The sequence below is a fragment of the Zootoca vivipara genome, chromosome 2, assembly GCF_965207765.1.
Source record: "Zootoca vivipara chromosome 2, rZooViv2.hap1.1, whole genome shotgun sequence".
Lineage (NCBI taxonomy): Eukaryota > Metazoa > Chordata > Lepidosauria > Squamata > Lacertidae > Zootoca > Zootoca vivipara.
In genome coordinates, this window is record NC_142584.1 from 114194396 (window position 1) to 114316784 (window position 122389).

Sequence of the window (122389 nt, forward strand, 5' to 3'; positions counted from 1 at the left end):
AAGGAATGGTGGGTGATTCAATCAGGCCAGGCAAAATGACATGCTGTTTGGCAGAGAGCCCATCGCGAAATTATACAGTGGAAGATATGGAAGCTTCCATGCTAAGAGCAGCTGGTCCGTTTAGCTCAGTACTGTAATGTGAGCTGCCCAGGATTTCATAGAAGAGGAATCTCTCAGCTGTGCCTAGGGATGGCAGGATTTGAACCTGGAACCTTCCGCAGGCAAGGCAAATATTGCACCACTGCAATGCGGTCCACTACTTACATAAGGGGGCACAGGAAACTGGCTTCTTCTGAATCAGACCATCGTCTATCTAGCTCAGTATTGTCTGCACTGACTTGCAGCAGCTGTCCAGGATTTCAAACCGTTTCTCTCCCAGCCCTGCCTGGAGAAGCCACAGGATTGAACCTTCGGCACACCAAACAGATGTTCTACCACGGAGGCAAACCCATTTCTCTAGCCATCATTTAATTTCACTATTTAATCTCAGAAACAGACCCCATTTTCATGTAGAGAACAGTCAGAAATGGCTAGCCACAATATTTAGCTGATTATTTTATTATGCGCACTTGTTTTTAAAGTCTATTGCATCTGTGCATTCTCGTGTCTATTTTATACAATTTCACAGTCCACTTAGAGGTTATTTTTTTAAAGGTAGTATAGAAGTAAAATTAAAATCAAGCTAGATGCTGATCAGGCAAATTAATAGGATGGCAGAGTTGGAAGAGGGCCAAAGAGTCATCTAGCCTAACCTCTGCAATGCAGGAATCTTTTGCCCAACGTGGGCCTCAAATCCACAACCCTGAGATTAAGAGTCTCATGCTCTATTGACTGACATATCCCAGCAGTTTTATGGAGGATCAGGCTACCTGTGACTACTTTCTAGTACTCCAGTGGCTATGCTCTTATCTCCATTGTCGGAGGGCGTAAAGATCTGAATTGCAGTCGCTGGCAGTCCCAAGTAGTTAAGAGTGCTGTTGAGCTCATGCCCTGCATATGGGGCCAGTTGCCTCATTTTGCCTAACAGTAGGGCCGGCCCTAAAGCCAATTCAGTCTGCTAGCCCAGTTGGGACCAGCTCCAGGTGGTGGAGCAGAGGGAGCCAGCAATATACCTTTGGTTTCCCCCTTTAGCACAATCCTTTCCCCCTGGAATGGGTTGGGGGGGGGGGGGCAAAAGGCAGTTGCCTCACTCTTCTTAATGGTAGTGCCAGCCTTTGCCCAGTCTCCAAAGATGGCACCAGGTCTGAGGTGCAAAGTGCCCTCTGGTAGGCCGGCTTCTGTTTCGGGAGCTGGGAACCCGCGGCCCTTCAGTTGTTGCTGAACTACAATTCCCATCATCCCTGGCCATTGACCATCCTTGTTGGGACCAATGGGAGTTGTAGTTCAGCAACATCCTGAGGGCCAAACGTTCCCCACACCTGCCCCACGGTGATGAGCCTCTGGGGGCTTAGTTGACAAACAACAGTGTTGTGAACCTTTCCCAAAATCTCCTGGAATGGCACCGTGTCAGAGGCTCTGTGGAACATTAAATGACAGTTCCTCAAGTTAACTGCCCAGCAGTTACTGACATGCTGGAAATATTATATCTTCCTCGTCTCGGCCTGCCTGAACCTCAGGTAGCCAAGGGTGTGCAACAGGTAGCTGTGTCTTCTACTTAAAAATAACAACTGAAATTTGGAATACTGAGTACCAGTTCTGGTCAACTCTCCTCAAAAAGGATATTGCAGTGTTGGAAAAGTTCAGAAAAGGGCAGCCCAACTGATTGATTAATAATTATTTCATTTCTATACCGGTTAATATATTAAAAGTATCTCTGATCAGCATACAGAAAACTGAAGCAACAACAGACAATGATCAAGGAGGTGGGGCAACTCCCCTATGAAGAAACGTTGCAGCATTTGAGACCGTTTAGAGAAAAGACAATGAAGAAGGTGGCATGACAGAAGTTTATAAAATTATATGTTGCACGGACAGGGTAGAGAGAGAAAAAATATTTATTTTCTCTTTTATTTTTACAAAGTAATAATCCTAAATACGCAAGAATAAAAATATGCACCCCACCACCAAAACCATTCCATTGTAACCATCCAACCTCCCAAAATTCCAACACCTCTTGTGCTAGTTTGATCCCTTTACATTTTAACAGTGCATATTCTACAAACACCTTCCGTATCTCAAAATAATTTCTCCTGCGTATTCCCCGACTTACCTTAATGGCACGTGTTAATTTATCATTAATAGCTATATCCCACACCTCTTTATATACCATTCTTCCATTGTATCTTCTGCTTGCCCCTTCCACTCCCTGGCTATAATAATTTGTGCAGCTGTCAATAAATTTGTGAGCTAGCCCTTCATGGCCTGCGAACCTTCCACCCCATCGTAAATTGATAATGATACTAAACACTCTGCCAAAAATTGAACGGATTTACACCTCCACCACACGTGAACAGAATCCCCTGTTTCCTGGCATCCCCTCCAACACCGAATATTCCTTGTTTATTTGATTTAATCTGACTGGTATTAAATACCATCTCCAAAGAAGAAAATACAGTTATAAAAGAGGAAACCAGTGATATTTGTAAAATATTAGTAGAAATGGAGGATCAATTAAAAGAGGTGTGGGAAAAGGAGACAACAGGGCAGATAGATAGTCAAAGCTGGGGGGAAATATGGGAGAATCGTACGTTGAAAATGTTGTCTATACAGTATTAAGAATAATTGTGCTCGGCTCCTGTTTGGGGGTTTCTCACAGACATCTGGTTGGCCATTGCGAGTCTCTCACTCTATGCTTCCTCAAAGCACTGCTGCCCAAAATACGGCTGCACTCTGCCCCCCTTGGGCCCTCTATAAAGCACCCTAGATTCGGCACATCTCACACCATACCAGTTTAGAAAATGGGAACCCGGTTTAGAAAATGTCACCTGTCCCATCCTGCTAACACTCACTAGGGGAGAGAGCGGAAGGTGGCGAGGGAAAGCACACTGAAAAATATATAGAAAGAAGCAGGCAACTTCCCCCACCCCCGGGGGGAAAAATATCAGCGATTGTACAGGTAATGTAGCTTTATTTAGTCAGCGATTCAAAATAATCTCTTACCGATATACAAAAATAATTAGAAGCACTTGGAGCAGTGTCTCTAGAGCATGACTACAAAGCAGGGTTGTTGTTTTTTTTAAAAAAAATTACAACAAGTCGAACAAGGACTGGTAAATTTGCTAGTAGAACTAGTTACATTCAAACTGGATATTATTACCGTATTATTATTTCATTTCTATACCGATTTATGTTTTTAAAGAAATGACCATGGGAGGAGGCAGAGGAACAAATAGTAGCTTGGTATAAACTGATTCAGGGGTTTCCACTTAAACCAGAGCTTTGTCTGGCTTTTAGAATAGAATCGGCTAAACGAGAGGAGAAATGTGCTGGGTAGCCTTGCCATGCCTCCACCACTACCCTGTTGCATCCTCATCCTGAGCCATGCACCTCCCTCCCCAGATACATGGGGAAGTGAAGGTCTGCAACATGAAGTCCTCTTGGTCCCAATCTAAATAATGTGAGGAGCCTCTATAGGGAAGAGAGGGGCAGCAGGGACGTGGCAGAGGCGACAGAGATATCTAGTATAACCCCACTACCCCTGCCTCCCTGCTGTGCAAGGAACATGGTTTCTAAAAGATCATTACCTTGGTATAGCCATGCAGCCATGATAAAGAGGCTGTGCCATATGAAATGGGTGGGTTGCTACAGGAGACCTCTCTCAGTGATGGGGCCCCAATCTTGGGACCTTTCGTACAAGGAGGTTCATCTGCATGCGCAGATAGGTGCATACATGTGTTTAATGTTTGTACGTTTGCATAGACATGTTTCCAATTTGGCCGTTAAAAGATGAGGAGGATATGCCCTCACCCTCAATATTTTATTCTTGCAGTCGCAACAAACAAAGGGAAGTGGAGGCTGAGGGCCTAAGATCAACCAGCCGAAGACTTACTTCATTCCAGAGTGCATGTATTTAAATTACATTATTAACAACATTTATCTATACAGTATACTGTTATATATTGCAATTTCATATATTCTGGTGCTTTTTCTCTTCTTCTTTAAAAAAAAACCCTGCACTTAACTGTAAACCACTCACAGAGGGCTTTGGGCCACAGAGCAGTATAACAAAAAACGTAATACGTAAATTAATAAAAACTTATTCTTCTTTTTTCATTTTCAGGCTGGCAATCTTGATCAAGGAACCTGAAAAAGAAAGTGAAAATTTGTTTCTAAGCTCAGGGAAACGCAGATGATTCTTCTCCCTGATACCTATTTTATCTTCACAACAAGGTTAGGATGGGGTGGGAGAAAGAGAAAAGAGAGAGAGAGAGAGAGGCTGGCCCAAAATCACCCAGTGAGAGATTTTCTATGGCGAGGTTGGCATTTGAATGTAGAGGAAGAAGAGTTTGGATTTGATATTCCGCTTTATCACTGCCCGAAGGAGTCTCAAAGCAGCTAACAGTCTCCTTTCCCTTCCTCCTCTACTACAAACACTCTGTGAGGTGAGTGAGGCTGAGAGACTTCAGAGAAGTGTGACTAGCCCAAGGCCACCCAGCAGCTGCATGTGAAGGAGCGGAGACGCGAACCCAGTTCACCAGATTACGAGCGCCAAACAGTCCCCACACCGGTCCTAAGGGGGCCTGGGTTTAATTTAACGCAGACTTTGACAACCTGGTCCCCCATGCCAGATGTTCTGGACTACTGTCAGCCACAGTCAATGCCAGGCTGAGGAAAAATGCTCTAATATGCACTGTCATAAAAATACATCAAGGTGGTATATGACATATAAAAATGGTTGGCCTCCATCTGTCTCGATGGACAATGGAGAACGCATCAGGGGGTCAAGTCAAACCACTGTGTTAGCAGCACAGAAGTGACCTCCATAGGGCACAAGCCTGGGCAGTGTGTCTGGAGGTCCTGGGCTGCCCAGATGACAACACCCCCCCCCCCAGCTTCATTGATGTGGTCCAAAGGAAAGCAGAGCAAGATGTCTGGCACCAGCTTGGCTGCAGGAATGGCCAGACGGAGGTGTACAAGGCCCATTTCAACCATTTTAGGGACTCCACTCCAGATTTGTGTAGGGTTTACTTCTTATCCTTTCCTCCTCCCGAAGATATCCCATAAGGCAGTAGAGGTTAAGAGTCAGAGTTTTTCTTCTCCTAGATGGGCTACCTTCCCAGGTGGATGAGCCCCATGTAAAATGCATATAAAAATAAAACCAGGAAAAAGCATGAAAAACAGAAACAAAACCTTAACAAGTATTGATTTGTCAAAAAGGCAGAATTTATACTGTAAAGGCCTGTTAAACAATATAGTTTTCGAAAGACCTTTGAAAAAAGGGAGGGATGGTTCTTGCTGAACGCTCTTCCGGAAGGGAGTTCCACAGGGCAAGGACCTACCCCACTGGAAGCTCAGTCCCCAGTGAAGGCCAAATGAAATCTTAGCACCATGGGGAAGCCCCATCAGAGGATCTCATAGACCAAGGTGGAGGATAAGAGCTCAGACAGCCAAGATAGCTGGGCATGATGGGAGTTGTAGTCCAAGAACATCTAGTGACCCAAGAATGAAGAACATTGGACTAATCTGATTAAACCCTCATGGATACCCCATCGGTAACAGACAAGTCAGGAATATATTTAGGGATTATCTACTCAACAACAACTAACTGTTCCAAATCTTTAAAAAGATAACTTGATCCCAGGTATTACTTATACAGTATAAAAGGAAAGATCTTGATAGTGGCTTTTGATAGGATACTGGTCTTGTCTTACCTCCGTTCCCCAGTGTAGGCAATCTGAATCTATGCGGTAGTTTGCACAAAAAATAAATCACCATCCACGCTTATCTGGAATGAAAATGAGAATGAAGAACGCTACCATCTCCCAGTCAGGCTCTTCCTGTTTTCAAAGAATAAAACTACATTCCACCCATCTTGACACAAGCAAATGTGCACATCTGCACTGCAAAAGCAGCTTCCCACACACGGGGTGGGAGGGGCAAGTGGTAAGATGCCGGAAAAGAGATTTTTTTATGTCCGAGAGAGCACCCTGCAGGCATGAACTTCCCATGTCTACTCAAAAGCAAATCCCAATGGAATTTGCTCCAAAGATACATAGGACTGAAACACTAACTGCACTTTGTAGCATCACCATGACAATTAACTACCAGGTGGGACCCAAAATTGTTCCTGATAATAAACCGCAACCTCTGAGAATTGGTGCTTGAATTTGTGGTTTCTTCCTCCCACCCCATCACTTTTTCCTTTTGTGTCATGTCTTCATACCGTAGGCCATTTTTTTGTGTTTTTCATTTACCCTTTTTCAGGGCGATGCACACCTTATGGTCTAATCAGTGGTGTGTTTACACTGCAGAGTAGCTGGTAGTGCGGGTTTTACTTCAAAATTAAAATCAAATGTTAACTGTGCTCTAGTTCCTTGTAATAAACAATACCTGTAAAGTTTTTGTACACCCATTTCACTATATGTGTTTTTATATGTACAGTGGTACCTTAGTTGTCGAATTTAATCTGTTCCTGGAGTCTGTTTGACTCCCAAAACCATTCAAAAACCAAGGAGCTTCCTGCAGTCAACTGGAAGCCGCGTCGGATGTTTAGCTTCCAAAAAACATTTGCAAACCGGAACACTCACTTCCAGGTTTGTGGTGTTCGGGAGCCAAACCGTCCGAGTACCAAAGCGTTTGACAACCAAGGTATGACTGTATTGGAAGCTGCCTAGAGTGGCTGGGGCAACCTAGCCAGGTGGGGAGGGTTTAAATAATAAAAAGATTATTATTAAATAAAACAAAGAAATAATGGCAGTCAAGCTGAAGCTGGCAAAGGAACTGTATCTACAGACACATCCCTTCATGTCACAAAGCTCGGTGGGAGGGACTTCACCATAGAGAGAAAGAAGACAGCATATTCAAAGTTTCTCTAGCGACTGAAAAAACAACAGTAATTCATTTCTTACCACAGCAGTGCTTATTGCTTCCACAGGAAATTCTGTAACTTCAACAGGTTCAGCAATCAACTCTGAAATGGACAAAGTGGTTTGGCTTGTGTCAAAACACAATTATCTAGGCAGAAGTACAGGATGGAGTAAACAGAGACTGACAATCCCTGCATCGGGGTGAATAGTCCAGCCCCCACTTCCCACTGTGGGGATTTGAGGTGGTCCATGAGGACAAAAACAGTGAAGAGGGAAAGGGAGACCAGCTTCTTCAGTCAGACATTTCACCTATCCAGTGTGTTCAGGCTGATCCATATAATATTATTGTTATGGGTTTATTATATTTCTTTAATATTATTATTATTATTATTATTGGCATTGCTGACAACCACTACTTTGAGATACTTTCTTATCAAGCAGTATATAAATGCTCTGAAATAAAAATAATAAACAAACATCCTCCCACCATTTTCTCCAAGGAGATGTAACTGGCATACAAGGTTCTCCGCCCCCCACTACAGAACAACCCTGTGAGGCAGGTTAGGATAACAGACAGTGACTGGCCCAAGGTCTCACAGTGAGCTTTGCGGCCAAAGCAGTGTTTGAATTCTGGTCTCATAGCTCCTAGCCCTCTACTTCTACTCTACCTCTACTTTTATTGATTTCTGCATTGCAGGGGGTCCCTTGCAACTCTACAATTCTATGATTATATGACAGCTTATTTGCGAAAATGTTAACTCTTCAACCAGGCCTTTGGCTGATTGACATCCAATGCCCTTTTAAAAATACATTGTGAGATGCCCTTTTAAAAATACATTGTGAAGGGGGGGGCTATTGGTTTGTTTTTGTTCTTATTTTTATTATGTGTTTTGTGTTTTTCATATTGTGCCCTGAGATCTACGGACGAAGGGCGGTATACAAATGTAATTAACGACAATCGCAATAACCTCCTCCTGCCCCTTCTCACCTGCCTGCATGATGTGCGTCCTTTCGTGCCTCCTCAGCTGCGAGCACCTGATATACCTTTTCCCGCACTGCAAGCACTCGTAGGGTTTCTCCCCCGTGTGCGTCCGCTGGTGCACGAGGAGGGACACCTTCAGCTTGAACCTCTTCCCGCAGTCCGCGCACGAGAAGGGGCTCTCTTTGCTGTGGGTGGCCTTGTGCGCCTCCAGGGAGGCTTTCTGGTTGAAGGTTTTCCCGCACTCGGGGCACGCAAAGGGCTTCTCCCCCGTGTGGATCCGCTGGTGCCGTGCCAGGTTGCTCTTGTTGTGGAAGCGCTTCCCGCACTCGGTGCACAGCGACGGCTTCTCTCCCGTGTGGACTCTCTGGTGCGTGTTGAGGGACGACTGCTGGCTGAACCTCTTCCCGCACTCGGTGCACTGGTACGGCTTCTCTCCCGTGTGCGTCCTCTGGTGCATAATGAGGTGGCATTCGGAGTGGAAGCTCTTCCCGCAGTCCAAACAGGGGTGGGACTTCTCTTTCGCGGGGGGCTTGGTGCCTGCACTGGCAGCTTCCCCGCCGTTGGCGCTTTTCTTGGGGCTTTCGCGGGGCACCTCCCCTCTGTGCATTCTCAAATGCAACAGGAACCCCCTTTTCCGCTTGAACCTTTTCCCGCAATCCGGGCAGACGTAGGGCTTCTCTTTGCTGTGGGTCGGCTCGTGTTCAATCAGGCACACCTTCTGAATGAAACTTTTCCCACATATCGGGCAGACGTACGGTTTCTCGCCGGTGTGGATTTTCATGTGCCTGATCAGGTTACCTTTGTTAGAGAACCTCCGTCCGCATACGGTACACAGGTATCTCCTCTCCCCTGTGTGGACTGTCTTGTGTTTACTGAGGGCCTGTTTTTTAATGAAATTCTTGCCACACTCGGGGCACTGGTAGGGCCTCTCCCCTGTGTGGATCCTCTTGTGAACTATGAGGGACACTCTGCTCATGAAGCTCTTCCCGCATTCCGGGCACTTGTAGGGCTTCTCCCCTGTGTGGGCTCTCTCGTGCAAAATGAAACTCCGTCGCCATCGGAAGCTTTTGCCACAGATCGAGCACTGGTAGGTCCTGTCCCCCGTGCGAATGGTCTCGTGCGTGTTCCTTTTGTGCTTCGTCAAGTTGTTTCTGTACCTGAAGCTTTTCCCGCACTCGGGGCACTGGTACGGCCTTTCGCCTGTGTGGATTCTCTCGTGTAAAACAAGGCGATGCTTCCAGTAGAAGCTTTTGTCGCAGTGTGAGCATTTGTGGGGCTTCTCTCCTTTGTGACGCTTCTCATGTCCGGTCAAGGCACATTTGGTTTTGAAGCTCTTACCACAGTCTTGGCAAAGGTAGGGTTTCTCTCCCGCATGGGTATTCTGGTGTACGACGAGAGCTGCTTTCCCGTTGTAGCGCTTGCCGCAATCTGAGCATTTGAAGGGCCTCTCGTCTGTGTGCATTCTCTGATGTTCGATGAGGGAATATTTGAAAATGAAGGTTTTGTCACAATGGGCGCACGCGTGCGGCCTCTCTCGGGTGTGAGCCCTCACCCTGTGTGCATTCAGGTATTTTTCAAGGGTGAAGCTCTGGTCGCAATCTGAGCACTTGTACAGCTTCTCGGCCGTGTGGATTCTCTTGTGTATCCTAAGCAACGATTTCTGGTTGAAGCTTTTCTCACAGACAGGGCATGTGTAGGTCTCTCCCGCATGGATTTTCTGATGTACGGCAAGGGATGTTTTCCACGGGTAACTTTTCCCACACTCGAGGCACTCGTACGGTTTCTCCCCAGTGTGGGTCCTCTGGTGTGTAGCAAGGGATGCTTCCTGACCAAAGGACTTCCCACAGTCGGAGCACTGATAGGGTTTGTCTCCCGTATGAGATCTCTCGTGTGCAATGAGGCGTGCTCGCTTGTTGAACCTTTTTTCACAAACGGAACATCCGTATCGCGTGTCTCCGGGGTGAGATCTTCGGTGTTCGAGAAGGAGTGATTTGCGGCTGAAGCTTTCCCCACACTTGGAGCAGCCAAAAGGCTTCTCCCCCATATGAGACCTCTCATGAACAGTGAGGTTCAGACCCTGCAAACCATCGCCTTCACAGTCTTCCAGTGATGTCGCACTGCTGCCTGCCCGCCCAGGTCCTTCTGCCTGACAGCTTTCATCTTCGTTCTTCTGTGCTTGGTCATTTCCTGCTGGATTAAATGAAAGAATTACAAAGAAGATGGGATGTAATCACACAAGCTAAATGAAAAACACCAAACTCCTGGGCCCAATGTTTTCTAAAATCTATATTAAGTAGGTGTTTGCCACCCATTTGCTACAAGTACAAGCAATAAGAATGACAAGCACATGTTCTCATTGAAAGAGTTTACAACATGGCAAGAAATAATAATAATTTTAATAATAATATTAATATTAATATTAATAAATTTAATATTGTTGCACTGGGCAGTTCCCAACAGAATATTAAAAAACACAATAAAACATCAAACACTAAATAATTGTGAGGAGTAACAAGTAACCAAAGAGTTAACTGTGTTCTGTATAGCACCTGACCACTGAGGAAGATATCATGTTACAGAATGTACCAGAAGTGTTTCTGTATGTTTCAGTTGGTTTCGTTTCTGCCTGGGAGACGGTCGCAAGATGTCTGCGCTCTCACCAGGTGGTTTGTTATTTTTCTCTCTAGAATAAACTTAAGTAGTTATTAGAACACTTTGGACTCTGTGTGTTCTTAAGAGGCTTTTTATCCAACGGCTATACAAGCTTTCGCTGTGTGAGAAGAAGAACTCTGCTGTGTGTGTTTTACTGCCAGCCCGGATCTACGGAAGCAGAGATGCGCTAGTGAAAGCGCGCCGGGCAAATAATTAATGGCTCCTAATTGAGTCATAAACAACTCAACGGAGCCCTATACCCGTCACAGGTTATGGGAGATAAGAGGTCCTGAACCTAATCAATCACCAAAGCAATAAAAGGTGATTGCAGCTGTAAAAGCCTTGGAGAAAGCCGGTGTACAAAGCTAGCTGGGAGAAACCTGTTGTTTTGCAGTCGGCAATTAACAGATGCACTCGCTAGCAGAAAGACCCTGTACCAGAAGGCTGGGATCCGCAGTCTACCCGGAGGAGCAACGTCAGCTATTCTGAGTGAGTACACAGACACGGATCCCGGGGGTGGACAAGATGGCGGAGCAGCTACAGGAGTCATTTGTCGTGCCGTTCCAGAGGTTGAATGGCGACAACTATGCAGAGTGGAGAGAAAGGGCCAGAATGTGGTTGCTAGGAAAGGATTTATGGGCTTGTGTGTTAAATCCTCCAACCCCTGTCGCTGATAATTCAGCAGCTGAAGCACAGAGGTTTGCAGCAGAAACCAGAAAAGACAATAAGGCTCTATGTGCCATTGCCATGAGCTGCGATGCAACGCAACTGCCCTATGTGCAAAATGCTGAAAATGCCAAGGAAGCCTGGGACAGTTTGGAAAGGGTCCATCAGAGAAAAACAGCTGGAGCTGAACTCACGATTGCTTACGTTTCTGGGCGTTTGGCGGATGAGGAACTGAGACGCCAGAAAGAATCGGCTGAGAAGGGGGGCCGTGGGCGCAGAGAAGCCAGTGGGGGTGCAGTAAAAAGCACTGAGGAATCCACTGTGAGTGCGTGCGCAACAAGGCTTTGCTATCGGTGCCAGCAGCCGGGGCACGTAGCGAGATTTTGCCCAGCTCCGGAAGCAGCCAAGGTCACTCAGCCAGGTGCCAGGCAACCCAGCGGACGTGGTCATGGGACCAGCCAGCAGCGCCGAGGCAGAGGACGTGGGAAAACTCCAGATAAGCCTGTCAGCCGTCTTTCTGCTGCCTTAGCAACGGTCAGAAACAGAGGACAGGACAGTTTCACTTTTATTATCGACTCAGGCAGCACCCATCATCTTGTACCGCCTTCAGGACAGATCCTGAACTGCAGGCCACTTGAAGATGAAAAAAGCCTGCATCTTGCTGATGGTTCTTCTGGAACAATTAAAAGCAAGGGTGTTTTTTATATGCAATGCTTAGACACTAACCTTGATGTTTATGTTGTACCAGGCATGGAGAATGGTCTTTTAAGTGTGTCTTGCTTATTGCGTGAGGGCTTTGAAATAAGTTTTGCCAATGGTGTTTGCAAAATTGCCAGAGATGGGGCTGAGCTGGTAAGCGTTACTGTTGGGTCTGATGGTCTGTTTGTCCTAGATGGGAGGGGGCAAGCAGGTGGAAGTAACACTGGTGATGCTCAGGCTAAAAGTGCCAATACCCCAAAGGGCACAGAGGGCGCTATCCATAAGGATTGTATTCATGCTTGGCACAGGAAATATTGTCATATGTCTTTTCCTTATGTAAAAAAGGCCCCTGATTTTGTCAAAGGTTGCAGGTTCAAGCCATGTCAAAAACACCTGCAATGCCGCGCATGTGCGAAAGCGAAGACGAAGAGATGCTCTTATCCTAGGTCTGAGAGGAAGAGCACAAAGCCATTTCAGTTAGTGCACTTGGATATTTCTGGGCCTATGTCAACGTTAAGTTTAGGTGGTTCAAAATATGTTTTGTGTCTTCTGGATGATTTCAGCCATTTTTCCTGGGTCATAACACTGAAAGAGAAGGGGGAGGCTGCCAGAGTGATACAGGAGTGGGTAGCCGAAGTAGAACTACAGTTCTCCGTCACTGTCCAGTGTTTCCAGAGTGACAGGGCGGGAGAGTTTTTGAGTGCAGAACTACAAGGGTTTTTCCGAAGCAAGGGAATTAGGCACAGAAAAACCGTTCCTTTTAGTCCACAGGAGAATGGTTTAGCTGAAAGGAAATTTAGAACGCTGTCTGAACTGGTAGAGGCAACGTTGTTTGATGCAGGACTACCCCAGAAGTTTTGGGGGGAATGCTATAAATTTGTGAATTATTGTTCATATCGCGCTTTTAATTCAGTTGTGGACAACACACCCTACTACATGTTGTATGGCAAAGTTCCGAAGGTGCACTATTTCAGAACTTTTGGGTGTGAGGCTTGGGTTCTAATTCCAAAGCAGAAGCGCAGAAAGGGTGGATCAAGATCCAGAAAAATGATCTTCTGTGGTTACGAACCAAACTCAAAGGCTTGGAGGTTTGTACCAGCAGAGGGGGACCAAACCCGCGTTCACATTAGCAGGAGTGCTACGTTCTGTGAACAAGAGGGCTGGAGACGCATTCATGCTAACCCCGAAGTTCTTCTTGACTGGTCTTCAGGTTTTGACCAGGAAGAGGAAACTCAGGTGGATGATGCTGGAGTTCTAAGTGCTGCAGGACCAGATCCAGGTCAGGCAGCTGGTCCAAGTGGTGTAGCTCCTAGGGAAGTGAAGCAAGTAGTCAGAAGCGCACCGACTTCACCCCAGGTCAAGCCTGGGAAGTACAGCAAACGTGGTAGGTCACCCACTTCACCCAAAGCAAGCCCAGAGGGGGCTGCAAAGCGTAGTAAGTCTCTTGACAGTGCTGCTAGTCCGAGAGAGACACAGTCAGAGACAAGCAGTTCGGATTTAGAGGGGGAAGATGTGGGACCAAGGCGTTCAAAACGCACCACGAAAGGTAAACCACCTGAAAGGTTTTCAGCTGTCAGTGTATGGGCGAACCTAGCAGTGTGTGAGCCTGAAAGCTTTGAAGAAGTGCAACAGTTGTCAGTGGAGGAAGCTAGTAAGTGGAAAGTTGCAATGGAGAAAGAGTTGAATTCCATGCAATCTCTTGGTGTGTATAGCCTAACACAGTTGCCAGAAGGTAAGAAAGCAGTCAGTTGTAGGTGGGTCTACAGGCTGAAACCCACAGTGACTGGAGAGCCTCAGTACAAGGCTAGATTAGTGGCTAGAGGTTTTACTCAGAAGAAAGGAATCCACTACACAGATGTCTTTAGTCCGACTTCAAGAGCGGAATCTTTCAGGATGCTTTTAGCGACTGCAGCGCAGAGAGGCCTAGTGGTCAACCACTTTGATGTGGACACCGCTTATTTGAACTCTGACCTCCAGGAGGAGTTGTACATGTTGCCTCCTCCAGGGTTTGAGAGTGACGTGCCAGGTCAGGTGTGGAAGCTGCACAAGTCGATCTACGGTCTGAAGCAATCTGCTAAAAATTGGAATTCATGTCTTGATTCTGTTTTGAAGAGCCTAGGTTTCAGGAAGAGTCTAGCTGACAGTTGTCTGTATCTCAGAGGTGAAGGAGAACAGCAGGAACTGTTGCTTGTCTATGTTGATGACTTGATCTGCTTAGCAAAGAGCCAGATGCAAGTGCAGAAGTTTGCAAAAGAGCTAGGCAAGAGGTTCAAACTCAAGAATCTAGGTGCAGTGAATGTTTATCTAGGTGTGCAGATAGACAGAACTGAGGATGGAAGTTTCTTGCTCAGTCAGAAAGGCAAGATTGAACATTTGCTGGAGAAGTTCAGAATGTCTGACTGTAAAGGGGTCAGAACACCCATGGAGACAAACTTTGTGAAAGAGTCACAAGTGAAGGACAAAGTAGCGTTTGAGAGTCCTGAAGTGTTTCAGTCAGCGCTAGGGAGTCTGTTGTATTTGTCACAATGGAGCAGACCAGATATTGCTTTTGCAGTCAATTTGCTCAGTAGAGAAGCATCGAAACCTAGCGTGCATGCTTGGAATGGCATTAAGAGAGTGCTTAGGTATTTGCAGGAGACCAAAGAGTATTGTTTGGAGATGTCAGCGCAAGGTGAGCCACAACTCACTTGTTTTGCAGATGCTGATTGGGCCAATCAGGAGGACAGGAAGTCAGTGACTGGTTTGGTAGTCAAGTTTGGAAATGCCCTGATTGGTTGGCGGTCGCGCAGGCAAAGCCTAATAGCAATGTCTTCCACGGAAGCAGAATTCTGTGCGTTGTCTGCGACATGCACTGAATTGGAGTACTACAGATGTTTGGTCCAGGAAATCTGGGGTGATTGTAGCCAGCCCATCACTGTTTGGGGCGACAATCAACCATCTTTGAGCCTGGCGGAGTCTGGACAGTTCAAGGCCAGAACCAAACACTTAGACATCCGCTTCCGAAACGTATGTCAGAGCATACAGGTAGGCTTGGTGAAGTTGAGGTATTGTCCAAGCCAAGAGAACCTAGCAGATGGGTTCACAAAACCCTTGAGTTTCCAACGGCATGGGGAATTCTGTGAAGGGTTGGTTTTGGGGTAAGTTTGGATACCCGCTATCCCCAGTGTTCAGGTGAGAGGGGGTGTGAGGAGTAACAAGTAACCAAAGAGTTAACTGTGTTCTGTATAGCACCTGACCACTGAGGAAGATATCATGTTACAGAATGTACCAGAAGTGTTTCTGTATGTTTCAGTTGGTTTCGTTTCTGCCTGGGAGACGGTCGCAAGATGTCTGCGCTCTCACCAGGTGGTTTGTTATTTTTCTCTCTAGAATAAACTTAAGTAGTTATTAGAACACTTTGGACTCTGTGTGTTCTTAAGAGGCTTTTTATCCAACGGCTATACAAGCTTTCGCTGTGTGAGAAGAAGAACTCTGCTGTGTGTGTTTTACTGCCAGCCCGGATCTACGGAAGCAGAGATGCGCTAGTGAAAGCGCGCCGGGCAAATAATTAATGGCTCCTAATTGAGTCATAAACAACTCAACGGAGCCCTATACCCGTCACATAATAATAATATATTATTATTTATACCCCGCCCATCTGGCTGGGTTTCCCCAGCCACTCTGGGCGGCTTCCAACAGAAAAATGAAATAAAATAATCTATTAAACATTAAAAGCCTCCCTAAACAGGGCTGCCTTCAGATGTCTTCTAAAAATCTGGTAGCTGTTTTTCTCTTTGACATCTGATGGGAGGGCGTTCCACAGGGCAGGCGCCACTACCGAGAAGACCCTCTGCCTGGTTCCCTGTAACCTCACTTCTCGCAGTGAGAGAACCGCCAGAAGGCCCTCGGAGCTGGACCTCAGTGTCTGGGCTGAGCGATAGGCGTGGAGACGCTCCTTTGGATATACTGAGCCAAGGCCGTTTAGGGCTTTTAAGATCAGCACCAACACTTTGAATTGTGCTCGGACACGTACTGGGATCCAATGTAGGTCTTCAAAGCAGGGGGCCCCTCAAAGACTAAGTCTCCCTTCCCATTTCCCAAAATGCACTGAAGTTTGACAAAAAAATAAGGTGTTCCATTCGCCATGCCAGTGGGAATGGCGGTTCAGCAATATCTAGAATGCCAAAGGGTTCTCAGCACCTGCACCAGCTTAACTATGACTTAAAAGGGGAATATGCAGCATGGGGAAAGTGGGACTCTTTGCTCCTCCTCCAGTCCTGCGGTTGCTGCGTTGCCAGGAACTAACTCACGATTTGGCCTATCGTTTCCCCTCAAACAAACCATGCGCAGCAAGCCCAATAACCAACCCTGGCTACCACCACTCATTTCTTATTCAGCTACCTGCCACTGTCTCCTTCTCTTTTTCCGACGCTCCGTTCTCTTCCACGTCTTTGTCCTCGCCTCCGCCTGGCAATTCTTCGCAGGGCTTCCCCTCCTCGCCTTTGCTCCCCATCATGGCGCCTGCTAAAAATCCCCAAACATACACAAGAGAAACGGAGCCTCGGTTTATTTGCGGCTTGAATGTATACATTGACTTCCCCCCTGCCCTCTCCCAAGGAACTCAAGGGGGCTTGCTAGGTTCTCCCCTGATCTTCAACCTCACAACAACAAGGTTACACCAAGAAATAGGCCCTGTCCCAAAGTTACTTGGCAAACTCTAGTCGCCGCTGAACTAGGGCCTGCTTTGGATCTCTAACCACATGCAGCCCTGTTTAGGGAGGCTTTTAATGTTTAATAGATTACTGTGTTTTATTTTTCTGTTGGAAGCTGCCCAGAGTGGCTGGGGAAACCCAGCCAGATGGGCGGTGTATGAATAATAAATTATTATTATTACTATTATTATTATTATTATTATTATTATTATTATGCGTTGCAGTGGAGGCTGTCTGAACAGGGAAGCATGCTACTAATAAATTATCGCTTTCAAGAGAGCACGTATTCATTCCCTTTGCCCAGGGAATCTGGGGAGCCGGCAGTGGTATTTTGAAGGGGTGGCATTTTGAAAGGGTTTTTTATTTTTAAATAATTTTTTTATTTGGTTTTAAAATTATAAAATTATAGCAATACAACCATACACACCCACATTTACAGATTCCTCCGAATCTCTGGACTTCCCACCTCCCCTCCATGGGTCCTATTATTAAACTACTGCATCTTTTTGAATAATCTGTGCTTTATATAACTCCATTGTCTCCATAATACTTGCTTCATTACAAGTGCTGTTGCAATCCTAAGGGGGAATTCTCAAGGAACTGTTGATCATGTGCTGTGCCCTTCGTCGTCGTCCCCATTTTTTTTTACTGTTTTTTAAAATGTTTAATGAAAATATTCCAGCATTTTATCCTTGATTTCCCCCCTCTTTATTTCCTATCGGCTGCTCATTTTCGGTTACACATCTATAACATATTCCCTCATATCAAGAAGAGTTATGCTTCGCTTTGTCGGCCCACAAGCCATGCCCCTCATTTGTTACTCAAAGTTATTTATTTACTGTTTTATTTTAAAGCTTTTCAAAACCACTTTTAAGAAACAAAACAAAACCCTAAGCAGTACACAAAACCAAACCAAAACAAAAAACAGGTAAATAGCATTACAAATCAGGAACGAGGAAAAACGGGAAATCTTAAATAATAGTGTCTGATCTTATGGGTCAGGGAAAGTCTAGACAAAAAGATGGCACCCAAAACTAGTCCCAATGAAGTTAATGACTAAAATTAATTGCTGTCAATGGATCTACTCATGTAGAATTTAGTTGGCTACAACCCTATATTTTTAAAACTATATTTTTAAATTTTTGAGGCTAGCTCGTTTTTCAACATCTGGTTTTCCTGGCAATTTTAACACACATTTTATATTTCATGTAAACTGCTTCAGGGTGCAGCTGCTTAAGCGATATATTAAATTTGTTAAATAAAGGCGGGAGGTAAAAGGAAGCCAAATTCCAACCCAAGGCCGGCTTGTTAATTTCATTTATTTATACAATTATTTCTACACCGCTTTATCCCTGTGTGCGTACGTGTTTCGCGGCAATAAAACCATAATAACTTAAGAGCTTTTCGCCCGGTCCCTTTCTGAATCCTGACAGGCTCCGACCGAGCAGAAAAGTGTCTTGTTTTTTAGGCCTAGTGATACCGCGAATCCCATCCCCCAAATAATCCTGTGACAGGATTTCTTTTTTAAAAAAATAACAACAATAAATATATGAACACTGTATCTAAGCCTTCTATGCCTTGACGCAGGGAAGCGTGTTCACTAGCTGCGGAAATCTATATATGTCTCCTCAGATGTAAGCCCCACTGAGTTTAATGAGGCTTACTCTCAGGTAAACAGCCACCTGTTTTTACATTATGGCGACATTTTTAGCTCAGCTTCCTTCCACAGCAAGCTCAAATCAAACACATTTGGTTTCCCCCCCGCAACCTGCAAACTGTGGGGTAGGCCAGGCAGACGGAAAATCATTGCCCCCCCCGGAAAAAGTCGCCCCGTCACATTGGCCCCACACATCGCCCGGACTCCAAATCCCATCAGCCCCTGCTGGTATGGCCAGCGACCGGGGATGATGGGAGTTAAGAGTCCACAGGTTCCCCCCTCCCCTCTGCTCTAACCACTATACGACACTGTCTCCAACAGAGGTGTGGCTGGCGATATGGGGGACCCCCTGTAACGACCCCAAACATCCATAATGGGGACCCACTTTCAGCAGCCTCAACCACAGTGAAGACTTCCTCCTGAGATACGACTTCTGGCACAGGGGCCTCCTCTGGAACGCCCTCCGCCCGGCTGTCGCTCACAGTCATGTCTTCTAGAGGAGAGGGGGAAATAAATGGAATTAATTCTGAAACCAGCAAGTCTGTCCCTCTCCCAGAAAGGAAGGAAGGAAGGAAGGAAGCAGCCGATTTAACGTGCAACATTTTATTATGCTTTTTATATATGCTGGGCGGGCTACAAATAATAAAAGAACGATAGTGATAATAATAATAATTATTATTCTGGACATATGGCTACCCTAACAGAACAACTGCTAAGGCCAGGCATCGCCAAAACTTCGGCCCTCCAGATGTTTTGGACTACAATTCCCATCTTCCCCGACCACTGGTCCTGTTAAGCTAGGGATCATGGGAGTTGTAGGCCAAAACATCTGGAGGGCCGCCGTTTGGGGATGCCTGGCTAAGGCGAATAGCTACTCGAGAAAACTATAAACTACATAGGCCTATTGAGACACCTGAAAGTCAAAGGCAAGTATTCTATTGATATATTGCAGTTATTTTGATTTTGTTTTTTAAATTCGTCTTTATTAGTTTATTTTTTAAAATTAAACATACAGCAAACATACATTTAACATTATTCACACGACTCACAAAATTTCATAAAGAAAAAAGAAAAGAAAAAGACTAGAAAAGAAATGATACATAAGTGTAAGAAGCAATATATATTGCAGTTATTTTGATTGCTATATTTCTGTAACTCATCTCAAACCATTTGATGAAAAGCAGGCTATAAATACAAATTAAAATTATATGTTTATTGTTCTAAAGAGATGGATAAATAGATAGTTTTAAAAAATAAATTGTGGTCCTCCATTATATTATTATTAATATTATTATTATCATTATTATGGAAAGGCAGGATCTCTTTGTGCCTGCCAACTGAGCATTTAAGACATCTCAAATGCCGTCTGCATATAGGAGCATGTCAATAAAGGGAGGGCTGGAGACAAGGGCTTCCCTCACAGAGGACTAGCCAATTGCGAAAGCAAGTTCTCAAAAGTTCCGGCCTGGTGTGAGAAGAGCCAGGGGTTAATCTTGTCCCAGGACCTATATACTCCCCCATGACAGAGACACAAGAAACTCTTACCCAGTGTGGCACCACCCCAGTCCTCTTTCTTGACGATTCTTCTGGCTTGTGGCAGACGCCGAGCTTGTGAGGGAGTCTTCTTTGCTTTGGACAAATCAGTCACCCCCTCCTGAAACAGGGCAGAGAGAGAGAGAGAGAGATAGCAAATGGATCATACGAGTCATATATGACCCCGAGGAATCTTCCGCCCAATGCGGGATTCAAACCCACGACCCTGAGATCTGGGAGGGAGGTATGAGAGGGCAGCTCCAGCCAGGGTGGTCTCCAATGCTAGCGCTACTCAGTGTAGACCCACTGAAGCTAATGAATGTGACTAAGTTAGGTCTACTGATTTCAACAAGGTCTACTCTGAGTAGGACTTAGGCCACTCAGAGCTGGGTATGTTCGGCCTGGAAAAGAGGAGACTGAGATAGGATAGCCATAACTCAAGGGCTGTCACATGGAAGAGGGAGCAAGCTTTTTTTTTGTCCTACTCTGGAGGGTAGGATTTGAACCCATGGCTTCATGTTACAAGAAAAGAGATTCTGACTAAATATCAGGAAAAGCTTTCTGACTGTAAGAACTGTTTGACAGGGGAATAGTCTCCCTCAGGAGGTTGGGGACCCTCCTTCCTTGGGGTTAACAACAACAACAACAACAACAGGCCCTCAAATGCTTTACTGCCTGTTAATTGTGGAGACAGAGCACAGCCATCAAGGCCAATAGCCAACATAAGTAGGGGTGATTCCTGCCTAGCCCTAGCCTCTAGTGGCGGGGCGTTCCTCAGGGCAGGAACTGCCACACTGAAGAAATGGCGAAAGTAGCTGCCAAATTAAGAGGACAGAAGTGTTTAAGGAAGAATGGAGACCACTGATGGACAATCTATCAAATTATCACCCATATATAAAGTTGCTGGCAGGATTGGAAGCATAAGCAGTGGAAACATTTAATGGTAGCGGGGTTTAGACAATAAAAATATATGTGTTACAAAACAGCTCATAAAAAAGGAGAATAAGGGGGGAAAAACATCAGGAAAGGAGAGGTGGGAAGTGAAGAAACTCTGCATGTTAAAAAAATGTATATGTTGAGAAATGCTTTGAAATATTTCTTGGAGACCCACGGGATCCGATACCAGGGGGAAACACGGTTCCAAAAAGAATGGAGTAAATTTGTTGAATAAATGGAGAGGAACTGTAGAAGTTTAAGGACACTTGCAGGACTAAAATAAATCCTACGAATTGACTTTGAATAAGTAGGTAAAAGAAACTGTGGGATAAGAGCGGAAAAACAAAGCCGAAGGATGGGAGGGAGGGAAGTCTTAGCTCGGCGGAGCGAATTATATTAAGACAGAAGAGTATAAGATGCGAGAGGTTGTGTTATGTGTGTATCTTTTTGTGTGTTTGTTTGTTTTATATTTGTTAATTTGTGTGTTTATGTGAAAACCAATAAAAATCTTTATGAAAAAAAAATGAAATATTTCTTGGAGACTTAATAAAAATGATATTTTTTGGGGGGTGGGGGGAGGAACAACCACACTGAAAGGCTCAACCGGGGACCAGAATTGCCCCATCAGAGGATCTGAGCAAAGCCCACCGGAATCACCCACTGGAACAAAAGGGGCTCACCTCTGCCTCTTGCTGACTCTGTAGGAAATCCTCCGCCAGCGTCACGGCGTGGTTACAGTCCGTGGGCCCCTCTTCTTTGACGTAGACCTGCATCTCCCGGGGCAGGATGGCCAGGAACTGCTCCAGGATCACCAGCTCCAGCATCTGCAATTTGGTGTGCTTCCCGGGCTTTAGCCACTGGTGGCAAAGGTCCCAGAGCCGGTTGCAAAGCTCTCGGGGCCCTTTGACCGCCTCGTAGCGGAACTGGCGGAAGTGCTGGCGCTGGGCGTCCGAGTTGTCGATGGGCTGCTCCGGGACGTTTGGCCCCGACCTCTCCCTGCATTCTCTCCTGATCCTCGCCTGGAGGAGCCGAGGGCTTTTCCTCGCCTCTGAGTCTGCGGCGCTGCTTTTCTCCCGGATCGACGCCACCCGGAGATCCAAGGCGGAAGAGGCTGGAGGGGAAAGCGGGGCATGCCACATAAAAATCGATATTGAGCCAAGTTGGGGGGACAGTTTTCTGTACTAGAGCAAAAGCTAAACATTATCCATCCATCCATTCCTCTATCAAGACCATCCACAACAACATTATCCATCCATTCCTCTATAAGGAAGCTGCTTTGTACAAGGCCAGACCATTGGCCTATATAGTTCTATACTGTCTACACTGACTGGCAGCAGCTGTCAAAGATTTCAGGCAGGGTGGATAAAAATCAATGATTATTTTTTTAAAAAACTCAAAAATATTTAGTTTATTTGATTTGTTTTTTTAAATCAGATTTTTAAACGAAAATGCTTTTGGAGGAAAAATCTTTCTAAAAATAGTTTTCTGTTTAAGTTACATTATAGTCCAAAGGCTATTCACCAGGAAATAAGGATTTGTTAAGTTTTTCATGTGTGCTAAAACTCAGTCTAAGTATTTTTTAAAAAATGTTTAACCACATCAGTTAACAAACATGGATACATATGCTATGTTATTGTTTAGTTAAATAAATTGTTTAAATTGTTATTAAGGAAATGATTACTTTTCTCCTTCCAATAAAGTACAGCAGAAACATTGTCCAAATATAAAAAGTTAACTTATTAAACCTCACAATAATTTCATAATTATCTATGTATAACCAAATCAGTAATTTTTTATATAACTGTAAAGACTACTTTGAAAAAAAATTATTCCAGAAATGAAACCTTCATCTGGTTGTAAATATTAAGATTATACCAGCAAGAATGTCTTTCTGTAAAAAAATGATTGGCAAATAAAGTCTTACTGACTAGTGATAATGATTTAAATTGTGATTTTAAATCAAGCATCCCCAAACTTCGGCCCTCCAGATGTTTTGGACTACAATTCCCATCATCCCTGACCACTGGTCCTGTTAGCTAGGGATCATGGGAATTGTAGGCCAAAACATCTGGAGGGCCGCAGTTTGGGGATGCCTGTTTTAAATCGATTTGATTTAAATCAACTCCACCATTGAACTACAGCCCTTCCCTCTGCATAAAAGCAACACAGATCAACACAGAACCGGTATAAAATTCATGCAGACCAGTGGAGGAGGACTGCACAGGGCTAGGAGTCAAATGTGGGCCCCCCATGGCATTTTACCTGGCCCCCAGGACTCTCACTAGGTCACTGTTGCATCACCCTTCCCCAACCTGGTGCCCTTCAGCCATTGTGGACTACAACTCCCAGCAGCCCTAGCAAGAGGGCGCCAGACTAGGTTGAGTTACCCGTACAGTGGTACCTCGGTTCTCAAACAAAATCCGTTCCAGATGCCTATTTGGCTTCTGAAATGTTCAAAAACTGAGGCACGGCTTCCCATTGGTAGAAAGAGCTTCTTGTGGAAGCTGTGTTGCACATTCGGGTTCCGAAAAATGTTTGAAAATGGAAGCATTTACTTCCGGGTTTTCAGCATTCAAGAACCAAAATGTACGACAACGGAGGCGTTTGGGAACCGGGGTTCCCAAACTGTAGTTTGGTTTCGTTTCCGTAGGCTATGACGACACAGGGGTCGTTGCAAGGTCTTTGGAGGAAGACGTGGGCTTTGAACCCTTCTCTCCCTCCTCCAAAAAATAAAACATTCTTCTGCTTAGCACCACCAAGCTGAGCATCATTCACGAAGACCTGTCATTTATTATGAACTTTTGTAGCATCGACTGGCTGGCTTCACCTGGGCTTGCTGGAGCCGAGTACGAATGCTCCAGGATCACAATGTCGCTCTTGGAGGAGGCTGCTGCTTTGACATCGCTTTCGCCGACTGCCAAAGTTTGGCTGCTTGGTTCCAGATCGGGCGGTTTACGCCGGACGAGGCACTTTCTCATTTTAGCGAGACCCTTTCCAGAGCCCTGCAAAAGGAACGTAAAACAAAGGGCAGTTATGAAGCAGTCCTAAAATGCAACAACAGCAACCGAAGCCACTTTTGCTGTGGGAGAAGAGAGCTTGGATTTTGGCCTGGTGAGAGTCTCTGTCTCAGAAACAAAATTAAAAAATTCCTTCCAGTAGCACCTTAGAGACCAACTAAGTTTGTCGTTGGTATGAGCTTTCGTGTGTTTGCACAAGCGGCCTATGGGGGTCGTTTAACCGGCCCCCGAGCTGCCCCTGAGCCGAGCTTCCCACTCGGCGAGTCCCCACGCGCGGCACTAAATTGGCACAGGAATCTGCTTCCACGGCGCCAGAAATAATGTCTACGCATGCGCCGAAAATCACATCTGCGCAGATGCTGGAAATCATGTTGACGCAGACGTTGGAAATTACAGGCACATGTGCTCACGCGTACTCAGGATCTGGCCCACGGAGGGATCTCCGCTGAAGTGAACCGGCCCAGGTGAGGTAAACCTTGCCGACCCCTGGTTTAAATGTACGGCATGTGCATGCCCTCTGTTTTCTCTACCCAGAGCGAATTAATAACAAAATAAATAAATCCCATTACCTTTTTCGGCCGACGAACGACAGTCGGGATTGCTCCGGGTTTGAGTTCCCGTCGCCCGGAAGCCACTTTGCCCCAAAAATCTGTCCTCCTAAAGTGCTCTGAGCACACGACGTCGTTGTACGAGGGAGTGAAGTTCTGGCGTCCGATGTTCACGAGCCACTTTTTCAACTGGTCTTCCTTTGTGAGAGGAAACCTGAAACAATTTTGTTTTGAATTTTAAAGAGTTGGGCATTCACATAGTCATGGAAATTGCCACCCATTATTACATTACATTAACCTGACGGCTATGTTCCATCTCCACTGCATCTGAATACCAGTTGCTGGAAATCGCAGGGGGGGAAGAGCGGCGTTGGGTTCAGATCCTGCTTGTGGGCTTCTCAATGAGGCATCTGTGAGAATGGGATGCTGGACTAGATGGGCCACTGGCCTGATCCAGCAGCCAAGCTCTTCTTATGTACAGTGTCATAGAATCATATAATTGTAGAGTTGGAAAGGGCCCCAGAGGGTCATCTAGTCCAACCCCCCCACAATGCAGGTATCTCAGCAAAAGCGTCAACGACAGAGGGCCGTCCAACCTCTGCTTAAAAGCCTCCAAGGAAGGAGAGTCTACCACCTCCCAAGGGAGACCATTCCACTGCTGAACAGCTCTTACTGTCAGAAACTCCTTTCTTGTAACCTGAAGCCATGGGTTTGAGTCCTACCCTCCAGAGCAGGGGAAAATAAGCTTCCACTATCTTCCATGTGACAGCCCTTGAGATCTTTGAAGATGGCTATCATATCTCCTCCCTGTCTCCTCTTTTCCAGGCTAAACATACCCAGCTCCTTCAAGCACTCCTCGTAAGGCTTGGTTTCCAGGCCCTCGACCATCTTATTTTATTTTACTTATGATTTTCAATGTTAGACATTGCAATAATTTTTACAATCATTTTAACATTTCAAACCTTGGCTTCCTTCCCCCTCTTTCTGCGGTCCCGTCAATTTATTTTTAATATTTTCTGCATATCCAAAGTAACTTGTTTTGCTCATTTATTCATCTACTTTAAACATATTGTCAGGGGACCTTCCTACAGGGAACCTCCCCCCCATCCTGTTGACCAGCTCTTTGCCCAGTGAGAGCAGCAGCAGTGGGTCAGGTGGGGCGAATGAGGAAGTTAGCGGTATGGAGGTGGCAAGGCTCAGTGATGTTGGAGAGCCCTTGCACCGCCTTGACCAAGAGGTGGAGGGGAACGGGCAGCCCCTTCTGGTGCCCGAATTAAGGCACGCCACTAAACGTAAGGTCGGGAGGAGGCGTTTCGGGGTGCCCAAACTCTTATGCTGGTCACGCAACAGGAAACGTCCACTCCTGGATTCTGCAAGTGACTAGGAGGTCATGTTTTCTGCTATCTCTGCACTGTAAATACTATGCACAATAAAACCTTTAAAGACAAGCACGGACTTGGGTGTCCTTACTCGAGAGTAGCCGCAACAACACCATTACACATATACTTATGCAGGTTATTACAATAATCCTGCCAATGTTCTTATCTGTTTACAGTTTGTTTGTAAATATTCAATAAACCATTTCCATTCTTTTATTAAAAAGTATGTTATTTTGATTTCTTATTTTTCCAGTAAGTTTCGCTAATTCTGCATATTCTAAAAGTTTTTGTATCTGTTCTTCTTTTGCTGGGACTTCTTCTTTCCACTTTTAGGCAAGTAACATTCTTGCCACTATAGTCGCATACATAAAAAAAATTCTTTACAGTTTAGGTAGTTGTGTCTCTATAATTCCCAAAAGGAAAGCTTCTGGGGTTTGTTTGTTTTTACAAATGTAATTTTAAACATTTTTTTCAATTCAATATATATCGTTTCCCAGTAAGCTTTAACCTTACTACATATGATAAAAATAACCTTCTTTCTCTTTACATTTCCAACACTTATTTGATTTGGATTTATACATTTTTGCCAATTTACTCGGTGTAAATGACCCCGTATCATTTTGGCTGCTCTCCTCTGCACACATTCCAGCTTGTCAACATCCTTCTTAAATGGTGGTACCCAGAATTGTGTCACACGACTGCACTATATTTGAGCAAGGCAGGAGGAGATTGCGCAATCATTCATACCCCACCCACCACAGTTCCCTCCAGGCGGCCCAGCTTACCTGTGAAACGTGACGTGGGCTCCACGCCAACGTCGGTTGTTGCATCTGGGCACTGAGCAACAGCTCGCCATGTCTGCATGCGGAATCCTTCTGAGGTTGACCCAACGAGCAGATGGACGTTTACTTCTCTTTGTTAACTCCAGCAGTTATGAATGTACAGGTGAAAAGAGCTGGATCCAACCTAAAAAAAAAAGGCAAAAGCAGAACGTTTGTTCCACTCGCCCACCTTTCTGGAAGCACGCTGGGTCCTGGATGGTGCTCAACACCTCTCAATCGCTGGGGTTCTATCCATTGAGAATTCTTCCACTATGGTAGAGTGGTATGCAAGAGCCTAGTCAATGTCTTGCCTGTCTAGGACTTTGACCATTCACATCTTTGGTTCCTAGACAGGTATTGCTCTAGGACAGGGGTGGCAACTCCCAAGAGACTGTGATCTACTCTCAGTGTTAAAAACTGGCAGTGATCTACCCCCTTTTGGGGGCTTCAGGTCAAATTTGTTGAGCTTTTCTTAGGGAAGAGGAAAGCCCATATTTTAGGGGTTCAGGTCTAAATTGTGTAGGAAATTTTTAGGAAAGGGGAAAGCCAGTGATCTACCACAGACGTCCAGTGATCTACCAGCAGATCACGATCTACCTGTTGGACGTGCCTGCTAGGAATCTGGACTTGGTGAATTTAACCCTCTAGAGAGAATTTCAAGGGCAAAGAATGAGAGGACATCTCCTGCTAAGGCCTTGGAAGAGAGGAGACAAAATAGGCATTAAATGCAAATATTCACTTCTCGGGGCTTTATTTGGGGTAGGGAATAAAACCAACCTCAGGGTGGTGTACATGGTTTTTCCCCTTCCCATTTCATTAGGGCTGCCATATTTCAAATCCGGAGAGGAGGTTGAGCGTTTTTAGCAAAATCACAAAGAAATGGGAATTTTTCGACTATTTCTGAGGCAAAAACGACACTGCCAACACACGGGCTGCAATATGTCTGGATTTGCTTGGAAATTTTGCCGACTTCTGCCCAGACACTGCTTGCGACTGCAGTATTCTGAATAAGTCCAGGAGATTCCAGACTTGTGGCAACCCTACATTTAAACCCCATAATAACCTTGTGAGGTAGGTTGGACTGAGCCAAGGTCACACCCAGTGAGGTTCATGGACGAGCGGGGATTTGAACCCTGGTCTCCCAAGTTCCTAGCCCGACTCTCTCTAACCACTACCCCACACTGCCAGGCTGCAGACTGACTAATTCCTTTTCTTTAGGGAGATTGCCAGTCTAACAGCCCACAACCCTTAGGGGAAGGGAGTTGATTAAACAGCAACCATTTTATTTGTTCTGCCTTAACAGGGGGGGGGGGCACGGATAGTTGAGCCGCAAATCTGGCTTTTAATTTCCCAGCAACCAACACAAATGCAAGGTGGCCTTATTTTCCTTGGCCAGCCGTAAAAACCACACAAACTCGGTTGATGTAATAACATTTCCCGCACAGCTGAACTCAAGACAGGCGCTTTCCTCGAGGATCTTTATAGAGGGGGCACTGGGTGATGTAATGAACAGTGTCTTGTCTTACAGAACACACAGAAACACTGGTCCAAAGAAAATTCCTTGCAGCTTTAAATGTGGTTTCCAAAGGCAACCCAGAAAGGCAGAGGCTATAAGATCATCTTAATTTTGTAAAAGCAATTGGGCGTTTATGGCTATGACATATCAGAGAATCTCTCTGTCTCTGTTTGAATGGGATCCCTCTCAGAGGTGGTAAAGGAAGATGCAATCCTGGGCATGTTTATTCCAAGTTTAAGCCCTGTTTCGTTCAGTGGGTTTACTTCTGTCCGAGAGGTGAAGTGGGGAGAGTGAAAAATAGTGACAGACAGAGACACAGTTGGAGCTATAGACATAAAAATCCAGAATGATTGCATGTTGCTCTGCTTGTGGTCTGGCATGAAATTCTCATGTTGCATTTTGCTTGGCTGGGCGAGGGGGAAGCCAATCCACCCTTCCTGCATATCAGCGGAGCACAAGGCTTTTGTAGGTAACTGAGCGCTGGGTCTGTACAGACAGTGCGACAAGGCCATTTTAGTGGATGATTCTTGGGCCAGTCACTGCCTCTCAGCCTAACCTACCTTGCAGGGTTGTTGTGGGGATCAAATGAAGAGGGGAAGAACCATAAATGCCCCCTTCAGCTCTTTGGAGTAAAAAGTGGGATATAAATGCAATAAACAGTAGTAGTAGTAGTAGTAGTAGTAATATGCGATACATGACCCACCCCCAGGAACCCTCAACCTGCATCAACAGTACCATGCTGATATCATAGCTGCCAAGTTTTCCCTTTTCTCGCGAGGAAGCCTATTCAGCATAAGGGAAAATCCCTTAAAAAAGGGATAACTTGGCAGCTATGGCTGATATATGAGCCTACTCAGAAGTACGCCTCAGTACCTCACAGAGCTCAATGGAACTTACTCCCAGGTAAACGGGCACAGGATTGCTGCCAGAGAGCGTAAGCGCACTGGACTAAATTGCAAGGTTGGCACAAAACCACCCTCACAACCCAGTGGACCTCGAAGGGTTGTAAGGTAGCTGGATATGACTAATCAGAGATCACAGAATCACAGAGTTGGAAGGGACCCTGAGCATCATCTAGTCCAGGCATCCCCAAACTTGGCCCTCCAGATGTTTTGGGAGTACAACTCCCATCATCCCTAGCCGAGTTTGGCCGTCCCTGATCTAGTCTGACCCCCTTGCAAAGCAGGAATATGCAGCTGACCCATTCAGGGATCGAACCTGCAACCTTGACGTCACCAGCCCCACGCTCTAACCAACTGAGCTATCCCAGCTGGACTAATAAAGGGTGCAAGAGTCCTGTCCACTTTGTGCACCAGGGCTACCCTACAGGGTCGTCACAACCCATTTTCCCACAAAACTGTAACACTGACGACAGTGACAAAAATACACAAAAAGCTACCTTACACTTGCAACTTAAGCTTTGCCTACAGCAGACCCACTGAAATTAAAGTCAAGCATGTTCATGGGTTTACTCTGAGCAGGAGGAGCGCTGACTCCCTCCCATGGACCCCACCTAGCTCAGGGCGCACAGCTCCATATAGTCAACACGGGCTGGCAGCAGCTCTCCAGGATTTGAGGCTGGAGGCTCCGGGCTCTACCCGGAGACTGAACCTGGGGCCTTCTGCACTCAAAGCCACTGAGCTACGGCTTGCCTCCCCGCTTGCAAAAGCTGCCTTCCCACGAGTATCTTTTCAAAACCAACAAATGCGTATGTAATTTAACAAGAACAGCCCAGCAACAACCACACATTTCCCCTAGGAAATAAGATGCGAGTTAGAAAACAGAAACAGAAACCCCCCTCCCCTGCCACCAAAATCACAGCTCCCTGTTTAATTAATAAATAATAATAATGATAATAATAATAAATAATCCAGGATGTGTTTTCTCTGCTAGGCAAAGCTCTGCCTTCCTCGCAAACAAAATGGCTTCGCAAGCGACTTCGAAGTCTCCTCTGCGGACAACGAGGCTCTTCAGTCTATGCAGCCTTTTTTAATAAGTCTACGTTTTGGAGCGCGCGCGCGCGCTTCCAAAGACACCCAGAAATGCAAAGAGGTAACCCCACTGCTCCGCACCTTTTGGCCCCCCCTTGCACATTTGGAGGAAAGGGCAGGAAAACAACAGGACTCACTTGCTGCTCCTTCCAATGCACTCAGCCCCTTTTGCAAGGAAACTCGCCGAAGCCCAGATTCTCCTCCTCTCTTTCCTCCCCCCCTTTTTTTTGCAAACACTGTAGCCTACCAGGAGTCGCATTCACACGTTCGCGGGTTGGGTTAAGGAAACTCTCCCCTCTTCTTCCTTTCTGGGGAAGCCTCCCTTTTCACCCCTTTAGCTGGCTTAAACTATTAAAAGGAAGCCAGGAATGATTTAGGCCTGGGTCTCTTCCTTCTTTTTCCTCTCTCTATCTCCAACTCCTCCTCCTCCTCCCCCCGGAACAGGGTGGCGAAATGGTCTGCTCCGCTCCAGACAGGCAGCTAGCGGGACATACCAACTTTTAAATGAAATTATAGATGCAGGCTGTTTCAAAATCGCTGCAAGCAGAAAAGCAGCACGGCATGGGGGGCGGGAATCTACAGCGGCACCTTTCTCATTGCAAGGTGCAGTTGGTTTATTTATTTATTTATTTATTTATTTTGTATAAAAAAACTAACCTACCCACCCTGTAGTCTGAAATGGCGCGGTCCATTTTAGCGCCGCTTCCCGCTTGGTGTAACAAGAGCCACCCTAAATAAAAGATGAAAAGGGGGGTGGCAGAGGAACGTGTTGTGGGTTCCTTGCGCTTGCTGATCTTAAAATACAGTAATAAATTGCACTTCTTTTTCTTTCTTGCAGTTTAACCCTACCCTAGATTGCATCTGTGCGTGGTTTGCGCAGGAGCTATGCTGCGCTCAACACTCATAGGGAAATAGGAACTTGCCTTAACCAGCTCATGCGGTACATACATACATAGTACCACCTTATAGAGCAACTAAGTTTGTTCTGATATAAGCTTTCGTGTTGTTTGCACTGATTGGCAGCAGCTCTCCGCCGTTTCAGGCCGGTAGTTTTCTCCGCAAGCCGTTCCTGGGATTCCTGCATTGCAGGGGGTTGGACTAGATGACTCCTGGGGACCCCCCTTCCCACTCTTATGATTCCAACCAGATGCCCTTGGGGAAACCCACAAGCAGGATTTAAGCCCAAAGAGCACTTTCCCCTCCTGTGGGGAGTGACGGGTAGAAATCATAGATGGCTGGGTAGAAATCAGAAGTTGATGGTGGAAATCATAGGGTCTTTTTGACTGCAGTTTCAAAATTGTTAGGTGTTTGGGGCCAGGGGACTGAGTTCTGGTTCCAACCCAGATATCACAATAGTGTGGCAAGCTTCCAAATACTGTATTGTGTTTATATTCTGAATACTTATATGGTTGTCGTGTTTATATTTGGAATATTGTTTCCATAGCGTAAACCACCCTATGATAATGAGATAAGGAGTGGTACAGAAGTTAAATAAATATATTTAATATTTATCTCTGTGTAGCTGAAGCTACATTGCAAGACTAATAAATAAACCATAATAAAAGGCATAGAACAATAAAATGCATCACAAAGTTAAACCCTTATCTGGCAGAGCCTCTGGGTGGCAAGAGATGCATTTTAAATAAAAGGACACATTCTACTCATGTAAAAACATGCTGATTCCTGGACTGTCCGCGGGCCAGATTGAGACGGTGATTGGGCCGCATCCAGCCCCTGGGCCTTAGTTTTGGGAGCCCTGGCCTAGGGCTTGCCGATCAGAAGGTCGGTGGTTTGAATCCCCGCGACGGGGTGAGCTCCCGCTGCTCGGTCCCAGCTCCTGCCAACCTAGCAGTTCGAAAGCACGTCAAGTGCAAGTAGATCAATAGGTACCGCTCCAGCGGGAAGGGAAACGGCGTTTCCGTGTGCTGCTCTGGTTCGCCAGGAGCAGCTTAGTCATGCTGGCCACATGACCTGGAAGCTGTACGGCAGCTCCCTCGGCCAATAACGCGAGATGAGCGCCGCAACCCCAGAGTCAGTCACAACTGGACCTAATGGTCAGGGGTCCCTTTACCTTTAGCTGCAAGGTCAGCTTGTGTACACTTTTATCAGAGGCAGTTTATGCCTTAATCCTGTGGGAGTGAGTTCCACAGTTCAACTCTGCGCTGCGTGAAGGATTTTTAAAAATCTGTTCCGAATCTTTCAACATTCAGCTTGTATACTTATCAGTGGCAAAACACACACACACACACCAGGGATTGCTTTTGAATGGTTTTCTAAAAGACTGGAAGGTGTAAAGAGATGGGGCCAGAGACTTCTGTGTGTGTGTTAGGGGGAGGTGTGTTTCTATATTTTAGGGGGCCACCACCGAGAAGGCAACCTCAGAGGACACAAAAGCATAGCTGCCAAGTTATCCCTTTTTAAAAGGGATTTTCCCTTATGCTGAATAGGCTTCCTCGCGAGAAAAGGGAAAACTTGGCAGCTATGCACAAAAGATTTTGAGCAAGTCAATAAACAGGGATAAACTGTAAGGTTTTCTCCCCTTGAGCCCGCCTTCCCCTCTCATTAACAACACCCTAGTTTAAAAAAACCCACGAACAAACGAGGAAAGTGAAACTTACAATCTGAAATGCCTTTCTTTCTTTCTCTTTTTTCTCTCTCTCTTTTTCATTTTCTTTCTCCCCCTCCCTCTCTCATTCTCTTTCTTTCTCTCTCTCCCCCTCGTTCTCTCACTTTCAAGATTCTTCGTCGGTTGCACTTTCTCGTGTGAGTGCGTTTTGTAAAATGCGTGTTCCATTCCAACTTAAAAAACAAACAAAAACACCAACCCTGCAGAAGAACCCGTGCAATGCAATTCTTCTTCTTTTCTTTTTGCTCTGCCAACCTCCCCTTTTTAAAATCATTACCCAATAAGTAACCCAGAAGAAACAAAAACAGGGGGAAAAGCCTGCTGACACCTGGCTGTTGGATCTCGCAATGAAGGGGTTAAGGCAACCAGTAGACGAATTCTCGCCTTCCTAGAAAGGAAGGGGCCCTTTAGAGCAAAGGCACGGTGTTGTTAGGGGGAAGGAATAGCGGGTGCACCTTCCGGTCCCACTCCTCTCGGGCCACGAAGGAAGAGCCCCATTGCCTCGCAGACCAGCTGGAGTTGCATGGAGGGAGTCGCCAGCAAAAGGTGCGGCGGGTTTTGATTTTGGTTTTGGGGGTGAGAAGTGGGGACCCCATTGCTGTGGGCGGCCGTGGAGGCAGAAGGCGTTGCTCGGAGGGCGGCTTCAGAGGCTGGAGCCAGTGAGCCGCTGGTTCAAATGCCGCCTCTCTTAGGGACTAGGAACTTAGGGGAGCTGCTCTAGTCAGCTGCCCAGGGTTTCAGAAGGGAGGCCTTCCTGGAGATGCCATTGGGGGTGGATCCTGGGATATCCTGTCTGCAGAGGTGGTGGTCCGCCTCTGATTTTCGCTGCCCTTCGCCTCCAAAAAAAAAAAAAAAAAGAAACGGGGGGAAAACTGGGTTAGGAGCCATAATGTTGTGGTTATGGTTTGGTAGGGAGAAGATAGCAGAAGGGGAAAAACAGCAACCAGCAGGAAGAGAAAAGGCGAAGTTGTGGTTTGACGGCATGTGTTAGAAATGGTGAATCTTAATAAAATATAATTGGGGCGGGGGAAACTGGATTGGGAACTCCTGAAATTAGGGACATAGGAAAGTGCCTTGAACGCAATCGCTGTGGCCCTTATAGCTCAGTATTGTTCATACTGATTGTCAACTGTTTTCCAGGGAGGGAGGGAGCTTCTCTCAGCCCTGTTTGGGGATGTCAGGAGTCGTTTATTGTTGTTGACAGGAGTGCTTTGTTGTTGTTGTTGTTGATGATGATGATGATGATGATTGTGTCTGCGTAACCCACCCAGGGGTCCGTGAGCACCATTCACATAACAAAAACGGCCATAGAGGTGTCAACATTTTCAAATGTAGGGGGTCTCTGGCTGGGCTTTTGCAAAAAAGGGGTTCTGCAGTACTTCACATAGGAATGGTCTTCAATGGTTCCCGATTATGAGTTACAGCCCCATCAGACAGGCCTTTGAAATGTAATACATTCAAATCTTTCATAAAGGTGGTGGAGGGGAGGTTGGATGGTCATCTATTATTTGGTTGAGATTCCGGCATTGCAACTTTTTGCAGCTATTGTTAAAATTGCAAAACAATGAAGCATGGGACGGAGCAATGGAGAAATATCTGAAACAACAATGGGATATCCGCTCAGGCATGATGGAGAACAGCAACAACCGGGAAAAGATAGACAAAACATTTTACAATGACAGGAAGAAATAACATGGACAGAATAATTGCCACACACAGGAAGAACAAGGATATAGATCGAGTTCCTCATTTGTAGTTCTATAAATCATTTAAGAGTCGGACACGACTAAACAACTAAACAACAACAAAATCATTTAATGTGTCAGCACAAAGTTATTAATATTGCAGTTGTTCTATAAGGGATTATTATTTTGATTGGGATGTAATTGAAATTAATAAGATATTGGAACGCAGGAATAAAGAAAACCATCAAACCGTCAATTCTAGCACATGGGAGGCCACCTAAATTATATAATTTGGTATTTGAACAATTGGTATTAGTAATTGTATTATAATTTGGTATTGTTATAATGAGGGTATTATTGGATTGAAATTGAAAATAAAAAATATGATAGAAAAAAGAGATTCCTGCGTTGCAGTTAGTTAGACTAGATAACTCGGGTGGGGGGCGTGTGTGTGTGTGTAAAGATGGGTGTCTTTTGCATGTACTGCAAGCTGTACAATGAAGGTACTCAGTGCACATCTGTGGGAAGGGAATTCCTTCTGGCACATCTGTGGAGAGCAGGCCCCCCCCCCCGGATTGAGGGTGGGGGAACTACCAAGACACCCCCCTCTGCTGATCTTAACCCCTGAGAAAGTATGTAAGGGAGGAGACAGTCTTTCAGATTCCTCTTGTAAACTGCTCCATACTGTTAACCACTCTCTACCGTTATCTCTTACAGTTTTCAGCCAGCAGCCACATCTCTGTGATCATGGTGAAATCATGTTGTGCAATAAACTGCAACAACAAATTTTTGCTGGGCAACAATATTTCATTTCACAGGTAAGGTGCCCTTATGATGCCCTTAGGCTTGAACTGAATTTTCTCCATACTTGGTACATTCCCTGCATATAGAAAGCTAGCAAACAATGGAGGATGTGCAGCGAGTGATGTGGCAGCATCATTGGTCTGATCTGGCAGGGCTCTGCTAACAATGTTTATGTTACCATGTCAGATAGGATGGTTTATAATAATGGCTTTCTCCTGATGTACTAAGCAAGGAATCTTTAAATACATATGTATGATTAACTAAAGCGGGAAACGTTCTATCATGTGAGCATTGAAATAATGTGAGCACTCCACCTGCAGTCTGAAATGGTACTGTCTGCATACAGCTTGGACTGCAAGCTCATTCTTCCCCATTGCTGAGCTGTTATCTCCACTCTGTGGTACCCCCTCCACCAGCCCTGGTGATGCTCCACTGCTCATCAATTGCACTTCAGGAGAGAGCCAGGGCATAGGAAGAGTGCTGGGGACCACCTTCAGGGACTTGGCAGGCTGTATTAAGCCCACAAACTGGTAGTTCCCCATCCCCAAACTAAATCTGTAATCAACACATTGATGCTGCGGTTGCACGGAGAGGTACCTTTTCTTAGAAGTCAGCCAGTGTTCTTGCTTCCTTCTCCTCTGTCCCCCTCCATCAACATCTGTAGCCCCATCTGCACTATAACTTTAAAGCATTGTCATACCACTCTAAGCAGTCTGTTGGAGCGCTTGGGCACGGTCAGGAAACAGCTCCAAATGTGAGAGGCCTGAGCAAGTTCACTTTGCACCAGTGAAAGGGAAAAATAGACGGCAAACTTTAGTCAGTGGCTTCATTTACTGGCAGGCTTGAGCATACACAGTTACACATGTTTGCAGAGTCTCCTGCTAGAGCGCTAGCAGGGGTACTCCTTTAGATGGAGAATTGCCACCTGGCCTGCACAGCAAAACTCACAGCAAAGTACAGATCCAGGTTGCAGGTTCATATGTAGCTCCAAGCACAGCACATAGCCCAGCAGCAGCGAGCAAGTAGGTGTCATACAGCACAGCAGAGTTATTGTGCAGCAGATAGAATTTTCTGGTCTAGTTCCTCATATATAGGCAGGACAATCGCATCCTGGCCAGATGCCAGTTGCTGATTCAGCAGTTGCCATGCAGATTTGGCCAGGTATAAGCAATCAGCAATCTTGCACTTGAAACCAGGTGGAAGCAACCAGCACTTACATTTTTCCTGGGCAAGAGTAAACCTCCTTCAACACAATTATGGTTTCTCCCAAAGAATTCAGGGAGCTGTAGTTTGTTAAGGGTGCGGAGAGTTCTTAGGAGAACCCCCTATACTGTCAAACCCTTCTGGAGATTGTAGCTCTGTGAGGGAGAATGTGCTAAACTAGATGGACCAAGGGTCAGGTCAGGCATTTCTTGCTGGGATAGCTCAGTTGTTTAGCGTGTGGTGCTAATAACACCAAGGTTGCAGGTTCAATCCCCGTGTGGGCCAGTTGCATATTCCTGCATGGCAGGGGGTTGGTCTAGAACAGGCATAGGCAACCTTGTCTCTCCAGATGTTTTGGAACTACAACTCCTATGATCCCTGACCACTGACCCTGGGAGTTGTAGTTCCAAAACATCTGGAGAGCCAAGGTTGCCTATGCCTGGTCTAGAATATGATCCTGAGGTCCCTTCCATCTTTCTGATTCTATCTCTCTATCTAATTATAGCCATGTGTGTTTGTTTCATAGTTATGAGCACAGCTTCTGGGTATCTGTGAGGAAAGGAGTTTGGGACTTTAATCCATTTGTGCTTTGTGCCTCTGCTCCCTGTGAACACATTGTATGAAATAGAACATGAATGCAGTATTTAATTGCCATATAAATATATAACACATACTGGTCATAGGTTTCCTCTGGGGAAAAAAGATCTGTTGAAAAAGTGGGTTTGGAACATCCGTCGCAAGAACTTCACCCCCACACGGCACCATGTGATCTGCTCGGAACATTTTTGCGAGACGGACTACCTTGAAAACGTGGCTTCCGGGAGGCGGTACTTAAAGCCTGAAGCGATTCCGACAGTGTTTAACATACCCGAGCGGCTAAAGAAGGTAAATCTCACTGTCCTACCATTGATCTCGTGGACGGACGCCTTTGCTATACAGTACGATTGTGCCTTACGCGGGGGTCTGGCTCAGAGTGTTCTATGTACTGTATATGCAGAAATGTGTGTACTCAAACCCTTGGAACCGTCCCTTCACAAGTATACCGGTTTCCCTGTAGCTGGCTTGCTGAAAGGGCCTCGCTGCCTCAAGGAACTTAGAGCCTCTCAAAATGGCTTTTTTTGCTTTTTGTTGCACTCAGAGCCTCACCACGCATGAACCCCTTCCTCCTTAGAGAGAAGAATCTTTGCCTCTCTGCCTTCCTTGGGGAGCAAGGCACTCTCTGTGCTCTGACTCCAGATGCCCTAGGATGCTCTTGTGGGATCTCGTGGAAGCACTTTAGACCCAGCGCGTAGAGAGGGCCTTTATGACTTCCATAGCTGGAGGTGGTATGCCTCTGAATACCACTTGCTGGGAATCACAAGTAGGGAGTGTGCTGGTGTGCTTGCGTGCATGCTCTAGTTATCTCCCACTTGGACTCCTGCAATGTGCTCTACATGGGGCTACTTCTGAAGGTGATCTGGAAACTACAACTAATCCAGAATGCGGCAGCTAGACTGGTGACTGGGAGTGGCCGTCAAGACCATATAACACCTGTAATAATAATAATAATAATAATAATAATAATAATAATAATAATAATAATATATAATATTATTTATACCCCACTCATCTGGCTGGAGGGACCCAGGTGGCGCTGTGGGGTAAACCACAGAGTCTAGGGCTTGCTGATCAGAAGGTCGGCGGTTCGAATCCCTGCAACGGGGTGAGCTCCTGTTGCTCGGTCCCAGCTCCTGCCCACCTAGCAGTTCGAAAGCACATCAAAGTGCAAATAGATAAATAGGGACCGCTCCGGCGGGAAGGTAAATGGCGTTTCCGTGCGCTGCTCTGGTTCGCCAGAAGCAGCTTTGTCATGCTGGCCACATGACCCGGAAGCTGTCTGCGGACAAACGCCGGCTCCCTCGGCCTATAGAGCGAGATGAGCGCCGCAACCCCAGAGTCGGACACGACTGGACCTGATGGTCAGGGGCACCTTTACCTTTACATCTGGCTGGGTTTCCCCAGCCACTATAGGCGGCTTCCAAAAAAATATTAAAATACAATGGTCTGTTAAACATTAAAAGCTTCCCTAAACAGGGCTGCCTTCAGATGTCTTCTAAAAGTCTGGTAGATGTTTTTCTCTTTGACATCTGGTGGGAGGGCGTTCCACAGGGCGGGTGCCACTAACGAGAAGGCCCTCTGCCTGGTTCCCTGTAACTTGGCTTCTTGCAGCAAGGGAACCACCAGAAGGCCCTCGGCGCTGGACCTCAGTGTCCAGGCAGAATAATGGGGGTGGAGACGCTCCTTCAGGTATACTGGACCGAGGCCGTTTAGGACTTTAAGGGTCAGCACCAATACTTTGAATTGTGCTCAGAAACGTACTGGGAGCCAATGTAGATCTTTCAAGACCGGTGTTATGTGGTCTCAGTGGTCGCTCCCAGTCACCAGCCTAGCTGCCGCATTCTGGATTAGTTGTAGTTTCCGGGTCACTGGGTCACCTTCAAAGCCCCACATAGAGTGCATTAGCTCCCAGTACATTTCCAAGCACAATTCAAAATGTTGGTGCTGACCTTTAAAGCGCTAAATGGTCTTGGCCCAGGATACCTGAAGGAGCATCTCCATCACCATTGTTCAACCCCAGACACTGAGGTCCAGCTCCGAGGGCCTTCTTGCGGTTCCTTCTCCGTGAGAAGTGAGGTTACAGGGAACCAGGCAAAGGGCCTTCTCGGTACTGAAATGCCCTCCCATCAGATGTGAAGGAAATAAACAACTACCTGCCTTTTAGAAGACACCTGAAGGCAGCCGTGTTTAGGGAAGTTTTTAATGTTTGAAGTTTTAATGTGTTTTTAATATTCTGCTGGGCGCCGCCCAGTGTGGCTGGGGAAACCCAGCCAGATGGGTGGGGTATAAATCATTTATTTATTTATTTATCTATTATTATTATTATTTATTTATTTATTTATTTATTTATTATCCCATAGGCCAATGGTAGGCCACTGCTGAAAGTTTTATTTTCATACAGGGTGGTAAAAAGAGGCGGCCCCATGTCCGCCGTGATCCTCCACCAAGCTGTCAGTTGAAAACCAAGGAGAGCGATGCAGAAGTGCCTTCCCCTGGAAGCGATGTTGTGGGGCTGGAGCACTCTTACTCTCTCCCAGCCAGTCCAGGTAGGTCAGCAACTCGATTTCACAAAAGGCGCTGCTGGAATACAGCTTTCTGTAAAAAGAGACTGAGTGTATGAGTTTGTGGAATGCTCTCCCCAGGGAGGTTCGGCTGGCACCTTTATTATATACCTTTAGGCACTTGGCCAAAATGTTCCTCTTTAGCCAGGCCTTCGGCTGGCGCCCTTTTAAAATGTGTTTGGGGTGTGTGTGTTACTGGATTATGTATTTTGTGATTTAATTTTGTGATTTTATCTTGTGGTTTTATCTTGTGAACCCCCCTGAGACCTGCAGGTTAAGGATAGTAGGAGAGGATACATTGATTAAATATTATCACTCACGTTAGTGAGTCATGTAGCAGAACAGATTCCCCTCAATTCAGCAGGAAGCTAGTTTGCAGATTCGTTTGAATCTCTTTAGTGAAGCAATCCAATCTGCCTTGCCCAGGTGGATTATTCCTGGTGTCCCCTTTAATCCCTTTTAAAAGAATAAAGACCCAAGAGTCTTTCCTTAACAGTAACAGTACTCACATTCAGTTCACAATATGTTCCCTGAAGACAGGCTTTAGCTAGTAGTTACATAACAGTGTGAGTTCATCCCATATGGGGATTGAGCCAATGTGCTGCTGGCTGAGAGCCAGCAGACAGCAAAATACATTATGAGAACAGCATCAAGAGAAGGAATTTGCTGCAGGAGAGCAGCATGGCAGCAAGAGGAAAAGGGCTACGTGACTCGGCTCTTTTATGGAGTCAGCCAGGGTCATGCCCATCCCCCTCTTCACATGCAGGGGGAGGATGCTGGCTGGAGTAACACCCCCCCCCCCAACCTGTGTTCACTCTAGGGAAACAAGGAATGTTACATTTGACTGCTGCAATGGATAAATACCGTATTTTCTGGCGTATAAGACGACTTTTTAACCCAGGAAAATCTTCTCAAAAGTCAGGGGTCGTCTTATACGCAGCCGCAGAAGTGATTTATGGCACTGCGGACATTTTGGAAAAGGGCAGTGCGGCGCCAGAAACCACTTCTGCGCATGTCCAGACACGATTTTTGGCTTCCAGACATGCACAGAAGTAATTTCTGGTGCTGCAGACATTTTGGATATGGGCAGCGCATGCATGTCTGGCCCACAGACAATCGTAGGAAGAGGGGTAGTCTTATACGGCGAGTATATCCCAAACTCTATATTTTAACTGGAAAAGTTGGGTGTCGTCTTATACGCCCAGTCGTCTTATACGCGGGGAAAATACAACATAATTTATAGTTTGCTATTGAGCCAAGTGAATTGACCATCAAATGACCCATCCTGGTATTCACCTCTTGTCCTTAAAAACTGTTAGCCCGGGATCTTCGCTTGGCACCTGCGCGGGAGCACTGCCTGACTGACCCCACGGCAGGAAAAGGCCCTCGCTTCCTCCAGCCCAGGCCTTGGAGGGAATGCAGGGAGAGGACATGGCGAAACATCTCGGAGGAGCCCATCGACAACTCGGATGCCCAGCGCCAGCACTTCCGCCAGTTCCGCTACGAAGAGGTCAAAGGGCCCCGAGAGCTTTGCAACCGGCTCTGGGACCTTTGCCACCAATGGCTGAAGCCCGGGAAGCACACGAAATTGCAGATTCTGGAGCTGGTGATCCTGGAGCAGTTCCTGGCCAGTCTTCCCTGGGAGATGCAGGATTACATCAAGGAAGAGCAACCAGCAAACTGTGATAGTGCTGTGACCCTTGCCGAGGATTATCTGAAGAGACAGCAAGGGGAAGAGGTGAGTTCATTTCCTCTAGGGCAGATCCAGGCCACTGAGATGGGTTGCACAAGCTGATAGCATAGACTAGAGTTCCAACAAGAGTGGCCATCTCAAAGGGAAAGAAGCTGAGTATTGAGCATAGACTCAGGCAGAGCTGCAACAGGGAAACTCTTGTGTGGGTGATACGTGAACTGGTGTGCCCTGTCTGGGTTATTCCTTCAGAGATGCTGAGTACAGCTGGTTTAAACTGGTTCTGTTATTTCTTTCAGTCAAGGTCATGCTGTCTATAATAAGAGGCTAGACGGAGTCTGGGTTTCTACTTTCTCTTCCTATCTCTTTTCTGTCTGGTGTGGGGTTCTGTATGCTTAGTGTTAAGATTTAGTCTTGTTATAAGTCATCGTAAGTTTAAGTTAACTCTGCTGCAATATGGACAGTGCCAATCCTGAATGTATTGGATTTCTGACCATTATGCTCATTTGCCTGCGGTAGCAGTCAAGCTCTGCTGGATGAAATATTAATTGCGTCTGGTCTATTTTTTGGGAATCCTGCAACGTGTTTAACTGCTAACTATACATTGGAATCTACTCTGGATCAACATTGAGTAGACTTTCAATGACAAATTCCTGTCCTAAAGCACAAGCCTCGGATGACTGCCTGGATTTTTGTTGAGGAAGGAGGCTCTGCATCATAAGAACCTTGCTGGACCAGACCAGAGGCCAGATCTTTCCCAGCAGAGGAATGGTGGGAGGAACCAGCTGGGCAACCCCTAAGGGAAGATGGTCTAGCGCACAGGGTGTGGTGGTGGGATGGCAATGAGTGGTCAGAGGGAGAAGAATGGGAAGAGGAGGCGTGTCAGAAGCTGAAGAGGTAACAGGACTTGGTGGGCGGGGATAGTCTGTGGCAGAAGGAAGTCAAGAATCAGAGGCAGAAGCCGAAGCAGGAGAAGAGGAAGGCCAAGAGGCAGAGATGGGTCAGGCTGGTGCAGAGTCATGGGTTTTCTCCTCCACTTCCTGGTGCGACAATCTCCTGTCCCGCCTTGTCTCCCAGAACCAGGAGAGGCACAAAAAGGGCAGAGGAGAGGTTGGCTTCATGCAGGCAAAGTCTCCATTTGCTTGGAAAAAGCCCTGAGGAAGTGTGGACTTTCAGTCTTAGCAACAGATTTTCATGAAAACCACCTCCACTGTGCTCATTAGGCTTGACACTCAGTCAAGTCTGTGAAGATTTTTTTTTTGTTAACAACAACAACAAATTTTTATTTGTATCCCACCGTCTCCTGCCAGAGCTGGGCTCAGAGCGGCTAACATCATATTAATAACACAAAATGCATAAAAACAAGCAATCAATTAAAATGCATCGCAAAACTAATTCAGATAAATTAAAATTAAACTGAACAAATGGCAGTCCTCAGGTTCAATTGAAAGCGGTTAAAACTCACCAGGACCAACTGTTTCCAAAGATATTATAAGGACCTGTGAGCAGGCTGGGAAACCTCCTTTGTGCTTGTTCTTATACAAAGAGAAAATGAGTCAGACTGAACCCTGGCCTAAGGCCTGGCAGAACAGCTCCGTCTTGCAGGCCCTGCGAAAAGATGTCAAATCTTGCAGGGCCCTGGTGTCTTGTGGGAGAGCATTCCACCAGGCCAGGGCCACAACCGAAAGGCCCTGGCTCTGGGCGAGGCCAGCATGACCTCCCTGGGGCCCCGGATTTTCAGGATGTTGTTATTAGCAGACCATTATTAGGGTCCTCCGTGGGACATACCAGGAGAGGCGGTCCCATAGGTACGAGGGTCCTAAGCTGTATAGGGGTTTAAAGGTTAAAACCAGCACCTTAAACCTGATCCTGTACTGTACTCCACCGGGAGCTAGTGCAGCTGGTATAGTACTGGGTGAATGTAATCCTGTGGCGAGGATCCCATAAGGAGTCTCGCTGTGGCATTCTGCACCCGCTGGAGTTTCTGGGTCAGTTTCAAGGGCAGCCCCACATAGAGTGAGTTACAATAATCAAGCCTGGAGAAACAGTTAGCTCCATCTTTGAACTGTGTGATTACTGACCGCCATGCTCCTGTGACGTAGGACCCGACTGCAACAGCAACTCTCCTCCATAGAATTCCCAGGCAACTTGTATTCAGAGGCACACTGACAGCAGAGGTAGAACACAGCCATTGTGGCTCATTTCCATTGAAATGAGCCTTCTTCTCCCTGAACTTGTCCAGTCTCTTAAAGCTGTTTAAGTTGGCGAAATGTCTCCAAATGTGAATTCCGTAGCTAACTGTTGTGTGAAGGCAACAGTTAGCTACGGAATTCACAACGAAGCTGAAGGTTGGTAGGTTGTGGATAAAGTCCTTCTTCACACAGCACAGTTACCCTGTGGAACTCCCTCCCACAGGAGGGCAGTGATGACCAACAACTCGGATGGCTTTAAAAGAGGATTAGGCAAATTCATGGAAGGTAAGGCTAGCAAGCAGCTTGCCTCACAGTGCTTTGGAATCGTAGGTGGGCAGAGTGCTGTGCTTTGGGTCCTTTCTGCAGGCTTCCCTTTGCAGCAACTGGCTGGCCACAGTGGGAACAGGATGCTGGGCTCGGTGGGCCCTCGGCCTGATCCAACAGCCAGCCAGGCTTTTCTTAACCCTGCCTCATTGATGGCAGCTGCCTCGCCAGCAGACGTAGTGCCGCACAGACCTGAAGGAACAGAGCCTATCCCTTTCGTGGCTGTGTTCTCTCCCTCACCCATTTTCTTGTTTTTAGGTGCGGAGGCCGCTGGCCGAGATGGCGGCCAATCTCCCTGAGTCCGAGAAAGCTCCCTCGGAGGTGCGTCGTTCGCTGCGGGTCAGGAGGCCCACCAGGAAGGGAGATGGAAGTTCTGCTTTGCTGGGTAACAATTATTTGTGCTTCCCTTGTGGCAGGTGAAGGGGAAGATCCAGCCTTCCAGGTGTTGCTGGACTCCCATCATACAATGACATCGCTTGCAAAGGCTGATGGGAGTTGTAGTTCAGCAGCACCTTCAGGGCCAAAGGTTCCCCACTCCTGTTCCTATGACATGTCTTTTCTCTCGTCTCCTCTTCTCTTCCTCGGTTTCCTGCCTCACATTCTGAGGGCTGCTGTTACAAGACTCTATTTGTGTGTGGGGGGGGGCAGTTCTTATCCCCAGCCTGTCACAAAAAGGATTCTCTGTTTGTTTAGAAGTAGGAGGACTGGGTTATTACAGTCATACCTCGGTTTAAGTACGCTTCGGTTTGAGTACTTTCAGTTTACGTACTCCGTGGACCCGTCTGGAACGGATTAATCCACTTTCCATTACTTTCAGTGGGAAAGTTCACTTCAGGTTAAGTACAGACTTCTAGAACCAATTACACTCATACTTCGGGTTAAATACGCTTCAGGTTGAGTACTCCGCGGACCCGTCTGGAACAGATTAATCCACTTTCCATTACTTTCAATGGGGAAGTTTGCTTCAGGTTAAGTATGCTTCAGGTTAAGTACAGACTTCCAGAACCAATTGTATACTTAAACTGTACTTTATCTTGGTCCAGTATACCTGAAGGAGCATCTCCACCCCCATCCTTATGCCCGGACACTGAGGTCCAGTGCCGAGGGCCTTCTTGGTAGTGGCACCCGCCCTGTGGAACGCCCTCCCACCAGATGTCAAAGAGAAAAACAACTACCAGAGTTTTAGAAGACATTTAGAAGACATTTGTTTAGGGAAGCTTTTAACGTTTAATGATTATTGTATTTTAATATTCTCTTGAAAGCTGCCCAGAGTGGCTGGGGAAACCCAGCCAGATGGGCGGGGTATAATTAAATTAATAATAATAATGATGATAATAATAATAATAATAATAATAATAATAATAAAGGGAGTGACCATAGCACAGTGGTAGAGCCTGCAGAAAATCCCAGGTTCAACCTCCCCAATGGTGTCTTCCAGGAATGGCTGGGAGAGACCGCAGTCTGTAATTCTGGGCAGCTGCTGCCAGTCAGTGTGGACAGTTCTAAACTAGATGTGCCAGTGGGCTCCTAACTAAAACAGTGTAGACAGAATCTAAAATGGAAGTGTTTTTAGGACACCATAGCCACCTATGGAAGCAAACCAGTGCTATTTTTCTAGAAAAACAGGTGCCGGAACTAGTCACCACGAACACTTCCCTTGTTCTAATATACAGTGGAACCTCACTTTTCAAGCGTCTCGGAAGCTGAATGATTCAAAACCTGAACACCGAAAACCCGGAAGGAATTGCTTCCGTTTTTGAACGCGCCTCAGAAGTCAAACGGCTTCCGCCAGCGTGTTTTTCCATTTTTCCAGTGGATTTTGCCGACTGCCCATTGATCCTCGGTTTTTGAACGTTTTGGAAATCGAACGGTCTTCCGGAACGGATTATGTTCGAAAACCGAGGTTCCACTGTAACGGCAATGGCAGCCACCTGAGAGGTGCCAGAACTGAGTTCTAGAAAGTTCCGGCTGGGGGGGGGGGGAGCCCTGAAGCAAACCACATATGGCACCCTTTGGCCATTGGTTTCTTAGGTGATTTCTTGAGAGAGTTTTTTCCTTCTTCCTTAGAATTCATTTCCCCCCATCTCTCTCTCTCTTGATCCTCCAGAAGATGTGCCTGCAAGTGACAACAACCAGGCAGAGATTCTTCAAGATGAAGTCCCTGCATCTGAAGAAGTGGTATCTCAGGAGGAAGTTTCCTCCGTGACTGAGGCTGCTGAAAGTAGGTACTCATTAAATATGGCGTTCGTTTAATAGAAGCAATCTCTGTCGGGAATGGATCTGGAGCCACTATTTGCCATGCTGCCCTGAGTAAAGGTAGCGGCGCTTAGATCCGGGCCTTGTCTCTAGGCCTAAGCCTGCCAGGGTTTCGAAGGGATTAAGAATGTAAAACCAGCACTCGTATTTTACCTCATGGAAGGAAAGAAGGGAGTAAACAAGAGAGGAATTCTCAGAGGTGCACCATTATTTTATTTTATTTTGACAAAGTAATACAGTAATCATAAATAAATAAGAATAAAAATGTGCACCCCGTTACCACAACCATTCCATTGTAACTATCCAACCTCCCAAAATTTCAGCACCTCCTGTGATGGCTTGACCCCTTTCAATTTTAAAAGTACAAATTCTACAAACACTCTCCATATCTCCTCAAAATCATTTCTCCTGCATATTCCCCGTCTTACCTTAATGGCACATGTTAATTTATCGTTAATAGCTATATCCCACACCTCTTTATGCCATTCTTCCATTTTATATTCTGCTTGCCCCTTCCACTTCCTAGCTATCATAATTTGTGCTATCTCCTTAAACACTGGCAGAAAAATTGTACTTATTTACACTCCTACCACATGTGAACATAATTCCCGGTTTTCTAGCATTCCCTCCAACATAACACCAAATATTCCTTGTTTATGTTATTTAACCTGACTAAATCAGATTAAATCAGGTCAGACCTTTGCTTATTTATTAGGTTTATTTTAAATATAGGTTGATTTTCTGAGCAGATACCCATTCCAGAGCCTCTTACAATCACAATCTTTCTTTTTTAAAAATTGTTTATTTATTTATTTTCCGCTGTTATACATCACAAAAAAGAAAATATACAACAATAAAAATCCATCACCCCCTATCAATTAAATGAACCCACAAACAGACTAACTAACAAACAGACAAATAACACCACCACCACAACAATACATTCATATTGTTTAGCTTAATTTCACATAAGAATATTATTTATTCTGAGTACCTGACTTCCCATCTACTCCTTACATCTGCACCTCATCCTTTTTTAGTGCCATATCAAAACATGTTTTGGTTTTCATAATTTGTGTTTTGTCCTAAGTTTTCCATCTAACTTTTGATTTTTACTGAAGTTATTTGAATGCTGTTACAGACTTTAAACTGCTGTTACTATATTTCAAATATATTTTAAAGACTTCCCATTTTGATAGAAATGCATCCTTTGACTTATTCTTTATTCTTTCTGATAGATTATCCAGTTCCGCATATTCAGTCATTTTCTGAATCCAATCTAGTCTGGACGGGATTTTATCACTTTTCCAGTTTGTCGCAATAAGTATTATTGCCGCGACCGTAGCATAAAGAAAAATTGCCTTTACCTTTGTAGGGATAGTCAAATCTATAATTCCCTGTAGGTAGGCTTCTGGTTTCATATTAAAATATATTTTTAACATTTTTTCCAGTTCAGAATGGATCTCCTTCCAGAACCTTTTGATTTCTTTGCATTGCTACCGTATGTGATATAAATTTCCTTTTTTTCTTTACACCTCCAAAAATTACTTGGTACACTTTTATACATCTTAGAGAGCTTCCAAGGGGTTATATACCATTGATGTTGCATTTTGAGGAAGTTCTCTCTTAACGAATAACAAGCTGTAAATTTCCAGTCCGATTTCCACAAATTCGCCCACTGTTTCATAGTTATTGTGTACCCAAATCTTGTGCCCCCTTAATCATTGCAGCAATGACCTTCTCCTCCTTGACTTCCCAGTCAAGGAGGAGTCTGTATGCTTTGGAGAGTGTTTTAGATACAGAATTTACTACATCAGATTCGAATCTAGAGATCCCTGTGGCAAAGCGTTTTTGTTTATCCATTTTAAATGTCTCATGCAGTTGATGGTACTGAAACCAGTGTGTCACATACTCCCTTATTTCCTCAAAGCCTTTTAGTTTAAATTGATTGTCCTCTTCTTCTAGGAGTAATTTGTATGATGGCCATGTTCCTTGGGTATTTTTCCTCTTGACTGCACATGCCTCTATTGGGGAGATCCATTGGGGAATGTTAGGTTCTAACAGATTTCTGTGTTTCTCTCACACAGCAAACAGAGATTTCCTAATACAGTGGTGCCTCGCTTAACGAATGCCCTGCTTAATGAAATTTTCGCATAACGAAAGGTTTTTTCTAGCGGAGGTTGCCTCGCTAGACGAATTCGTTTTCGTCTAGCGAATCGCAGTTTCCCATAGGAATGCATTGAAATTCAATTAATGCGTTCCTATGGGCAAAAAAAAAATAAAAAAAAATCAATGCATTTCTATGGGATTCGCTAGACGAATTTTTTCGTTATAAGAAAAGACCCGTGGAACGAATTAAATTCGTCTAGCAAGGCACCACTGTAATATGGTTTGTGAAGCCTCTAGGAATTTTAGCTTTCCCATAGGCCATATACACTTGCCAACCCCACCTGTTATCAAACCCCTCCAGGTCAAATAGTTCCGAATCTTGCAATAAACGCCATTCTTTCAACCAAGCGAAGCAGGGTAATACAATTTCATAATACAATTTAAGATCGGGCAACGAGAAGCCTCCTCTGTCTTTTACATTAATTAGAATCTGATGTTTAACTCTAGGTCTCTTCCCCTGCCATACAAATTTAGAGATGTCTTTCTGTCAATTTTGGAGGCAGCCTGCTCCACCCAATATTGGAATCATTTGAAACAAAAAGGTCAGCCTGGGGAGCACATTCACCTTTGTGATAGATATCTTCCCTAAGATTGATAATTTCAGCCTACTCCAGATTTCAAAATATCTTTTTATCTCTGCCCATATTTTTACATAATTGTCTTGGAATAGGTTTATGTTTTTTGGGGTAATCCATATACCTAAATATTTTGCTTTGTTACATATCTTCAGACCTGATACTTCTTCTAACTCTTCTTTTTCCTGTATAGATATATTTTTGACCAGTAGTTTTGTTTTGGTAATGTTCAACTTAAAACCCGCAACTTCTCCAAAAAAATTAATCAAATCCATTACTCTCAATAGACTCTCTTTGGGTTTTTTGATTATTAATAGGTCATCGGTGAAGGCCTTAAGTTTAAAGGATTTATTTCCCAAAGTTATTCCTTTGACCAATTGATCTCCTCTCATCCAGTTGTTTAGGACCTCCATTGTTGTAATGAATATCACAAATCAACTTCAACGTTACTCAGAAATGGTGTGTATTTGGCTGCATCCCTTACACCCCCATTTCTCCACAGCAGTTTTCAGGGTCCATTTTTCCCTGTCTCTTTCTCATCCTTATAGTTGTGTCAGTGAGCGATGGGTGGCAGAGTGACGAAGAAGGGGAGCTGTGTGGGGCACCATGTGAAGAAAGCGAGGGCACAGAGATTGAGGAGAACTCCAGGGGTCTGGGAAGAACAAAGAGGCAACAGGGATCTGAGGCACCTGAGAAGGGGAAGAAGAGACTGGCAGGTAGTCTCTTATTTCTATTCACTTTCCGGTAGCTATTTTTGCTACCCCGCTCTTCATCCCGAGGTCCCAGGGTAAGTCACAACCATGTAAAATGCAATGTTAACAATGCAACTGCAGTAATAAGGGAAATATTGACCTCAGGTGACAAAGGCCCGACACCTTAACCTATCGAGATTTGAGCCCCAAAGTCCCAGGAGCACCTCCCACTTTCAATGATTAATAGGCAGACTAGCAGGCCACTTATAGGGACGCGGGTGGCGCTGTGGGTTAAACCACAGAGCCTAGGGCTTGCTGATCAGAAGGTTGGCAGTTCGAATCCCCGCAACGGGGTGAGCTCCCATTGCTCGGTCCCAGCTCCTGCCAACCTAGCAGTTCGAAAGCACGTCAGAGTGCAAGTAGATAAATAGGTACCACTCCAGCGGGAAGGTAAATGGTGTTTCCGTGTGCTGCTCTGGTTCGCCAAAAGCGGCTTAGTCATGCTGGCCACATGACCCGGAAGCTGTACCTCGGCCAATAAAGCGAGATGAGCTCCGCAACCCCAGAGTCGGCCGCAACTGGACCTAATGGTCAGGGGGCCCTTTACCTTTACCTAGCAGTCCTCTTGCAGCAGGATACATTTACCCCCCCCCCCCAAAAAAAAAAACTGGGCGCAGATGAGTCATTTAGTAATAGTTTACCGGGGCATAGATTTTTGTGGTTCTTAGTCAAAGCCTCGATAAGGTACAGTGGTACCTTGGTACTCGAACTGCAAAGGGCAATAGGTGAAATTGTACGCTTGCATCTGTGCCTAGCATTAGTCTGATTGGTGTACGAAAGACTGAGCACTAAGCAAAAATAAGTATTTTACTTTTTTAATCTTTTTTTTAGTGAAGTAGTGGAATATTGCAAACATTTGCAGCAAACAGGTCCAAGGTACCGTTCAGTAGATCTGAGGAAGTGAAGGCAAGGGAGGCAAATTAGAGTAGGAGTTCTCTTGTTTGACAGTGAAAGGGAGAGAGAGAGCATTCCCAACAGCAGTGGCCAAAAGTCCCCCAAATTACCCCAAATTGGGTAGGGCACAAGGTTTATTTACACATAGCCATGGTGACAGAGAGCTGCAGAGGAGGTTCATTCAGAGGCTTGTCAAGACAGGCCCAGAAGTGGACTAAAAATAAGGAAGAGATTTGCCGGAGCCTGTGTCAGCATCAAAAGTAGCCTTTGCCTCTTGGCCACTTCCGGTGAATCCTCCTCAGAGTGCTTTGCTCCTGCAGAAGCAAATAGACAGCACTATTCCTAACACCTCGGGGAGAGAGACGGCTGCACAGACCCCGATGATGACGTTGTTGTTCTTGTGAAACCAGTTACGGGCGGAGGTCACGCAGCCCTTCTTTCTCACCGGCCAGCTGTCAAAGGTGTCTGAAGGAGCGGCCAGAGGGCAGAAGCCTATCGCTGTCTCCAAGCTGGTGGCGTTGACACCGCAAGAGCAAGGGTAGTGTGTGTAATTTTTTTGCTGGAGGAAGAGGTTCAGCTTCCAGTTTTCCGGCCCGATCCATCCGCAGCAAGACATCTTGGATTGGAAGTAGTCCCAGGCAAGCATGGCGGACCTGTTGGTTTCGTGCCTCAGGTCGTAGTTCTGGATGAGGTGGTGGACAAAGGGGGGCATTTCTTCCTCGATGGCCTTCGCACGGCGATAGATGAACAGGCCGATGGTGGCCTGGGCCACCAGGAGCAGCAGCAGGCCAACGATGTACAGCCCCAAGAAACAGCGGATCCCTCTGCAGGCCCCGACACAGCCCAGGAACCCCATCACCGTGGTGACAGCCCCAATGCCGATCAGGGTGTAAGGCAGGATGTTCATGGTGGACGTCGAGATCTGCAGGATGGTGATGAGATTTTCCGTGTAAAACAAGAGCCATATTCCGGAGCCCATGATCAGGGCCCCCAGAACAAAGAAGAAGAGGTTGAAGAAGAAGAGGCTGGAAGCAATGGCTTTCTGCCAGATGGGCTTCATCTTCTCACAGACGCATCTTCTTTCTGTTTCGGAATTCAGAACCTCCAGGACAGACAGTTCAACAGCTGTACAGGCTTGGATGACCCACAGAACAAGAACCCTTTTTTATTATCATCTAGTCGCCTTTGGGGACGCGGGTGGCACTGTGGGTTAAACCACAGAGCCTAAGTTGGCGGTTCGAATCCCCGCAACGGGGTGAGCTCCCGTTGCTCTGTCCCAGCTCCTGTCCACTTAGCAGCTCAAAAGCACGTCAAAGTGCAAGTAGATAAATAGGTACCATTCCTGCGGGAAGGTAAACGGCGTTTCCGTGTGCTGCTCTGGTTCACCAGAAGTGGCTTTGTCATGCTGGCCACATGACCTGGAAGCTGTACGCCGGCTCCCTCGGCCAGTAACGCGAGATGAGTGCCGCAACGTCAGAGTCGGTCATGACTGGACCTAATGGTCAGAGGTCCCTTTTCCTTTAGTCGCCTTTGAGTTGCGCACCCCAACCCCTCTTGTTTTTTAACATCTGCCGCTTCAATTATGTGGTCTTTCCCCCTCCCCCCCTTTCTGGAAGTGGAGCACATTCCTTTTTCCTCACTTCTAACCTGATGGCCACTGATGGAATCTGAAAGTTCAGCAACATCATAATATCCATCTCTTTAGAACAATAAAAATATAATTTTAATTTGTATTTATACCCTGCTTGTCATCAAATGTTCTGAGATGAGTTACAGAAATATAGCAATCAAAATAACTGCAATATATCAATAGAATACTTGCCTTTGACTTTCAGGTGTCTCAATAGGCCTATGTAGTTGTTTATAATTTTCTTGAGTAGCTATTCACTTTAGCAGTTGTTCGGTTAGTGTTGCAATATGTCAATAATAATAAATTATTATTATTACAGTGGTACCTTGGTACTTGAACGCCTTGGCTACCAAACAAATCTGCTCCCAAACACCGCAAACCTGAAATGAGTGTTCCGATTTGTGAACGTTTTCGGAAGCCAAACGTCCAACACTGCTTCCAATTGAGTGCAGGAAGCTCCTGCAGCCAATCGGAAGCCGTGCCTCGATTTTCGAATGGTTTTGGGAGTCGAACAGACACGCGGAACGGATCAAGTTTGACAACCAAGGTACTACTGTACATCTTGAGCAAAAATCAGTTCAGCATATAAAAACCAGCACCACACAAGACTACACAGAGAGTGAGACAGTAAGATCCAGACAGGGAGAGAATCAAAAGTCAAATGAAGCTGTTCACTAGGTAGTTGAGATATGTTCCCAGTGACCTTGAAAGGAGATGAGCCAAAACATCATCTGCCTGCTTCTTAGCAGGAATGAGAAGTGCTGACCAGCTAAAATTCTTTCAGCATGTTCCACCTTCAGGTTCTCCACATACATAAAACTTTAACCCTCAACATGAGCATACAATAAAAGCTGTATAATGAAGGCGCCAAATGCACTTTGGCAAGGAGGGGTTCCGCAGCTTAGGAGCTGCCACAGAGAAGGCCCTGCCTCAGGCCACGCTCGCATGCACCATGAGCTTCTGACGATGGTGGCTCTAGCGAGAGAACTGACCCCCTTTGCTAATCTTAACACCTGAGAAGGGTGGAATTGTAGACCCTGGAGCCCTTTCTCCTTTGGGCTAGTTCAGAAATGCCTAATGCCTTCTGCCTTCTTCCATTTTCGTCTTTGGAGGAAATCTCTACAGGCTCAGAGGAAAAGGGAAACCCTAATTCAATCATAATACACTGTTTCTGAAAGGCCTACAAGCCCACATTAATCCAGGAAGTGAAACGTGGGGGGCCACAGGGATTTTTTCCAGGGACAGCGGGGGAATGAGAGGAGGAAGCTGGTTACCCACAAACAAAATGAAAAGATTGCTGCCTCTCCGTTTTGTCTTGCGCCTTAGGTTCTGCAAATACTAAAAAGGTTCTTTCAAAAATTGAAAGTGGGAATGGGGCAGTGCCTCAGTGATATACCCCTTGCTTTGAACATGAGAAGAGCCTGCTGGATCCGGCCAGTGGCCCATCTAGTCCAGCATCCTGTTCTCACAGCGGCCAACCAGGTGCCTGTGGGAAATCAACAATCAGGATTCGAACACAAGAGCACTCCCCACTCGTGTGGTTTCCAGCAGCTGGTATTCAGATGTGTTGCTGCCTCTGACTGTCAAGCAGACCAGAGCCATCGTGGCTTGTAGCCATTGATAGTCCTATCCTCCATGAACTGATTGGTTCCCCTTTTATGAACAAGTTGCAGGGGGCATCCCCCCCCCCCCGTCTGCGAAGAGGTCAAACGATGCAGCAAAGATCCGAAATTAAAATCAAATTTCCCAATCTGTGTACACCCTATCTGCAAAGGGCCACAGGTGAAATTGTATGCTTGTGTCTGTGCCTAGCATTAGCCTGATTGTTATCCGAAAGACTGAGCACTAAGCAAAAATAAGTATTTTACTTTTTAAATCTTTTTTTTAATTTTAGCGAAGTATTGAAATATTGCAAACATTTGCGGTAAACAGGTTCAAGGCACAGTTCAGTAGATCTGAGGAAGTGAAAGCAAGGGAGGCGAATTAGTGTAGGGATTCTCTTGTTTGACAGCGAAAGGGAGAGAGATAGCACTCCCAACAGCAGTGGCCAAAAGTCCCCCAAATTACCCCAAACTGGGTAGGGCACAAGGTTTATTTACACATAGCCATGGTAACAGAGAGCTGCAGAGGAGGCTCATTCAGAGGCTTGTCAAAACAGGCCCAGAAGTGGACTAAAAATAAGGAAGAGATTTGCCGGAGCCTGTGTCAGCATCAAAAGTAGCCTTTGCCACTTGGCCACTTCCGTTTAATCCTCCTCAGAGTGCTTTGCTCTTGCAGAGGCAAACAGACAGCACCATTCCCAACACCTCGGGGAGGGAGACGGCTGCGCAGACCCCGATGATGACGTCGTTGTTCTCGCGAAACCAGTTACGGGCGGAGATCACACAGCCCTTCTTTCTCACCGGCCAGCTGTCAAAGGCGTTGGAAGGAGCGGCCAGAGGGCAGAAGCCTATCGCTGTCTCTGAGCTGCTGGCGTTGAGGCCGCAAGAGCAAGGGTAGTGTGTGTAATTTTTTTGCTGGAGGAAGAGGTTCAGCTTCCAGTTTTCCGGCCCGATCCATCCGCAGCAAGACATCTTGGATTGGAAGTAGTCCCAGGCAAGCATGGCGGACCTGTTGGTTTCGTGCCTCAGGTCGTAGTACTGAATGAGCTGGAGGACAGAGGGGGGCGTTTCTTCCTCGATGGCCTTCACACGGCGATAGATGAACAGGCAGGTGGTGGCCTGGGCCACCAGGAGCAGCAGCAGGCTGACGAAGAACAGCCCCAAGAAACAGCGGGTCCCACTGAAGGCCCCGACGCAGCCCAGGACCCCCATCACCATGGTGGCGGCCCCGACGCCAATCAGGGTGTAAGGCATGATGTTCATGGTGGACGTCGAGATCTGCAGGATGGTGATGAGGTTTCTCTTGTCAAACAAGAGCCATATTCCGGAGCCCATGAGCACGGCCCCCAGAACAAAGAAGAGGTTGTTGAAGAAGAAGAAGAGGCTGTAAGCAGAGGCTTTCTGCCAGATAGGCTTCATCTTCTCACAGACGACTCTTCCTTCTATTTTGGAACTCAGAACCTCCAGGACAGACGCACAAACACACACACAGTTCAACAGCTGTACAGGCTTGGATGAGCCACAGAACAAGTGCCTTAGAGCAGTGGTCCTCAACCTTGGGCCTCCAGATATTTTTGGCCTACAACTCCCATGATCCCTAGCTAGCAGGACCAGTGGTCAGGGATGATGGGAACTGTAGTCTCAAAACATCTGGAGGCCCAAAGTTGAGGACCACTGCCTTAGAGCACCTGGGCTCACAGCTTTTTTTATCATCATCTAGTCGCCTTTGAGTTCTGCACCCCAACCCTCTTGTTTTTTAACATCTGCCACTTCAATTATGTGGTCTCTTCCCCCCCCCCCTTTCTGGAACTGGAGCACATTACATTTTATTTCCTCACTTCTAACCTGATGGAAGCTGAAAGTTCAGCAACATCTGGAGGGCTGTGTACATATATATATCTCCATCTCTTTAGAACAATAAAAATTTTAATTTGTATTTATACCCTGCTTGTCATCAAATGTTCTGAGATGAGTTACAGAAATATAGCAATCAAAATAACTGCAATATATCAATAGGATACTTGCCTTTGACTTTCAGGTGTCTCGATAGGCCTATGTAGTTGTTTATCATTTTCTTGAGTAGCTACCGTATTCACTTTAGCAGTTGTTCTGTTAGGGTTGCAATACGTCTAGAATTATTATTATTATTACTACTACTACTACTACTACTACAGTGGTACCTTGGTACTTGAACACCTTGGCTCCCAAATGCTGCAAACCTGAAAGTGAATGTTCCGGTTTGTGAACGTTTTTCGGAAGCTGAACGTCCGACGCCTTTGTTTCAAACCATTTCAGGAGTCGAACGGACTCCCAGAACCAATGAAGTTTGACAACCAAGGTACCACTATATGGTTGTTGTTGCTGCTGTTGTTTTATTTATACCCTGCTCATTTGGCTAGGTTTCCCCAGCCACTCTGGGCAGCTTACAGCATATATAAAAACATAATAAAAACATCAAACGGGACCTAGCCTGTATTCAGTCCCCTTAAGCACCTTTTCCTCTAAGGCATATGTGGTTCTCTCCCTGCTCATTTGATCCCCCACAACAACCCTTTGAGGTGGGTTAGGCTGAGAAGCAGTGGCTGGCCCAAGGTCACCCAATGATCTTTATGACTGAGTAGGGATTTGAACCCTGGTCTTCCCATACTGCCACACCATACTGGCTTGCCAACTGTTTCATCTGCTGGTTTTGCTTTGCTTTTCAATTTATTATGTGGTTTTTATTGCACTCCCCACATTTTAATTGTGTAAACTGCTCTGGAACACAATTTCACTCTAGGGCAGCATCTAAATATTTAAAACAAGTGACATAAACATACTATTGCTTGTATCATAATTTAATCAATTTGACTTTAAATTTGTTTGTGAGTAGAAACAATCTGATTTTGAAGTCAAATGCATCCTTTTTAGCTGAAGCATATATGTGTGTTAGAGGCATTTCCCCTTGTGCGAGGAGGAAGAATGTCTCTTTTAAGATGGGCTTCCTCTCATGTACAGGAGAGGGAAGGGTATTCTAAAAAAACAAAAAAGGTACAGATTCTCTTACTTTCTTGTGGGTTCCCCAAAGACCAGCCGCCGTGTGAGAATAGGCTGATGGGTGAGATGAGTCTTCAGTCTGAACTAGCTTGCATTATCCAAGTGGTACAACACATTACACGCACGTGCATGCACACAAGAAGAAGCTATCAGTGGGCTTGGTGAAACCTCAAGGCTTTCAGAAATACAAAAAATTCCTACGGTAGAATCCACCCTTCCAAAAAGCCCAATGACGATGTCACATGCTGACAGTGGGGGACCGGGGGACCCAGAAAATAAGATGGGAGAGGCAATGGAATGGAGTCTCATAGGAAGGGGTATGGCTGGCCGACCAGAGGAACACTCCACACTGTAATGTTTTATTGCAGGACCCATTTGTGACACTCCTCTCTCTCTCTCTTTCTCTCTCATTTTGTTCTAGCAGGCAATGATCAAGTGCCAGGGAATGAAGAGGAGAGTCAGCTGGAAACAGCTGAGCGAGGAGGAGGAGGAGAAACTTTGGGGACAGTCAGCGGGAAATCTCCCCAGGGTCTTAAGGTTGAAGGGGCACCTGGAATCCTGCAGCACACAGAGAATCTGAAGGAGATTGCAGCGAAAGAGAATCCATATAAATGCCTCTCCTGCGAGGAAAGTTTCCATAAACGGTCTCAGCTGGTTATACACCAGAGGGGTCATGCTGGAGAGAAACCATACAGTTGCTCCCAGTGCGGCCAGGGTTTCTCTTCCCGCCCCGAGCTTCTCAGCCACGAGACAAGCCACACGGAAGAGAAACCATATCAGTGCTCAGACTGCGGGAAGAGCTTTCGGGAACAAGCGTACGTTGTCCAGCACAAGAGGATCCACACGGGGGAGAGGCCGTATACGTGCTCCGAGTGCGGGAAGAGCTTCTATCGCAGAGGGTCCCTTATTCTGCATGAGAGAATCCACACAGGAGAGAAGCTGTACAAGTGCCCAGACTGTGGGAAGAGCTTCAATCGGAAACCGCACCTTGCCGTGCACAGGAGAATCCACACGGGGGAGAAACCCTACGAATGCTCCGACTGTGGGAAGAACTTCACCGTGAAATCTGCTCTCAATGTGCACATGAGGACCCATTCCGAAGAGAAGCCGTACCAGTGCTCTGATTGCGGGAAGAGCTTCCGCGAGAAAGGCACCCTCAACATACACAAGCAGAGCCACACGGCGGAGAAGCCGTTTCAGTGCTCCGAGTGCGGAAAATGCTTCCGCTATGCAGCATCGTTCCGGAGGCACAAGAAGTCCCATTCGGTAGGACCCGTCTTGAAATCCTACGAATGCCCTGAGTGCGGAAAGGGCTTTGGCCGCAAAGATTACCTTATTACACACCGGAGAATCCACACCGGAGAGAAGCCGTACATGTGCTCCGTGTGCGGGAAGAGCTTCAACCATGGCGCAACCCTCGTCACGCATAAGAGGACTCACACGGGAGAGAAGCCGTACGAGTGCTCCGAGTGCGACAAAAGCTTCAAGCAGATTTCGGGCCTTATTACGCACCGGAGAACCCACACTGGAGAGAAGCCATATGGATGTTCCGATTGCGGGAAATCCTTCATTCTGAAATCGTACCTTGATGTGCATAAGCGAACTCACACCGGCGAGAGACCATATCAGTGTTCACACTGTGGGAAAGGGTTCTCGTGCTCCTCTTACCTTTTAAGACATGAGAAAACCCACACCGGGGAGCGATCGCACATATGCTCTGACTGTGGCCAAAGTTTCCATTGGAAACGGTCCCTGATCATGCACATGAGGAAACATACAGGGGAGCAGAACGTACACGATTGCGCTATCTGTGGCAAAAGCTTCAGCTGGTCATCTGCTCTTAGCGTACACATGAGAACCCACACCGGGGAGAAGCCGTACGTGTGCTCTGAGTGTGGCAAAAGTTTCAGCGGCAAATGGATCCTCATTCAGCACAAGAGAATCCACACGGGGGAAAAGCCATATGAATGCCCCGAGTGTGGGAAATGCTTCCATGTGAAATCCTCTCTCCTTGCGCACCAGAGGACCCACACGGGGGAGAAGCCACACGAATGCTCCGAGTGTGGAAAGAGCTACAGTGTGAAAGCCAACTTCATTGCACACATGCGAACTCACACGGGGGAGAAGCCGTACGAGTGCGCAGAGTGCGGGAAAAGCTTCTACAAGAAAGACCGCCTAATGACGCACAAGAGGACCCACACGGGGGAGAAGCCCTACCAGTGCTCGGAGTGCGGGAAGGGCTTCAACTGGAAAGTCGGCCTGATCAACCACATGAGGATCCACACGGGGGAGAAGCCGTACGCTTGTGCCTCGTGCGGGAAGTGCTTCCACAAGAAGGACCACCTGGCGCGTCATGAGATCATCCACACGGGAGAGAAGCCGTACACCTGCTTTGACTGCGGGAAGAGCTTCAACCAGAAAGTCGCCCTCCTCGTGCACAAGAGGACCCACACGGGAGAGAAGCCCTACAAGTGCACCGAGTGCGGGAAAAGCTTCAGCTGGAAAAAGTCCCTGATCACACACAAGGCGGCTCACACAGGAAAGAAACCGTATCAGTGCTCGGAGTGCACGGAAAGCTTCAGCAGGAGATCCCAGCTTGCCGAACATGAAAGAATGCACATAGGTGAGAAGCGGCATGGATAGCGTGGGGTGATTTGGTTCTGTGAGGGCAGGTCATTGCCCTGGATGGAGCACCTCCTTTCCAGGTTCGACCCCAGGAATCCCTGGATTAAACGTAGTAGTAGCAGTAGTAATAATAATTAATAACTTTTTTATTTATACCCCAGCCACTCTGGGCTGCTCCCAACAGAATATTAAAAACACAACAAAACATCAAACATTAAAAACTTCCCTAAACAGCGCTGCCTTCAGATGTCTTCTAAAAGCCAGGTAGTTATTTATTTCCTTGGCATCTGATGGGAGGGCGTTCCACAGGGCAGGTGCCACCACCGAGAAGGCCCTCTGCCTGGTTCTTTGTAACCTCACTTCTCATAGTGAGGGAACTGCCAGAAGGCCCTTGGAGCTGGACCTCAGTGCCCGGGCTGGATGATGGGGGTGGAGACGCTTCTTCAGGTATGCTGGGCCGAGGCCGTTTAGGGCTTTAAAGGTCAGCACCAACACTTTGAATTGTGCTCAGAAATGTACTGGGAGCCAATGTAGGTCTTTCAAAACCAGTGAAAGCTACTGGTTTCACTGGTGGTCTCAGTGGCTGCTCCCAGTCACCAGTCTAGCTGCCGCATTCTAGACCCTGCGTACCAGATGGAGCTGGTAGACAGCTGCCCTGGATACAGCACTGACCTGCGCCTCCATTGACAGCTGTGAGTCCAAAATGACTCCCAAGCTGCACACCTGGTCCTTCAGGGGCACAGTTATCCCATTCAGGACTAGGGACAGGGCAGTCTCGAGCAGGTCAGGCGCCCTGGCGCTGAGGGGCGGAGATCGCTCCGGTGCCCCCGCCCTCGCAGGGTGCAGCATGGTTTCCCCGCAGCTTTGCCGCGCAGCGCCCCGCCTACTGGCCCGGCGCCCTGGCGCACCGCGCCACCGGGACTCTACCTAGAGCCGGCCCTGACTATAGGGAGTCCCCCCCACCTGCCCATCCCCTGTCTCCCAAAAACAGTACTTCTGTCTTGTCATAATCTCTGGCAACATGCCGAGCAAGGAACAGCCCATAACTCAGCCTCCTTTTTAACCATTCTATATGCCCTTTTAAAATGTGGCTCTTTGGTTTTTTTTGGGGGGGGGCGGTTATTGGGTTATTGTTTTTATTTTGATTATACAGTATATTGTGGTTTTTATGTTGACCTTTTCTGCAAACCGCCCTGAGACCTCTGGGTATGGGGCGGTATATAAATTCAAATAATAATAATAATAATAACAACAACAACAACAACAACAACCATCTCAGAACATGACATGACAACAACAACAACAACCATCTCAGAACATGACATGCCAACATCCTCCTCGTTGTTCCCCCACCTGCCCCTTTCATGGTCTCCCCACTCCCCGTGAATAAAAACACTGTACCAATTTATTTTTGTACATTTCAGGCTTCATTGCTGAATCTACAGAGCTCACCGTGGAGGAAATTAGCACTGCCGTGGTAAGGAAGAGCTCTCATTTTGCTTTGCTGAGAGCAGCTTTTAATTACAATGCGTCGTTATTTCCTCTATGACAGAAATTGGAGAAGGACCTTTTTCATTCCTTTACGGGGAATCTGCTGGGGCCACATGACAGGAGTGGGCGGGGCCAGCCAATGAAGTGTTACCTTTGCTCAGCCAGCGAGTTTTATGCAGCCAGCTCCTCTCTGGAGCTGTTATCAGAGTTCAAGGAGATGCTCGGAGGGGTACAAAGCAGGATCAGCAAGAGGGAGGCTTGGGGAGAAAGTGCATGGCCTGGGGAGAATTCTGATAAAGAGTGACAATTCCCAGAATTCCCTGGGAAGAAGGACTGATTGTTTAGCCACCCTGGGAAATGGAGTTATGGGATTGGAACGGAGGGTCTCCTAACAATCCTCAGCACCTCAGTTCCCAGGATCCTTTGGGGGAAGCCATGACTGCTTAAAGTGGTGGACGCGGGTGGCACTGTGGTCTAAACCACTGAGCCTCTTGGGCTTGCCAATCGGAAGGTTGGCGGTTCGAATCCCCATGACAGGGTGAGCTCACATTTCTCTGTCCCAGCTCCTGCCAACCTAGCAATTCGAAAGCACACCAGCTCAAGTAGATAAATAGGTAAACAGCATTTCTGTGTGCTCTGGCTTCCATCACAGTTTCCTGTTGCGCCAGAAGCAGTTGGCCACATGACCCAGAAAGCTGTCTGTGGACAAATGCCGGCTCCCTCGGCCTGAAAAGCGAGATGAGCGCCGCAACCCAATAGCTGTCTTTGGCTGGACTTAACGGTCCAGGGTCCTTTACCTTTTAAAGTGGTAATGCAGATGAGAGCCTTAAACTTAAACCACACCCAAGTCTGGATATGCCAAAGCTGCCTTTCCTTGGCTGGGCTGTGTAGATGACATCTTTCTTATTCATAACACTCTTTGATTGTTCCAGATGAGCTTGGATTGCAATGCCATTATTTTGACCACCGCTGTATAGAGCAGGAAACGTCGGGATGCTGCACTTGGGTAAGACAAGGAACAGCCAGCGTGTTGTGGAGCCTGGAGTTTTGTATGAGGACCAGGAAGACCAAGGATCAAATCCCTGGTCCGTCCATGGAGTTTCCTGTATGACGATAGGCCAGTTCCTCCTCCTTAGTTTATCCTCCATGTTGCAAGGATAAAATGGGGGTGAGGAAGAGTGGAGAAGCTGCAATATCCCACCAGGAGAATGGGATATAAGCACAGTAAATCGTAATAATTCCCAGACCCCATTAAAAAATGCTGCTTTATTACCTTGAAATCCCTCAGATATCTTAAAAACCACCTTCTCTCTTAGGAACCTGCTGGTCACCCTTGTCCAATTGATTTCATTAATAAACTCTGGAGAGATGTTTATTAATGTTTATTAGCATACTGTTTAAGCAGAATAAATGTATAGAAGTAGGGCCTCCTTTTCTAATGCACCTTTGCCTCCCAAACATTCTGATTTGTTTCGGCATACAGTGCTACTTCGGTTTTTGAACGTCTCGGAAGCCGAACGTTTCAGTTTTCGAACACCAAAAACCTGGAAGTAAATGCTTCAGTTTTCAAACACGCCTCAGACGTTGAACGGCTTCTGCTGCATTTTTTCCATTTTCTCCATTGAAACTGCAGACCGCCCTTGGCACCTCGGTTTTCAAATGTTTCGGAAACCGAACGGTCTTCCGGAATGGATTACGTTCGAAAACTGAGGTACCACTGTATTCAGAAAGAATATGCTGTTAGAAACAAGAAGAATAAGGAGATGGAAAGAACGACAAAGCTGTAAAAACGAATAGCTTCATTGAACACCAGAGGGTTGTCTCCAGCTTATTCAGAGTAGACTGACTGAAAACAATGGACATGACTAACGTAACTCCATTCATTTCCATGGGTCTGCTCTGAATACAACTTCATAGAATTGACAGCATAATAAAATTGACAACTTATTCCCTTTCATATACAGTGGTACCTTGGTTTATGAACACAATTGGTTCCGGAAGTCTGTTCATAAACTGAAGCGTTCATAAACTGAAGCGAACTTTCCCATTGAAAGTAATGGAAAGTGGATTAATCCGTTCCAGACGGGTCCGCAGAGTACTCAACCTGAAGCGTACTTAACCCGAAGCATGGGTGTAATTGGTTCCGGAAGTCTGTTCATAAACTGAAGCGTTCATAAACTGAAGCGAACTTTCCCAATCAAAGTAATGGAAAGTGAATTAATCCGTTCCAGATGGGTCCGCAGCGTTCGTAAACCGAAGTGTTCGTAAACCGAGGTTCCACTGTAGTAATTATATGTTCATATATTACACTTTTTCCTTTGTATTTATAATCAACGCAATCCGGCAGTACTGTCAAATTTTGTTAAAGTAGTATAGATACAGGTATGCTATCCACCCACTCACTCTTAGAAAATTCACTTATCAGAGCGTAAATAATAATGCCTAAACCTGCAGATTCAAATATTTGAATATCCAGACTTTGCCCACTTCCTTTCTTCCTTGTGCTTTGCTGGTCAATGGCAGCCATTTTGGGGCAGAAAGCATGCAGAGAGGGAGGGAGATAGAAAAATCGGGGAGCAGGAGAGATCAGACAAATTTGTTTTTCTTTTTGTCTTTTTTGCTGGTTGGCTGCAGCCATATCAGAAAGGAACCACAGAGAGAGATTGTACAAATCCCCAGTTAGAAATATCCTCATAGGAATCAATGGAAATCATGGACTTCTTATGCAAACACTCGCTTAACGAATGATTTCCAGGGAATGCCGTGTGTTCAGTAAGTGGGACCTGCGGGTATATAAGCAGTGCTCTCAGGTCAACAGTGCAGTCCCTGACTTGTGTCTCCAGTGGCACAAATGATTATGGGAGTTGTAGTTTGCTAAGGGTTGTTAGATCCCTATTCCCCTTACACAGAGCTACAGTTCCCAGATTTCCCTGTGAATAGGGATTGTCAAACCACTCTGAGAATAATAGTTCTCTGAGGGGAATAAGAGTCTCCTAACAAACTTCTGCACCCTTAACAAACTACAATTCCCAGAATACTTTGGGGGAAGCCATGGCTATTTAAAATAATATCATGGTGCTTTATATGTGTGGTATGGAGGTGGCCGAAGCAAAGATATATACCGTATATAAAATACAGAATAAGTTATGCAAGTTAAGACCACATTACATGATAATTTCTTCTTCTTCTTCTTTGGCGATCACTCGTAGCTGAGTAAGATTGTCTTCCATAAACACGATTTTAACAATGGCTCCGTAAGTGACTGTGGAGGCCAGTTTAGAAATTAGATTTCCAAAATGCATAAATCTGTGTTTCATTTTGTTTTTTAAATAAACGTGGCATTCACATAGCTGTGGACATTAATCTAAAACTGTTTTAGGAGCAGGTATTTTATTACTTGTGGAAAGGATCCTTTCAAATATTTTTATGCCGATATTAGAAAGATGTGTTTGTATATTCTCTCTCTCTCTCTTTTAGCAAATCATTATGATGCTCTTTTGTTTTCTTTCCCATGCAGGTTTCTGGAAGCTAGCCAGTTTGCTGAACCCGGTTTTTTTATTTTTTATTTTTAAGAAAAAGCTTTTTCCATATGCCGCTGCAGCAGAGTATCTTTAACGTTCTCACGAGCCTTTTCAGAGGTTGGTTATCTTGCAACTGCTTCAAAATTATTGAAATATCTCCCAAGATCATCTCCTCCCTCTTAATCCTTCTGGTCGCTGAAACCCCCATCTGGCTTTTATCCATGTCAGCACTATATAAAAACCATTGTCTTCACTTGCATTTTCCGAAGAATATAGCTCTGAATAAAACTCTTTAGAATCAAATGGGTGCATTGCATCTTCCAGCTTCTGTGTTTGGTTCTGCCTTGCCCAGCCTGAGCCATAGATTTCTACGAGTTTATGTATGCTACCTGCCTTTTCAACCTCTGGCCCTGGGAGTAAAAAGCAGCCCTCCAGACTCTTCTCTTCGGCCCTTTGAACTTTCCCCACCCACCCACCCAACACCCAGTGTCCCCAGGCTCTGTGACCTTGAATGGTGTTTTGGTTTTTTGCCTGGATGTAATATATGGCCTTAAACTTTATGATTAATGTCTCTCTCTTGTTGAGATGGAGCACAGAGGGGTAGGTGGGTGTAGAAACTAAATCTGTATGTTGCTCTGCATACAAATTTGTATTTTTGCCTCTGGTGCCATGTGAGCCCCATGAAATTTCCCTATGAGGGAATGAAAAAAGTCCAACTCTACCAGCCCCACCTTAGACAATGTGATAGAAGAGTGGAAAAATAGCAATCAGCCCTGTAGGAATTCCCACAGTACAGTATTTTCCCACCTTACTTCAACCAGCTCTCTCCCTCTGTGTCAGAGTATTTCCTTTCCGGTTTTCAGGAGTATATATGCACATATTTTAATATTTGTAGTTTAGGATTTTCCAAGGGGCTGGAGATGGTCGGGAGAAATGTATTGCCACCAACCCTCACCAAGGCTCTTTTTCATGTTGATCTCCCCACCTGCTTTCCAACAACTTTCAGCACCGTTAACAAAATGGCATTTCTTAGGATCCTTTGAGGGAAGCCATGGCTGTTTCAAGTATCAAGATACGTCTTTAAATGTACAGTGGTACCTCAGGTTAAGAACTTACAGTAATTCGTTCTGGAGGTCCGTTCTTAACCTGAAACTGTTCTTAACCTGAGGTACCACTTTAGTTAATAGGGCCTCCCGCTGCCGCCGCACTGCGATTTCTGTTCTCATCCTGAAGCAAAGTTCTTAACCTGCGGTACTATTTCTGGGTTAGCGGAGTCTGTAACCTGAAGCATCTGTAGCACGAGGTACCACTGTATAGGGCAGATCCGGGCTTTAATGAGATACGCCCCCACGTTTAACACAAACCCTTCGGTCAATAAGCATGCATGCATCACATCTAACTTTTATTATACATCCTTGTTTCTAGAACAGCCCATGCCGCCTTGTGCAGGGCAGGTAATATCGGTCGAGATCAAGACAGAAAATGTGCAGAAGCGAAATTGGCAAATTATGCTGACTCCACGACAAGCTGCCTGGACACAGCTGCTTATATTATCACTTGAGATTACGGGGGAATATTGCAGATTTCCAAGAGCTCAGATGACGAGCTGTGGATCTTTCAAGTTCTGTTTATATATGTGAGAGAGAAAGGTGATGGTGGTTTCCATGGCAGAAGACAAAATGGGGAGAAATTCAACCATTTTTAGGGGGTCCAGTGTTTCTCAAACTTGGATCCCCCAGCTGTTGTTTGACTACAACTCCCATTATCCCTGACCAGCTGGAGACCCAAGTTTAAGAAACACTAGGTGACAAAAGATGTTTTAGAGCAGGGGGAAGAGCCTGATAATTCCGGATGGGGTGTCTTTGTGTATGCGTATAAGGGAGAAGAAATAAGTCCAAGAAGGGGCATGAATACTGAGGTTTATAAAAGTATGCATAGTGTCCCTCAACTGGATGCTCCCCAGATGCTGAACTCCGGCTCCCATCATTCCTGCCCATTGTCTCTACTTGCTGTGGCTAATAGGAGTTTGGAGTTTTATTTTTTAGTTGCTCTAACCTGCCCTCGGACCTTATGGTAAACAGTGGGTACGGAATCAAATAAATAGCAACATCTTGTGGATACCAAGATGGAAAAGGCTGCTGTGAGAGGGGCAGGTTTTTGCCCCCTTCCCAAAGGACACTCAAATGTGTGTGTTCGTTTGTCTTCTCTTTCCCCCCACCTCCTGATCCGGCTACGGCCTCTCCCTCCCATGTGTCTTTTTATGCACGGTCAGGTGGGACGTGCGGCTGAAGCTCTTCCCGCAGTCCAGGCACTCGTAGGGCTTCTCCCCTGTATGGGTTCTCCGGTGTGTGATAAGGTAACCCCGATCGTTGAAGCTCTTCCCACACTCAGAGCACTCGAAGGGCTTCTCCCCCGTGTGGGTCCTCTGGTGCGTGACAAGGGAGCCCTTCTGGTTGAAGCCCTTCCCGCAGTCGGCGCACTTGTGGGGCTTCTCGCCCGTGTGGATCTTCTCGTGCCTCAGGCGGTCGGAGCGGTGCGAGAACCACTTCCCGCACTGCGAGCACTCGAAGGGCTTCTCGCCCGTGTGCGTCCTCTCGTGCCCCACGAGGTATGACCTCTGGCTGAAGGTTTTCCCGCAGGCGGAGCACTCGTATGGCTTCTCGCCCGTGTGGACCCGGCTGTGGCGCACGAGCTGCGAGCTCGTGCAGAAACTCTTCCCGCAGTCCGAGCACTCGTAGGGCTTCTCCCCCGTGTGCACTCGCTTGTGGCTGATCAGCTGAGAGCTGATGCCAAAGGCTTTCCCGCAGTCGGAACATCCGTAGGGCTTCTCGCCCGTGTGGGTCCTCTGGTGCTTCAAGAGGTTGCCTCGCTCCGTGAAGCTTTTCCCGCAGCTCAAGCACTTGTAGGGCTTCTCCCCTGTGTGGACGCGCTTGTGGTTGATGAGGTGGGAGCTGGTAGAGAAGTGCTTCCCGCACTCGGAGCACTCAAACGGCTTCTCCGTGGCAAAGTCTGTCGTGGGCACGTTGCCGGGAGGCCCTTCTTCCACTGGGAAAAGCTTCCCGAGGATGACTTCTTCCAACGATATCCGGGTGGGGTTTCTGCGCTCGGGTCTTTCTGCTGGGAGGACCCCCTCTTCGTTTTCGCTGTCGGACTCGTCAACTTGTGGAACAAAAAGAGAATCGTTGGATGAGTCAAACTTCAAATCAGAGAGAGAGAGAAAGAGGTGGCCAAGACCAAACAAAAGATGATGATAATGATATTGTTGTTGTTGTTGTTAAATTTATTACTTATACCCTGCCCATCTGTCCAGGCCTCCCCAGCCATTCTGGGCAGCTCCCAACAGAATATTAAAAACAATAAAACATCAAACATTAAAAACGTCCCTAAACAGGGTTGCCTTCAGGTGTCTTCTAAAAGTTAGATAGTTGTTTATTTCCTTGACATCTGATGTGAGGGCGTTTCACAGGGCGGGCCCCACTACCGAGAATATTATTATTATTATTATTATTATTATTAGTCATTAAGCCAGCCTTGGAGACTCATCTGGTATGCATGGCCGTTTCGGACAAATCACACCCACCTGCTTTGCACCTGGCGTGGGGCAGAGCTGAATGCGACTGACCCTTCCAAAAACCCTGTACAAAGTGCTTTACAATCAACAACAATCAGCTGGTTGCCGGGGCTTGCCTAGCGCTGTGCAGAAAAGAAAAGAAACTGTGCGGTCCCGTCTGCCCAATACATTTGCAGCAGTAACATACCAATTTAAACAGCCATGGCTTCCCCCAGAGAATCCTGGGAACTGTAGTATATTAAGGATGCCAAGTGTTGTCAGGAGAGGTTCCTATTCCCCTTACAGAGTTGTAATTATTGCAGTTCCCTAGCAAAAGGGATTACATTGTTAGCTCTGTGAACAGGAACGGGGTGTGTGTGTCTCCTAACAACTCCCAGCTCCCTTATCAAACTACAATTCCCAGGATTCCTTGAGGGAAACTATGGCTGTTTAAAGTGGAATTATATGGCTTTCAATGTATGTGTGGGTGTGTAAGAGAGCCTTTTTTAAAAAAATATTCTCCCGACGTGCAACTATTTGACCTTAGAAGTCTGTATTATTTTTTGCTTTAACTTCCCCCGTGCCATTTTCATTTGTTGATACAAGTACAACTTGCAACAGTAAGAACAGATTGCATCCTTGATAAGTTTAACAACCCCATTAGTACGTGATGATAATTTAATAACCTCCCAAATTAAAAATTTGAGCCTCCAAGAACTATCAATATAAGAATTCTTTTGCGTGAAACCATATACTTTCTCATAAAACTGTAAACGCATGTTAGTTAATTGCCCCATGTTTGCTATTCCATGGTCCTCTAAACTTTCACCAATTGTGTTCATGTTTGTTTCACCACCTTTCCTCCATATTTAACCCGCAGAGTCCAGCACATTTTGCTCGAAGTGCTCACTTCCCAAAGCTTAATATGCCATTCTCTAATATGCAGGAATCCCTGCCCCACCCCACATGACAGTATTTTCCATATAGCATTGTCACTGCTAGTAGCATATGAAATAACAGATTTATCTTGTCCTTAGGTACGTTTTTAAAATAAGCGAGTAACAAAAAATGATCATTTTGAAGCAGATACTGCAAAATACTCCTTACATTTGCTATAATTTGTCGCCAACACTTGGGTGTCTTTACCTAATAAGGCAGTCTCCCCATCATATTCTTCCACCACCTCTGCCTGCTTGTCTTCCTGTGCCTTCTTGGAATCCAAAAGATTCTTCTCTGAGAGCTCAGGCGCCTGGAGTGGAGGGAAAAGAAGGAGGAGGCCTATTATTCTGAATATTAAGCTGTTACTTTAAACAAGGAGGGCCGTAGCACATACTTTCTCTGCAGAAATCATTCTATTCCATGTGTTTACAATACAGCTTTTGCTCATATGCTCATGCTTTTAAATATGCTGCAAACCGCTCTGAGACCTCTGCTGTAACAAGACTGTATTCATAATACAGTCTCTCGGTATCGCCCAAAGTACCCTTACGTTTTGTGCCTCTCCGTTAGGCTCTTGCCGTCTCAGGAGGAAATCCTCAGCTAGGGCTACCACCTGGGCACAGAGGTCTGGGCCAGAGTCCTTTTCCCAAGTCTGCATTTCTTGGAATGGAATGGTGAAAAGATGCTCCTTTTCTTTATCTGAACTGTAAAACAAAAAACCACACAATCCACATTGATATGTGCAAATCCACTGGACAAAGATTTCAGTAGCAATCGATATGAAACCTGCAGTTATCTTCCCATTGATATACAATTTTATTGTAGTACTCCAAAAAAAAGGTGGTTACAATAATACAAAAATAAACAAAAATAAGCATCACTATTACATTTCATTAATTACATTCCATCAATTCTGATCGCCGAAGAATTGATGCTTTTGAATTATGGTGCTGGAGGAGACTCTTGAGAGTCTCATGGACTGCAAGAAGATCAAACCTATCCATTCTGAAGGAAATCAGCCCTGAGTGCTCACTGGGAGGACAGATCCTGAAGCTGAGGCTCCAATACTTTGGCCACCTCATGAGAAGAGAAGACTCCCTAGAAAAGACCCTGATGTTGGGAAAGATGGAGGGCACTAGGAGAAGGGGACGACAGAGGACGAGATGGTTGGACAGTGTTCTCAAAGCTATGAACATGAGTTTGACCAAACTGCGGGAGGCAGTGCAAGACAGGAGTGCCTGGTGTGCTATCGTCCATGGGGTCACGAAGAGGCGGACACGACTAAATGACTAAACAACAACAACAATTACATTCCATTTATAATTGACCCGCCTAACGACAAATAATTACAATTACAACAAATAAAGGCTTGACATATCTTGCTTTGCATGTCATGCATCTATCTCATATATTGGTTTCACCTTTTAAATTGGTATCTGAAGAAGTGTGCATGCACACGAAAGCTCATACCTATGACAAACTTAGTTGGTCTCTAAGGTGCCACTGGAAGGATTTTTTTATTTTTTGTTTCGACTACGTCAGACCAACACAGCTACCTACCTGTAACTTTTAAATTGCGTTACTGAAATAAATGCACTTTTCGACGATATTCTAATTTTCCGAGTTTCACCTGTACATTTTCCCCAAAAGGTTTCCACAATTTTGCCCACTAGTGTACCTCTCACCTTTCCTCCAGGGACCCCCAAGGCGTCCAACGAGACTCACCCCCTCCTCATTCCGTCCTCGCTACAACCCTGCGAGGTAGGCTCGGGCTGCGTGCATCCAGGACCTGATCCAGCAGGGCGTCTCTTGCGCTCTCAAGCCCTGGGGGAGAGGGAGGTGATAAAGAGGGGAGGGGGCTCCCCAACCCTGCAGCCTTTTTCTGCCCCCCTCCCCAAAGGCTGCTCCTTCCACGCGCCCAGAAGCTCCCCTGGCAGAGATGCCACCCGACCCACCGAGGCCACTTCCTACTTTCCCACAGGGGGCAGGGCAAGAAGGGGAGGAAGCCCCTCCCACTTCCGCGTTGCACCTCCCCCATTTCCTGCCTCTCCAGGAACCGTTCAGCTCGCTGCTCCAGTTAACTCTTAGGGGCCCGAGAACGGACAACACGAGTCAGTCTTAGGCTGACTATTAAGACATTCCCGGTTTCATTCCCGGTTTCAAGGGCAAGGCGCTGGTTCTCTGGGGTTTGCGAGATCAGGATGCTGTGCTGTTTTTCTTTCCTAGAATCATGGAATCGCAGAGCTGGAGGGAAAGGGACCTGAGGGTCATCTAGCCCAACCCCCCTGCAATGCAGGAATCCTGCCCACAGCCATCCCTGGGTGGGCTTGAACCACCAACCTTCTTGTTAACAGCCAGACGCACTGACCCACAGAGGAGCAAAAGTGCGGGCAGCATATCCTCCCCCCCCCCCACCATGCACGGTTTACTCAGAAGTAAGCCTCACTCAGTCCAGTGGAGCTTACTCACTATGCTGCAGCTGGACATCATTGCTGACTATGTGTTATTTATCTAGGTTTCCATTGGAATTTTTAATTTAAACTTAGAATCGTGGAATTGCAGAGCTGGAAGGAACCCAGATGGTCATCCGGTCCAAACCCCTGTGATGCAGGAATGCCCAGAACGGCTTGGGGAAAACTCCCTAATAAGTTCTTAACCTGAGGTACTATTTATGGGTTATCGGAGTTTGAAGCCTGAAGTGTTTGTAACCTGAAGCATTTGCGACCTGAGGTACCACTGTATTTGGCTGCACAGAACGGCCCCCAAAATAACCCTGGGAACTGTAGGTTACCCCTGACAGAGCTAGAATTCCTAGCACCCTTAACAAATTACAGTTCCCAGGATTCTTTGAGGAATGTGTGTGTGTGTGTTTGTGTGTGTGTGTTTGTTTGTTTGTGTGTATGGACTGCCAACTTGCCTAAGAATATCAAGGAAGTGGCCTCATAAAATCCCGTAAAACAGAGCAAGAAGGACAGGCTCATACAAAAAGAAAACTTCAATTCCCAGGATTATTTGCAGGAAGCCATGGCAGTGCTTTAAATGTATGGTATGGATGTAATCTAGTTGCTCTCTGAGTTTCTCTGATTACTCTGTGCAAAGTTACATGACAGGCAAGTTGACATCATGATTGCAGGGGTCTTTGGCCTTATCAGGAGGCTGTTAATTTGTAAATTACAAGGAAGGCAGCAGACCTATTGGTTTCTCAAAAGGCAAAGTCCTGTTTATTTGAGATGCTACATATCGATAGTTTTTGGCAGTTTAAGCAGAGCAAACATCCATTCAAACATTCACTCATTCATTCAGCATAGAATCGATAACATTAAAAGGAACAATATTATAAAGATTATGGAAGCATAAGGCTGCATATACACACATCATACATTTAAAGCACATTACTTCCAGATAATAGTGCCCAGATAGTACTAGCCCCTGTCTGTTCTGCCTTGGTCAGACCACACGTGGACTCCTGTGTCCAGTTCTGGGTGCCACAGTTTAAGACTGATATTGACAAACTGAAACACGTGCAGAGGACAGAGACCAAGATGATAAAGGGTTTGGAAATCAAGCCTTATGAGGAATGGTTGAGGGAGTTGGGTATGTTTAGCCTGGGAAAGGGGAGACGGAGAGCAGATCTGATAGCCACCTTCAAATATCTAAAGGCTTATCACATGGAAAATGGAGCAAGCTTGTTTTCTCCTGCTTCAAAGGGTAGGACCTGAACCAATGGCATAAAGTTATAAGAAAGGAGATCCCCTGTATCGCAAGATGATCCAATATAGACATGGCTCAGCTAATATTATTGTTTTTTTTGGGGGGGGGGAAGAAAAACTATTTTCTCTCCAGCACCAAACCAGATATTGGAATTCCATACATTTAAAGCACATTTATGTGCTTTCTTAAGGACGCTGGCAATTACAGTATAGCTGTATAGTTCCCATGATTGCCAGGGTGTTTGTGTGGGCTTTAAACGTATGGTATGTGAATAGCCTTCATTAAAAGGATTAGCAGCAGCTTCAGAGCAGACAAAAAGTAGATTGTACCATTCAGGAGATGAGAATTATTTCCTATGCAAATCACCCTGTGCAGTTTGCGTAGGAAAAACTTCCCACTTCAAATTTTGCAGGAAAGCCTGGAGCACTTGCACTTCTAAAACTATAGAAGCGTCTGTGCTGCTGTTGAAATTAAGGAAACTGATAAGGAGAAGTTAAATTATATATATCACACACACACAATCTAACCTCATTATTAGTTTCCTTAATTTCAGCATATATTATATATAAAAACACATATATACAGATATATAATTTAACTTCTCATCAGTTTCCTTAATTTCAGCAGATATATATATAAACACACACACACATAACTTCTCATTATCAGCATTTCCTTAATTTCCGTAGATTGTGTGTGTGTGTGTGTGCGTGTCACTTGTTATTGTCATTGGTTTCTATTGATGTATTGCTTTGTTTGTTGCACGTATTGGATATTCTGTTTCTTAATGTTTGACGTTTGCTTGTATTTTTATAAATTCTGTGAGCCACCCACAGTGTTTTTTTAAAAAAATCCTATTACTATTATATACATATCTACAATTTTAACTTCTCATTATGAGAGTTTTATTAATTTCAGCAGCACCATTTAAGGAAGGCTGCCTCATTATTTTGTCCTTCCCATTTGTGGTGTGCTCAGAAATCCTCACCCATCCACTGCCAACCCCCCCCCCCCAAAAAAACCCGACAGACCCAGATCTCCCTCCTGGCACACCACACACCCCAACACAATCATGTGTGTGTCTCTCTGTGTGTATCTGGAGGGGGGGGGAGGGTCCAGAGCAGAGGGTTACATAACCAGCGAGGCGGGGTGGACTAGAAGGGAAGCGTTGCGCCGCGTCACCGAGGACTCCTTCCTGTCCCGCCCACCTGGGAAATGCAAGGGGGGCCCATGTGAACCTCTTTGTGCTTCCCAGAGATTTGCGTCTGCAGCGATGCCGGACCGGGCTGTTGCTCTCGCCGGGGGAGCCCCGTGTTAAAGGTGCACCCTTGGGGGAGGGGGGAGGGGGAGGGGGAGGAAGTGTAACCCCCCCAAACCCCACCCTCTCCCAGTGGGTCCCAGCAAGGGTGCCCCCCACCCTCCAAAAAAATTGCAAGCAAAGCTCCCCTAAGCCGCCTCCCCGCCCCCTCCCTTTCCACAGCAGCAAAAGAAAACTTTTATGCTAATAGCCTGCACATTCTTTTCAAACAACACTCTGCGCTTCCCCTCCTCCCTTCCTTGTGTTTGCAATCTTTTTTAAAAAAATATTTATTTGAAACTTCAAAGATCCATTTGGAGGGGAGATTGTTGGTGGTTGGGATTCTGGCTGGAGGTTTATGGGGGAAGAGGAGGAGGTGGCGAGGGGAGGGGGGTCTCCTCCAGTTTTCCAGATTTTAATCCTTTAATCCCCCGTGGGTCGCTGTTGTCAAATAAATTCTTTGTATTCTTCCCCTGGCTGGTTCTGTTTGCTTTTCCTGGCATTAGTGGGGGGCGGACCCCGATCTTGCCACTTCCCCCCCTTTATTAAAAACAAATAAAATTCTGTTGGCGTGTACCCTTTAACAGCTTTTTGCCATGAGGAAGTTCTTCAGGTGGTGCAAAATGGAGAAGAAGGCTGTGTACGCACCAGGCAGTTAAAGCACATCACATCCCTCCCCCCCTAAAAAAGAAATTGTAGTTTGTTATGAGTGCCAGGAATTGAAGGTTTGGGAAGGGTGAGCTACCGTTCCCAGGATTCTTTGTCGGGGAGAAGTGATGATGTGCTTTAAACATATGTTTTGTATGCAGCCTAAGTCATGTGGAAAAAACTTATTTCCCCATCCTGTCTATCTTCCATTTTCTTATTGCTCTGTTTTTTTGTACATCCATGAGGGTATCAGGGCATTTTTACGAAATCCCGATTTCAGTACGGTTTGTGCCTGAAAAAGTTTCAGGGCTTTGTTTACGATCGGTAGGATTCTTGTAACATCCTGCTGAAATCCTGTAACTTTGCATACCACGGATGTTGGTGTGTGTGTGTTGTTGGTCCTGGTTTTGTTGGGCTATAAGCAGGAGCACCCCTCAAGACAACAGTGATGCAATGCCATTAGGGAATTGTCACCGAACCACTAATAAATTGGATTGATGTGCAGGCGGACTAGTATGAAGCTGCTTGTCTGTTTTTTTTCATAAAATTTATACACCTCTTGATTGTAAGAAAACCTCAAAGCGGTTTACAAATGGGCCATTAGTGTGCTGTTATTGCATCAGTGACAGCTGTGCTGGTTTGCCAGTTCGTTTCCGGGTCCGATTCAAGGTGAATCGTAGAGTTGGAAGGGGCCATAAATATCCTCTGTTTCAACCCCCTGCAATGCAGGAATCTTGCCTAATGTGGGCCCACAACCTTGAGATTAAGAGTCTCATGTTCTATGTGTTAGTGTTTAACTCCCTGAAAGACTTCCGTAAAATAAATTCTCCTCCCAATGCAAATCTCTTTTCATGTGTTGCGTGAGCAACCAACGAATGCAGCCCTTTTTGAAAGCTGCCTTAATAAAAATGAAGCAGGGGTGGGTGGGTGGAAATTTGAATCCTCAGATACGATCTTCCAAGGGCCCCTTTAGTAATTTCATTTGGATATCTTAGAGGCCTAACATAGGAGAAAGACCTGGAAATGGTAGCTCAGTTTACAATGGCAGCTAGAATGCTAATCTGTCAGAACTGGAGAAATCCCAAACCATAATCTGAAGATATTAATAATTTTAATCAAAGAAGGGACAGGATCACACTTCAAAATGACCTTAACAGATTAGACAACTGGGCCAAAGCAAACAAGATGAATTTTGAATTTTAACAGGGAGAAATGTAAAGTACTACACTTGGGCAAAAAAAAATGAAAGGCATAAATACAGGATGGGATGGAAGACACCTGGCTTGAGAGCAGTACATGTGAAAAGGATCTAGGAGTCTTGGTAGACCACAAACTTGACATGAGTCAACAGTGTGATGCAGCAGCTAAAAAAGGCAATGCAATTCTGGGCTGCATCAATAGGAGTATAGCATCTAGATCAAGGGAAGTAATAGTACCACTGCATTCTGCTCTGGTCAGACCTCAACTGGAGTACTGTGTCCAGTTCTGGGCACCACAGTTCAAGAAGGATACTGACAAGCTGGAACGTGTCCAGAGGAGGGCAACCAAAATGGTCAAAGGCCTGGAAACAATGCCTTATGAGGAATGGCTTAGGGAGCTGGGTATGTTTAGCCTGGAGAAGAGAAGGTTAAGGGGTGATATGATAGCCATGTTCAAATATATAGAAGGGTGTCATATAGAGGAGGGAGAAAGGTTGTTTTCTGCTGCTCCAGACACGGAGCAATGGATTCAAGCTACAAGAAAGAAGATTCCACCTAAACATTAGGAAGAACTTCCTGACAGTAAGAGCCGTTCGACAGTGGAATTTGCTGCCAAGGAGTGTGGTGGAGTCTCCTTCTTTGGAGGTCTTTAAGCGAAGGCTTGACAGCCATCTGTCAAGAATGCTTTGATGGTGTTTCCTGCTTGGCAGGGGGTTGGGCTGGAAGGCCCTTGTGGTCTCTTCCAACTCTATGATTCTATGATTCTAAGGGAAGTGACATATCCATAATCTTTAATCGCTTCATTGTGTTTGTTTGTAAAACTTAATAAATACGAGAAAAAGAAAAAACAGGAAAGATGAATAATGACATATTTGTGCAATATATTTAGTCTCATATTTAGACACTTTCTAAACATCAACATAAAAACCACAATATATATAATCAAAATAAAAACAACAATAACACCCTCCCCCCCAAAAAAGAGCCACATTTTAAAAGGGCACAGGATATATCTATAAAAGGCGCTGCAGCTCAGTGGTAGAGTCTCTGCTTTGCATGCAGAAGGTCTGTGCAAGAGGGAGACGCTTAATTGCAAAGATGTGTGTGGATCTGAGCTTTAACCTCAGTGCAGGCAGCAGTGAGCCACATGGACCAGTGGTCTGACGCTGCATAAGCAGTGCTGGATTGCACAATAGGCAGGCTCAGCACATGCCGAGGGCCTTGCAGAGAAAGAAAGAGATTTTTTTTTGTAAAGAAGAAATTGACTTTAAAGAAAACACATCAAAGTTGTCATAACGGAAAAACACCAGAATTTGATAGGTATCCTTACACTTCATTCCCCCACCCCCACCCCAGTGTTCGAAATTCCCTGGACGTGTTTTGCTCCTGGCATGGGCCCAACTGGAGATTTCTGGGCGCCAAGTTGGTGAGCACAGTTTAAAAGCTTCCATAGTTACTTCCATTTCCCCTGTGTGTGTTTCTTCTTGCATACCGGGACAAGTGAACTGTTGTAAGAGCGAGTTGCAATGTAGTTGAGAGAATTGTGGTGTTGGAAGGGATCCTGAGGGACATTCCGTTGGGGCAAACATAACCTAGATTTAAAGTGCGGTTTGGTGTTTAGCTTATATTTCTTTAGTTCCCAACACTACTTCCCTCATTTTTCTCTTTTCAGTGCTTAGCCCCAGCTAAACCAGGAGGCCTCCTACTAATGTAAACTGAAATAATGTGAGGAGATCAGATCCTGTCATGTGTTGCAATAAATCTATTTTGCTTTAAAATAATATTTTATTATTGTGTTTGTTTTAGTTTGTATTGTGTACAGGGCCCACCATAATCTTTCCGTTCCTCTAAGGGTTTTTAATGAAGCCCTTTGTATAATAATAATAATAATAATAATAATAATAATAATAATAATAATAATAATAATATATTTATACCCCGCCCATCTGGCCGGGTCTCCCCAGCCACTCTGGGCGGCTTCCAACAGAAGAATAAAACACAATAATCCATTAAACATTAAAAGCCTCCCTGAACAGGGCTGCCTTCAGATGTCTTCTAAAAGTCTGGTAGTTGTTTTCCTTTTTGACATCTGTTTTTGACATCCACAAAGTAGGTGCCACCACCGAGAAGGCCCTCTGCCTAGTTCCCTGCAACTTTGCTTTTCGCAACGAGGGAACCGCCAGAAGGCCCTCGGTGCTGGATCTCAGTGTCTGGGCAGAATGATGGGGGTGGAGACGCTCCTTCAGGTATACTGGACCGAGGCTATTTAGGGCTTTAAAGGTCAGCACCAACACTTTGAATTGTGCTCGGAAACGTACTGGGAGCCAATGTAGATCAATGTAGGTTCTTGTGTTACATAAGTTTGTGGGGTCCTCTGAACTTATCTGAACATAAGTTTCAAACTCTGCAGGTGAAACTGCTCGGCTAACCACACCTGCATTCCACTTCTGAGGGGAAAGGAAATGATTTTCAGTCCCTGCCTGCAGCGTGGAAGGAAACAGTTTTCTTCTTTTTCTTCCAGGGGCTGGTGGTGTTTGACGAGGCGGCCGTGCACTTCACTGAGGAGGAGTGGGACCTGCTGGATCTGAACCAGAGGTCATGCTGGAGATTCACGACTTGGTGACCTCGCTGGGTAAGGATCCCTTTTTCCCGTAGCCAGGATACTAAGGTCCTGCTGTGTCCGGCCTCACAGCCTTGCTAGTCCAACATCCTGTTCACAGAATCCTAGAATCGTAGAGTTGGAAGGGACACAGAGGGTCTTCCAGTCCAACCCCCTGCAATGCAGGAATCTCAGCTAAGGCATCCATGACAGACGGCCATCCAACCTCTGCTTAAAAACCTGCAAGGAAGGAGAGTCCACCACCTCCGAAGGGAAGCTGTTCCGCCGTTGAGCAGCTCTCGCTATCAGAAAGGTCTTCCTGAAATTTAGTCGGAATCTCCTTCCTTGTAACTTGAAGCAGCTTGTTTGAATCCTACCCTGCAAAGCAGAAAAAAACAAGCTTGCTCCATCTTCCATGTGACAGCTCTTAAGATATTTAAAGATAGCTGTCACATCTCCTCTCAGTCCTTTATTTACCAGGCTAAACATACCCAGCTTCCTTAACCTTCTTGGGCCTTCTTGGTAGTGGCGCCCGCCCTGTGGAACGCCCTCCCATCAGATGCTCACGTACGGTTTATGTGTGTGGTACGGAAACTGTACTTCCCAGGACAGAGCAGGGCTGTGTAGAATTATTAAAACAGCAGAGAGCATTATTGGCTGCTCACTCACCACCTTAGAACAAATTCACACCACCAAGTGCCATAGAAAAGCACTAGATATATCAAGAGATCCAACGCACCCTGGTCACCATTTTTTTCAGCTCCTGCCATCGGGACGGAGATATAGAACAATGCAGGCAAGAACGAGCCGTCTCAGGAACAGTTTCTTCTCTAGAGCGATTTTGGCCTTAAATGGAAAGCCTGGACTTTGAAGTCATCTTATTTTACTTGTTATTTTGTATTATATTTACTGTTTTTAATCAGGTTTTTGTAATTTTGGATTATGCGGAATGCTTTATCGGAGTGGATGTAGCAACCGAGTAACTTCGTTGTTCCCGCAAGGGGACAATGACAATAAAGATATCTTATATCTTATATCAAGGAAAGAAACAACTATCTGACTTTTAGAAGACATCTGAAGGCAGCCCTGTTTAGGGAAGTTGTTAACGTTTGGTGTTTTATCGTGTTTTTAATATGCTGTTGGGAGCCACCCAGAGTGGCTGTGGGAACCTTGTATATCACTACTACACACTCTCAAAGCCTGTCTAGTCTTAGGTGAAGAGGGGTCAGGAATGCTTTCCAAGGACACTGAATCTGCCAGCTGTGTTTCCTTTTCTAGCTGTTCCTCACCCAGTATTTCCCAGCTTTTCCCCTCTGGACTATGCCCTTCTGCAAACCACTATTCTAAATCAATACTGTCCTCCTGCCCTTGGGAAGGTTCAGGAAAAGGGGGTGGGCTCCCACCATTCCTCCTCAGTCCAGACCCTGACATGACTGCGTCTCTATTTCAAGATGGACCTGTGAGCTCCAGACCTGACCTCATCTCCTGGCTGGAAGAAGACAGAAAAGACCTCTTTGCCAAAGGCTCCATGGAAGAGATCAGATCCACAGGTGGGTGTTTCTCTGAGGCCACGCCAGCCCCTTACACTTAAATCAGCACCTTGCCGCTTTAAGACAACAAGAAATAATAGTGACGACAATAACATACTTGCTTCATATTCCAACCCGAAATCTTTGGGCACCTTAACAGATCCCAGGAAAAAGGACTCAGTATAAGAAATACAGGGCGGGATTCAACTCACAAGCCCCAAGAGTGGAACAGGGGTCAGTCAACTTTTTCAGACCTTGTCGGGGGCCAGACTATTTTTTGGGGGGGAGGGGGAAATGAACGAATTCCTATGCCCCACAAATAACCCAGAGATGCATTTTAAATAAAAGCACACATTCTACTCATGTGAAAAAACACTGATTCCCGGACCATCAGCGGGCCAGATTTAGAAGGCGATTGGGCCAGATCCGGCCCCCGGGCTTTAGTTTGCCTACCCATGGTGGAAACTCGTAACAAGGACTTTTGTTGCAGAATGGGACTGTCCCCCTTCCCTCCCATGTCCCCCCCCCCCGGCCAATTGGCTCAATTGACACAAATAAATGACTATTGACACAAATAAAATATTATTGCCAATTAATAGTCACATTTCCATATTCTGTGTATGATAATTAAATATTTCTAGTAATGATACTCACAATTCCACATTTTACCTAACGTAAATAAACACCGCTAAACTGTTAATGGGATGCGGGTGGCGCTGTGGTCTAAACCACAGAGCCTAGGGCATGCCGATCAGAAGGTTGGCAGTTTGAATCCCCACAACAGGGTGAGCTCCTGTTGCTCAGTCCCTGCTCCTGCCAACCTAGCAGTTCGAAAGCACGTCAAAGTGCAAGTAGATAAATAGGTTCCGCTCCGGCGGGAAGGTAAATGGCGTTTCCGTGCGCTGTTCTGGTTCACCAGAAGCAGCCTAGTCATGCTGGCCACATGACCTGTACGCTGGCTACCTCGGCCAGTAAAGCAAGATGAGTGCTGCAACCCCAGAGTCATCCACGACTGGACTTAACGGTCAGGGGTCCCTTTACCTTTAAACTGTTTATATTTAGGTAAAAGAAACACAAAAACCAGTTGGATACAAAACACGAAAATATATCAAAATTCCTAAAATGCAACATCATTACAATGCAGCAATTGGTTTTGTTGTTGTTGTTGTTGTTGTTTGGCAAATACTAAATCTAAAAATAAGGTATTTAAAATATGTTTGCTTACATATTGTGTGTGTTACTTATATTAATATTTTACGTTAATGTAAAAATGCCACATTTCCCTGTAAGAGCTTTGGTGGAGGCAGAAGACTCCTCTGTCTGCTGGTAGGAATTTGTGGATATTTGCTGCTGCTTTTGTCCATCCAGCAAGTAGTTACTTTTTTTTAACCTGCTTGTTAATGTTTCTGCCTTTCTGGAAATAGAACTGGGTTTTCAGGTATTTCTCTCTCTCTCCTCTTTCTCTCCCTCCCTCCATATCTGGATCCCAAAGGTGCCAGATCTCTGAAGAAGATCAAGGTGGAGAGCTTCCCGGACGAAGCTCCCGTGATCAAGGAAGAGTATGAGGCTCTGCCGGAAAGATGCCAAGAGAATATTTCTTTCCCCAATGAGGCCAGTGAGGAGGGTGAGTCCCACTTGCCGCCACAACATTGGGGTGGGGCAGAAAGGAGCATCCGAGCAAGTACATTCAGCATAAGGATGAAATTATGGGGGCACACAGGAATTATGGCGAGCTCCTTCAGGACGCGGGTGGCGCTGTGGCTTAAACCACAGAGCCTAGGGCTTGCCGATCAGAAGGTCGGCAGTTCGAATCCCCGTGACAAGGTTCCGTTGCTCAGTCCCTGCTCCTGCCAACCTAGCAGTTTGAAAGCACGTCAAAGTGCAAGTAGATATATAGGTACCGCTACAGCGGGAAGGTAAAACGGCGTTTCCATGCGCTGCTCTGGTTTCGCCAGAAGCGGCTTAGTCATGCTGGCCACATAACCTGGAAGCTGTACGCTGGCTCCCTCGGCCAGTAAAGCGAGATGAACGCCGCAACCCCAGAGTCGTCCCGACTGGACCTAACGGTTAGGGGTCCTTTTACCTTTACCTTCAGGATAAGGGTGGGATCTGGAAAACAAGCGAGGTTCCAATCAAAGAAAAGTGGCAACATAAGTTGATGGAATATGATCCGCTTGCAGACTTAACATATAGAGAACAAGAAACACATACATTTAGAGAAGATTGGGAAACGTTTACTAAATATAAACACTGAAAACATTAAGGTAAAGTCAACACTGAAAAGCATTAAGGTAAAGTCAACAGTGTAAATAGGTTTTGATGAATGTAATAATGGAAACAGCTTTTGTAAAATATTCAGGGATATAACAGAGGTAAAATGAACCATGGAAAGAGAAGGAGGGAAGTCATTGATATCTTACGGATGCAAAAATGAGCACTTTAAATTGTAAGAGAGAAAAATTAATTAAAAATTTATACAGAGAGAGAGAGAGACATACACATAAAGGAATTATAGGTAGCTTGTTCAGGATAAGGGTGGGACAGACAGACAGACAAGAACATTTTGCGACGGTTAAATAAAGAAAAAAAGTGGAAAAGTACTTAAAATTGTAATACATTGCAAGATGGAGTAATGTTATTATTCCAATGAATATTAAATTAATACCAAGTCATTAAAAATTTTCTCTGGTGTTAATGATCGCACTGCAGATTTGTGTAACACAATTTCCCTTCCTTCCTTCCTCGGGGTTTTGTTTTGTTGTTCTTTTAAATAATTTTTATTAGATTTCAATTACAATAATTGAGTAAAAGCCTCATTATAGCAATGCCAAATTACAATACCATTAGTAATGTCAATCGTTCAAAAGCCAAATTATACAATGTAGGTGGGCCCCTGTGTGCTAGAATTGATGGTTTGATGATTTACTTTATTTCCACATTCCAAAATCTTACAAATTTCCATGACACTCGTCAGAATAACACACCCTTATACTGCAACTGCAATTTTAACAACTTCCACTCGCATTAGCACATTAAATGATTTACAGTCCTACAGGTGAAGTATTCAGACACTCTCTGTGTTCTTCTTGTGTGTGGTAATTATTCTGTCTGTGATGTATCTTCCGGTCCTTGTAATATATTATGTCTGTCTTTTCCTTTCCTTCCTTGTAATCAAAGCGCACCTACTAAGCCGCGCTTCCGACCATGGTTTTCCCGAAGGCATGTCCCTCTCGAGCAGCGGCAGGAAAGGGCGCGGCGTCTCCTGGAGGCACCAGGAAATCTTGGACCTCTTGGACATTTGGGGGGAGCCGAAAATCCAGGAGCAGCTGCGTGCCAGCCACCGCAACATCGAGGCCTTTGAGATCATCGCCCGCAAGATGGCCTGCCGCGGCCACCGGCGCAACGCCGTGGAGTGCCGCTCCAAGACCAAGTGCATGAGGCTGGAGTACCAGCGGGTTGTGAACCACAACTCCAGGACCGGGAAGCACACGGCCACCTGCCCGTACTACACAAAGCTGCACAGCATCCTCCACAACGGGGACGCGGCCGTCCGGCCAAAGCGCATCCCCAGGAACATTAAGAAAAAGACAAGAGCCTCAACACCGCTCGCCAAGGAGGCTGCCACTCCCGAGCGCGCCGAGGAACTTTGTGGCCAGGATGCGCAAGCAGGAAATGCAGAGGAGTACATGGTGAAGCAAGTTCTTGTACCTGGTGGGCAGAATTCGTCTTAATAGGAACAAAGGAATGTGGGGAGCTGCCTTATGCAGATCCAGCTGTCTGTGTATTATCCACACTGGCTGGCAGCAGCTCTCCAGGGGTTTGGGCAGGGGATGATTCCCAGCCCTACCTGGAGAGGCCAGTGGGATTTGAACCCGGGACCCTTCTGCATGCAAAGCAGATGCTCTCCCTCCGAGCTACAGCCCTCCGCCATTCTTATTGGGAGTCAGCAGAGGTCCTCCTTTCTGCAGTGGGGTGGGAACTTTTCATGTTGCAGTGGTGGAACTGGTCACCTTCCAAATATTTCCCCCCCCCCAAATATATTTATTGATTTTATAAAACTGAGAAAAAAACATATAAAACACAAAAATACAAAACTATCACATAAAACACAAAAATACAAAATACAAAAAGAAAAAAACAACCATATTCATCACTCATGTATCCTAACATTGTTGACTTCCTCAAGTCCCTCCTTTCTGCTTTTCGTTGTATATCATCCTTAGTAATTTCTATATCATACTTCAATCATCTTATTATTACTTAACTAACCAATTTCTATATCATATTTCAATCATCTTATTTTTACCTTAACTAACAAAAATTCACCTCATATTAATTAACAACATTCAATTCTTATTTTACCCTTATATCTAAATCTTAATATACTACAATACCTCTACGAATTCACCTCATATTAATTAACAGCATTCAATTCTTATTTTACCCTTATATCTAAATCTTAATATACTACAATACCTCTACAAATCATCCTCTACAACCTCCCTGTACTTCCAAATCTTATCTTAAACATTTCCAATATTGCAATTATTTCTTAAAGAAACTTTGAATTTCTTCCAATCTTCTTCCACTGACTCTTCCCTCTGGTCATGAACTCTCCCGGTCAGTTCGGCCAGTTCCATAAATTCAGTCATCTTCATCTGCCATTCGTTCACTGTAGGTAGATCTTCCCTCTTCCAATTCTTAGCTAATAAAATCCTTGCTGCTGTTGTGGCATACAACACCTTCCAAATATTGCTGGGCTCCCATCATCTCCGGCCATTGGTCGTGCTGGTTGGCCTGATGGGAGCAGAGGCTGTTTTAGGGTGGTGCCGTCGATGCTGTTGCCCTGCAGGGGGTGCCCAAACCAGGATGGAGCATGGAGCGCCAGAAGCGGAGGAGGTGCCAGGGTGACGCTAAAATTTGAGAGGGCTCTTAATGGGAGCTGGAGGACCACAGCGTCCCCGCAAGCATCGGTTTTGCATCTTAACCGTTTGCCTCGTAGCCGTAGGCTGATTTGTATGGGTCAGAACAGTTGTGCGAGAACCCCATGGCATGTTCTCAGGGTTCCCTGGTTTGTACGCAGGCAGTCTAGGCTCAATCCGTCGCATGGTCAAAATTGGGTTGAATGGGGATGCGGATATTGTTGGACTACAACTCCCACCATCCCCCGCCAGGGAGGACAGAACAGTAACTGGCACAGAGGCACACAGCTTTCTCCTCCAAGGAAACATGTGGCACATATACATTGCTCTGTATATGTCATGGACTGGCTGGATGCAGAGAAATGGTGGGAGGAACCAGCTGGGGAACCCCCAGGGGAAGAAGGCTCAGAGCCCAGGGAGTGGTGGTGGGATGACAATGAGGGGTCGGAGGGAGAAGACTGGGAGGAGGGGGTGTTGGAAGCTGAAGAGTTAACGGGGCTTAGTGAGCGGGGAGAGTCTGTGGCAGAGAGAAGTCCAGAATCAGAGGCAGAAGGTGAAGTAAGAGAGGAGGGAGACCAACAGGCAGAGATGAGTCGGGCTGGGGAAGAGGCACGGGTGTCTCCCTGTTGTGCTGTGACAAAGTCCCCTCCACCTGATCTCCCAGAACCAGGAGAGGCATGAAAAGGGTGGAGGAGGTTGGCTTCATGCAGGCCCAGTCTCAGATTGTTTGGAAAAGGCCCTGGAAAGGAGGGGACTTAAGCAGCTGCGGGGAGGCCTAGAGATGGTAAGGGCCAGGGGGAAAAACCCTGGTTTTCCCCCAATTTTTCCAGGTTTTTTCCAGGCCTTCCCATCTCTAGGGAGGCCTTCAGTTTCTGCAACTGCCTCATGGGGGCCAGACTTGCCAGAGATAATAATTATTATTATTTATTATTTATACCCCGCCTATCTGGCTGGGCTTCCCCTGCCACTCTGGGCGGCTTCCAACAAACATTAAAATACATCAAATATCACAGATTAAAAACTTCCCTAAACAAGGTTGCCTTTAGGTATTTTCTAAATGTCAGGTAGTTGTTCCACAGGGCGGGTGCCACTACCGAGAAGGCCCTCTGCCTGGTTCCCTGTAGCTTTGCTTCTTGCAGCGAGGGAACTGCCAGAAGGCCCTCAGTGCTGGACCTCAGTGTCCGGGCAGAATGATGGGGGTGGAGACGCTCCTTCAGGTATACTGGACCGAGGCCATTTAGGGCTTTAAAGGTCAGCACCAACACTTTGAATTGTGCTCGGAAACGTCCTGGGAGCCAATGTAGGTCTTTCAAGACCGGTGTTACGTGGTCTCGGCGGCTGCTCCAGGTCACCAGTCTAGCTGCCGCATTCTGGATTAGTTGTAGTTTCCTGGTCACCTTCAAAGGTAGCCCCACGTAGAGCTGAGTTGCTGTGCTCATTAAGCCTGACACTCCTGTGCTTATCCTGTTTTTTTACTAATAAAGAGTTAACTGCACTTGCTCGGCATGCTTTACTGCTGGCTCGCTCCTGTCAGTATGCTCTTCAGAATAAAACTTCTCACATGGTCTGAGTGAATCATGCTTCACATTTAGAGAAGAGCATTTATTTATTCAGCTCCCAACAGCCCCAGCCAAAGATAGCTCAGTTGGCAGAACATCAGACTCTGAATCTCAGGGTCTTGGATTTGAGCCTCACATTGGGCAAAAAGATTCCCGCGTTGCAGGGGGTTGGACTAGATGACCCTCGGGGTCCATTCCAGCTCTGTGATTCTGTGCAGAGCATGGCCAGCGGTTGCAGATAACGGGAGCTGTAGTTCAGCAATATCTCAAGAGCTACCCAACCCTGTTTCTTTATGCTTTTGCTTAATTTTACTTTTCTCATTTTAATTTTATGCTTTAGCTTAATTTTGCTTTTCTCATTTTAATTTTATGCTTTAGCTTAATTTTACTTTTCTCATTTTAATTTTATGCTTTAGCTTAATTTTGCTTTTCTCATTTTAATTTTATGCTTTAGCTTAATTTTACTTTTCTCATTTTAATTTTATGCTTTAGCTTAATTGTACTTTTCTCATTTTAATTTTATGCTTTAGCTTAATTTTACTTTTCTAAAAAAATTATTATTTCTCCCTAGGAGATGGCCACAGCGAAGAAAAGGCCATAGAAGAGAGCATTGAGACGTGCATCGTTGGAGATCGCTCCGGTGAGTGCTGTTGGCATCAATAAATGTCAAGCCAGTACAGTAGTTGCTTGGGCTGCATCCCCTCTGCTGTGGGTGAGAGAGTGTCCATCAGTTGATTCATTCCCCACCCACCCGCCCCCAAACAGACTGCCTTTCCCGTTTAATAGATGCAGCCTCCAGCGGAATAGGGGTGGAAATGGAAGCCGACCAGGCAGACACAGAGGTGGAGAAGGAACAAGGTATGAGTTTTAAGACCATTGATATCTTCTACACTCAATTATTGTGGGACTATCCTTGGTGCAGAATGCTGCAGCTGGACTGTTGGTGGGAACAGGCTACAGTCAAACCTCAGTTGTTGAACATAATCCGTTCTGGAAGACCGTTCCATTTCCGAAACTTTCGACAACCGAAAATGGAAGCCTCAACACAATAGGGAAACTCAAAATGGAAGCTGCGTAGCATGTTCAGCTTCTGAGAATTGTTCAACAACTGGAGCATTTGCTTCCAGGTTTTTGGCGTTCGGGAGTTGAAAAGTATGATAACAGAGGCATTCAGGAACCGAGGTTTGGCTGTACAACCAGCACCTAACATGGGTGTTTCCAAAGCTTGTACTGGCTTCTTTGTGCTATCGGGCTCAAGGGTCTTGTATTAGTTTGCAAGGCTCTTAAACAACTTCGATCCAGGATACAACTGGGGCAATCAAGATCTTCTGATGGGGCACTTTTGACGCCCCCCACATGCCTGAGGTTCAGCTGACAGAGCCTATGGAACTCCTTGCCAATAGAAGTTCAGCAGGAACCACACCTGCTTTATTGTAGATGTCTTTTAGACAGCTATTTTGTTTGGAACTTTCCCGCACCCCAAACCAACCCATTTTTGTTGATGTTGTATTATTATGTTTTTTATGTTGTGCACCAATTTGTTTTAGATAGAGGCATGTGCATAGTTTTGAAAGTGCCGTTTATAAATATTTACGTGTGCCTTAGGGAGTGCCTGAGGTCTTATTTCTCTACCTGATCACCGAGGTCTTTGGGGCTGTCTCTCTCACACAAAGCTCATATCCCACTTGGAGCTGGGCCTTCCGTATTGTGAGTCTAAGGCCCTATCTGCGCATTTAAAGCAGTATTATGCCACTTCAAACAACCATGGCTACGCCCAAAGCATTCTGGGAACTGCTGCTAAGGGTGCTGAGAGTTCTTCAGAGAGGTCCCGATCCCCTTCACAGAGCGACCATTCCCAGTGTTTCCTATGGAGAGGGATAGATAGTTTTTGTGTTTTTAAAATTATTTATACTTTTCAGATACAGTCATACCTCGGTTTAAGTACGCTTCGGTTTGAGTACTTTCAGTTTAAGTACTCCGCGGACCCATCTGGAACGGATTAATCCACATTCCATTACTTTCAATGAGAAAGCTCGCATCAGGTTAAGTACAGACTTCCGGAACCAATTGTGTACTTAAACCGAGGTACCACTGTATATACATATCACTGATTTTACAATCATTTTAACATTTTAAAACTTGACTTCTTTCCCTCTCATTCTGTGGTTCCCTAAATTTATTTTTATATCTTCTGCATATCCAAATTCACTTATCTTACCCATTTATTTGTATTATTTAAATATATACTCTTAAGTAAGTGCAGGCTATTACAATAATCCTGCCAGTTTTTTAAAATCTGTTTACAATCCTATATAATAAAGTGCAAGTGTCTCTGCGTCCAGTATTCCCTGTGTCCCTGAGTTTGCGCTACTGCGCATGTGACCCACGGACACAGGGATTGGACGCAGAGACTTGGAACGCACACACACACGCACTCTCCCCCCCCCCACCTACCGTTTCCCTGCGGCTGGCCGCCAACCGCCGCTCCCGGCCAGACTGAGCGTTGGCGGCGGGGGGGGGGAGAGAGCACGCGTGTGTGCGTCCAGCAAGGACAGGTCCTGGGAGCAACGGATCAAGGAGCCGGTCTGCAGAGTCAGCACCCTGCAACGCCGTGCTGGATTGAGGAGGCAATGCTCCGTGCGGCGATGCTGGGCGCAGAGTGCAGACCGGCTCCTCGATCCGGTGCTCCGCGCAGCGCTGATCAGCGCCGACCCGGCAGGCCGCTGGATCAAGGAAACGGCCTGCCGGGTCAGCACCCAGCAGCGCTGCGCGGAGCACCGGATCGAGGAGCCGGTCTGCAGAGTCAGCGCCCAGCAACGCCGCACGGAGCATTGCCTCCTCAATCCAGCACGGCGTTGCTGGGCGCTGACCTTGCAGACCGGCTCCTTGATCCGGTGCTCCGCGCAGCGCTCACATATGTTCTAGCGCCCGTTTATTTAACGGGCTGAACGACACTAGTTTACCTATAAATATTCAATAAACCATTTCTACTCTTTTATAAAAAGTCTTGATTTCTTTTTTTTCCGGTAAGTTTCTCCATTTCTTCATATTCCATAAGTTTTTGTATCCATTCTTCCTTTGCTGGGACTTCTGCTTCTTTCCATTTTTGGGCGAGTAGCATTCCTGCCACTGTAGTCGCATACATGAATAAATTTCTATACAATTTAGGTAGTTCTTTCCTTATAAATCCCAAAAGAAAAGTTTCTGGGTTTTTTTTTTTACAAAGGTTATTTTGAACATCCTTTTCATTTCTTTGTATATCATTTCCCAGTAAGCCTACAAGACCACCACATATGATAAAAATAACCTTCTTTCTCTTTACATTTCCAACACCTACTGTATTTTTCCGTGTATAAGATGATGCTTTTTGCTTTTAAAAAATAGGCAAAAATTGGGTGTCATCTTATACACGGATTGTGAATGCAAAGGGGGGATGTGCGATTAATGGCAGCAGCAAGCAGGAGATTGGCAGTGGCGATTGGGTGGGTGATTGGTGGCTGCGGCAAGTGGGCAGGTGGTCTGTTGGTGGCGGCGAGGTGGCAGACATTTGGCTGCTGCAGTGAGGTGGCAAGTGATCAGCAGTGGCAGGCAGGCGGGTGAGAGTGATTGGCGGAAGTGAACTCCCCCCGCCAAAAAGCTAAACAACTTAGTTTCTTAATTTTGGGTTTTTTAAAAATGGGGGTTTTCTTATACACGGAAAATACGGTATTTGATTTGGATTTATACATTAAAAGGTTGAGAGGGATTGTTAAGCCACTTTGCGAATTGTAGGTCTGCAAGGGAAATAAGGGGTCCCCGAGCAACTCTCAGCAGCCTAGCAAACTACAAGGTTTCAGATCCGTTGGAATTAATGGACATGGCTAACTTACGCCCAAGTTGCCTCTTGCAAGAGCAATTTCTAAAATTTCACTAAGAATTACATATGTCTGTCCTGAACCTTCAATGGATGTGCCCAAACTCTGGTACGACGAGAGGAGAAGAAACTTTCTTTCTCCGTGTCTCGTATAATTTTACCCACCTGTAGCATGTCTCCTGGGCTTTAAACTAAAAAGCCGTTGACTGTTACCACCTTTCCTCATATAGGCGAGTCTCTCCATCCCCTTAAGACTCTCCTCTTTGTTGCCCTTCCAGACGCTGCCGCCCCGCCCCGCCCGGCTCCTGCCCTGTCCCCCGATACTTGCATGGCAATCCTGAGGACCAAGAAGAAGCGGAAAGGCGAGAGCGACATGATTGAGCGGCTGATGAAGCACTCCTCGATGGAGAACGCCCGGCTCCTGTCCGCCATGGAGAAAGACAGCAAGGTTTTCTCGGAGTACGTGCAGCTCATGAAAGAGGAGGACGCGCAGATCAAGGAGGAGAGGAAAGCCTTTCTGAACTCCATTGACCATCTCGGCACCATCCTCCAGGGCCTCGTCTCCGGCCTGAATAAAATCGGAGAGGCCCTCCTCAGGCCAGACCAAAGCCCGGCCGGCGGGTTCGCAGACAGCTTCTCCTCTCTAAACTCGCCCCTGGGCTGTGTGTCGCCGGTGCTTTGCAACGGAGAAAGCACCCCTTCTCAGAGCACTCATTTCCCCGGCTCGCTGGAGAGGGCGTCTCCGGAAACATCGAGCCCCGCCAAGGAATCTGTGTACATTCCAGACTGCCAAGGGTAGCGGTGCATAAAGGCCAGGTGTGGACGACCCTTTTCAAGCCTCCCTTGTGGCTTAACCTTCCCCCCCCCCCGGGGGCCTGCATGCCAGAGGTGGGGGGAGCTGATGCAAAAGGGGGCAGAGCCGATGCAGAAAAATATTAACAGTAGGCCGATGTCACCTCTCGTGCATATGCACCCCATTGATACAGAAACACAGGGAATATTAGATCTGTCCCCCCAAGCTTGACTGCTTGTGGGTGGAGGAGATCTCTTGAGCCGCAGTTTTCAGGATGCAATCTTCACCCTACCGCAGAGCAATGAGGCTTGAACTCATTGGAGAAATGAAGCGTCTCCCCCCCTCCCCAGCCTGAACGCTACACAGGAGCGTCTTTGTCAGGGTGTGGGGTTGCGGAGTAGGGGTGGGACGTTAAAACCCCCCTCTCAAATCTCCCAGTCGCAACCGACCCGAAGCAATGGATTTGCCATGCGTGGAGCCACTGGGAGGCGGGTTAACGGGACCGAGGATCGAACCGGTGGTCCCTTCACCTCTGGCATTAATCAGCAAGCTATGCTGTTCCCCGCTTGCGGTTTACCAGAGATATCCAGTCGCGTTAAGACGTTTTGGGGGAGAGAGCTGTGGCAAATGTCCTCGGTGCCTCACGCGGGAGTTGGCTGAGCCTCCGTTCGGCAGCCCGAGATTGCTTACCGGCACTGAAACCAAAATGAATTCGATCGAAGTGCGGGGAGATATAACCTTCCTCCTCAGCCGATTGGCAAGGGTCGCCTGAGGGGGGCGTGAGGGGCTTTGTGTGGTGGTCGTGCGTGTGAGAGAGTGTGCTTTTCAGAGGGGGGCAGGTAGCCGCATGTGACGTTGGTCTGTGGCACCCGGATGCCTAGCCAAGGCTGAATGTGGCCCTGCGGACAGTAACTGTTTGCCGCCCCTTGTTCCAAGTGCATGTTCTTTACTGGGGTTTTTAATAGCCTAATGAGTGCAGCTGCATTCAAATGAAATAAGCCAGAGTGAAGGATTTCTTTTTGAAAAAATAGATCTCTCTCTCTCTCTCTCTCTATATATATATATATATTATGCATTTTTCTAACAACTCTAATCTTAGCGCACACCTGAACCCATTTAAATTCTGTGTTTTGTGCAACAAAAGCATAGGTTTCCTGATTTATAAATAAGAAGCACCTTCCCCCCCGCCCCCTTCGTTGTTTTAAAGAAGATTTTTTAATAAAAGAAATGGTTCAATAAACAAAATTACTCTTTTCGTCCGAACCGTCCTGCGTCTTATATTCACGGTAGGTATATTTTTTTACCTCAGTATTTCCCCCTGAGGTAAAAGAGATACGGGTGTTACTTATCTGTTAAGATTTATTATCTGCCCTTTACCATAAGGTCCCAGAAAGGGTTGCAGTAACATATACAGTTACAAAAACGAATAAAAATGGCGTCAGCAGTGAGACAGTTCCTAATTATCCTCTGTACTAAAGTGAGGAAATTTTCGCAGCCACGTAATCTCCTGGACATTTTTTATTTTTTTTGCGGGGAGGAATATGCAAGTGGTGGGGAGGGAAAGAAGCAACAGCGTGAGGCACAATAAATGTAAATTTCACCTTTCTGTGGAAGGCTAGCTTCTCCACACACACACAGTAACTTCCCATGAACAGCTCAGTGATCATGCAGTATACGGATGCTTCCCCTCCCCCCCCATGATTTATTTTATTACTTTAATAATTTTTGATGGCTTTTGACAGTTTTTTGATTAATAATTCTATTTTTGTTTTGTAAACCGTTTGAGGTTTTCACTATAATCGAGCATTCTGTACATTTCCTTAGATAAAATAATAAACAAATCCAAAACAAAACGCAAGGCCCATAATCCCTGCACAAATAATCCCTATCTTGCATACATAAATAGTCTGCACGGATGTTATTGGCCCAGAGGTGGAAAGAAGACAGAGTCCCTACCAGAGAAGAATAGCAGATCAAGTTGATGGATTATGCCGAAATGGCCAGAACGACCGGAAGAATCAGAAATCATGAAGACCAAAAATTTTAATAAGGAATGGGGAAATTTTATAACTCATCTTAAAAACCATTGTAAACAGCTAAAATCATTTGTAGGGTTGGAATATCACTTGCAGCTTAATGATGAATATTGGACACAATGGAGATGTAAGATTTGGATTATTATATAAAAGATGCAGGAGGAAATGATTAACAACAGGACCCACAAAGGGGAGGAGGGAAGTCCCAAGAGATTCCTTGGAATCTTGTTTTTATGCTGTATGTTCAATATGTGACCCTAAAATGTTAACTTAAAAAAACCAAATAAATAATTTTTTTAATAATAATCCCTAGCTTGCAAAGGTGATGGAGGCTATAAACTGTGTTATGAAAGGCGATTCTTCCTACTCCTTACATTTTTATTGCAAGCTCGGTTTTTGAGATAATTTTACAGGCTGAGACTCGTGGGTATTGAACAAAGCTGAATGTTGGAAGATTTGGGACGAAGGGAGGGGGGGGAGTCCTTAAGGCAGCAGACAGTTAAGACTGTGGAACTCCCTCCCACAGGAGGCAGTGATGGCCACCAATTTGGATGGCTGCAAAAGGATTAGGACTAGTGCTTTTGAATACCAATCGCTAGAAATCGCAGAAGGGGAGTGGGCTCTTGTGGACAAATGAAATACTTTATTGTCACTGTACCACTTGTTTACAGTGAGATTAAACGAGCCCCCCCCACCCCCCCAAGGATCTCTCAGTCCTTGTTACACTCTGGGTGCTGTTGCATGACCACCAACCCCGAAGGTCAGCTGCAATGTTGCTGTCTTCCATTCAGCAGCCTCACGGCAGATGGGTAAAAACTGTTCTTTAACCTGTTGGTGCGGCTGATCATGCTTCTATATCTCCTCCCCGAGGGCAGGGGATTAAAAAGGTGCTGGCCAAGGTGTGAGTCATCCCTGAGAATGTTCCTCGCTCTATTGAGGCAATGGTCTCCCGCGATAACATCTAGAGGACTCAGGGGACAGCCCACAACATCCTGTGCTGTCTTCACCACCCTCCGTAGGGACTCTCTGTCCATGGCTGTCAAACCAGCATACCACACCGTAATGCAGTACGAGAGAACACTTTCTATCGTGGACTGATAGAAGGGAAACCCCGCTTGTGGGTTTTGTTGACCACTGTGGGAACAGGAAACTGGACCAAATGGGCCATTGGGCTGATCCTGTGGGCTCTTCCTACGATCTCAATATGGGGAAAAGGTAAGAAATCAAGTCAAAGTCAACAACATTTAGGAGCATTTTATAGACTCTCCTGTTCTCCCAGGCATTTGATGGCTGAAAGAAACTGTTCCCTGAAATTATTAGGCGTGTGGATATCTGGCTCCTTATAAATGTTTTTAGCTCTACTTAGTGCTTGTTATATATTTTTATTTGTGGTGTTCTGCTGGCCTGGCCTTCCGGTGGTGGTGGTTTTACAGGGTGGGAGGGAGAGGCACAGAACTGCAAACATTGTACTAGATAATATTTATTTTTACAAATTTACACACTGCGACGCTTAAGATATCAACTTGCCTGAGCTACTTTCTTAGTGACTTTCTTATGCCAACATTCCTAAATCCATTAAAGCGAAACCGAATCGAGAAAAAAAGTTAAAAGCATAACTAAAAATTTAAAACAGCTTTGAAAAAAAGCAGCAGAGAACTACCAGAAACATTAAAAAAAAGATAATGAAGGAAAAACACGGGGGGGGGGGGGTTGTCCCCTGAAGCTGTATAGATTTCTTAAGGGTCAGCTGATGCGGTGGTACCACCACAAACAAGGCTCTGCTCCTCACATCCAGGCTGTGACAGTACTTTGAGCTGAAGTTCATTTGAGGTTCTTGTTGGAAGAGACATGACGATACATATATAAAAGCAGGCGTTTCGCAGGGCCAAAGGTAGAGCTATATAGTGTGTGCAAAAGTATGTCCAATCCTCAGCATTTTCAGGCAGGGCTCGGAAAGAGCCAGTGTGGTGTATGGTTAAGAGCGGTAGACTCGTAATCTGGGGAACCGGGTTCGCGTCTCTGCTTCTCCACATGCAGCTGCTGGGTGACCTTGGGCTAGTCACACTTCTCTGAAGTCTCTCAGCCTCACTCACCTCACAGAGTGTTTGTTGTGGGGGAGGAAGGGAAAAGGAGAATGTTAGCCGCTTTGAGACTCCTTAGGGTAGTGATAAAACGGGATATCAAATCCAAACTCTTCTTCTTCTGCCTGAAACCCAGGAGAACAGCTGACAGTCAGTGTAGGCAATACTGAGCTAGATAGAATCATAGAATCATAGAGTTGGAAGAGACCACAAGGGTCATCCAGTCCCACCCCCTGCCAAGCAGGAAACACCATCAAAGCATTCTTGACATATGCCTGTTAAGCCTCTGCTTAAAGACCTCCAAAGAAGGAGACTCCACCACACTCCTTGGTAGCAAATTCCACTGCCGAACGGCTCTTACTGTCAGGAAGTTCTTCCTAATGTTTAGGTGGAATCTTCTTTCTTGTAGTTTGAATCCATTACTCCGTGTCCGCTTCTCTGGAGCAGCAGAAAACAACCTTTCTCCCTCCTCTATATGACATCCTTTTATAGATTTGAACATGGCTATCATATCACCCCTTAACCTTCTCTTTTCCAGGCTAAACATACCCAGCTCCCTAAGCCGTTCCTCATAAGGTCTACCAAGACTCTTAGATCCTTTTCACATGTACTGATCTCAAGCCAGGTGTCTCCCATCCTGTATTTGTGCCTTTTATTTTTTTGGCCCAAGTATAGTACTTTACATTTCTCCTTGTTAAAATTCATTGTCTAATCTGTTAAGGTCATTTTGAAGTGTGATCCTGTCCTCTGGGGTATTAGCCACCCCTCCTAATTTGGTGTCATCTGCAAACTTGCTCAGGATGCCCTCAAGCCCATCATCCAAGTCGTTTATAAAGATGTTGAATAAGACTGGGCCCAAGATCGAACCCTGTGGCACCCCACTAGTCACTACTCTCCAGGATGAGGAGGAGGAGCCATTGATGAGCACCCTTTGGGTTCGGTCACGTCAGCCAGTTACAAATCTACTGAATGGTAGCATTGTCTAGACCGCATTTTACCAGCTTCTGGTAAAATAGATAGACCAAAGGTGTGGCTCAAAATAAAGCTGCTTCCTGTGTTCTTACGTGGTTGAGCATCTGCCAAGCTCAATCCTCAATGATCTCTCCAGGGCCAAGATGGACCCCTGCCTGAAGCCCTGGAAAACCGCTGTCAGACACCACTGATGAGCTAAACGGGCCAAAGATCTGATTCAGTATTATACAGCTTCTTTTTCCCTCTTGCATTTGTATGATTCTGCTCATGTCCTCTGGAGGCTTCTATCAGTAAGGAGAGGTGATCTCCATCAATACTTTCCCACAGCTCAGACATTCCTTAAGATTCCCCCAACTAGCTATCTATGGAGTTGTGTGGAGAACTCCAAAACCAAACATTTTCCGCCTGCGTGAGCACATCTATTGCTGCTGCCTCGCGTGGATTATCTGATGTTTACGAAGGTGATCGCTCCGTCCAAATTTCTTCCCACACTCCAGACATTTATACAATTTATCCCTTGCGTGAACTGCTTGATGGAAAGCAAGGTCTGAGCTCGTGCCACACCTTCCTCCGCACTCGTACTGTTTCTCGCCAGCATTAATTATGTGGTGGTTAACAAGATACGATTTGCAAGATAGACTCTTGTCACACTCTGAGCAACTGTACATTTCCTCTCCCGGGTGTAAGCCTTGATGCAAAATCAGGGAGCTGTCCTGACTCAAGCTCTTTCCGCACATGAAGCACTTGCGCAGCTTTTCCAGCGGGTGGATTCTTTGATAGGAAGACAGATTTGCATTCTGGCAGAAACTTTCGTCAAAGTCTGCACACGGATACAGTTTCTTTCCAGCATGAATGCGTTGATGTGCAGTAAAAAGCCGGCTCCACCTAAATCTCTTTCCGCACTCCAAGCATTTGTACGGTTTCTCCCCCGTGTGAATTCTCTGATGTGCAATAAGGGACTTATCCCAGCTGAAGCTCTTTCCACACTCTGGGCATTTGTACGGCTTCTCCCCTGTGTGGTTTCTCTGGTGACAAGTGAGACTTGCGCTCTGACGGAAGCTCCTTCCGCAAATGGCACATTTATATGGTTTCTCCTCCGCGTGGATTCTCTGGTGGGAAGTAAGGGAGTCACACCGGCTGAAGCTCTTGCCACACTCCAAGCATTTATACGGTTTCTCCCCTGTGTGGATTCTCTGATGAGAAGTAAGGCTTGCACTGTGGCTGAACCTTTTCCCACAAACTGAGCACGAGTACGGTTTCTCTCCGGTGTGAATTCTCTGATGTGAAGCAAGGTTGTCGTGCCTGTTGAAGCTCTTTCCGCATTGTGGGCACTTGTAAGGCTTTTCTCCCGTGTGAGTTCTCTGGTGCAGATTAAATGCTGACTGGCAACTGAAGGCTTTCCCACACTCGGCACACTTGATCCTTCTCTTTCCCCTGCACGTTGTGTGCTGTTTTGGGGTGTCACCGTACTGACAAGTGGCAGATTTCTCCCCCTGCGTCTGAGTTTGTTTCTCCTCCTGATTCTTTGCTCCATCTCGACCCTCCAAGTTCTCCCCACAATACTGACCCTTGGCTGTTTCCAACGACACATCCAACTCTGCTCCCTCGTTCTCACTCTCCCAGACGTAACCTGCTGGAAGATAAGAAAAAAAACTGGATAAACCCTCTGATCAAGGGAAAAGCAGAACTGATTGTTGTAGGAGGACAAGACTATCCACTTCCCAGGATTAAGAGTAGGCTCTGCCTCCATTTTTGGAAGGCTCTGAACATCAGTTTCTGGAAACGGCAGGAGGGGGAAAGGGCACTTGTGTTCAGTTTCTGCTCGTGGGCTTCCACTGGGCCATCTGGCTGCCCCTGTAAAAACAGGAGGCTGGACTCATAGAATCTTAGAGTTGGAAGGTACCCAAGGGTCATCTAGTCCAACCCCCTTCAGTGCAGAAATCTCAGCTAAAACATCCCCTGGCCTGATCCGAGAAGGCTATTTTTTTTTTTAAAAAAAAAATATTTTTATTAATTTTCCAATTAAAACCAATTATATCACATTCAATATTTCAAATTATACACATATATATATCAATCAGACCGAATGTTATGCCAAATCATCTAAAGAATTTTTTATTTGGGTTCCCATGCTTCAAGAAATTGGGAATTCCTCGCAACTGTCCACTGCCGTCTTTTTTCTAAAGTTCAAATCGTCCTTCAAGTTCATAATAATCCAGATCTTCCCCTTACAGTCACATAGATGTTTTCTACTTTCACGATTGTTTCCCAGCTGCTGATATAAATATCAAACAAAGTCTCACAGATGTTCTTTCTCCTGTGTGAGTTAATCAGTCCAGCCTCCCCATAAATCTTCTTAATGGAGCTCCTGTTGCGTTGAAGCAATTCGAAGTAGCGCCATCTTAAAAAGCTCAAATCACTTTCGCTTTCCTCTCATGGCCATGAAAATTTACGATCATTATAGAATTTACAGCTTTTCCAGGCAGGAGACCCAAACATCAAACCATAGACTCTTGGTAAATTAATGGATCTCCTTGCCCTATAGCTGAACTTAGCTTCAGGTCGCTGCTCCAATTTAAAGTGCGTCACAGCTCATAAATCCTCCGAACGCATTCAGAACTCCTTCCGTCCGACTAGGGGGCTTTTCTCATCGGCAACTCCACATCTTTAAAAAAATATGCTCAGTAACAACAGTTATAAGGTTCAACTCACACAGTCTTTTGCTTCTCTTTCACTCCAAACAAGCCAGGACATCGCGTCCGGGAAGGTACGAGGCAACAATATGAAGAAAAAAAATAAAATAAAAACTCACTCCCCTTATCGCTCCGTCCCCATCAATCCTTCTTCCAGATGCAGTACAATCTTTGACTCCTCTCACTCGGCAGCATAAATTTCTCAGCAGTAAACAGCGCTTCTTTCCCTCCTTCTGAAGTATGTCCATAGATTTAAGCCTAATTATCTTCTTTAACCATGGAAATCCCCGCCATGCAGATTAGCGTCCGGGAGTCCTGGCCCTTGTAAGTGCTCAGCCCAAGCTCCCCCCACTCCAAAAACAGTCGGAGTGGGTCTGGGGGCATCGCGGGCCAGCGGCCCCTCTCCGTAACCCCCGGAGAGGGTAGGGGGTTGCCATTTACTCCCCTAGCAACCGCCAAATTCCTTACAAAGGTCAGAGAGATGGAAAACAGGTCCGCCATTCCTGCAGGCGGAAACCGGAACCTGATCCGAGAAGGCTATTAAGGGAATACCAGAGCATGAAAAGACAATTGTAATTTCTTAACCCTCTTCCAAAGAGAGAGTAGGGAGGGAAGCAGCTGGGGGAGGGGCTGTCTGTTTTTATCTCTGTATGAATCAAATAATAATAATAATAATAATAATAATAATAATAATAATAATAATTTATTTGTACCCCGCCCATCTGGCTGGGTTTCCCCAGCCACTCTGGGCGGCTTCCAACAAAGATTTAAAATACTTCCCTAAATAAGGCTGCCTTCAGATGTTTTCTCCACACTAGATTGCCACAATGCATGAAATTTTGGGCTGCTTTAGAAGACAGTTCAGAAATGAGAATGCTAACTGGTACAAGATGCTCTGAGCATATGGAACCTTTTCTGGGTGACTGTCTTCAACTCAAGGTGATGATTTTGACCTGTGTAGCTCAATGACTGCTTCTCATGAATATAATAATAATAATAATAATAATAATAATAATAATAATAATAATAAATTATTTGTCCCCCGCCCATTTGGCTGGGTTTCACCAGCCACTCTAGGTGGCTTCCAACAAAGATTTAAAATACATTAAAATGTCACACATTAAAAACTTCCCTAAGCAAGGCTGCCTTCAGATGCCTTCTAAATGTCAGGTAGTTGTTTATCTCTTTGACATCTGATGGGAGGGCGTTCCACAGGGCGGGTGCCACTACCGAGAAGGCCCTCTGCCTGGTTCCCTGTAGCTTTGCTTCTCGCAGTGAGGGAACCGCAGTGTTATATGGTCTCGGCGGCCACCCCCAGTCACCAGTCTAGCTGCCACATTCTGGATTAGTTGTAGTTTCTGGGTCACCTTCAAAGGGAGCCCCACATAGAGTGCATTGCAGTAGTCCAAGCGGGAGATAACTAGAGCATGCACCGCTCTGGCGAGACAGTCCGCGGGCAGGTAGGGTCTCAGCCTGCGTACCAGATGGAGCTGGTAGACAGCTGCCCTGGACACAGAATTAACCTGTGCCTCCATGGAAAGCTGTGAGTTCAAAATGACTACCAGGCTGTGCACCTGGTCCTTCAGGGGCAGAGTTACCCCATTCAGGACCAGGGAGTCCTCCACACCCGCCCGGCTCTTGCCCCCCCAAAACAGTACTTCTGTCTTGTCAGGATTCAACCTCAATCCATTAACCGCCATCCATCCTCCAACCGCCTCCAAGCACTCACACAGGACCTTCACTGGTTCCGATTTAAAAGAGAGGTAGAACCTAAGAATGCCTTATATTGAGTCACACACCACTGACCCATTTTGCGCAGCATTGTTTACACTGACTAGCAGCAGTTCTCTAGAGCTGGAATTGGGATATTCCCAGTCTTACCTGGAGATGCCAGCGATTAAACCTGGGGCCTTCTGCACGCAAAGCAGAAGCTCTGTTGCTCTAGAGCAGTGTTTTCCAACCTTGTGCCTCCAGATGTTTTGAGACTACAATTCCCATCATCCCTAGCTAGCAAGACCAGTGGTCAGGAATGATGGGAATTGTAGTCCGAAAACAGCTGGAGGCACAAGGTTGGGAAACACTGCTCTAGAGTCTAGACCAGGAGCTCAGGAATCTGCCTCTTACCAAGCGTCACAGAGCAAGCCGAGAGCAAATCACACCGCTCAAAGAGATAACAGAACCGGTTTAAGCCAGCTGTACTCGGCTTCTCTGAAGGAATAACCCAAACATCATAAACCTTCTTTTACACAGAGAAGCTTCCAGAACCCTCTTGAATGTTCAAGAAGGATACTGACAACCTGGAACGTGTCCATAGGAGGGCAACCAAAATGGTCAAAGGCCTGGAAATGATGCCTTATGAGGAATGGCTTAGGGAGCTGGGTATGTTTAGCCTGGAGAAGAGAAGGTTAAGGGGTGATATGATAGCCATGTTCAAATATATAGAAGGATGTCATATAGAGGAGGGAGAAAGGTTGTTTTCTGCTGCTCCAGAGAAGCGGACACGGAGTAATGGATTCAAAGTACAGTACAAGTACAAGAAAGAAGATTCTTAAACATTAGGAAGAACTTCCTGACAGTAAGAGCTGTTAGGCAGTGGAATTTGCTGCCAAGGAGTGTGATGGAGTCTCCTTCTTTGGAGGTCTTTAAGCAGAGGCTTGACAGGCGTATGTCAAGAATGCTTTGATGGTGTTTCCTGCTTGGCAGGGGGTTGGACTGGATGGCCCTTGTGGACTCTTCCAACTCTATGATTCTATGAATGAATTAGAATAGGAAAGATCTCTACACATCAGATCAATACTTTCTGCACTGAGAAATGCAAACTGACACCAGCCACCACAGAAGCCCTGATTCACAAGCAGAAGTCCATGCACAGGGCTTCATCTTATGGGTCTTGTCAGATGAATCCTGCCCAACATTGCAAAGCACACAGAAGAACAAGCCTTGCTCATGCAGAACTGGCATGGCTTCTGTAAGGGCGAGACATGTCTCCCAGAGATGGAGGTTACTTGTTGGGCAAGTACCTTCAGCATCTCTAAATAAAGGCCAAAGGGATACTTACCTAAGGTGGTCACCATCCCAAGAATCTCCAGCATCACCTCCCTGTACAGAACTCTCTGGCTGGGCTGCATCAGGGCCCATTCCTCCTTAGTGAAATAGAGGGCCACCTCCTCAAAAGTCACTGGTCCCTGGGAAATAAAAATAAATGTCCTTCCCTCATCAATATTCACAGGCAGGGTGTGAAAAGTGCTTCTCCCTCACTAATGATTTGAAGGGATTTTTGGACACCGCCTTGGAAACTTCAGCTGAAGGGCAGTCTAAAAATACAATATGATCAATAATATTTTTAATACCGTACTGCAAACTTGAGGGGGAAAGCCTTATTGTTTTCATTGATCTGTAGGCTATTCAGAGATCTTTATTTGGCTGAAAAGCAGGATAATATATACAGTCGTACCTTGGAAGTCGAAGGGAATCCATTCCAGAAGTCCGTTTTACTTCCAAAATGTTCGGAAACCAAAGCACGGCTTCCAATTGGCTGCAGGAAGCTCCTGCGGCCAATTGGAAGCCGCGGAAGCCCCGTTGGACATTCGACTTCCAAAAGAACGTTCGAAAACCAGAACACTCACTTCCGAGTTTCGATTGTTCAGGGGCCGATTTGTTCAGGAGCCAAGCCGTTTGAGATCCAAGGTAAGACTGTACAGTGGTACCTTGGCTGTCAGACGTAATCTGTTCCAGAAGACCGTTCAACTTCTGAAACTTTTGACAACCGAGGCGCAATGGGCTGTCGGCAAAGTCAAAGGAGAATTTTTGGGGGTGGGGGGTGGGAACGCAGTGGAAGCCATTTGACTTCCGAGGTGTGTTCGAAAACGGAAGCATTTACTTCCAGGTTTTCGGCGTTCGAAAACCTAAATGTTTGGCTTCCGAGATGCTTGAAAACTGAGACACCAGTGTATATATATATCAATAAATATATCAATAAAGAGTATCTCTATAAAAGGATGTCATATAGAAGAGGGTGAAAGGTTGCTTTCTACTGCTCCAGGCACGGAGCAATGGATTCAAGCTACAAGAAAAAAGATTCCACCTAAACATTAGGAAGAACTTCCTGACAGTAAGAGCTGTTCGGCAGTGGAATTTGCTACCAAGGAGTGTGGTGGAGTCTCCTTCTTTGGAGGTCTTTAAGCAGAGGCTTGGCAGCCATCTGCCAGGAATGCTTTGATGGTGTTTCCTGCTCGGCAGGGGGTTGGACTGGATGGCCCTTGAGGTCTCCTCCAACTCTATGATTCTATGATCCTACCTGAGGTGACTCCACAGCACCTGCCTCCATCCCAGTGCAAAGGGGAGAGGGTCTGGAAAACATTTCGGATGCCATTCCACTACCTATGAGGGAAAATGAAAAGGGTCAAACTATTTGCAACTTTCACCTCAAAGGAGAGTTGAGGGAAATGGTTCGGAAATGAGCAATGGAAATGATCCTTATGAGGAAAGATTACAACATTTGTGACTTTTTTTACTTACGAAAAAGGATAAGTGCGGAAGGGAGGCAGACACACACACAACAGAGGTACATAAAATTATGCAGGGTGTGCATATTTAAAGTAGGATTTCATATTATTATTTTATTTGCTTATTAAATTTGCATACCGCCCATATACCCACAGGTCTCAGGGCAGTCAGTCACAGGATAAAATTGCAATATAAAATCACAAAATACACAATCAAAATATAAAAAAAACCAACCCAATAGCCGCTGCCACCCAACACTTTCAAAAAGGGCATTGGATGACGATCAACCAAAGGCCTGGTTAAAGAGGAACGGTTTTTGCCTGAATTCAAGCTCATATAGTGAAGTTGAAGGTTGGAAGATTCAGGACAAGACAAATGGAAGGCCTTGTTCACAGGGCACATTATTAAACTATGGAACTCTCTTCCACAAGAAGCAGTGACGGCCACAAACTTGGATGGCGTTAAAATACGATTGGACAGATTCATAGAGGAGACAGCTATCAACGGCTGCTTGCCACAACAGCTACATTCCACCTCCACTGCAGTGATGCGTCAGGGTCCAACTTGCTGGGAACTGCAGGTGGGCAGACAGCTCTCGAACTCAGGTGCTGCTTGCAAGATTCCCAGAGGTGCCTGGTTGGCCATTGTGACACTGCCTCGTAATTGGCTTCCTCCTTTCAATTCCGCCTTCCATTGGCTGGCTTTCTTGAGCAAGTAAAATTGATTAGGGTTGCCAACGTCTTTGTTTCCCCCCTGGCCTTGCTCCTGTGCAGTTTAACAGTTTAACATTCACCACCCGGTACCTGGCAATGTGGCATGAGAGCCTCCGCAGCCCAGCCCCCTTTCCATTTGTGGGAAAGCTTCGTTTCTGCCTTTCAGGAGTCTTTTGAAGGCACAGGAGCAAAGAGAGAGATGAGCAGTAGCACAGGAGCAGCGGGGGGGGGGGGAGTGGCAGCCTTAATTTGCGCAGTGTAAGGAAATGATTGCAGGTTACTAGTGAATAAGGTCCCCAGCACAGGAAACGAGAAGCAGTTGTAGGTAGGGGGAGATAATTGATGGGTGCTTACCTGCGGACTGATTAACCTATCTGGATTTCTCAGTGCAGGGAGCACATCGCTTCAATCATGAGCCTAATAATTCAGTTAGGGGAAGAGATTGCAGGATTTCCCTTAATCTTGCATTTCCCTCCCTGAGGCCGCCTTCAGCATCTCTGCAAAAGCAAGAATAAACTCACATGGAACACTTTGCATTTTTTTTCTTTCAGGTTTGCGGGAGAGGAAAAGGGCGCATTCCCTCTCTCTCTCTCTTCCCCCCCTCCCCCAATCTCCTCCTCTTTGCAATCTTTCCTTCTGCTCTAGGAATGTGGGCTCAGATGCTGTTGCTGCTGTTAACCATTGAAGAGCAAATAGGGACGGAGCTGCCTCCTCTTGGCATCAGAGAGAGAGAGAAAGAGAGCGCAGGGAAAGCGGGTCATTTCAGGTGCGTGCAAAGTAGCTGAATGCCTCCCCATGAAAGATGCAGCAACTCCTTGCTTATAGAAAGCTAGCATGCCAGGCAACAGGGGAAAACAAAAACCTTTCTCCCCTGGTCCCTGGAATTTAAATTTGTGGCAACTGTGAAAAGGGCAAATCCTATGCTAGGGGTTACTGTATTAGGAACCTAAGAATAACTCTACAGTCCATGAGGCAGACTGAGGCAGACACTTCAGGCAGTGGAAGCAAATACTTTAATATGGTAAAGGGGCCCCTGACTATCAGGTCCAGTCGTGTCCGACTCTGGGTTGCGGCGCTCATCTCGCTCTATAGACCGAGGGAGCCGGCGTTTGTCCGCAGACAGTTTCCGGGTCATGTGGCCAGCATGACAAAGCTGCTTCTGGCGAACCAGAGCAGCGCACGCAAACGCCGTTTACCTTCCTGCCGGAGCGGTCCCTATTTATCTACTTGCACTTTGATGTGCTTTCGAACTGCTAGGTGGGCAGGAGCTGGGACCGAGCAACGGGAGCTCACCCTGTTGCAGGGATTCGAACCGCCGACCTTCTGATCAGCAAGCCTTAGACTCTGTGGTTTAACCCACAGCGCCACCTGGGTCCCCTACTAATACGGTACTAATACTAAATAAAAAAATCCTTCCAGTAGCACCTTAGAGACCAACTAAGTTTGTCATAGGTATGAGCTTTCGTGTGCATGCACACTTCTTCAGATAGCTCATACCTATGACATGGCGCTGTGGTTAAACCACTGAGCCTAGGGCTTGCTGATCAGAAGGTCGGCGGTTCGAATCCCTGCGACGGGGTGAGCTCCCGTTGCTTGGTCCCAGCTCCTGCCAACCTAGCAGTTCGAAAGCATGTCAAAATGCAAGTAGATAAATAGGAACCGCTACAGCGGGAAGGTAAACGGTGTTTCCATGTGCTGCTCTGGTTTGCCAGAAGCAGCTTTGTCATGCTGGCCACATGACCTGGAAGCTATACGCCGGCTCCCTCGGCCAATAATGCGAGATGAGCGCGCAACCCCAGAGTCGGTCACGACTGGACCTAATGGTCAGGGGTCCTTTACAACAAACTTAGTTGGTCTCTAAGGTGCTACTGGAAGGGTTATTTTATTTTGTTTTGACTGCGTCAGACCAACACGGCTACCTACCTGTAACTGGTACTAATACTAATCATTTATGTATTGTACCCCATCCATCTGACTGGGTTGTCCTAGCCACTCTGCACCTGGCTGGTCATTCTTAGGTACCTAATAACCCCTAGCATAGGATTTGCCCTCTAGGCAGTTGCCAAAAATTCCAGGGGAAAAGGTTCTGTCTTCACCTGTTCCCTGACATGCTGGCTTTCTATAAGCCAGGATTTGCTTCTTCTTTCATGGGGAAGCATTCAGCTATTTCCCACAGGCTCCCTAAGTCTCCTCCTCTCCCAAGCAACCTGATAATTCTTCGCCTTATCTGCCTGTGCTCCGCTCTCTTCATCCCTTTGCAAATTCTGAGTGATCAAGGGGGGGGGGAGCTGGTCAGAGCAGGAGGGGGAGACCCCCTAACTTATTCACCAGCCTGACTGATCTCTGCCTCTTGGCCCCTCCCCTCTCCAGCCTCCTCTTCTGCCTCTGATTCTGCCTGCTCTCTGCCACAAAATACTTTTAACACCATACAGCTTCCTTCACCCATTAATACCTTGGTTCATGAGGGGCACCTTCCCTCACTTACCCACTCTCTAAGCCAGGGGTCCTCAAACTTTTTAAACAGGGGGCCAGTGTTGACACTGTTGGGGGCCGGACTATATTTTGAAGGGGAACAAATGAATGAATTCCTATGGACATTACCTGTTACGGCTAATGACTTGCAGTTCAAACAATGTGGATTAGGAATTGGCTAAATGGGAGGGAAAGGTGGAGTTTTCCAACTTGGGATATAGAAAGTGGAAACTGTGCCTTTTAAACTTAAAGGATCTAGGGTTAGGGGGAGAGGTGGCCAAGTTTGTCTACGACACAGGAACTTGCCACTGCAAAATTAAGTGAGACAGCAAATGCAATTTGTTGTGTATCGAGTCAAAGGATTTTATATCTGTATTACTATTGTCTGTACAGTATTTGCATTAGGGTAAAGTAACTGCCTTTTGGTTCCAGAAGGTACAGCTACTACTGGTTCCTTTGAGCTGCTGTAGTTGGATCCTCTGTCTTATTGGTTTCCTCCAAAAGGCAGCCCTGTGATTGCCTGATATTGTTCCCTCCAAAATGTATCCCTTTCTAGCTAGTCCCCTGTCCCTATAAATATAGCTTTCCTCTTCTCAGAGCTCAGTCTTGTTTGCTTTAATAAAGAAGTGTTTACTAGAGAACTGCCTCCAGCATGTTATGTCAAGAGAGCTGAAATCACCAACCCTGCGTCACAACACAATTCAGTTTCCATGAGCGTCAAGTGATGTCTGTCTGCGCTGAAAAGGCTCGATTTCCCTTGATGTCCCAGTAAGTCAAGGAGCCTTCCCTCCCCAGCTGCAGGGCCCCCTAGGAGCCCCAATACTTGCCTATGAGAGCCTGGAAGAGGCTTCTCTCTCTGGAAGATGCTGATGACTCTCTCCACATGTCTGCAGAAAGGGCACCGTTGCTGCAAAGGGCCCTTCTCTGTCCCACCTGGACCCCACCTCTTCCTGCGCAGGCGGCTGTGCCCGGGGATGCCCTTCCTGCTTTGCTTGGTCTGCGCTCTGCACACGCTCAGAGGATCCCATGCGGTGGCGGCCCCGGAGGCTCCTCCTCCTGCCCTGCGAAGGGGCAAGCAGGATGGGGGAAAACAATACAATATTTAAAATGAAGAATGATTTTAACGAACACAAACTTGTAGGTATTTCAGTAGGAAATATGGGCCTGCTAATTTATGTTGGTCAGGATAAAATCATTCATGGATGGAATATGCTGTTGTAGAGCTTATGAGTGCAAACCTAGGATTCCTTTTCAAGTCTCCTAGACCGAGCGATCTTTCCCCCCTCTCCATAAATCTAAGAAAGTAGACATCTGATTTGCACCTAGGGATGATACAAGCTAAAAGCTAAATAATCACAGGCAGGCATTTCTCTCTTCCCCACCCCAAAAAACTGCAAAACGTGGGAGCAGTGGGAATGGCAGTGAAAGGGTAAGCCGGGAAAGTGAGAGGAAGATGAGAGAGAGGGGCTTAGGAAGGGAGAAAGCAGAGTGTGTGTGTGTGTCAAATTCAGGAGCCAGCTACACTTTTCAAAAGGCTTCTCTGCTTTGAAACCTGCAGGGGCTGGAAATAGATGGTTCCACCCCACCTCACTCCCACCCCGGCTTCTGCCACCACCCCAGAGATTAGAATGGTAGCGCTGGGTGGCACCTGCCCACCCTCGCCAACCTGCAGCCCTTCAGGGATCTCTCCAGGCGCGGGTGTGCAGAGAGATGGGGGGGAAGAGACGCCAAGCTTTTATTAACAACAATCCGAACTCCTCCAACAGTGGCAGGTTGCAAAGGCGTTGGGCGGGGGCTGCGCGGCTTGTGAGACGGGAAGGAGAGTGGTGGGGAAGCGGGAGACCTGGAGGGGTGGCGACTGAGCCGTGAGGGACGCCAAAGCGCAATGCCTCCTGACTACTGCTGCTGCCGTTTCCCGCTCCGCCATCTCCACGTCAAGCCTCAGGCCCCCGCAGCGCCAGAAGCCGTAGACCAAACAGCAGCAGGGGGGACCGGATTTAGGACCCTGGTGGGCCGGGTCCGGCCTGCTGACCGTAGTTTGAGGGCCCCTGTCTTAACCTGATCCTTAGCCCTATCTCTTCTCAAATGCAGCCCTATCTTATCAAATCATGCCCCATTTATAACCTGATCCTTAGCCCTAGATAAAGGGACTCCTGACCATTAGGGTCCAGTCGTGGACGGCTCTGGGGTTGCAGCGCTCATCTCGCACTATTGGCCGAGGGAGCCGGCGTACAGCTTGCAGGTCATGTGGCCAGCATGACAAAGCCTCTTCTGGCGAAACCAGAGCAGCGCACAGAAACGCCATTTACCTTCCCCCTTGGAGCGGTATCTATCTACTTGCATTTGATGTGCTTTCGAACTTCTAGGTTGGCAGGAGCTGGGACAGAGCAACGGGAGCTCACCCCGTCGCGGGGATTCAAACCGCCGACCTTCTGATTGGCAAGCCCTAGGCTCTGTAGTTTAGACCACAGCGCCACCCGCCTCCCTAGCCCTATCTCTTCTCAAATACATCCCTATATTCTCAAATAAAACCCCAACTCTTAACCTGACCCATAGCCCTATCTATCTATCTCCCTCAGAAATGGCTTTTTTTATCCTCCCTCTCAAAGTTCTGCTCCTCTCCCTTCTGTGACTTTGTAGCCAATCGGTGAGAGGCTCCAGCGCTCTGACGGAGCGTAAACCTCTTGACGACTGTTAACGGCTGCAATTGGTCTTACAGGAAAAAGCAAGGGGTGAGATGGCTATAGATAGCTTTATCATGTATAAGGAGTTAAGAATCCAATGTCTTTATTCAGACCAGGTCTCTCCATGGTTTTAAGATTGGTAATAAGTTGCAATTCAGTAACTTCTCTTTCCAGTCTATTTCTGAAATTCTTTTGTAATAAGACAGCTACTTTGAGATCTTGTATAGAATGTCGTGGGAGATTGAAGTGTTCTCCTACTGGTTTCTCTGTCTTGTGATTCCTGATGTCAGATTTATGTCCATTTATCATTTGGCGTAGGATTTGGCCTGTTGGTCCAATATAGAGAGCTGTTTGGAGAAACAATATAGTCATACCTCAGTTTGCGACCGCCTCCATTTGTGACCACTTCGGTTTCCGACCACCACGGACCTGGAAGTGTTTACATCCGGGTTCCACGGCGCTCGGATGCGCAGAAGCGATCTGCGCAGCGCACATGTGCGCAGAAGCGCGCACACACAGAAGTGTGCATTAGGGAGCAACCGGCTCCGCGTAATGGATTGCGGTAGCAAACCAAGGTTATGACTGTATTGTGTTTCCTGGCTTAGAGCAGCACACATGATGTGGAAATTCATGAAGGAGTTCCTGACCGGAGATCAAAATAAAACCAGGTAACGGAATCAAAAAATATTTATTGAGGACACAGAGGATTTACTATCCTCCTATCACAGGATTTTTTTCCCCACAAACAAAAATATAGCTGGGACTGACGGCTGAGACCATACAACACCAGTCCTGAAAGACCTACATTGGCTCCCACTACGTTTCCAAGCACAATTCAAAGTGTTAGTGCTGACCTTTAAAGCCCTAAACGGCCTTAGCCCAGTATACCTGCAGGAGCATCTCCACCCCCATTGTTCAGCCTGGACACTGAGGTCCAGCTCTGAGGGCCTTCTGGTGGTTCCCTCACTGCAAAAAGTGAGGATACAGGGAAGCAGGTAGAGGGCCTTCTCAGTAGTGGTGCCCGTCCTATGGAATGCCCTCCCTTCAAATGTCAATGAAATAAACGTTTGATGTTTTATTATGTTTTTAATATTATGTTGGGAGCCGCCCAGAGTTGCTGGGGAGGCCCAGCCAGAGGAGAGGGTATAAGTAATGAATTAATTACTACTACTACTACTACACAAGTGTCATAGCTCCTCTGCTGTTTGGGGGTACACAGCCAATTGCAGAATTCTAAGGCAGTGACCAATCACCTAACACACTAAGGCATGCGAAATACCATTTTCTTGTTACTTGCTTTTGCCTATACAGTCCATCTATCTGTACATAACTGTATCTGCAAAAGCCTACAAGCTGTATATGTTTACAGTGGTACCTCTACTTACGAATTTAATCCGTTCCGAATGCACATTCATATGTAGAAAAATTCGTAAGTCAAATCACGATTTCCCATAGGAATGCATTGGAAACGGATTAATTCGTTCTGGAGCCTAGAAAAAAGACTTTAAAGTGCACTTTAACTGCACAGCAACATTACCTTTCAGTGCAGGGAGTGCAGGCGGTGGCAGCAAGGGCCAGATCCGGCAGGAGCCGGCTGAGCATGGGGGCAGAGAGGGCCCGATTCAGCCCAGCGGGGGTGGTGGGAGCGCTGGGGGCGGCAAGGGCCGGAGCCAGTGGGAGCCAGCTGAGCGCAGTCGAGGCGGGACGCGATACGGCTCAGCAGGGGTGGCGGGAACACTGGCGGCTGCAAGGGCCGGATCCGGCGGGAGCCGGCTAAGCGCAGCAGCAATGAGGGCCCAATTCGGCCCAGCAGGGGTGGCGGGAGCGCTAGCGGCGGCAAGGGAGCCGGCTGCGCGCAGCGGCGGTGAGGCGCGATTCGGGAGCGCTAGCGGCGGCAAGGGAGCCGGCTGTGTGCAGCGGCGGTGAGGCGCGATTCGGGAGCGCTAGCGGCAGCAAGGGCCGGATCCAGTGGGAGGCAGCTGAGCGCGGTGGTGACGAGGGCCGATTTGGCCCAGCAGGGGTGGCGGGAGCGCTGGCGGCGGCGGTGAGGGTCCTTCGGATGTCGAAGAAATTCGTAAGTGGGCCCCAATTTTTTTTACTCGTAAGTAGAATATTTCGTAAGTAGGGTCATTCGTAAGTAGAGGTACCACTGTATTGTTGTTTGAACCATTATGGTCATATGCAATATAAACATAAATACAGCATTCAAATACAGTATCAGCCTATACTACACACACTAATACAAATAAGTTTTTAGATTTCATTCCCAATTAAATCTTTACAGCCCACCAAATTTTCCACAATGAACATTCTCAATTTTGGAGCAGCAACTGCAAATCTCACAACTTTGTCTTTCACAAATTTCTCAAACCAGACAACAAATATGTGACTTTCACTTGATCATCTGCATCAGGTATATTACATAACAAATCAAGGATAAACTTGGTTCAGAATAGAGAAAGCATATTGGTAGAGATCTGCTGCTTAGTTACGGCATACACAAAGATGCTGTTCTGCAAGAATTTTTTATAGCATCCCTCTAAATATTCTGAGCACATAGTCTGAAAACAAGTCATAAATGCTTGACTAAATGAACAGATTGGTAAATCGGAGAGAAAATTCTCAAGTTCATGTCTTAGAATCATAGAATCATAGAGTTGGAAGAGACCACAAGGGCCATCCAGTCCAACCCCCTGCCAAGCAGGAAACACCATCAAAGCATTCTTGACATATGGCTGTCAAGCCTCTGCTTAAAGACCTCCAAAGAAGAAGACTCCACCACACTCCTTGGTAGCAAATTCCACTGTCGAACAGCTCTTACTGTCAGGAAGTTCTTCCTGTTTAGGTGGAATTTTCTTTCTTGAAGTTTGATAAGTCTTTCTTATTTTAATTAAATACCAATGTGGGGCAGTGTTCAAAATTAGCCAGGCGCCAGACACATTTTGCACCTGGCTACTGGCGACTTATCACTAGACAGCTGTTGCAACTGAAGCTCTTTCCACACTGCAAAAATGTATATGGTTTGTCCCCTGTACCAGTTCTTTCATGCACAGTAACCACTGTAACTGAAGCTCTTTCCACACATCAACTTTCATAGGATTACTCCCCTGAATGAGTTATCCGGTGTCCTTATGAGGCCTGTCAGGGATCTACTGTCCTTATGAGGCCTGTCAGGCCCCGCCCTGGCCAGGTGGTGAGAGGCAGGGACAGGACCTGCAGGCACTCTCAGCAGTGGAGTCCTCCTGGGCAGTTTATTATCCGCATCAGGTATCTTACATAACAAATCAAAGATGGTTAAAAAAAAACTTGGTTCAAATCAAACTTGGTTCAAAATAGAAAAGCATATTGGTAGAGTTCTACTGCTTAGTTACGGCATACACAAAGATGCCGTTCTGGTTCTGCAAGAATTTTTTATAACGTCCCTCTAAATCAGGCATCCCCAAACTTTGGCCCTCCAGATGTTTTGGACTACAATTCCCATCATCCCTGACCACTGATCCTCTTAGCTAGGGATCATGGGAGTTGTAGGCCAAAACATCTGGAGGGCCGCAGTTTGGGGATGCCTGCTTGAAATATTCTGAGTACATAGTCTGAAAAAAAGAGCCACAAATGCTTGATAAAACGAAGAGATTGGTAAATCAGAAAGAAAATTCTCAAGTTCATGTCTTATTTTAATTAAATACCAATGTGGGGCAGTGTTTCAAATTAGCCAGGCGCCAGACACATTTTGCACCTGGCTACTGGCGACTTATCACTAGACAGCTGTTGCAACTGTGTGTGTGTGTGCGCGTTGCACTAGACAGCTGTTGCAACTGCAAATCTCCCAACTTTGTCGTTCACAAATTTCTCAAACCAGACAACAAATATGTGACTTTCACTTGATCATCCGCATCAGGTATATTACATAACAAATCAAGGATAAACTTGGTTCAGAATAGAGAAAGCATATTGGTATAGATCTGCTTAGTTACGGCATACACAAAGATGCTGTTCTGCAAGAATTTTTTATAGCATCCCTCTAAATATTCTGAGCACATAGTCTGAAAACAAAAGTCATAAATGCTTGACTAAATGAACAGATTGGTAAATCAGAGAAAATTCTCAAGTTCATGTCTTATTTTAATTAAATACCAATGTGGGGCAGTGTTTGAAATTAGCCAGGCGCCAGACACAAAAGTACATGGGTTGTCCCCTGTACAAGTTCTTTCATGCACAGTAAAGAAACCACTGTAACTGAGGCTCTTTCCACACATCAACTTTCATAGGGTTAGTCTCCTGAATGAGTTATCCGGTGTTGAGAAAGGTGGTTACTGTGGCTGTAGCTCTTTCCACAATCCAAACATTTATATGGTTTGTCCCATGTGAATTCTCTTATGTTTATGAAAGGTGCTATTGTCACTGAAGCTTTTTCCACATTCCAAACATTGATACGGTTTCTCCCCTGTATGAATTCTTCGATGCACATTAAGGGAGGCACTCTGACTGAAGCTCTTTCCACACTCCATACATTTAAATGGTTTTTCCCCTGTGTGAGTTCTTTGATGTTTAGTAAGGGTACTACTGTCACAGAAACTCTTTCCACACTCCCAGCATTTAGAAGGTTTCTCCCCTGTATGAGTTATCTGGTGTCTAGTTAAGTTGTGTCTGTAACTGAAGCTCTTTCCACACTTAATGCATTTATATGGTTTGTCCCCTGTGTGAATTCTCTTATGTGCATGAAAGGTGCTAGAGTCACTGAAGCTTTTACTACATTCCAAACATTTATATGGTTTCTCCCCTGTATGAGTTTTCTGATGTTTAGTAAAGCTGGTTCTGTAATTGAAGCTCTTACCACACTCCATGCATTTATACGGTTTCTCCCCTGTATGAATTCTTCGATGTACAGTAAGGTGGCTACTTTGACCAAACCTCTTTCCACACTCCTGGCATTCATGCAGTTTGTTCCCTGTACAAGGTGTCTGATGTCTTTTAAGGCGAGTACTGCAACTGAAGCTTTCTCTACACTCAATACTTTTATATGGTTTCTCCCCTGTATGAGTTTTCTGATGTTTAGTAAAGCTGGTTCTGTAAGTGAAGCTCTCTCCACACTCTATGCATTTATATGGTTTTTCCCCTGTGTGAGTTCTTTGATGTTTAGCAAAAGCACTACTGTAACAGAAACTCACTCCACAATCCAAACATTTATATGGTTTCTCCCCTGTATGAATTCTTCGATGCACAGTAAGGTGGCTACGTTGACCAAACCTCTTTCCACACTCCTGGCATTCATGCAGTTTGTTCTCTGTATGTGGTCTCTGATGTCTTTTAAGGTGAGCACTGCAACTGAAGCTTTCTCCACGCTCAATGCACTTATATGGCTTTTCCCCAGTGTGAATTCTATGATGCATGTTAAGGGAATTGCTGTACTTGAAGCTTTCTCCACACTCAAAGCACTTATATGGCTTATCCCCTGTGTGAGTTCTATGGTGCACCTTAAGGGTGTAGCTCATAGTGTAGCTCTTTCCACACTCCATGCATTTATATGGTTTCTCCCCTGTATGAGTTCTTTGATGTCTAGTAAGTTGGCTATTCTGATTGAAGTTCGTTCCACACTCCATGCATTTGTAAGGTTTTTCACCTGAGTGTACTCTTTTATGTATAGTAAGATTTGAGCGTCTACGGAATCTTTTTCCGCACATAGTACATTCATGTTTCCCCCCCACTCTGTTAATCTGATTTTCATCTACTTGAGAAGCACTGTGTTTATCCCTTGGCTTCACTGTTTCTCTCCCCTCTTGTTTGTTGGCTCCATCTTGAATCCCCAATTTCCTTTCCTTCTCTTGTTCCTCGGCTCTTTCTGGCCAGACTTCTGATGGTTCCTCCTCATCCAGGATCCCCCAAACATCTCCTGATGGAATAAAAATTAAAAAAGTAAGGTTGATGTAGCTATTTCATTATAAAAATTCAAAGCCTGGCACTATGTTAAGACTATTGGAGGGTGAAACATCACCCCAAAGACATTTTACATAAAAGGTGTTATACCTGGTTTTAAAAAAGCACCACCATTTAACCAATAATTATTAATATCTAAACCACAGAAACTAGGGCTTGCCAATCAGAAGGTCAGGGGTTCAACAGGGTATGCTCCCGTTGCTCGGTCCCTGCTCCTGCCCACCTAGTAGTTCGAAAGCACGTCAAAGTGCAAGTAGATATATAGGTACTGCTCCGGCGAGAAGGTAAACGGCGTTTCTGTGCGCTGCTCTGGTTTGCCAGAAGTGGCTTAGTCATGCTGGCCACATGTCCTGGAAGCTGTACGCCAGCTCCCTTCGCCAGTAAAGCGAGATGAGCACCACAACCCCAGAGTCGGTCACGGCTGGACTTAATGGTCAGGGGTCCCTTTACCTAACTTTTCCTATACAGTCATACCTCGGTTTAAGTACATTTCAGTTTGATTACTTTCAGTTTAAGTACTCCACGGACCCGTCTGGAACAGATTAATCCACTTTCCATTACTTTCAATGGGAAAGGTCACTTCAGGTTAAGAACGCTTCAGGTTAAATACAGACTTCCGGAACCAATTGTGTACTTAAACCGAGGTACCACTGTAAATGCAACAAACAAACCAATACATCAATAGAAACCCACAACAACAATTTAGCTGTATCTCTCTCTCCTAGGAGGAATAACCAAGTATCCCACAAATGAGGATCCCCAACAGAGGAGATTGTTTTTAGTATGCTTTCCCTACCATTCTCCAAGCTAGATTGCTACAATGCATTATACTTCAGGCTGCTTTAGAAGATGGTTCAGAAACTACAGAGTGCTGACCAGTGCAAGATGCTCTGAGCATATGGAACCTTTTCTGGGTGACTGTCTTCAACTCAAGGTGCTGATTTTGACCTATGCAGCAAAATGACTGCTTCTCATGAATCCACCTAGAGCCTGCATTCATCATCTGGCTCCCCACCTAAAGAATAGTCTCCCCAAGAGAGGCAACCCAGAAGCCATCACTGGCTAATTGTAGCAGAAAAACAATACTGTATTTATTTTCTGCCAGGCTTCTTGCCTTTAACTTGGGAGAAATACAGGTATTGCAGGTATTGCAGAAATACAGGTATGTCCTTTAGCGAGCTGATGGAAGGCTCTCCGAGCCACTGAGGAATCCATACCTATCATATCTATTGATGAAGGAGAAAAGGATCCTTACCCTGAGAGGTCACCATTTCACAAACCTCCGCCATGACTTCCTTGTACAGAGCTTTCTGTAGGGCCCAGTTGTCCTCAGTGAAATGCAAGGACACCTCCTCAAAGCTCACTGATCCCTGGAAGGACAAAAAAAATGCCTTCCGTAAAGACATTCAAAGACAAGGTATGGAAACCATCTCCCCTCTGCTCCCCCTCCAATGATAGATGAGGCAACTGGAGATTTTACCTTCAGTGTTTGTTTGTTTGTTAATAAGACGTGAAAATCTGGATAACTAAATTTAAGACTGCGGAAAATGAGTCCCACACCATACTCCCTCCTTCCTCCCCTTTCTCAGGTGTGCAAAGACCAAACATGCTGTCCAGCAGGCAAAATGGGAAGTAGAGAGGGATGATATTTTTCAATGATGGCTTTATGCATAATGGTTTCTAAATTGGTTTGCGAATTTTAGTTGTGTTCTAGCTACCATTTGATCACTGTGCCACTTGGGAGACCTTTTAATAACAACAACAACAACAACAACATTTTTGTCCCCCGCCCATCTGGCTGGGTTTCTCCTGCCACCCTGGGTGGCTTCCAACAAAGATTTAAATTACAAAATACATTTTGATCAGGTGTTCAGAAACCTTGAAAATAACATAAAATTACTACAGCTGCAGATGGCCAGTTATATCCTATGGGGTCCACATTTTTAATGATCTATTTTTAGTACATACATTTTGCAGAGGAGCAGTTTTATGCTGTGTTTAAAAGTTTTCTCGTGGTTTAATTTGCAGTGGACGTATGGCCTTTGATACAAAGGCCAGAGACCTAACTGAGGAGGATCGTCTCCTGCCATAGTCTGCATCTCCTTCTGAACTCTATAGGGGGATACCTTTGAAGGTGACTTGGAAACTAGAACTAATCCAGTATGCAGCAGCTAGACTGGTAAGTGGGAGCGGCCGCCAAGACCACATAAGACCTGAAAAACCTACATTGGCTCCCAGTAAGTTTCTGAGCACAAGTCAAAGTGTGGGTGCTGACCATTAAAGCCCTAAATGGCCTCAGCTTAGTATATCTCAAAGAACGTCTCCACCCCCTTCGTTCTGTCCGGACACTGAGGTCCAGCTCTGAGGGCCTTCTGGAGGTTCCCTAGTTGCGAGAAGCCAAATTACAGGGAATCAGGCAGAGGGCCTTCTAGGTAGTGGCGGCCCCCTGTGGAACACCCTCCCATCAGATGTCAAAGAAAGAAACAACTGTCTGACTTTCAGAAGACATCTGAAGGCATCAGTTTTTAATGTCTGATGTTTTATTGCGTTTTTAATATTCTGTTGAGAATCGCCCAGAGTGGCTGGGGAAACCCAGTTAAATGGTCGGGGTATGAATGAACAAAACCATAATAATAATTCCTCTTGCTCATCCCTGGCTGGCAGGAGACTCTCCTGACTCCCTGTTTACTCCCTGCCATTCCTCCCCATTTCCTTCCTTCCTTCCTTCCTTCCTTCCTTCCTTCCTTCCTTCCTTCCTTCCTTCCTTTACTGGGCGATACTTCTGGTTTCTCTGGAGAGAGGAGCGTGAGAAAAGGCCGCAGGATGGGGCCAGAGGACGGTGAAGGCCAGCAAGCAGCGTCGCTTGGGCGTCCCGCTTCCCCTCCCAGGAGAAGACGACATTTCCCTCTCACCTCTTAGTTCCCCCCCAGGAGGGACGTGGCTCCATCCCTTTTGCGCCTCTTCCTCCCGGTGTGCCCCTCCCTCTCTCCTGCCCCCCCCTTCCGCCTCTGGACAGGCCGACTCCCCCCAGTTACCCGTTTCAAGGGAGGACAGCCGCCGCCAGGTCCAAAATATCCCCGGGGAACCGGAAGCTCCTCTCTCGCCAGTCTTCCCTTCCGCTCTAGGAATCTAAGCTCTGTCGCCTCTATTAACCGCTTCGGAGCCGCGCGGCAGGAGCCTCTTGGCTGCTCCGGGCAGAGAGGGAGGAGAGGCGCCCGGATGGTCTCCGGCTCTGAAGCAGGAGGGAGAAACCCGGCTGCAGAATCAGGCCAGCGGTGCTCCCAGGTGCTCCAAGCAGGATCCGATTTCAAAAGCAGTTTTATCATCACCTCTAGTATCATATTTATATCCCACCCTTTTCCAAGACCGAGAGAGAAGGCGGCTTATAAAGGGGTTGCCATACTTATAAATTCTAAAAGGCAGGCGGCATTAAAAAGGGAGGAACTGCAAACGTTTCAAAGATCCTGGTTGAAATCATAATAAGAAAAAAATTAAAGATGCCCTTATTTTGTGAAATCACCTGAGAAGAGAGGTCCCGCGACTGTAAAAAGATGTGTGCTTTTCATATGTTCAAATGAGACAATACCTGAAAGAATCTCGAGTTTGGATCGGCTATTTCGGATCAAACCGAGTCCTTTCCAAGTGTGCCCCACTTCTATGCATGTTTGACCTCTCAAGGTTTACACCCCACCCAAGCTCTTCCCTCTAGCCTCCTTCCCCTGCTTCTGGCATGGGGAACATGTGACTCTCTCATCAGCTGCAGCAGGTATAATCAAGACATAGATAATTATTTTATTGATTTTATCCGATAGACGTTTATATATGAAATCACAAGATAACAAAGGAATACACGTATTTGAATCGTCCAGATTAATCAGAGAAGGAAAAGGAGGATACACAGATATCGGAGTCCATTCTAACTGTTGTTATTTTTCAGAGAGTTCATCTAAAGCGGCTGGGAGTTCCAAAAGTAGGCTATGGAGTCCATAGCCTACTTTTGGAAATGGAGGCCTCTTTTATTTGGTATATATTGCTCCATGGACTTGCACCCAGACCTTGCAAGAGTCATCTGAGGCCCAAAGTGGTGGCTCAAGTGGTGCTTGTGGAATCCTCTCCCCAGGGAGACTCGCCAGGCGCCATCTTTACCTATTTTAGGTTCCCATTTCACCAAGGGTTATGATGACAGTCAACCTGAGGGGCTTTTAAGTACTTGTGGGCTCTTCTAGCGAGGCAGTTTCCTTGTTTTCGTACAGATGTGTTTTATACGTTCCATCAGTTTGATGGTTGTGAGTGGTATTGATGTTTATGTAGTGTTAGTTACAGGTAGGTAGCCGTGTTGGTCTGAGTCTATACAAGATCTCAAAGCAGCTGTTTTATTACAGAGAAATTTCAGGAACAGACTGGAAAGAGAAGTTGCTGAATTGGAACTAATTACCAAGCTTAAAACCATGGAGCCACCTGGGATGAACAGAGACATCAGATTCTTATCTCATTATGCATGATCAAGCTTTCTTTAGCGCCTCAGCCCTTGTTTCCCCCCCCCAGGACTAATTGCAGCCATCAGCAGCCGTTAACAGCCATCCACAGGTTTACCACTCCCATCAGCCCATCACCCATTCCCACCCACCCCCACCACCCTCTGTATATATATATAAGGGTCTGACACTTCCGTTTCCAGTGTATATGAAGAAGTGTGCATGCACACAAAAGCTCATACCAAAATAAAAACTTAGTTGGTCTTTAAGGTGCTACTGAAGGAATTTTTCTATGTAGTGTTGTAAGTCACCTTGAATCGCTTTTGTGAGCAAAGTGACTAATTAATATGAATAATGGTGATGATTATAATTAGAGATGTAAAATTTCCAGCAATTCTGAAGCCACGGGGGGGGGGGATGTTTCCTCCCCGTTTTTTTTCAGGGGAGGGGGGAATGAAAATTTTGGAAAAATTGAAAAAAAGAGTTCAGTGTGGAGTAGTTTTACAAATAGCGTGAAACACCGTGTAGATAATATATGAAAATGTGAATGTCCACAAGGGGCTTTAGAGCCATGTGATAATAAAATCACTTTATAAGATCTGGATTAAATACAAAGAATTACTGGAGCCAAAGATACCATTGTGGACCTCACCCACAGAAGCCATAGCAGTTAAAAGGAGGAATATGAAAGGAGAGTGGCCCACGTACCGATTGTTACTAGAACTGGATAAAGATGAGCCAACTTTGAAGAAATATGATGAAATCAAAAGCCATCTGTCAGATTGGCCCCAATATTTTCAGTTAAACCAAAGATTGTGTATAGATAAGAAGGTCTTGCAAAAGAAACACCCAAATTCTAAGAAGACTTAACTCACAATAAAGGAAAACACATTTCACAAATTTATGACGGTTTATTAGAATGGGAAGTAAAAGAGGAACAAGTTAAAGTAGTAATGGTAAGGTGGGCACAGGACCTTGGATATAATATCTACATGGAACAATGGGAAAGATTGTGGAGGACAGATATTAAATTCACAACAAGCTACAACCTTAGGGAAAACACTAGTAAGATGCTATACATATGGCACCATACCCCTTTAAAACTCGCTAAAATGTATAAAGGCAGGTCGCCAACATGCTGGGGATGCGAAAAGGACATAGGGTCATATTTTCATATGTAGTGGAACTGTGTAGTTATCCGTGAATTTTGGAATAACATCTATAGTGAACTTAAAAACTATTAAAATTTACATTTTAAAAAAGACCAAAAATCTTCCTATTAGGTATACTACCAATAGAATTTTAAGAAAAATTTAACACCATTGTTTATGTATGCAATCACGGCAGCCAGAATAATAGTGGCAAGGAACTGAAAAAATGAAATCCTACCAACGATAACAGAGTCGCAGAAAATCAAGAAAGGATCAACATAAATAATAATCAGATTTCCCCCTTAGCACCATGAAATATACTAGGAGTCAAGAGTGAAATTCATGCTCTTTATTCAGCTTGTAGTAGCAACAGAAGAAGAGAAGAATGGCTCTTTCCCCAAAACGTCTGCTTATATACATTACTAGCTGGCCCTGCACGCGTTGCTGTGCATTAGTCTGTGTAATGGAGGGTATTAGCCCCCCTTCAGATCCCACTGAGCCTCAGAGTCCCCCTGAGCAGAGGCGAGATACTGTGGAGAGGACAGGTTTCATCCCTGTGTCTCCCCCCCACCCTGTTCCGATCCATTACGTATCCCTGCCCCCTATTCGGCCCCCCATCCCCATCCCCACCCCCACCCCAGGCAGGCCCCTACCTCCACTTGGCAATGTTGGGCCTTGTTGCGCAAAAGGCCTGTTTTCAGTTGGTTTGGCATTCATGGATGGATGTGAGTGATGGATCTTGTGGTGGAGTGTGGGTGTGTGGGTGTGGTGTAGATTTCACAGGAAGGGAGGGGGTGTACTGTGGGAGGAAATGCACTTGAGGGCACTGTTTAACTTTGTTGAAAAAAAGGTTTGTACCTGCGGAGGTGTGAGATGTGTGGGGGTTTTTTTTTTCTAGGAACGGAGAGAAGTGGAGAGAAGTGGAGCCCACGCTTTCATGATTTTTACATTTATATATACAGGTATATAGATTTACACAATGGGCCTTGCGTGATTGGCAACTTCAGAGCTGCACCTGTAAGCCAATCAGGTTGCAGATTCACTTCATCCAGGAGCCTGATTGGCTGCTCCTGCAGGCCAATCAGGTTGCCGACTCACTTCATCCAGGAGCCTGATTAGCTGCTCCAGCAGGCCAATCAGGTTGCTGATTCACTTCCGCCTATAGCTGGATTGGGTGGCTCCGGCGGACCAATCAGACTGCTGCATTCTGGATCCTATTGTTCTATGATGCAGCTCAGTTAATAATAATAATAATAATAATAATAATAATAATAATAATAATAATAATTTATTATTTATACCCCGCCCATCTGGCCGGGTTCCCCCAGCCACTCTGGGCGGCTTCCAACAAAACATTAAAATACAGAACATTAAAAGCTTCCCTAAACAGGGCTGCCTTGAGATGCCTTCTAAAGGTCTGGTAATTGTTGTTCTCTTTGACCTCTGGTGGGAGGGCGTTCCACAGGGTGGGTGCCACTACCGAGAAGGCCCTCTGCCTGGTTCCCTGTAACTTGGCTTCTTGTAGCGAGGGAACCGCCAGAAGATCCTCAGCGCTGGACCTCAGTGTCCGGGCAAAATGATGGGGGTGGAGACGCTCCTTCAGGTATACTGGACCGAGGCCGTTTAGGGCTTTAAAGGTCAACACCAACACTTTGAATTGTGCTCAGAAACGTACTGGGAGCCAATGTAGGTCTTTCAGGACCTGTGTTATGTGGTCTCGGCGGCCGCTCCCAGTCACCAGTCTAGCTGCCGCATTCTGGGTTAGTTGTAGTTTCTGGGTCACCTTCAAAG

The 122389-nt window shown here is 46.0% G+C and overlaps 5 protein-coding genes and 3 pseudogenes across 34 annotated transcripts; 2 read left to right on the top strand and 6 right to left on the bottom strand.

Moving 5' to 3' along the window:
• Window positions 1-3047: 3047 nt before the first annotated feature.
• Window positions 3048-32963, bottom strand: LOC118080234 (uncharacterized). Of its 16 annotated transcripts, none has more exons than XM_088663680.1 (12): window positions 32879-32963; window positions 26511-26691; window positions 24368-24560; window positions 23609-23783; window positions 21462-21892; window positions 19858-19966; window positions 18698-18805; window positions 16345-16467; window positions 7954-10137; window positions 7008-7069; window positions 5811-5884; window positions 3048-4242 (listed from the first exon to the last, which is right to left on the bottom strand). In XM_088663680.1, the coding sequence occupies exons 2-11, from the start codon at window positions 26579-26581 to the stop codon at window positions 5840-5842; spliced, it is 3501 nt and encodes a 1166-aa protein (XP_088519806.1). In that variant the 5' UTR covers window positions 26582-26691; window positions 32879-32963; the 3' UTR covers window positions 3048-4242; window positions 5811-5839. The 16 variants fall into 16 exon arrangements, with proteins under 16 accessions (XP_088519806.1, XP_088519812.1, XP_088519810.1 ...); XM_088663686.1 differs by lacking the exon at window positions 32879-32963 and adding an exon at window positions 32672-32821 and having other exon boundaries at window positions 18698-18802; XM_088663684.1 differs by lacking the exon at window positions 32879-32963 and adding an exon at window positions 32672-32821 and having other exon boundaries at window positions 7954-10134.
• Window positions 32964-33073: 110 nt separating this feature from the next.
• LOC118081122 (uncharacterized) lies at window positions 33074-64588 on the top strand. Of its 7 annotated transcripts, none has more exons than XM_035107321.3 (12): window positions 33075-33225; window positions 35082-35182; window positions 37055-37256; window positions 39370-39514; window positions 40849-41267; window positions 43994-44120; window positions 45843-45956; window positions 49284-49451; window positions 57070-59271; window positions 60698-60750; window positions 61697-61770; window positions 64282-64588. In XM_035107321.3, the coding sequence occupies exons 2-11, from the start codon at window positions 35112-35114 to the stop codon at window positions 61739-61741; spliced, it is 3546 nt and encodes a 1181-aa protein (XP_034963212.1). In that variant the 5' UTR covers window positions 33075-33225; window positions 35082-35111; the 3' UTR covers window positions 61742-61770; window positions 64282-64588. The 7 variants fall into 7 exon arrangements, with proteins under 7 accessions (XP_034963216.1, XP_034963212.1, XP_034963213.1 ...); XM_035107322.3 differs by having other exon boundaries at window positions 57073-59271; XM_035107323.3 differs by having other exon boundaries at window positions 45846-45956.
• LOC148687104 (CD82 antigen pseudogene) lies at window positions 50323-51532 on the bottom strand (annotated as a pseudogene). Its single transcript, XR_015948547.1, has one exon. The product of XR_015948547.1 is annotated as a CD82 antigen pseudogene (transcript).
• On the bottom strand, window positions 53874-55037 carry LOC148687105 (CD82 antigen pseudogene; annotated as a pseudogene). The gene has a single exon (XR_015948546.1). The product of XR_015948546.1 is annotated as a CD82 antigen pseudogene (transcript).
• Window positions 64589-65674: 1086 nt separating the features above from the next.
• LOC118081321 (uncharacterized) lies at window positions 65675-70764 on the bottom strand. Of its 2 annotated transcripts, none has more exons than XM_035107789.3 (4): window positions 70500-70764; window positions 69325-69478; window positions 68982-69084; window positions 65675-67444 (listed from the first exon to the last, which is right to left on the bottom strand). In XM_035107789.3, the coding sequence occupies exons 1-4, from the start codon at window positions 70508-70510 to the stop codon at window positions 66516-66518; spliced, it is 1197 nt and encodes a 398-aa protein (XP_034963680.1). In that variant the 5' UTR covers window positions 70511-70764; the 3' UTR covers window positions 65675-66515. The 2 variants fall into 2 exon arrangements, with proteins under 2 accessions (XP_034963680.1, XP_034963681.1); XM_035107790.3 differs by having other exon boundaries at window positions 70460-70764.
• Window positions 70765-70904: 140 nt separating this feature from the next.
• LOC118081250 (uncharacterized) lies at window positions 70905-92139 on the top strand. 4 transcript variants are annotated; one of them, XM_088664003.1, is made up of 8 exons: window positions 70905-71436; window positions 78151-78261; window positions 79680-79778; window positions 81250-81381; window positions 82935-83468; window positions 86810-86878; window positions 87025-87096; window positions 90370-92139. In XM_088664003.1, exons 2-8 carry the CDS (start codon window positions 78228-78230, stop codon window positions 90888-90890), a joined length of 1461 nt encoding a protein of 486 aa, XP_088520129.1. In that variant the 5' UTR covers window positions 70905-71436; window positions 78151-78227; the 3' UTR covers window positions 90891-92139. The 4 variants fall into 4 exon arrangements, with proteins under 4 accessions (XP_088520129.1, XP_034963529.1, XP_088520128.1 ...); XM_035107638.3 differs by lacking the exon at window positions 70905-71436 and adding an exon at window positions 73650-73805; XM_060270737.2 differs by lacking the exon at window positions 70905-71436 and adding an exon at window positions 73702-73805 and having other exon boundaries at window positions 78989-79778.
• A 2245-nt stretch (window positions 92140-94384) lies between these two features.
• Window positions 94385-104493, bottom strand: LOC118081301 (uncharacterized). 2 transcript variants are annotated; one of them, XM_035107757.3, is made up of 4 exons: window positions 104240-104493; window positions 102964-103046; window positions 101725-101851; window positions 94385-97603 (listed from the first exon to the last, which is right to left on the bottom strand). In XM_035107757.3, the coding sequence occupies exons 2-4, from the start codon at window positions 103036-103038 to the stop codon at window positions 96393-96395; spliced, it is 1413 nt and encodes a 470-aa protein (XP_034963648.3). In that variant the 5' UTR covers window positions 103039-103046; window positions 104240-104493; the 3' UTR covers window positions 94385-96392. The 2 variants fall into 2 exon arrangements, with proteins under 2 accessions (XP_034963648.3, XP_034963647.3); XM_035107756.3 differs by having other exon boundaries at window positions 94385-97606.
• Window positions 104494-111427: 6934 nt separating this feature from the next.
• Window positions 111428-118095, bottom strand: LOC118081405 (uncharacterized; annotated as a pseudogene). The gene is made up of 3 exons (XR_015948532.1): window positions 118008-118095; window positions 116228-116342; window positions 111428-114928 (listed from the first exon to the last, which is right to left on the bottom strand). The product of XR_015948532.1 is annotated as an uncharacterized LOC118081405 (transcript).
• Between the last annotated feature and the right edge of the window lie 4294 nt (window positions 118096-122389).

Excerpts from the sequence above, each read along its gene's own strand:
- LOC118080234 (XM_088663680.1), bottom strand. The coding sequence starts at position 26,581 with ATGGCGAGCTGTTGCTCAGTGCCCAGATGCAACAACCGACGTTGGCGT. Across the intron at positions 24,561-26,510 it reads GCCCACGTCACGTTTCACAG|GTTTCCTCTCACAAAGGAAG; the intron begins GTAAGCTGGGCC and ends AAATTGTTTCAG. Across the intron at positions 7,070-7,953 it reads GACGCACATCATGCAGGCAG|AGTTGATTGCTGAACCTGTT; the intron begins GTGAGAAGGGGC and ends TGTCCATTTCAG.
- LOC118081122 (XM_035107321.3), top strand. The coding sequence starts at position 35,112 with ATGGTGAAATCATGTTGTGCAATAAACTGCAACAACAAATTTTTGCTG. Across the intron at positions 39,515-40,848 it reads CTCTCTCCCAGCCAGTCCAG|CCCGGGATCTTCGCTTGGCA; the intron begins GTAGGTCAGCAA and ends AAAAACTGTTAG. Across the intron at positions 45,957-49,283 it reads CGTGACTGAGGCTGCTGAAA|TTGTGTCAGTGAGCGATGGG; the intron begins GTAGGTACTCAT and ends TCATCCTTATAG.
- LOC118081321 (XM_035107789.3), bottom strand. Across the intron at positions 69,085-69,324 it reads CTAACGGAGAGGCACAAAAC|GCGCCTGAGCTCTCAGAGAA; the intron begins GTAAGGGTACTT and ends CCTCCACTCCAG. Across the intron at positions 67,445-68,981 it reads TGGGGAGACTGCCTTATTAG|TTGACGAGTCCGACAGCGAA; the intron begins GTAAAGACACCC and ends TTGTTCCACAAG.
- LOC118081250 (XM_060270737.2), top strand. The coding sequence starts at position 79,460 with ATGCTTTCCAAGGACACTGAATCTGCCAGCTGTGTTTCCTTTTCTAGC. Across the intron at positions 83,469-86,809 it reads GAAGCAAGTTCTTGTACCTG|GAGATGGCCACAGCGAAGAA; the intron begins GTGGGCAGAATT and ends ATTTCTCCCTAG. Across the intron at positions 86,879-87,024 it reads CATCGTTGGAGATCGCTCCG|ATGCAGCCTCCAGCGGAATA; the intron begins GTGAGTGCTGTT and ends CCCGTTTAATAG.
- LOC118081301 (XM_035107756.3), bottom strand. The coding sequence starts at position 103,038 with ATGGCATCCGAAATGTTTTCCAGACCCTCTCCCCTTTGCACTGGGATG. Across the intron at positions 101,852-102,963 it reads GTGCTGTGGAGTCACCTCAG|GGACCAGTGACTTTTGAGGA; the intron begins GTAGGATCATAG and ends TTTATTTCCCAG. Across the intron at positions 97,607-101,724 it reads TGGGATGGTGACCACCTTAG|CAGGTTACGTCTGGGAGAGT; the intron begins GTAAGTATCCCT and ends CTTATCTTCCAG.